Source organism: Thalassophryne amazonica, chromosome 12 (assembly GCF_902500255.1).
Source record: "Thalassophryne amazonica chromosome 12, fThaAma1.1, whole genome shotgun sequence".
Lineage (NCBI taxonomy): Eukaryota > Metazoa > Chordata > Actinopteri > Batrachoidiformes > Batrachoididae > Thalassophryne > Thalassophryne amazonica.
Genome location: NC_047114.1, coordinates 56,440,089 through 56,583,515, shown reverse-complemented (window position 1 = coordinate 56,583,515; position 143,427 = coordinate 56,440,089). Strand labels below are relative to the sequence as shown.

General features: G+C 42.8%; 3 protein-coding genes, 1 long non-coding RNA gene and 1 pseudogene across 5 annotated transcripts; 3 read left to right on the top strand and 2 right to left on the bottom strand.

The window, feature by feature from the left end:
* Window positions 1–7,714: 7,714 nt before the first annotated feature.
* LOC117522632 (fat storage-inducing transmembrane protein 1-like) lies at window positions 7,715–14,345 on the bottom strand. Its single transcript, XM_034184080.1, is given in 3 exon segments — window positions 7,715–8,551; window positions 8,554–8,939; window positions 13,403–14,345. Coding segments are annotated over 3 exon segments (861 nt in total). The 5' UTR covers window positions 13,582–14,345; the 3' UTR covers window positions 7,715–8,255.
* Window positions 14,346–62,787: 48,442 nt separating this feature from the next.
* LOC117521776 (myosin-7-like) lies at window positions 62,788–88,515 on the top strand. The gene is made up of 39 exons (XM_034183118.1): window positions 62,788–62,802; window positions 63,004–63,052; window positions 63,334–63,541; window positions 64,685–64,828; window positions 67,442–67,598; window positions 67,702–67,729; window positions 67,844–67,949; window positions 69,269–69,361; window positions 69,452–69,515; window positions 69,620–69,718; window positions 71,055–71,158; window positions 71,305–71,443; window positions 71,526–71,644; window positions 73,135–73,284; window positions 73,376–73,546; window positions 73,636–73,945; window positions 74,521–74,597; window positions 74,692–74,897; window positions 74,980–75,103; window positions 75,203–75,339; window positions 75,432–75,687; window positions 75,766–76,008; window positions 76,095–76,271; window positions 76,355–76,500; window positions 76,742–76,832; window positions 76,915–77,304; window positions 80,293–80,419; window positions 80,504–80,622; window positions 80,705–80,901; window positions 82,356–82,539; window positions 82,792–82,957; window positions 84,958–85,082; window positions 85,164–85,472; window positions 86,980–87,183; window positions 87,276–87,572; window positions 87,656–87,760; window positions 87,846–87,941; window positions 88,027–88,161; window positions 88,385–88,515. Exons 3-39 carry the CDS (start codon window positions 63,341–63,343, stop codon window positions 88,403–88,405), a joined length of 5,817 nt encoding a protein of 1,938 aa, XP_034039009.1. The 5' UTR covers window positions 62,788–62,802; window positions 63,004–63,052; window positions 63,334–63,340; the 3' UTR covers window positions 88,406–88,515.
* An 8,915-nt stretch (window positions 88,516–97,430) lies between these two features.
* On the top strand, window positions 97,431–115,478 carry LOC117521775 (myosin-7). 2 transcript variants are annotated; one of them, XM_034183116.1, is made up of 39 exons: window positions 97,431–97,541; window positions 97,650–97,690; window positions 97,866–98,078; window positions 99,369–99,512; window positions 99,647–99,803; window positions 99,898–99,925; window positions 100,284–100,389; window positions 100,490–100,582; window positions 100,662–100,725; window positions 100,815–100,913; window positions 101,019–101,122; window positions 101,580–101,718; window positions 101,794–101,912; window positions 102,041–102,190; window positions 103,171–103,341; window positions 103,432–103,741; window positions 103,868–103,950; window positions 104,704–104,909; window positions 104,998–105,121; window positions 105,222–105,358; window positions 105,445–105,700; window positions 105,795–106,037; window positions 106,141–106,317; window positions 107,803–107,948; window positions 108,026–108,116; window positions 108,197–108,586; window positions 108,701–108,827; window positions 109,764–109,882; window positions 110,001–110,197; window positions 110,417–110,600; window positions 110,926–111,091; window positions 111,197–111,321; window positions 111,404–111,712; window positions 111,799–112,002; window positions 112,144–112,440; window positions 112,617–112,721; window positions 112,882–112,977; window positions 113,190–113,324; window positions 115,360–115,478. In XM_034183116.1, exons 3-39 carry the CDS (start codon window positions 97,878–97,880, stop codon window positions 115,378–115,380), a joined length of 5,823 nt encoding a protein of 1,940 aa, XP_034039007.1. In that variant the 5' UTR covers window positions 97,431–97,541; window positions 97,650–97,690; window positions 97,866–97,877; the 3' UTR covers window positions 115,381–115,478. The 2 variants fall into 2 exon arrangements, with proteins under 2 accessions (XP_034039007.1, XP_034039008.1); XM_034183117.1 differs by having other exon boundaries at window positions 97,442–97,690.
* LOC117521780 lies at window positions 106,724–113,606 on the bottom strand. Its single transcript, XR_004564056.1, has 3 exons — window positions 113,367–113,606; window positions 110,269–110,275; window positions 106,724–106,737 (listed from the first exon to the last, which is right to left on the bottom strand). It is a non-coding gene; the product is annotated as an uncharacterized LOC117521780 (long non-coding RNA).
* Window positions 115,479–124,566: 9,088 nt separating the features above from the next.
* On the top strand, window positions 124,567–143,066 carry LOC117521247 (annotated as a pseudogene).
* The last annotated feature ends 361 nt before the right edge of the window (window positions 143,067–143,427 follow it).

The following is a 143,427-nucleotide window of genomic DNA, read 5'->3' as shown; positions in this document are numbered from 1 at the left end:
TATTGAACATTTCGCATGGATAAATTTAAAATATGTACTTTCATCGTGCTCAAAGTCAAATGTAATTTCATCACTTTTTCACGAGAAGTTAATATCACTTTAGATATATATGTGGTACAAATTTGTTTTTATTGTGTGAGCAGTGATGCTGCTTTGATTGTGTGAAGTTGACAGTTTGGCTCTGTTGTTCAGGCAGCTTATCTGTGGTGTCTGATAGGTTGATAATTTGTATATAGTCAGATCCAAAAATAGTTGTGTAGTGCAGAGGTTTTGAGGGCAGTCAAGTCCAAGAGGACGTGTAGCTTGCTTGAGCCCCGACTTTTTTAAGGCATTATTGTCTTCCGTGTGCCTTATAACTAGCAGTAGAATTCGTGTCAGTGACATTCACTGCACCGCTACACTAATAGTGCAGCAGATAACTGTACTATCATTAATTTCTGGAACAAGCACCAAAATTGGCACACATACTCCTTAGATGTTAACTCTTAAAAAACTGATTGGCCATTTGAATTTTCAGTAGGCAGCCAGGTAGAGTTCAATTGAGGAATTACATAGGGGCCAAAATTAAGATACGCCAATCATATTGAAAACTATACCACATTATTTGTCTGACCACAAAGATTCCAAAAAGGTATAGTTTGGACTATCTGACTGAATGTTATGGAATTATGGGGTGAAAACAGCAAGAATGGTGACAAAGGTCAATTTCATTCTGTACAGAGGTCAAAAGTTAAAGTTGCTCTAATTTTGGTAAAAACTGATGCAAATTATTAGTTGAGTTAATAGGGTTTCAAAAAGGAATAGTTTGCACCTTGTCTTGCTTAGTTTATCATATTATAGGGTAACATACGCCACATGTCACAGAATCCAGTGGACGCCGAACTTGTTTGACCTTTGCAGACCAAGCGTTCAACAAAGTCAAAACTGTTCCATTTACAGTAGCGTTCAGAATAATAGTAGTGCTATGTGACTAAAAAGATTAATCCAGGTTTTGAGTATATTTCTTATTGTTACATGGGAAACAAGGTACCAGTAGATTCTCACAAATCCAACAAGACCAAGCATTCATGATATGCACACTCTTAAGGCTATGAAATTGGGCTATTAATAAAAAAAAAGTAAAAAAGGGGGTATTCACAGTAATAGCAGTGTGGCATTCAGTCAGTGAGTTTGTCAATTTTTGTGGAACAACCAGGTGTGAATCAGGTGTCCCCAATTTAAGGATGAAGCCAGAACCTGTTGAACATGCTTTTCTCTTTGAAAGCCTGCGGAAAATGGGACGTTCAAGACATTGTTCAGAAGAACAGCGTAGTTTGATTAAAAAGTTGATTGGAGAGGGGAAAACCTATACGCAGGTGCAAAACATAGGCTGTTCATCTACAGTGATCTCCAATGCTTTAAAATGGACAAAAAAAAAGACAGACGCGTGGAAGAAAACGGAAAACAACCATCAAAATGGATAGAAGAATAACCATAATGGCAAAGGCTCACCCATTGATCAGCTCCAGGATGATCAGACAGTCTGGAGTTACCTGTAAGTGCTGTGACAGAAGATGCCTGTGAAGCTAATTTATTTGCAAGAATCCCCCACAAAGTTCCTCTGTTAAATAAAAGACATGCAGAAGAGGTTACAATTTGCCAAAGAACACATCAACTGGATCAGTTTGGATATGTCAAAATACTTGAAGAGGTCATGTTGCCTTATGCTGAAGAGGACATGCCCTTGAAATGGGTGTTTCAACAAGCCAATGACCCCAAGCACACTAGTAAACGAGCAAAATCTTGGTTCCAAACCAACAAAATTAATGCCTCGCAGATGTGAAGAAATCATGAAAAACTGGTTATACAACTAAATACTACAACCCCTGGCAAAAAGTATGGAATCACCGGCCTCGGAGGATGTTCATTCAGTTGTTTAATTTTGTAGAAAAAAGCAGATCACAGACATGACACAAAACTAAAGTCATTTCAAATGGCAACTTTCTGGCTTTAAGAAACACTATAAGAAATCAAGAAAAAAAGATTGTGGCAGTCAGTAACGGTTACTTTTTTAGACCAGAGGAAAAAAATATGGACTCACTCAATTCTGAGGAATAAATTATGGAATCACCCTGTAAATTTTCATCCCCAAAACTAACACCTGCATCAAATCACATTTGCTCATTGACATTGACCCTAAGGAATGTTTTCACAGTTTTTGCTCTATGGCAAGATGCATTATCATCTTGAACAATTATTTCATCATCCCCAAACATCAGAAAAGTGTCCAAAATATCAACGTAGACTTGTGCATTTATTGATGATGTAATGACAGCCATCTCCCCAGTGCCTTTACCTGACATGCAGCCCCATATCATCAATGACTGGAAATTTACATGTTCTCTTCAGGCAGTCATCTTCATAAATCTAATTGGAACGGCACCAAACAAAAGTTCCAGCATCATCACCTTGCCCAATGCAGATTCGAGATTCATCACTGAATATGACTTTCATCCACAGTCCACGATTGCTTTTCCTTAGCCCATTGTAACCTTGTTTTTTTTCTGTTTAGGTGTTAATGATGGCTTTCGTTTAGCTTTTCTGTATGTAAATCCCATTTCTTTTAGGGCGGTTTCTTACAGTTCGGTCACAGACGTTGACTCCAGTTTCCTCCCATTCGTTCCTCATTTGTTTTGTTGTGCATTTTCATATTTTGAGACATATTGCTTTAAGTTTTCTGTCTTGACGCTTTGATGTCTTCCTTGGTCTACCAGTATGTTTGCCTTTAACAACCTTGCCATGTTGTTTGTATTTGGTCCAGAGTTTAGACACAGCTGACTGTGAACAACCAACATCTTTTGCAACATTGCGTGATGATTTACCCTCTTAAGAGTTTGATAATCCTCTCCTTTGTTTCAATTGACATCTCTCGCGTTGGAGCCATGATTCATGTCAGTCCACTTGGTGCAACAGCTCTCCAAGGTGTGATCACTCCTTTTTAGATGCAGACTAACGAGCAGATGTGATTTGATGCAGGTGTTAGTTTTGGGGATGAAAATTTACAGGGTGATTCCATAATTTATTCCTCAGAATTGAGTCCATATTTTTTTCCTCTGCTTGGTCTAAAAAAGTAACCATTACTGACTGCAACAATCTTTTTTTCTTGATTTCTTATAGTGTTTCTTAAAGCCAGTAAGTTGCCATTTGAAATGACTTTAGTTTTGTGTCATGTCTGTGATCTGCTTTTTTTCTACAAAATGAAACAACTGAACGAACATCCTCCGATGCCGGTGATTCCATAATTTTTGCCAGGGGTTGTAGTTTAGTGATTCACAGGAATGCTAAAAAAGCAGTTTGAACATAATAGATTTGAGTTTGTAGCGTCAACAGCAGATAGAGAAGCTTGAATCTTCGACTGGACTGGGTTGCTTGACGTGAGGACGTTTCGCTTCAAATCACAGAAGCTTCCTCAGCTAAAATTCTTGCTCTGGTAGTCTGACGTCTGTCTTGACTCTTGTAGAGAAGAAAAAACCAGAAGCCAACAAAAGCTGGAGTTTTTTAACCGAACCAGACCCCTCCTACCGAGAGGCCGACTGCTATAGGCTAGTGACTAAACAATAGCTCTAATTAGCACCTGTTGTGCTCTAGTTAGCACTCTCCTAATGATGGGATGGAAGCCTCCCCTCCCTATAGCAGTCGGCCTCTCGGTAGGAGGGGTCTGGTTCGGTTAAAAAACTCCAGCTTTTGATGGCTTCTGGTTTATTCTTCTCTACAAGAGTCAAGACAGAAGTCAGACTACCAGAGCAAGAATTTTAGCTGAGGAAGCTTCTGTGATTTGAAGCGAAACGTCCTCACGTCAAGCAACCCAGTCCAGTCGAAGATTCAAGCTTCTCTACTATGGAAACCACCTGGACAACTGAGAGCCTACACAGAAACGTCAACAGCAGATGCTACTATTATTGTGAATACCCCCTTTTCTACTTTTTTTTTTTTTTTTAGTAATAGCCCAATTTCATAGCCTTAAGAGTGTGCATAGCATGAATGCTTGGTCTTGTTGGATTTGTAAGAATCTACTGGTACCTTGTTTCCCATGTAACAATAAGAAATATACTCAAAACCTGGATTAATCTTTTTAGTCACATAGCACTACTATTATTCTGAACACTACTGTGTTAACTGTCCTTATGTTTAAAGCTCAACAGACATTTGCTTTCAACTGTCATATATAGGCTGAAAATGGAAACTGCCAATGTCCAAATATTTGTGGACCTAACCTTTTCTGTTCTGGATAGGTTTTATGAATAAAACAGATTTAAGAGGAAAACGGTCTCCAGTTGTTTGGTAGCTTGTAGCTGCAGAGTGAATTCAGTGTGTGAAATGGGGATTTGCAATATTTTACTTTAGTTTCTGGTTAACAAAAACAGATGAATGAATATCTGCAATAAAACACTGCAAATAACTCTATTTAGCTATTAACAGCTCTTGCAGTTGGTCCAGATGACATTCCAGTGGAGGCATGGAAATGTCTAGGAGAGATGGCAGTAGAGTTTCTAACCAGATTGTTTAATAAAATCTTGGAAATTGAGAGGATGCCTTAGGAGTGGAGATGAAGTGTGCTTATTCCTATTTTCAAGAACAAGGGTGATGTGCAGAGCTGCAGTAACTACAGAGGCATAAAGTTGATTAGCTGCAGCATGAAGTTATAGGAAAGAGTAGTAGTTTGTGTGACACCAGGCAGCAAAGTCCTTCACTGGGCTCCTGTATTCCTTCTCTCTGTCATTCCTGATGCATCCAACAATGGCATCTGAAAACTTCTAGATGACACAGCTCAGAGTTGTAGCAGAAGTCAGAGGTGTACAGGGTGAAGAGAAGAGCGGCCAGCACCATGCCCTGGGTTGCTCCGGTGCTGCTCATCACAGTGTCAGACGTGGTGTCCCTCATGCTAACATAATGGGGCTTGTTGGTGAGGTAGCTGGAGATCTAAATAACCACTCGCATCCTGTTCAGTTTGTCCTGGCGCACAAGAGGCTGGATGGTGTTGAAGGCATTTGAGAAGTCCAGGCAGAGAATCCTCACTGCCGTTTTCTTTATCCAGGTGCAAGTGAAAGCTATTATAAAACCTCTTCACCCTCTTATGGTATGAAGGTTGCATTTGAGTATTGTCAAACTTCAAATAATTAATTTGCTATTCACTAAGCCTGCATTCAATATCTAATTTGGTGCTGAAGTCTACAAAAGCAATCTTTGTTTACTTTTTTGTGATGGAGTGCAGCTTAAGTTTAACATAATTCTTTTTTTTTTTTTTAAGCAATAGTAGCTGCATCAACAATCAGTGGTGGCTTTGGTATGAATGAAACTGACAAGTTGTAATTACATGGTTCAAGCCACAACTATTCCAAATTTTCATCACAACGTGATGAGATTCAGGGTATGTTTCAGCAGGTGCAGACAATATGCATGGTATGATTAAGGTTGGATTGACCTGATTGATGACAACATTTATTATGCAGAGGTATTACCATTTCTCCTGTTTGTGCTCAGGTCACCACAGCAGATCTGATATGTAGTGCAGCAGATGAATGTAAGAATCATTCAGATTGATGATGCAAGCCCAAATTTTACAGTAGTTTCAGAATAATAGTAGTGCTATGTGACTAAAAAGATTAATCCAGGTTTTGAGTATATTTCTTATGGTTACATGGAACAGGTACCAGTAGATTCAGTAGATTCTCACAAATCCAACAAGACCAAGCATTCATGATATGCACACTCTAAGGCTATGAAACGGCTATTAGTTAAAAAAAAAAAGAAAAAGAAAAGGGGGGTGTTCACAATATAGTAGTGTGGCATTCAGTCAGTGAATTCCTCAATTTTGTGGAACAAACAGGTGTGAATCAGGTGTCCCCTATTTAAGAATGAAGCCAGCACCTGTTGAAGATGCTTTTCTCTTTGAAAGCCTGAGGAAAATGGGACGTTCAAGACATTATTCAGAAGAACAGCGTAGTTTGATTAAAAAGTTGATTGGAGAGGGGAAAACCTATACGCAGGTGCAAAAAATTATAGGCTGTTCATCTACCGTGATCTCCAATGCTTTAAAATGGACAAAAACAATGGTTAAGGCCTTGGGCTTGAGACCAGAAGATCCTCAGTTCAAATCCCAGCCTGACTGGAAAATCACTAAGGGCCCTTGGGCAAGGTCTTTAATCCCTTAGTTGCTCCCGGGTGTGTAGTGAGGCACCTTGTATGCAGCACCCTCACATCAGAGTGAATGTGAGGCATTATTGTAAAGCACTTTGAGGCGGCTGATGGCAGATGGAAAAGTGCTATATAAATGCAGTCCATTTAGCCATTTAATACATTCAGTTTTTGTCTGGTGTAACCACAAACACCCAAATCTAAAGGTTTGGATCCAGTTAATGAAGGTAACCAATGACAGGTTACCAGGTGTTTAAAAAACGTGATATTAAATTTTGGAACCCACAACACACAGACACTGAACTAATGTGCTATGTCAAAATAATAATAAATAATAAAAAACAACTTTTGATCTAAAGCTGGACTTCTGTTACATATGTTGCAGATGTATAAAGTAAGGTGTTTACATACACACACAGAAGTGGGGACTTTATCATAGACTGGAAAAAATACGACGACAAATCCTCTGTGACATCACAGGTTTTCTGATGAAGACAATAGGGTACCGCAGTCTCGTTTGAACCCTGTGTGATATTGCGAGATTTGATCACTTATGGGGACAGCCAGTCCCGTTGTACAATATATAAACAGCATAACTTCACACCGACAAATTTAAATTTAATTTTCAATTTATTTTCATTTATATTACACCAAATCATAACAAAGTTGCCTCAAGATGCTTCACTGTTTTGTTTTCGGCTGCAATCACTGAAGCAGTCACGAAAAGTGCAGGTTTTTTTCGGTTCCCAGTGGAGAAGGGAAGATGAGGCAAATGTGAGAGGTCGTGTCGGTATTAGCCTACACAGCTAACCAGAGTAGCTCCGTTCTCTTGCCTGCACAACTGCCTCGACACGTTTGAGCTCCAGGTCACAAACAAACCACAACATATGTCCACTGTTCACCGCATCGTCACTTTTTCTTTGCATTTTCACTTTGTTTGCATGCAATTTGCCCAAAAAACTCAGAGAAAGTCCCATGTTTCTGGCAGTACTGCCACGTAATATGGGCAGGATGAATTATACCTGCCAAATATGTGAACATACAGTTAAATAATAGTCAAATTTCGCTCACCAAAAATACCGGAGCAGAGACTTTCATCAGATGGTCCATTAATACAATTAAACACACCACCAGCCATATTATCTGAGATATTTGCATTAAAAGGTCAGAAAGGAGCGAGTAGCCTGCAATTTGCTAGTTGGGTGGCAGCAAAAACGCACACAGAGCTGACACTCCAAGTGACCATTGCATCTTATTATGCATAACTTATGGTGGGATGACATTTAAACTACTGACCTTCATAACCCCCACCCCCACCCCAATAACATTGCCATGAACAGGGAAACTGGAGACAAAAACCATATTTGTATCCGGTGTTAAAATGTTTATTTCTGCTGTAAAGTTGGACATTTTAACATGGGATTCAGTGAGCACTGACTAATGCTACAGTCACATGAGCTATAACTGACACTTTGTCCACTTGATGGCATTCTCGGACGTGCATGCTAACGTCTCCGTAAAATGTCTTGTAAAATCACTTCAGAAGTGTTATCTGGTTACAAAAACTACATTTTTAGATTCAGAAGTGTTCATTCTCGCTGACATTTACAAAATATCAGAGAAACATATAAGATTTAGATAGAAACACAGCTGTTTCAGAGAGTATTCCTCCCATCTTGGATTATTTTTGTTTGAGCAAACAACTAGCTGACATCACGCTGTCTATTTGCTCCGACTGACAGTTGGCGTGTCGTGTCGCTCAGTATTTGCATAAAATATACTTCAGGCCTATTGTGGCCCTGCCGAGCTGGTGGCAAAGTGACTGTTGTCTCTTTCCGCTGTAAAACACTCACTCTGATTGAAAATAAATGCAACTCATTGCTTTGCCACTGTCGCTTGTAGCTAATATCAGGACCAAGTGGCCATTTGAGGAACTGCAGGTTTGGCAGTATCAGTGTTGGTTTCAAACCGTTCAGCACCGGATGTTGCTGCTTGGATTTTATGGACACGTAAAGTGACACCTCCAAACATATCTAACAGTAAGAGGTAGATTAAAAGTGATTTTTACTGTATGACCCCTTTCAGTTCAACCACTTATCCTGGCTCAGCTCTCTCCCTTCTGCTTCAGAGCTGCTTGTCTTGGTGCTGAGCAGTCCAAGTCCAGGCCGCCCGGGACAGTACCAGCTGGGACCCTGGCGGTACCATCCCTGGTACAGACCCCTCCAGCTCAGGCATCCGAGTGCGCCCCCTAGCAATTGAGTGGGGAACTGAGGAAAGTAAGCTAAGAGACAGAGCAGCAGAAAGATCCAGAGCAGCAGAAGGAGAACACAGAACAGGAAGAGAGATATCTCAGTGGGGGCGTCTAAATCCCGCCCAGACTCAGGTAAGGCCCAAACACAGCCATCTCCTCGGCTAACAGGAGGCAGCACAGACAGAGGAGGAAGACATCTTCTGACACTTCATAGCCCCTCCACAGCATCCCGGCTCTCAGGCACTCCAACTTGCTCTCACCTTCTCGTAGCACTAGGAGGGGCGGCTCATTGGTCGTGTCTGCATTGCTGACCAGCAGTTCATAGCAGCTTCCTGTGGCATTCTCCAAAAGGTCCAAGAGTTTGCAGAAGCCGAGCCACAGACCACCAGCCACCATGAGTCGGGAGAGATGACGGGCTGAGAGAGAGAGGGAGCGTCGGATGGAGAAGGAGAGGAGGAAGACAAAGGATCCGACAAAGATGCAAGTCCAGCCCCAACCAGAGCGCAAGAACATCCTAAGCACAGAAATAACACAAGTCATTGTTTTAGTCAAATGCACTGTTGTTTTAGTCACATGCATGAAATCATTATCTCTTCATGGTTAATATCAAACATTTAATTTTGTTCCTTATTGTCCAAAAATATTAATGGGCTGTGGCGTGGATGATGGTGCAAACCAGGAGGAATCATTCCCCAGAACACAGTTTGTCAAAGTAGTGGATGTGAAAACAAATTGCTACAGTTTGAATAAACCAAAACCCTGCAGACTCTCAGTCTAATGATGATCGGCTGAGGCCTCATGGAGCATTTGCTATTTTTGTTTCTGTGCATACTAAGTTTGAAGTACATTGTGCTTTGAACTTTTTTTAGTTTGACTGCCATCTAATGGTCTCAGAAAAAACAACAAAATCTTCAAACAGCCTCATTTAGGCCATCACACAACCTCATCCTCACTGATAACTGGTTTAAACATGAATTTCTGCTCCATCAGATCAGATCAACCATTCACTTAGGTTAGGGGGTCATCTAACGCAGAGTTTTACCCAGAGTTGGTTGGAGGCTTCACGTTCGGTCTCAGCTTTTTGTCTTGTTGCACAATGTCACATGCAAACTTTTGAAGTATAACCAGACATATATCAGACCATTACCACAATGTCCAAATAAATATATAACAATTTACAAGAGTTGGGAAGCAAACAGTTTTAGATCAGTGACAGGAAGAAACCTGCTATGAAAAGGACATTACGCAGAATGAAATGTTTCAGTGGTAAAAACTGGGCAGCACGGTGGATTAGTGGTTAACACTGTTGCCTCACTGCAAGAAGGTCATGGGATCGATCCCACCTGTGGCCTTTCTGTGTGGAGTTTGGATGTTCTCCACGTGTTTGTGTGGGTTCCATCCAGGTGCTCCGGCTTCCTTCCACATCCAAAGACACGCAGGTCAGGTGAACTGGAAACTTGAAATTGTCTGTAGGTGTGTGTGCGGGTGTGAATGTGTTTGTCTGTCTATATGTGGCTCTGCGACAGACTGGCATCCTGTCCAGGGTGTACCCTGCCTCACGCCCTATGACTCCTGGGATAGGCTCCAGTCCCCCGTCATCCTTAATTGTACTAAGCAGTTGAAGATGAGTGAGTGAGTGATAAAAATCCCATTTAAAGGTATGTATTGTGCAGCTGGGCGTATGCAATGGTGCAGTGTGTTACCACATGCACCAATTTTAATCTATCTTTACACTTATGTAGATTTGGGGTTTCATGTTGAATAAAATAATTCTGACTGAGTATAAACTCTTTTGCTAGAAGCAGAATTTAGGGCTGAAATGGATAATTTTAGACTTCTATGACATATGCAGCTTGCTCTTTGTGACACACCCAATGAGTATGCATGCACACATATAAACATGCACACACACGTACACATGGCAGTGAGACGGACAAAGGCTCTTTATCCAAACTGAGAGAGAGGGCACTGTGAGCAACAGCTCCTTTCTATTTAAAGTGGCACTCACAAAAACAGTTGTTTTCACTACTTATTTTAATTTTATTTTACTTTTTAGTCATGAGGTCACTGGATAGAGGTGTTTGGAGATGCTGATATCATTGTGACCAAAGGTCCGAGTCTAGTCTGTAGGGTCCTGGTGCTGCCTGTCTTGCTGTATGGTTGTGAGACTTTGCACATTAACCAGTGATCTAAGGCAACTACTGGATATCTTTGATACTAGGTGCCTTTGGAGGATCCTTGGGTTCCGCTGGAATGACATTGTAGCAAATGAGCGGTTACTAAGTGAGACTAAGATGATGAGTATCGCTTGCATTGTGAGGGAGCGTCAGTTATGATATTTTGCCCATGTGTGAGTTTATCCATGCATGATTGACCACGCAGGTGTCTGAGTGTTGAGGACCCCAGTAGCTGGGAAAAGGCCAAGGGGCGCATGTTCTCCTAGCTGTGGCAGATAGATGGTTATTTTAGAGATGTGAAACTGGACTGATTTTGTGCCTGGGTAGTTGCCATCCAGGACCCAAGGCAGTTCCGTGTTGTCATAGATGTGGCAAAGCGCAGTACAAGTTCATGCTTGCAAACTTGACCTGGCTTGACTTGATAATGATCTACAGGCACATTTATGTTTAAGTCAGTGGTGCCCATAGTATTCTAGGAAGGCCCAAGAGGGTGCAGGTTTTCTTTGCAGCCACTGACTCCAGCAGGTGATTTCACTGATTAACATCAGGGATGAGGGGATCAAGGCAGCTTCATCAAGAAAATTCCCTCAACAATTCTTGATTTCACACAATGTTCGCTGGGTGGTGCAATTCCCTCGCTGGAGTCACAGGGTGTCACAAGTGTCACATCTGGAATTTGAACAGTTCAAATTACAAGGGTCCTTACCACCCAGTCCCACACCGAAAGTCAATGTGGGCATCAGGAAGCCCACATTGAATGTAGTCCCTGCAACTCATAACGTGTGAGAATTGTGAAAGAACTTTGTGAGGGTTGACCATGGATGAAATGACATTGTGAGTGACTGGAGACAAAATTGACGATCTGAGATTCCCTGTGGAAGACATGCATGAGCTGCTTTGGAACCACACCACAATAGCGGAGATGATCAGAGAGAGACAGCACTTCTGGAAGTGGCCAAGGGAGTCCAGCAGGTCCGGCTCAACTATCGACCCGGATGCGCTAATGGTCAGCGTGCTAGACACACCTGTCCACGGCAGCTGAGATTATCTTGAATTTTTACATAGAGGACCACAGCAGGAGCCCGCGTGCACAGAGGTGTGCTTCAGTACAGTGATGGATGAATACTGGTCATTCCTGAGAATGGAGGACATCTGTCCACAGGAGGACAACACATATGAATTGTGTGTGACAGTGACATCCAGGACCTCTTTCTGCTTGACATTACATATTTCATCCTGTGGCTTGCATTCGCACGCGATCTGTGTGTGACAGTGACAGCCAGGAACTCTTCCCAATGGACATTACATATTTCATCCTGCGAGAAATCATTCTACAAGTGGGTGAGTGCCCTTTTCACAGTTTTCTTCCTGTTGCATTTTCTCTTCCGTGAAGCCATGTTAGGCTTTGTTATTATTATTTGTTATTGTGTTTTATTAATATTTACAGGGCTGTTCCTTACTGGCCACAGTCAGGGGAATTTCCACAGTCTCTATTCCCATAATAGCAAGATAATACCTGCTGAGCACTTTATGCACAAATGTGTCATCATTTCAGCCGCAAGTGGCGCTAGACATCCGTGAGAGTGCTGCACGACATTTGTGCACAAATCAGCAAATCCTTGCATCTGCAAAGACTGTACTCGACAATTGCGAGAGTGCCACATGGCAGTCAAGCACCACTCATGCAATATATATGCAGACACCTTTACTGTGAGTATGTACAATATTTGGCCAACATTTGGGCGACATGTGCTAACATTTCGTTACTACCAGTTCAGTGAGATACCAACTGCAATTTGTTGCTCATTTGTGTGTTTGCTAGCAGATTTGCATCTCCAACTACTTTCCCAGTGTGATGGACCCCTTACTTTATCAAAGCCCAAAACAATTGTTTCCTCCAACATCTCCCAGCTTGTGCTACAACTCTAGCAATGATGACACAAGACCTCTCAACCTATCAGTGCCAGATGGTCAGGTAGGAGCAAGATGGCACCCTCACTGCTTCACACTGTACAAACGTCCTTGGACACATGTCCTCTTTTTAGGAGTCAGAATTACAGAAAGGGGCTGGATGATCGAGATTACGACTACATCTAACAACACATATTGGAATTTTTCTGCAACTGAGGCAACCACAAATTAGTTTTCTATTGAAACAACAAACACAAAAAACAAACAACAAAAAAGAATGGGGAATTCATTGTCTGGTTTGCTATGATCCAGTTTGAAATTCAAATTACTGGCAGCTAATGCAGTCATGTTAACACATGAGAATGCTTGCAATGTAGTGTAATCAAAGCAAGCAGAAGGAACTACAGCGCCACCAACAGTTCTGGGTGCTAAATCTCTCCCACAGACCAGTGCGGCGTGCAGGACTGTAGGATTGCTATAATATAAACACACCTTAAGACACCTGGTGAATTATGTTAGCTTGTTGAAAACTTGAATAATATAACCCCTTTTAGCAAATGTTACAGTAAGTCCACATCCACACACAGCTCTTTAAAAAGTGTAGATAGATAGACAGACAGACAGACAGACAGATAGATAGATAGATAGATAGATAGATAGATAGATAGATAGATAGATAGATAGATAGATAGATAGATAGATAGATAGATAGATAGATAGATAGATAGATAGATAGTTTATTGATCCCAGAGGGAAATTCAAGATGTATGTTTCTGTATATGCAATCCAGATGCAGGGTGGAGATGTTCCCATGTGGGAGCAGATGTTCCCATGTGGGAGCAGATGCATCACAATCTAAAACAGATGAGACAGCAGGAAGAGGCCTCACCTGTAAATGAAGTGGCTTTTCTTGGCGAAGATGCTGTGCTGGGAGACCCAGAAGCTCAGTGCGGGGCCGAACAACACCACCGCCGACAGTGCGAGGTGGAAATGTCGCCTGAACAAAGTATTTCCAAGGAGCCGGGCTGTCAGGTCCGTGAGGACCACCAGTACAGTGTGAAGAAACATCTAGACCCGGAAACCCACTTCTGATTAGATCTGGATCTTATGAAGGTTTGCCACGGACTCACAGTGCAGCCGTGTGCTTGTAGAGATTTTCCACCTCAGATCAAACAACATGCAGAGTGACTGCAGTCTGAGCCACACTGAGCTCGGTACAAAAATACCACATATGGCACCAATCCAATCATATATATTACCCAAATCTACTAATGCACACGGGAAACAATCTACACAAAACAAGTCATACTGTTAAAAAAGGCTGAAGAAGGACTTGGTGAAGAATGCATGAATTATTCTTGAAGAAATCCAAAGCTGGACCAGTGGTGGGGGTTCATTTGGCTGCACAGTGAGCTGGCCTCAGCATTCCACACACTCTAAATATGTGCACGTGACAAAATGTAACCAGTTGTCGTCCTCTGTGTCAGAGCAGGTTTAGACGAAGATCACACCCCTGTTCGTCCTAGGACTTTGAGAATCCATGTTGGCTGTACTTTACTTCCAGTCTGACTTTGTGCAGCGTGTTTATGTGCTGTTCTTCTTTCAGGATGACATCACCTTCCATTCAGAGGATTCTCTCCCTGTTTCTGACACGGACACGCCCTCTCCAGCACCCATTAAAATTACAGACGGTGTTGTCGCCCTTTGCCTTGGAGGTGTCACACTGCTCCTTCTGAGACAGTTGAAGATGACAGAAAGGGTGCAGACATGATTATAAGCACAAACTCAGCAGACAGAAGCTACAGTAGGGCTGAGATGACCTGGTGTTGCAGAAAAAGATGGCGATTAAAGTGAAATTATTGGGCAGTGTGTCACATCGTGCATGTGTGCATTTGTGTGTATTAATAGCAGTAACCTTTGTGCTGTATCTGAGAACCAGCTGTTGCAGCAGTCTGCCTGTCAATCAAGGAGGTGCTCTCCTTTCACTCCTCCATTTCTCTCTGAGTTTCTTTTCGAGTCTTGACAAAAAAAAAGGTTTCTTTTAACTCAATAATTCTTGAACTCACAAAGGTCCTTTTGTAAATTCAGTCACACAGAACGATGCTTTGACTCAGTGTATATGTCTACACATCACATTAGACACCAAAATATGCGACAGCCCCCCCAACCCCGCAGAAATTCTTACATTTACTTTGACTTGATTGCAGACTGTATGAATCCAAGATATTTCATGTTTTGTTTGGTTAGCTTCAATATATTTGGTAATATAGATCCTTTCCTGCATTTAAGACATTCAACACATTCCAAAAAAAGTTGGGATGCTAAAACATTTCCCAGTGTGTAATGCTGCCATTGCTCCAAGCCCAGAGAAGTTGACACTGCTCCTCAACAAGGTTAACATGAAGCTGTATTTTTCCACAGTTAAGCTTTAAGTGCCATTTGTGAATGTAACTATGTATTGTAGTGCTTGACAAAAGTTTCCTAAAGTAATCTTTCCCATGGGTTATATCAGCTATTGATGAATGATGGTTCTAATGCAGTGCGATGTGAGGGACTGGAAGTCACAGGTGTTCATTTTAGGCTTGTGCGCTCGACCTTTACTTAATTAAATGGCTGCACATTTTTTGAATTGTGTGATGATATTATGCACTGTAGAGTGAGAAATATGCAATTCCCTTCCAACCTTTCTTTGCATAACATTGTTTTTCAGCGTTCAATAAATTTTTCATGCATATGTTAACAAATTGCAGATCCTCTGACTTACCATCTCAAAGATGGCTTGTAGTGGCTACTGCTTTGGTACCAAATAATGATTTGTTGTTGACATCACTTGTTTCAAATAGTAACATTACTATTATTTTTTATTATTTATTTTCCTCATTACTAGCCCTTAATTGCCCCGTCCCAACTTCTTCTGTGTTGCAAGCTTGAAATGCAGGACTGAATGTATATTTACAAAAGAAAAGAAGTCGTCCACACAAAATATAAAATATCTTTGGTTCATATGGTCTGCAATGAAACAAAAGTCAATGTATGCTCACTGCATTTTTTTTTAATTTACATTTTCCACATTGTCCCAACTGATTCAGGTTGTAATCAAAACAAAACAATAAAGATCATACACAGGACTGTAATTACAAATGAGTTACATTTTATTTAAAAAAATAATACAGTAAGATAAAATGTCCTACTTTTAAACTCTTATAAGACTGAAATGATGGTTACTGGTTCAGTAAGATATCAGCATCAATTTGACCAGCTAACACTTAGCCTAGGTGTGTCATACATCACAAGTGAGGAACCTGGGGTAATGTTTGATCCTACATTGTCCTTTGACCTCTACATTAGAGATATTTCGAGGACTGCTTTCTTCCACATGCAAAATATAGCGAAGATTTGTCCTATCCTGTCTATGGTTGATGCTGAGACCCTGATTCATGCATTTGTCTCTTCTAGATTGGACTACTGCAATGTTCTATTTTCTAGTTTACTGCAGTCCAGCATTAGGGGTCTCCAAGTGGTTCAAAATGCTGCTGCCAGAGTTTTGACAGGAAGCAGAAAGTTCAACCACATTACACCCATTTTGGCATCTCTTTACTGGCTTCCTGTCCCTGTGAGATCAGATTTTAAGGTTCTACTACTGGTCTATAAAACTGTTCACGGAGTGGCACCTCCTTGACCTAATTAAACCTTACGTATCGGCCCGGGCTTTGCGTTCTCAGGGTGTAGGACTACTTTGTATCCCTAGGGTGAATAAAAAGTCTACAGGTCACCAAGCTTTCTCTTATTGTGCCCCTGTTCTGTGGAATGGTCTCCCTGCATCAATAAAACAGTCAGATTCTGTAGAGACTTTCAAGTCCAGACTTAAGACACACTTATTTTCCCTTTCGTATGGCTAGCATACTGGCATAGTATGTAACTATGCTTTAACTCCTTTATTAGGAAATGGAGCGGGCTATGGTCTCAACTTTATCTAAACTCTGGGTCTTTTATTGAAAGTTAGGGCTAGTGGCCGGCGATCACCTTAGTATTTCTTCTGTTTTTCTTGTTGCTTAATTCGGAGAAATTATACTGTATTTGTTGTCTTTCTGATGCCTGATTTTTTTTTTTTTCTGTCTCTGTTTGAGGTGCGGCTCCATCCAGAGATGGGTGTGGTGTCTGCTTTGGAAACCCTTCTGTCCTGTGCACCGGCAACATTTCCTCTATATTGTTTTGTAATTTCTGTCGGTAGCATGGCCAAAGTAGAGGGTCACCCCTTTGGGTCTGGTCTGCTTGAGGTTTCTTCCTCAGAGGGAGTTTTCCCTTACCACTGTTGCCTGTGTGCTTGCTCTAGGGGTTGGTAAGGCTAGACCTTACTTGTGTGAAGCGCCTTGAGGCAACGTTTTTGTGATTTGGCGCTATATAAATGAAAATAAATTGAAAATTTCAATAAAAATTAAGATTACAAATGCCCAACCATCATTGACTGTAAGCACTTGAGAACAGAAGAATGTTAAAGCTGCAGTTTGCAGGATTTTTTGCCATCTAGTGGTGATGGCATAGACTGCATTATGTTGTCGCCAATCATGATTTACGTTCCCTTCATGTTTTTACTTGTTTGGCAACAGGTTTTGTGCTTCCTTGCTTTTTCATGTGATAAACAAAATGTATGCTCCTATATTCCACAAAAATGGAGATTCTCAAACATGCTAGCATGCAACCACATACAGCTAGCAACCACGTACATTTTATAGGGTAACAACCGCTGATTCTTCTTTGTTTCGTCTTCCAACTGTGCTCCATAGGAGGAAGTATGACCCCTTTAGGCTACTGTATCAACATGGTAACCTGCTATTATTTTAAACACAACTGTAAATGTGGAAGCCATCACTTAGTGGTTAATCTGCTCAAAGGATGTTTTGTTGTTGTCGGTATCAGCTGTTTATTTTTTTGTCATCTCTGCCCCAAAAACGGTCAGCCTGGGGTTCAGTGACATTTTATTACTGATGAACCAATACTGCCTCCGTGAGGACTATGTGTGACATTACAATGCAGAAGTGTTCAGTTCTGATGGGAACCGTACGTCAGCAGGAAGTCATTCCAACCACAGGCTGAATCAGGACATTAAGATGATTTTACTCATCAACACTCAAACATGACATCACTTTGGTGAGTTGATCAGCATTCAGTTCACTGTCACCCCAAGGTGCTTCACAGGAACAAGGTCCACCTTCAGCGGGCCAGACTCAACGGGGCGACCATCCCAACCAGTGATAAATAAGAATTAAGACAACACGGTGAAACAAATACAAAAACAACAGTGGACGAACAAACAAACTAATAAAATGTTAAGGCCACATCAATTGTGTAATAGTGAAAACATGATTTTTAAAACTGAATGAGCCCACAGAATCAGATTTAACTTAATAGGCAAACAGCTACACAAAAAAGGAGTGCCACAAGAAAAGGATCTGTGACCAGCTGGTTTCTTCTTCACTTTCAGAAAGAACAGCAGTCCTTTGTCCAGAGAATGCAGAGCACGCGCTGGTACGTAAGATTTAAGGGTGATTCTTAGACTACGGGCACTTATTATGTCCTTTGATCATATTGTATGAAAAACAGAAAAAAGGGGAAATTTCACACTTTTATAGTTATCTTTAGAATGAAAGTGTTTTAAGAAATTTGTTCTAGTAGTCTATGATGACTTTTTCACCTTTTTTCAGCATCATTATATGCAAATATTGCCGTTTTGTGCTTGTCCCACACCCAGACTTTTGATCTTCAATGATAAAAATGAATGGTAAAAAAACGTTTTTTTCTAATGTTTTAAAATATCTCTGAATAAATATCAGTAAAATAATCAAAACATAATTGGGGTATTCAATGTCATACAACTGTTATGATTTTTTTAAACAAAATGTAGTTGTCCCACACTATTGCCGTAATCTCCACCACAACACTGTAATGTCCCTTTAAACAGTTTGTATGAAAGATTGTTTGGGTAGTTTCTATGGAGATAAACAGTGACATCAGAGCACATGTACAACCCCTGGCAAAAATTATGGAATCACCGGCCTCAGAGGATGTTCATTCAGTTTAATTTTGTAGAAAAAAAGCAGATCACAGACATGACACAAAACTAAAGTCATTTCAAATGGCAACTTTCTGGCTTTAAGAAACACTATAAGAAATCAAGAAAAAAAGATTGTGGCAGTCAGTAACGGTTACTTTTTTAGACCAAGCAGAGGAAAAAAAATATGGAATCACTCAATTCTGAGGAAAAAATTATGGAATCACCCTGTAAATTTTCATCCCCCAAATTAACACCTGCATCAAATCAGATCTGCTCATTGACATTGACCCTATGTGTCTTTTTGCAAGGAATGTTTTTGCAGTTTTTGCTCTATGGCAAGATGCATTATCATCTTGAAAAATGGTTTCATCATCCCCAAACATCCTTTCAATTGTCCAAAATATCAACATAAACTTGTGCATTTATTGATGATGTAATGACAGCCATCTCCCCAGTGCCTTTACCTGACATGCAGCCCCATATCATCAATGACTGTGGAAATTTACATGTTCTCTTCAGGCAGTCATCTTTATAAATCTCATTGGAACGGCACCAAACAAAAGTTCCAGCATCATCACCTTGCTCAATGCAGATTCGAGATTCATCACTGAATATGACTTTCATCCAGTCATCCACAGTCCACAATTGCTTTTCCTTAGCCCATTGTAACCTTGTTTTTTTCTGTTTAGGTGTTAATGATGCCTTTTGTTTAGCTTTTCTGTATGTAAATCCCATTTCCTTTAGGCGGTTTCTTACAGTTCGGTCACAGACGTTGACTCCAGTCTCCTCCCATTTGTTCCTCATTTGTTTTGTTGTACATTTTTCGATTTTTGAGACATATTGCTTTAAGTTTTCTGTCTTGACGCTTTGATGTCTTCCTTGGTCTACCAGTATGTTTGCCTTTAACAACCTTCCCATGTTGTTTGTATTTGGTCCAGAGTTTAGACACAGCTGACTGTGAACAACCAACATCTTTTGCAACATTGCGTGATGATTTACTCTCTTTTAAGAGTTTGATAATCCTCTCCTTTGTTTCAATTGACATCTCTCGTGTTGGAGCCATGATTCATGTCAGTCCACTGGTGCAACAGCTCTCCAAGGTGTGTTCACTCCTTTTTAGATGCAGACTAACAAGCAGATCTAATATGATGCAGGTGTTAATTTGGGGGATGAAAATTTACAGGGTGATTCCATAATTTTTTCCTCAGAATTGAGTGATTCCATATTTTTTTCCTCTGCTTGGTCTAAAAAAGTAACCGTTACTGACTGTCACAATTTTTTTTCCTGATTTCTTATAGTGTTTCTTAAAGCCAGAAAGTTGCCATTTGAAATGACTTTAGTTTTGTGTCATGTCTGTGATCTGCTTTTTTTCTACAAAATTAAACAACTGAATGAACATCCTCTGAGGCCGGTGATTCCATAATTTTTGCCAGGGGTTGTATATAGCGCCAAATCACAACAAACAGTTGCCCCAAGGCGCTTTATAATGTAAGGCAATGGTGTGGTGGAAATTACATTTACAAGGCCAATAGTGCCCGTAGTTAAAGAATCACCCTTAAGCAGATCAGCCAAACATGAGGGCACTCAACCATGTAAAACTTTGCATGTTCGTAACATGCACATGAACATGTACGTAACAGTACCTTAAAGCCACACATCCCGTGAACAGGAAGCCAGTGAAGGAAGACTAAAACTGAAGTCATATGGAATAAAAACTCTGGTCGTGCAGGTACTGTGTAAAAAATGTAGTTACAGTACAGTAATAATCACTATGTAAATAATTTATAGAATTTAACCTGTTCATGTATTTGTGTGATTCTTTATACAGATTTATAAGATGTTTCATATTAGGTAGAGTGAGGCATAAAAACCAAAACACAGACAGCTACTGAAGCTGAAGATCACAAAAAATGATTTCTCTTGTTAAAACACTTTGTGGAGAAAGACACACGTTGCCACGTTATTGTTATGAATTACAACAAGAGAGACCACATGATTTTCTCAACCCACTGCCCTCAAATGTGAATTAAAAAGCAGGTTTGTGATCAAATCGAATCAATTTTATTTATATAGCGCCAAATTACAACAAACAGTTGCCCCAAGGCGCTTTATATTGTAAGGCAAGGCCATACAATAATTACGGAAAAACCCCAACGGTCAAAACGACCCCCTGTGAGCAAGCACTTGGCAACAGTGGGAAGGAAAAACTCCCTTTTAACAGGAAGAAAACCTCCAGCAGAACCAGCTCAGGGAGGGGCAGTCTTCTGCTGGGACTGGTTGGGGCTGAGGGAGAGAACCAGGAAAAAGACATGCTGTGGAAGAGAGCAGAGATCAATCACTAATGATTAAATGCAGAGTGGTGCATACAAAGCAAAAAGAGAAACACTCAGTGCATCATGGGAACCCCCCAGCAGTCTAAGTCTATAGCAGCATAACTAAGGGATGGTTCAGGGTCACCTGATCCAGCCCTAACTATAAGCTTTAGCAAAAAGGAAAGTTTTAAGCCTAATCTTAAAAGTAGAGAGGGTGTCTGTCTCCCTGATCTGAATTGGGAGCTGGTTCCACAGGAGAGGAGCCTGAAAGCTGAATGCTCTGCCTCCCATTCTACTCTTACAAACCCTAGGAACTACAAGTAAGCCTGCAGTCTGAGAGCGAAGCGCTCTATTGGGGTGATATGGTACTATGAGGTCCCTAAGATAAGATGGGACCTGATTATTCAAAACCTTATAAGTAAGAAGAAGAATTTTAAATTCTATTCTAGAATTAACAGGAAGCCATGAAGAGAGGCCAATATGGGTGAGATATGCTCTCTCCTTCTAGTCCCTGTCAGTACTCTAGCTGCAGCATTTTGAATTAACTGAAGGCTTTTCAGGGAACTTTTAGGACAACCTGATAATAATGAATTACAATAGTCCAGCCTAGAGGAAATAAATGCATTAATTAGTTTTTCAGCATCACTCTGAGACAAGACCTTTCTAATTTTAGAGATATTGCGCAAATGCAAAAAAGCAGTCCTACATATTTGTTTAATATGTGCATTGAATGACATATCCTGATCAAAAATGACTCCAAGATTTCTCACAGTATTACTAGAGGTCAGGGTAATGCCATCCAGAGTAAGGATCTGGTTAGACACCATGTTTCTAAGATTTGTGGGGCCAAGTACAATAACTTCAGTTTTATCTGAGTTTAAAGCAGGAAATTAGAGGTAATCCATGTCTTTATGTCTGTAAGACAATCCTGCAGTTTAGCTAATTGGTGTGTGTTGTCTGGCTTCATGGATAGATAAAGCTGGATATCATCTGCGTAACAATGAAATTTTAAGCAATGCCATCTAATAATACTGCCTAAGGGAAACATGTATAAAGTGAATAAAATTGGTCCTAGCACAGAACCTTGTGGAACTCCATAATTAACCTTAGTCTGTGAAGAAGATTCCCCATTTACATGAACAAATTGTAATCTATTAGATAAATATGATTCAAACCACTGCAGCGCAGTGCCTTTAATACCTATGGCATGCTCTAATCTCTGTAATAAAATTTTATGGTCAACAGTATCAAAAGCAGCACTGAGGTCTAACAGAACAAGCACAGAGATGAGTCCACTGTCTGAGGCCATAAGAAGATCATTTGTAACCTTCACTAATGCTGTTTCTGTACTATGATGAATTCTAAAACCTGACTGAAACTCTTCAAATAGACCATTCCTCTGCAGATGATCAGTTAGCTGTTTTACAACTACCCTTTCAAGAATTTTTGAGAGAAAAGGAAGGTTGGAGATTGGCCTATAATTAGCTAAGATAGCTGGGTCAATGATGGCTTTTTAAGTAATGGTTTAATTACTGCCACCTTAAAAGTCTGTGGTACATAGCCAACTAATAAAGATAGATTGATCATATTTAAGATCGAAGCATTAATTAATGGTAGGGCTTCCTTGAGCAGCCTGGTAGGAATGGGGTCTAATAGACATGTTGTTGGTTTGGAGGAAGTAACTAATGAAAATAACGCAGAACAATCAGAGAGAAAAAGTGTAACCAAATACCGGCATCACTGAAAGCAGCCAAAGAGAACGATACGTCTTTGGGATGGTTATGAGTAATTTTTTCTCTAATAGTTAAAATTTTATTAGCAAAGAAAGTCATGAAGTCATTACTAGTTAAAGTTAAAGGAATACTCGGCTCAATAGAGCTCTGACTCTTTGTCAGCCTGGCTACAGTGCTGAAAAGAAACCTGGGGTTGTTCTTATTTTCTTCAATTAGTGATGAGTAGTAAGATGTCCTAGCTTTACGGAGGGCTTTTTTTATAGAGCAACAGACTCTTTTTCCAGGCTAAGTGAAGATCTTCTAAATTAGTGAGATCAGATGTACAGCAACAACAGATCTCATTCAAGAACACTTTCACTAATAGATTTGTTTATAAATGCATTTTTCAAGTGATTTAAGAGAACGTTCCACAGTTGCCAATTTTCTTATATTTTGAGGGGTTTTTTTTTTTATTCTATTTTTAGGTATAAGAAAATCAAGTGCAAGCAGCTTTCAGTAATTGTTTGAAAATTGAATTCTTTTGAAGCAGTTTAAGTTTGAAAATCTTACATAATTACATATCATAATTATGTTTACTTTATCTTGTTTGACTCTCCCATTTAAAATATAGTACAGTTCCATATTGCATAATGATATCAACAACTTAAGATATTATAGGATAAATAAGTATATGGCTGTGACGCTACGCTCAGTTAATAATACTTTAATATTCCTTTATTAGTCCCACATGGGGAAATTTTCAAAGGTCACTCTGGCTACTTTGTGTGGGTGTAAGGGAGTGACATGAAACCATTTATGGTGCTGAACATTCTGGTCATCTCTGTGATGGTCACCTTCCTATAAACAGTGATAGCTTTGATGTGGCGACATGTTTTAAAACTAATTTCCATGTCAGCGGTTACTTGCTTATTTCAGAGACAGAGTCCGACCCTCGTATGAAGTAAGGTTGGGACGACTAATGAAAATCATTAGTCGACTAGTCATTAATCATCAACTAGCCCGGCGACTAAATTTGACATTGAATGAATTAAACCCATTTCAAATCTTCATGGTGAAACTCAAATGTGACATTTATTTTAACAAATATAACCACAAAAACAAATAAAAAAAAAAAAAAAACAGCATTAGCATGAAGACAATACCTGCATTCATTTACTAGGCATAGACGACCCGTTTGAGTTGACTAATTCACCTGCCAAGGTTCACACACTTTCTTCACTGAGTGAAGGGAACTGTGGCAGCTCCAGCAAATCTATTCTTTTAAGGGTTAAACAAACTTAATAAATAGGTTTCGACCGCTGAGCAGCATGGTGGCTTAGTGGTTAGCACTGGTGCCTCACAGCAAGAAGGTTGTGGGATCGTTTCCCACCCTTTCTGTGTGGAGTTTGCATGTTCTCCACTTGTCTGTGTGGGTTTCCTCCGGGCACACAATCAAAAACACGCTTTAGTGTCTCCTCCTTTCTCTGGCCCTGACCAAGACAGCGTCTCTGCAACTGGAGTTGGGCACCGGACTGTGACTGCTCACTGATCCTAGCAGTTGGATTGCGTCTAACTATAATTAGGACGGGTTAAATGCAGAGAACAAATTTCATTGTATGTATCTACAATGACAATAAAGGCTCTTCTTCTTCTAATAAAAAATAGTCGACTAGTCAGTTGTTAGCTAGTTGTAGTTGACTATTATGACTAATCGTAACATCCCTAGTATGAAGCAGCATTAGAACCACTTGCTTTTTTTTTGCAATTTACTGGCTTTATATTCTTAACAAATATACACTTTCTTTTGCATTTCTTTGATGGGGGATGTCGATCTCCAAGGAAAGTTCCTCTCAAGATTATAACAATGTAAACTATTCCTCTGCAAAGGCTCATGATCCCAGTATTCTGACTACACACCTCTGACAAATATGGGTGGTGCTTGTGGCTTTATTTGGTATTTTTGCAGCATTATTTATTGTAATTCACTCTTAATGTGAATGTGTACTGATATACACAAAGGTGGAATTCAGAAGGATTTAACATAATTTATGCAATTATCTGAATTCATGACTAGCTGTTGAACCATAGCATGTTCATGTGAACCTATTGTACTAAAAATGGTATGCGAAATGCAAGAGAGGTTTATGAAAATGTTCTTGTAAGAGGCCCAATGTGTCATTTAATTTTCCCTTTCCTCTACATCACAATTTTGGAATACAGCTGAGTTTCTTACCTCCAACACGTCGATGAGCCAGTGCTAATGGCTCATGGACATGCTGAGTCAGTTATCAGATCACCTTTCTAAGACACACCCACACCTGATATCAGACCATTACTGACACTTTGCAGCTCTGCTTAAGGTGCACTGACACGAGCATGTCTTGGCTTCACGACACGTCATACACAAATGTCATACTACCTGGTGCGATCTAACCTCCAATACTATGTGCAACTCATCAAGTGGAGTAAACAAGAAGTGAACAGCATCAGAGCGCAGCTCATCTGAAGGATTATAACAAGAAGTTAAATCTGTTATAAACATACTTTAACAGCTGCACACAAGAAGGAAAGAACACGCAACTGTTTTATCAAGCCAGGACAATGTAAACATGACAAATTATTTTTTTAGATGGCTCAAAATGCTTTCTGCAGCTTGTTAGGCAAGCGCGTGCGTCACGACTACGTTCGTGCTATTGTGTGAGTCTCAGGCATGCTTGTGTCAGTGCACCCTTAGAATGTCACAAAACATGAAAACAGTAGTATGGAACTATGGAAACTAGAGGGTAGAGAGGAGGGTATTATAATAGGTTCTCAACCTCACCGAGAAACAAAAGTACTTACGGGCTCAAGATCTTGACCTTCTATGAAAGAATGCTTGAAAGAAGAATGCTATGAAAGCTTGAACATTGGTGGAGCAAATGCACTGACATGAAGGAGACTATGTTGAAAAATACTGCAAGGACAGTCTTTATCATGTGACATATTCTGGGTGAAGCCGCAAATACTTTGAAGTGCCCTTGTACTGTAATTAAGAATGAGCTAAATGACAGATGATCTTTTGTACCAACAGATGGCCAAAAAGATGATGCAAATATAAGCCACAGAGGCTGATGTAGAACACTTTGCTATTGGTGAAGTAGGTAAAAAATGCAATAAATGAAGGCAGCCTGATGAAAGGGCTAAATTAAAACCAGTGGTGAAAAGAACATGGCACACAGAGAATCAGGTGGTTGAGATGGTGCAACAATAGCCAGAGAAAGATGACCTGTTCCATTGAAGACAAGGTGCAAAGCTGCACAGAGAGACAGAACACACAAGACAATCTGGCAAAGGACGGCTAAAAGTCAGGCAGTCTAAATACTGACAGGGATGATGGACAATTTTTGACAGCTGTGCCCAGCAGGCATGGTACGTGGGAAAGATAAGCACTTACAGGAACTGAAAAGACAGGAGAGCTTAATGGTATATTTAAAAAAAGCCAGTCAAGTCTAGAGAACTGTGGCGAAGCTCACAAAAAAAGATATGCCCAGTGCTGCCACAGTAGTTGGCATGCAATATATATATATATATATATATATATATATATATATATATATATATATATAGGTGACACCGGCACTGTTTTTAATCGTTGTGGTGCTCAGCTACATCCTGAAGATCTCTCTTGAGAGGATAAATGAAAAGGGTCTCACTAAGAAGCCACACCAAAGCAGAATACACCCAGCTGAACATCAGCTCTAGACTATGCTGATGACTAGCCTTGATTGCAGAATGGATAAAAGATGCTGAGTCACTACCACAATCTTTAGAACGTGCTGCTAGTCAAGTGAGCCTTTATTGTAATGAGGAAAAGACAGAATTCTTGTCTCCACCTCAGCAGAAAAAACTGAAATCCCTGAACAACAACCAGATCAAGAGAGTGGATGATTTCAAATATTTGGGTTCCTGACTCCCAAAAAGATTTTAAAATCAAGAAAACCCCTGCCTGGGAAGCATGTAATAAGTAAATGAGATCAAATCTGGAAATCAAACTCTCTGTTCATGTCTCTTAAACTCCAGACATTCAGAACACTTACAGACCCTGTCCTCCTATATAGCTCAGAGACCTGGACCCTGTCTACCAGAATGGAGAGGTGCCTTGACAGATGTTATAGCAACTTGCTACAAAGAGTCAAGAACATCTGCTACAACTGAAATCATATATCAAAGGTCTCCATCTCATTCCAGAAAGGGCCAAGAGGGTGCAGGTTGTCCTTGCAACCACCCAGTCCACCAGGTGATTTCTCTGATTAACTGAGTCCATCTTCTCAAAGTGATCTTGATAAGGTAAAAGCAGCCATTTTATGTCATTTCAAAAAAAAAAAAAAAAAAAAATTCTAACATTATGTTTCTTTAAACTCAAACTGAAAGCAAACCTCTACAACATGGTTAAAAATATAAAAGCCAAGATGATGGGTTGCATAATTAATGGAAGGCTTTGGTATAATACCTGTAATAATGTTTTATTGTCAGTTTTCTTCAGACAAATCAGGAGATGGATACATGAACATTTCTAAGTCACTGAATATGTCTTGAACTTTATTTGCATCAGTTATGAAGAAATACATATAGCGTGGCACTCTATGGTAAATCTGTGTGGAGCAGACAGTTCTCAAAAACTGACTGTGCAAGAAGAAGAGTGAGCAAAGCCACCAAGACACCCAGACAACCCAGAAGAATTTATAGGCTTCTCTGGCTGTGATTGGAGAAACTGTGCACAGTCTATGTTTTGCGTTTTATATCTCCAGTTATACTGCTTCATGATGAAGTGGTATAGAGGAGGATTTTCTTAAAAAGAAGACCTGAAAGTTCAGCTACAATTTGCCACAAGGTACATCTGAGATGCAAGCCAAGATTTGATGTTTTGGTGAAAGAAGGACAGAGGACGCATAGAAAACGGATCAAATCAGCCGCGATCCTCCCACACAAGTTCTGAGATGTGTGTGTTAAACAAAGCGAGACACGGGGTAAGTACAAAATTCACTAGTTGGAATTTGATTGCAGGTTTATTTTTGTTCTGTGCACCACAAAGCTAAAATGCAGTTCACATTAGAGAATCACATTTTATATCAGTTTTTGTGAAATTTATTGCAGCTTTCATGGGACAGTGACACATCAGTGACAGTAATGAGGAGGAGTTGCACTGAAATGTACTTTGTGTTTAGCGCAGAAAAGCACAGACCTATGAAACAACAAGACAAGTACACTGCACAGCATATAGAATGAACGATTTGTTATTTTGGCTGCTGAAACAGCGGCCTATTAAAAGCAATAAGTTAACACCCAGGTTTCAAACGTGCCATACGCACACACAATCAGAACCCACCACATGTAATTTTGATCTTGATAAATCTCATTGCATGTAGAAACCTCACCTATTTGCATCTTCACATACCATAATTTGGTGCACTCAACCCAAACTGCATACTTATGAAGGCAAACGTGACAATAGGCACCTAGTGCGCACTGTCAGTAAATCAATATGGACAATTTATTTATTTATTTATTTTGCAGGTGCTGGTTGAACATGTTTATACACACAGTCAGGTCCTAAATGTTGTATTTTTGTGATGGTTCATCATGTGCTAAGAAGTCTGCTTCAGTATCTATATGCTATTCAGCATCCTTCACAGCTTTGCACACGGTCTCTTAATTTCATCTGTAATATTTTTTGGATCAGATGGGTTGCAGCACCTCCGCCTGTGAGCAGATCTGTTACAGGTCGCAGTACATCTGTCGTGTTTGTGCAGCCAGAAGAACTGTCAGCTGTAAGATCTCACCTCTAATCCTCCATAAACAATGACTGACAACACAAAAGCTGTCCTCCCTGATCTCCTCCACGTGGTCATAAAAAGGCTTCATGCCTGATGGAAGTGTTAATTCCTCCTGGAAGACAAAAAAAAAAAAAAAAAAAAAATGCCTGAATGTTAAGCTGAGTGGCTTTTTATGGACTAAACACGTGTGGAAGAAACGACTGATTGAGAAGTTGGCACAAATGGAAAAACACCTGCTGAATTTGGACAGTATACAATTTTTCTGTCAAGACAGCCATGAGAAATATAACCTTTTTAGATTTTCATAGAAGAGTAATGTATGGAGGCAGAATGGTCAGCATACGTTGGTGTATTTGCCAATAACCATGGAATATATAACATTGCCAGGCTTTTTTTTGGCACTGACATTATTATTATAGCAAATAAATAATCAACAGAAATACCACCTTTATCAGTTCAGGGTGCTTGCCCAGTGGTTGTGGTTATTTTTTCACCATGAGTGTGTCTGTGTTGGTTCACTGCCCATGAAACTCAGCTCTTATCTCCAGGTTGATATTGGACTAGAAATAACCGCTGATACTGAGCACAATGAAGGCACTGACAGCATTTGTAGCATTTGCGGCTGGCTGTTGAAGGGGAACATGGTGGATGCCAGTGAGCACAGGCTATAAACAAGACTAATAAGAGATTGCTGACGCCCACCAATCCTGATCTGGATCATCTCCAAAATTCAGTGGAGTCTTCCATGACCTAAAATCTATCTGTGGTGCAAATTTGGTGAGAATCCATGAAGTAGATTTGAAGGGGAACCTTTGCTCATTTCTTTCAACTGTTTGCATTTTTTGGAAAGCACATCTTGGCAGTCATCAAACTGCCAGTCATCAAACTGTTGATTATTGTTGATGTTAAGTTTCCTTTTCTCCTGGAGATACCCCCCAATATTATTGAACGTGGATACCATGGTGTCTGGCTCATACTCGCTTCCATCATTCAATCAATCAATCAATTTTTTTATATAGCGCCAAATCACAACAAACAGTTGCCCCAAGGCGCTTTATATTGTAAGGCAAGGCCATACAATAATTATGTAAAACCCCAACGGTCAAAACGACCCCCTGTGAGCAAGCACTTGGCTACAGTGGGAAGGAAAAACTCCCTTTTAACAGGAAGAAACCTCCAGCAGAACCAGGCTCAGGGAGGGGCAGTCTTCTGCTGGGACTGGTTGGGGCTGAGGGAGAGAACCAGGAAAAAGACATGCTGTGGAGGGGAGCAGAGATCGATCACTAATGATTAAATGCAGAGTGGTGCATACAGAGCAAAAAGAGAAAGAAACAGTGCATCATGGGAACCCCCCAGCAGTCTACGTCTATAGCAGCATAACTAAGGGATGGTTTAGGGTCACCTGATCCAGCCCTAACTATTCATTCATTCTGGCGAACAGATAGTATAAACATAGCCAGATATTTGTCAAGTTCCACGGGAGAAAGAACTAGAAGCCCTCTCTTCTCCTTCTTGGTTCCACTCAGTCATTCAGTGAACAAGTTCACATCACTCTCAGTTTTCCTGGTGGTGTTCTTATTCTTATGTCTCTCTATCAAGTCATGAGTGACCTCTTCACTAACTTGATGTCACACAACTCTCCCTGGTAGGGAGGCTTAAACTCTCTCACCTTGATCAAACATCTTGGTTGAATGAACTGATCTGGATCCTGTATCAGGATCCTGCACTCGTCACCAGGGTAACACAAAATTGGGGGGGGTGTCATTGTTGGTGGGGCTGAGAAATGGGGGCTCCTGATTGGATGAAAAGCGGGGCAATACGAAGCCTGGTATTTTCAATGTCTTTTTTTGTATCGTCCTGTTTTAGGATTTGTATCGCCCTGATTTTATTGCCACAGTATCCAGGGCAGTAAAATTGATAAGACAAATGTATGATTTATCAGCCCTATTTTTTCTTGTATCTCATGAGGTCTGGTTTATGAGTATAGTGCAGATTCTTGTTGTAATATGTGATAAACAAATAAATAAATGCAGATGATTTTATTATGTTCTTGGTAGATGTAAGAAAACCAACACCAATTAAAAAAAAGACTATATGTATATATATATATATATATATATATATATATATATATATATATATATATATATATATATATATATATAAGTTCCCTTTCCTTGCACTTATGAGCTCAAGTCATATTTTCAGCAGCTTCCTCTGATATTTAATCTCAACTACCACCAAGTGTTGACCAGTTGGCACTTTTTCCTTCTTCACTTGACTGTCAAACATCCATCCGCTGATCTGATGAAATTTCTACTATGTTTGGCATCAGTCTGTGGCATAAGATGTTTGGTAACTTGTCATGGTAATCCCATGGTGACAAGGAAGATCGTCTCTTGATCGACTCCTGGACAGGATGGTGGATGCGGAGATGACTAAACAGGCCCAGTTTTGACATACACTGTTTCTGACCAATGCTGCACATGACTGCTGTGCAAAGCTTCTGTCGGTCAGAATCTTGCTCTCTCTCCTTCCTCTTTCTCTTCTCTGTTGTTTGTCTGCATTTTTTCAAAGATTTCCACTCCCATGTGGATCATTGCTTGCCAGCTGGCTCAGCCCCTTGCTTGTTCTTCCCAGGTCTTCTAGTCGATGGAGGATCTCTTTAGGTTGTGTTTGAAGAGGTCCTTGTATGTTTCTTCTGTCCTCCTCTGGACTGTTTTCTTTTGCCCAGCTGGGAGGAGAAGATCTGCTTGGGAAATCAGCTTTCATCTATCCTAATGATGTGACCCATCCACTGAAGCTGGTTCTTGATGATGACACACTCGATGCTCTGGAGCTTGGCTTCAGCCAGGATACTGATGTTGGTACAGCAGTCTTCCTACCTGATGTGAAGGATAGTCCTCAGACAGCATTGATGGAAATGTTTGAGGGTCTTCAGGGAGTAGTGGTAGGTGGTCCAGGTGTCAGATCCTTACAGCAGTGTTGGCATGACAACAGCTTTGTTGACAAGGATTTTCATCATGACATGGATGACCTCTAATTTCCTGCTTTTAAACTCAGATAAAACTGAAGTTATTGTACTTGGCCCCACAAATCTTAGAAACATGGTGTCTAACCAGATCCTTACTGTGGATGACATTACCCTGACCTCTAGTAATACTGTGACAAAATCTTGGAGTCATTTTTGATCAGGATATGTCATTCAAAGCGCATATTAAACAAATATGTAAGACTGCTTTTTTGCATTTACGCAATATCTCTAAAATTAGAAAGGTCTTGTCTCAGAGTGATGCTGAAAAACTAATTCATGCATTTATTTCCTCTAGGCTGGACTACTGTAATTCATTATTATCAGGTTGTCCTAAAAGTTCCCTGAAAAGCCTTCAGTTAATTCAAAATGCTGCAGCTAGAGTACTGATGGGGACTAGAAGGAGAGAGCATATCTCACCCATATTGGCCTCTCTTCATTGGCTTCCTGTTAATTCTAGAATAGAATTTAAAATTCTTCTTCTTACTTATAAGGTTTTGAATAATCAGGTCCCATCTTATCTTAGGGACCTCATAGTACCATATCACCCCAATAGAGCGCTTCGCTCTCAGACTGCAGGCTTACTTGTAGTTCCTAGGGTTTGTAAGAGTAGAATGGGAGGCAGAGCCTTCAGCTTTCAGGCTCCTCTCCTGTGGAACCAGCTCCCAATTCAGATCAGGGAGACAGACACCCTCTCTACTTTTAAGATTAGGCTTAAAACTTTCCTTTTTGCTAAAGCTTATAGTTAGGGCTGGATCAGGTGACCCTGAACCATCCCTTAGTTATGCTGCTATAGACTTAGACTGCTGGGGGGTTCCCATGATGCACTGAGTGTTTCTTTCTCTTTTGCTCTGTATGCACCACTCTGCATTTAATCATTAGTGATTGATCTCTGCTCCCCTCCACAGCATGTCTTTTTCCTGATTCTCTCCCTCAGCCCCAACCAGTCCCAGCAGAAGACTGCCCCTCCCTGAGCCTGGTTCTGCTGGAGGTTTCTTCCTGTTAAAAGGGAATTTTTCCTTCCCACTGTCGCCAAGTGCTTGCTCAAAGGGGGTTGTTTTGACCATTGGGGTTTTTACGTAATTATTGTATGGCCTTGCCTTACAATATAAAGCGCCTTGGGGCAACTGTTTGTTGTGATTTGGCACTATATAAATAAAATTGATTGATTGATTGATTGATCATGTGTCAAAGGTCTCTGTTGTTGAAAACCTGGGTGTGAAGCTGGGCAAAGGCAGTTCCTGCATACTTGAGTTTGTGTTGTATCTCATCATCGATGTCACCATCTGATGGGTCAGCACTTTCCAGGACCTGTCCGTGTAGTTTCACAGCAAGCTTTGGATTGACCATGTTGGGTAGAGGCTGATACAAGACCTATGACTTCAGGTTGATGTGAAGACCAAGTAGGCTCCATTGAAGGTTTCAAGGCTTTTCTGAAGACGTTCTGTAAAGGATGACATGCTATTGTCGGCATACTGAAAGTCCAGGAGTGAAGTGGTGGTGATTTTCTTCTTGGCTCTCAGTCAATTCAGGTTGAACAGCTTTCCATCAATTCTGTACATGTCAGTTAATGGTGGCACTTTGTCCTTGATCAGGTGGAGGACTGTTGCCATGAAGATGATGGAGAGTGTAGGGCTGATGATGTAGCCCTGCTTTAGTTCTGACTGAACATTGAAGGCTTCAGTTTTGGTGTCATTTACCAGAACTTTGGCAGACATGTCATTCTGAAGAAGCCTCAGGAGCTTTAATTTCTCCAGATAACCCATTTTGCTCAGGATGTTCCACAGAAGTAGGCATGACATGCTATTGAATGTTTTTGTCAAGTTAATGAAAGTGAGTTACAATGGTTGATGTTGCTCTCGATACTTTTCTTGATATTTACAACCACAACGCCATTGAAGTTGGGACCTTGTGTAAAATGTAAATAAAAACAGAATACAATGACTTGCAAATCCTCTTCAACCTTTTTGAACTTTGCACTGGTAACAATCTGGATGGTCTTTTTCCTCTTTTGTCCGGAGGATACGACGTCCCTGATTTCCAAAAACAATTTGAAATGTGGACTCATCAGACCACAGCACACTTTTCCACTTTGCATCTGCCCATTTCAAATGAGCTCAGGCCCAGAGAAGGCGGTGGCATTTCTGGATGTTGTTTATGTATGGCTTTCACTTTGCATGATAGAGTTTTAACTTGCACTTGTAGATGTAGCAACGAACTGTGTTAACTGACAGTGGTTTTCTGAAGTGTTCCTGAGCCCACGCGGTAAGATCCTTTACACAATGATGTTGGTTTTTAATACAGTGCCGCCTGAGGGACTGAAGGTCACGGGCATTCAATGTTGGTTTTCGGCCTTGCCGCTTATGTGTAGAAAGTTCTCCAGATTCTCTGAATCTTCTGATTATATTATGGACTGTAGATGATAGAATCCCTAAATTCCTTGCAATTGAACATTGAGAAACATTGTTCTTAAACTATTTTTTCACGCAGTTGTTCACAAAGTGGTGATCCTCACACCATCTTTGCTTGTGAATGGCTGAGCCTTTTGGGGATGCTTCTTTTATACCCAATCATGACACTCACCTGTTTCCAAACAGGTATTCTTTGGGCATTCATCAACTTTCCCAGTCTTTGTTGCCCCATCCCAACTTTTTAAAAATGTGTTGCAGGGATCCATTTTAAAATGAGCAAATATTTGCACAAAAACAAAAAAGTTTATCAGTTTGAACATTAAATATCTGGTCTTTGTGGTGTATTCAGTTGACTATAGGTTGAAGAGGATTTACAAATTGTATTCTGTTTTTATTTACGTTTCACACAATGTCCCAACTTCGTTGGAATTGGGGTTGTATGTCATTTGGAGGACCTGGTCATTCTCATCAAATCAGTTCTGGTGCTTCCTCTTCTGGTGTCCGAGTGTTCCTTGGTAGGCTGTTGTTATGGCTGTCTTGAGCTGCTCCTAATGTTTAGGAGCCAGGACAGAGCACCTTGTGGGGAGTTCTTTCATCAGGTATTGTTGAAACTTTTATTTCTGGGTCTTTGAGCTTGGCGATGTTGAACCTGTTAACAGTTTTGCAGTATCCAGGCCTCCTCTTGGGGTGGAAGTTCAGCTAGATCTTAGCAGATCATACAATAATCTGTGCAACAATCTGCATCAGTCATTGCCTTGGTGGACAGGACATCTTTGTGATCACACTTTCAGACAATGATGAAGTAATGAGCAGGTGCCAATGCTTTAAGAAAAGGTGTTGCCAGGAAACTTGGAACTTTTGTTTCTGGAAATGAGAGAGTTCTTTATGGCAAAACAGATGCTGTGGATTTGTCATCTCTCCTCATGAAACCCTTTCCAAAAGAAGGTGTAGCCCCCCCCTTGCACCTCCCATAGCTGGCCTTCTCCTCCTTTTCTTGTTTCATTCAAGGCAATGATGTCAACGTTTTTGGAGTTTGCATGATACGAGGGCTGTCAATAAAGTATAGGTCCTTTTTATTTTTTTCAAAAACTATATGGATTTCATTCATATGTTTTTACGTCAGACATGCTTGAACCCTCGTGCGCATGCGTGAGTTTTTCCACGCCTGTCGGTGACGTCATTCGCCTGTGAGCACTCCTTGTGGGAGGAGTTGTCCAGCCCCTCGTCGGAATTCCTTTGTCTGAGAAGTTGCTGAGAGACTGGCGCTTTGTTTGATCAAAATTTTTTCTAAACCTGTGAGACACATCGAAGTGGACACGGTTCGAAAAATTAAGCTGGTTTTCAGTGAAAATTTTAACGGCTGATGAGAGATTTTGAGGTGATACTGTCGCTTTAAGGACTTCCCACGGAGCGAGACGTCGTGCAGCGCTCCCAGGCGCCGTCGTCAGCCTGTTTCAAGCTGAAAACCTCCACATTTCAGGCTCTATTGATCCAGGACGTCTTGAGAGAACAGAGAAGTTTCAGAAGAAGTCGGTTTCAGCATTTTATCCGACGCTGCAATCCGCCCACACGTCTTTCATTAAAAAAATCTCCTTTAACAGTGGAATATCCGGATAAAATGCTGAAACCGACTTCTTCTGAAACTTCTCTGTTCTCTCACGACGTCCTGGATCAATAGAGCCTGAAATGTGGAGGTTTTCAGCTTGAAACAGGCTGACGACGGTGCCTGGGAGTGCTGCACGACGTCTCGCTCCGTGGGAAGTCCTTAAAGCGACAGTATCACCTCAAAATCGCTCATCAGCAGTTAAAATTTTCACCGAAAACCAGCTTATTTTCCCCTGGAAAAGCCCATGGACCAATTTGGATGATGTTGGTGTTAAAACGTATGTTTTTGATTATGAAGGCCTTTACAGGTCCTGAGGCCCATTGGTGTCAATGCTTATTCCTATGTATTGTTGTGTGGGCTGCTGAAGAGGAGGTACTGCTGGCCCACCACCACCAGAGGGAGTGCAGGCTTCAGGCATGAGAGGGCGCTGCCGCCTCACAGCTGTCACTAATCACCTGGTCATCACCCACACACACAAAAGCCGGACGACATCTCCACCTCGTCGCCGAGATATCGTCTACCTTCACGGTAAATTCTCAGCCGTTGTTGTGTTGTCGCACGTTACTTGTTTTTGTGTGTGTTGAACTATTTGCAGGTGTCTTGATCGCTACTTTCAGCTGGAGGCTGGGTTCGCGGATGGTGGAGGAGTGACGCACTTCACTCCTCACTCCGAACTTCAATAAGTAGGATTACAGACTCTGCATAAACTGTGTACTTGAGGTGGAGGTGTCTTTCCCACCCGACTAATACAAAAGGAACTTGCTGACTGTTTACTGGGTGTGTTTTTCACACACTCATTACTTCTGTCTTCTGCTTCCTGCCAGCAGTACCAGATCCGACAGTCGGAGACGGTGACCACCTGGGGACTCAGGACTTGGCGGCTCCAGTATCCTTCGGGTTCGGTGGCAGTGGAACTCGTGTGGGATCCGGTTCTACTCGGGACGGACGTCTCCTATCCTCGAGCCTACCCACATGTCACTTTGTATATTTTGATTGTGAACCAAATTCTGCATTTGTCTGTATTTCGTTGTGCACATTTCACAACAGTAAAGTGTTGTATTTTTGACTCATCATTGTCCGTTCATTTACGCCCCCTGTTGTGGGTCCGTGTCATTACACTTTCCCAACAGGCTATCTCGGCCATCGTCATGGATCCCGAGGGGCGTCAACCATCTGTTGAACAGCCAATGGAAGAGCAGGGTGCACAGGCGTCTGCAGGAGGCGTGATTGGTGAATTGCAGCAAATCCTCACCGCCTTTACTGCTCGGTTGGATCTAATGACCAAGCAGAACGTCATCCTCAATGGCAGGATGGAGGCTCTCACCGCGCAAGTGGAAGTGCGCGCTCAGGGCGCTGCTGCAGCTCCTCCTCCTGCTGACCCGGTGCTGAATACAGACATTCCACTGGTCATTCAACTACCCCCCCCCCCCCCCCACCATCCCCTGAAGCATACATAAGTCCCCCAGAGCCGTACGGGGGTTGTGTGGAGACGTGCGCAGATTTTTTAACGCAGTGTTCGCTCGTCTTTTCACAGCGTCCCGTGATGTATGCGTCGGACACCAGCAGGGTGGCTTATGTAATTAATTTGCTTCGAGGTGAGGCACGCGCCTGAGCTACGGCGCTCTGGGAGCAGAATTCATGGCTCCTTACCTCTTATACTGGGTTTGTGAGGGAGTTAAAAACAGTATTTGATCACCCAAACAGAGGCGAGACTGCTTCTATGACGCTGCTGTCAATGAGACAGGGGCGTCGGAGTGCAGCTGAGTATGCGGTCGATTTCCGCATCGCGGCTGCGAGGTCCGGCTGGAATACTGCTGCACTCCGCACCGCCTTCGTAAACGGACTGTCGTCAGTCCTGAAGGAGCATCTGGTGGCTAAGGATGAGCCGCGGGATTTAGATGGGCTTATTGATCTGGTCATACGATTAGACAATCGGTTAGAGGAACGCCGTCGGGAGCGAGACGAAGGGCGTGGTCGGGTACGTGCCGTCCCTCTCCCTTCCGGTTCCGAAAAGGTACCGCCCTCCCCACGCTCCACTGCCTCAGCGCTCCGTTTGGCGACAGCTCCCCCTGCTGACGATGCTATGGACACGAGCAGGGCTAAAGTCAGAGCCACTAATAGACAAAGGAGACTGGTCCGCGGAGAGTGCTTTATCTGCGGCTCAAACGAGCATCAGCAGAGAGACTGCCCCAAACGGTTAAACACCAACGCCCGCTCTTAGAAACTGGGCTAAGGGTGGGCCAAGAAATACACGTGGGACAAACCCGTCTTTCTGCACGACTCCCAGTTACGATCCTGAGTGGGGATCTAACCCTTCAGGCCCCCGCACTGGTGGACACGGGGTCAGAAGGGAATCTGCTGGACAGCATATGGGCAAGGGAGGTAGGGCTCCCTCTGGTGGTGCTTCCTTCGCCATTGAAGGTGCGGGCACTAGATGGCACCCTTCTCCCTTTAATCACACACAAGACAGTGCCAGTAACTTTGGTAGTGTCTGGGAATCATCGGGAGGAGATCGAGTTTTACGTGACTCCTTCTACCTCCCGTGTGATTTTGGGCTTCCCCTGGATGATCAAACACAACCCCCGGATTGATTGGCCGTCAGGGGTTGTGGCTCAGTGGAGTGAAACCTGTCACCGGGAATGTCTAGGATCCTCGGTTCCGCCCGGTTTGACCGCTAACAAGGAGGTTAAAGTCCCCCCCAATCTTGCGGCGGTGCCTGAGGAGTACCACGATCTCGCTGACGTCTTCAGCAAAGATCTGCCACTCACTCTTCCCCCACACCGTCCGTACGATTGCGCCATTGATTTGATCCCGGGAACTGAGTATCCGTCCAGCAGGCTGTACAACCTCTCACGTCCTGAGCGCGAATCAATGGAGACCTACATCCGGGACTCGTTAGCTGCTGGGTTGATCCGGAACTCCACCTCCCCGATGGGTGCAGGTTTCTTTTTTGTGGGCAAGAATGACGGCGGCCTCTGTCCATGCATTGACTACAGGGGACTGAACGAGATCACGGTCCGCAACCGGTACCCTCTACCCCTGTTAGATTCGGTGTTCACGCCCCTGCATGGAGCCCAAATATTCACAAAACTCGATCTTAGGAACGCGTACCACCTGGTTTGGATCCGGAAGGGAGACGAGTGGGAGACGAGTGGAAGACGGCATTTAACACCCCGTTAGGTCACTTTGAGTACCTGGTCATGCCGTTCAGCCTCACTAATGCCCCCGCGACGTTTCAGGCTTTGGTAAATGACGTCTTGCGGGACTTCCTGCACCGATTCGTCTTCGTATACCTAGACGATATTCTCATTTTTTCCTCGGATCCTGAGACCCATGTCCAGCATGTACGTCAGGTCCTGCAGCGGTTGCTGGAGAACCGGCTGTTTGTGAAGGGCGAGAAGTGTGAGTTCCACCGCACTTCTTTGTCCTTCCTGGGGTTCATAATCTCCTCCAACTCCGTCGCCCCTGATCCGGCCAAGGTCGCGGCGGTGAGAGACTGGCCCCAACCGACGAGCCGTAGGAAGCTGCAACAATTCCTCGGCTTTGCGAATTTCTACAGGAGGTTCATAAAGGGCTACAGTCAGGTAGTTAGCCCCCTGACAGCTCTGACCTCCTCCAAAGTACCATTTACTTGGTCGGATCGGTGCGAGGCAGCGTTTAGGGAGTTGAAACGCCGGTTTTCGACTGCACCAGTTCTGGTGCAGCCCGATCCTAGCCTCCAGTTTGTGGTAGAAGTGGACGCCTCGGACTCAGGGATAGGAGCCGTGCTGTCCCAGAGCGGGGAGTCCGATCAGATTCTCCATCCTTGTGCCTATTTCTCACGCAGGTTGACCCCAGCTGAGTGGAACTATGACGTGGGCAATCGGGAACTCCTCGCAGTGAAGGAGGCTCTTGAGGAGTGGAGACATCTGTTAGAGGGAGCCACGGTACCATTTACGGTTTTCACGGACCACCAGAACCTGGAGTATATCAGGACCGCCAAGTTCTTTGGGCGTTTTGACTTCCGGATCACCTACCGCCCCGGGACCAAGAACCAAAGATCGGATGCTCTGTCCCGGGTTCACGAAGTCGAAGTCAAAACCGAGCTGTCGGATCCGCCGGAATCCATACTACCTGAGTCCACTATCGTGGCCACCCTCACCTGGGACGTGGAGAAGACCGTCCGGGAGGCCCTGGCATGGAACCCGGACCCAGGTAAAGGACCAAAGAACTGCCTCTACGTTCCACCAGAGGCCAGAGCTGCCGTCCTGGACTTCTGTCACGGTTCCAAACTCTCCTGCCATCCGGGGGGTGCGAAGGACCGTGGCAGTGGTCCGGCAGCGCTTCTGGTGGGCGTCCATGGAAGCCGACGTCCGGGACTATGTCCAGGCCTGCACCACCTGCGCCAGGGGAAAAGCTGATCACCAACGGGCACAGGGACTCCTCCAACCGTTACCTGTGCCCCATCACCCCTGGTCCCACATTGGCCTGGACTTTGTCACGGGCCTCCCGCCATCCCGGGACATGACTACCATCCTCACGATAGTGGACCGATTCTCCAAGGCGGCCCACTTCGTGGCCCTCCCGAAGCTCCCTATGGCCCAGGAGACAGCAGACCTCCTGGTCCACCACGTCGTGCGTCTGCATGGGATACCCGTGGACATCGTCTCGGATCGAGGTCCCCAGTTCTCCTCTCAAGTCTGGAGGAGTTTCTGCCGAGAATTGGGGCCACCGTGAGCCTCTCGTCCGGGTATCACCCGCAGACCAACGGACAGGCAGAACGGGCCAACCAGGAATTGGAGCAAGCCCTGCGCTGTGTGACGTCCGCGCACCCGACGGCCTGGTGTGAACATCTGGCCTGGATCGAGTATGCGCATAACAGCCAGGTGTCCTCTGCCACCGGCCTCTCCCCATTTGAGGTATGTCTGGGGTACCAGCCCCCATTGTTTCCTGTGGTGGAGGGAGAAGTCGGTGTGCCCTCGGTCCAGGCCCACCTGCGGAGGTGCCGTCGGGTGTGGCGCACCGCCCGTTCTGCCTTGTTGAAGGCCCGGACGAGGGCTAAGGCCCATGCAGACCGCCGGCGTTCCCCAGCCCCTGCATACCAGCCTGGGCAGGAGGTGTGGCTTTCTACGAAGGACATCCCCCTCCAAGTGGACTCACCCAAACTAAAGGACAGGTACATCGGTCCATTCAAGATCCTCAAAGTCCTCAGTCCGGCCGCAGTGAAACTCCAGCTCCCAGCTTCACTGCGGGTCCACCCGGTTTTTCATGTTTCCAGGATCAAGCCACACCACAGCTCACCCCTCTGTGCTCCCGGACCGGCGCCGCCTCCTGCCCGGATCATCGACGGGGAGCCGGCTTGGACTGTGCGTCTCCTGGACGTCCGCCGGAAGGGCCGGGGTTTCCAGTATTTGGTGGACTGGGAAGGTTATGGACCCGAAGAACGCTCCTGGGTGAAGAGGAGCTTCATCCTGGATCCGGCCCTCCTGGCCGATTTCTACCGGCGACACCCGGACAAGCCTGGTCAGGCGCCAGGAGGCGCCCGTTGGGGGGGGGGGGGGGGGGGGGGGGGGGGGGTCCTGTTGTGTGGGCCGCTGAAGAGGAGGTACTGCTGGCCCACCACCACCAATCAATCAATCAATCAATTTTTTTTATATAGCGCCAAATCACAACAAACAGTTGCCCCAAAGCGCTTTATATTGTAAGGCAAGGCCATACAATAATTATGTAAAACCCCAACGGTCAAAACGACCCCCTGTGAGCAAGCACTTGGCTACAGTGGGAAGGAAAAACTCCCTTTTAACAGGAAGAAACCTCCAGCAGAACCAGGCTCAGGGAGGGGCAGTCTTCTGCTGGGACTGGTTGGGGCTGAGGGAGAGAACCAGGAAAAAGACATGCTGTGGAGGGGAGCAGAGATCGATCACTAATGATTAAATGCAGAGTGGTGCATACAGAGCAAAAAGAGAAAGAAACAGTGCATCATGGGAACCCCCCAGCAGTCTACGTCTATAGCAGCATAACTAAGGGATGGTTCAGGGTCACCTGATCCAGCCCTAACTATAAGCTTTAGCAAAAAGGAAAGTTTTAAGCCTAATCTTAAAAGTAGAGAGGGTGTCTGTCTCCCTGATCTGAACTGGGAGCTGTGTTATGTGTCGGACGCAGCTCGGAGAACCGACCAGCGTTTGAAGGACCCAGTATGAAATAAGCAGAGCACGGTACAAAGGCTAACTGAATTTAATACATAACAGTGATGTGATACAAAACAACAAAAGAGTGTGCGGTCTGGCGTGGTGGTGATACAGTGCGCTCCCAGCAGCGCTAACGGTCCGGAGCCAGAAGCCGTTCGGACCCAAGGACCCCGCCGACACCCCCCAGGTGGCCGCAACAAACCGAGTCTGTGAAAGAAGGAACCATTATGTGAGTCCACACTCTACACACAGAGAGACCACTCAAAGGTGTACATAAACAGCAAACACTTCCTGGCTTAATTACTAATCAGCTTCCCAACCTGCAGGCATGGAACATCCAGTTCACAAAACTCCACTGCAGTGGAAGCCGATACATGACTAACGTACAGCTCAATATAATAAGGTGTGAGGGACTACATTTACTGACTGTATAAACGTTAGTCACAAAATCTAACGTACCTCAGGAAGTGTGCTGACGAGCGTGAGACCTCACCCCCTCCTCTTTCACAGACCGTGCATCAAACCCTGGACGTTCTCTGCATCCACTGATGATGAGATGGCTCCCGAGACGACGATCTCACCCGTCTGGTCACAAGGTCGAGTCTCTGGCAAATACACACTGTATACTCCAGTCTTAAATGCCACCATGTTCCAATCCATATAGATGCACCACAGCTGTGAGTCCTGACGAGCCGCAGGTGATCAAGGTGAGGTCCTGATAACCTCAGCAACACAGCCACTCAGTCCCAAATGCAAGTCACCTGGAAGGAAAAACAAAAGACAGAAACAAAAAGGCAGCCAGGCCCCCCAGCCATACAACAAGCTGGTTCCACAGGAGAGGAGCCTGAAAGCTGAAGGCTCTGCCTCCCATTCTACTCTTACAAACCCTAGGAACTACAAGTAAGCCTGCAGTCTGAGAGCGAAGCGCTCTATTGGGGTGATATGGTACTACGAGGTCCCTAAGATAAGATGGGACCTGATTATTCAAAACCTTATAAGTAAGAAGAAGAACCAGAGGGTGCCCTGCCTGGAGTGCGGGCTTCAGGCACGAGAGGGCGCTGCCGCCTCACAGGAACAGCCGGGGTGACAGCTGTCACTCATCAACTATGACAGCTGTCACCAATCACCTGGTCATCACCCACACACACAAAAGCCGGATGACATCTCCACCTCGTCGCCGAGATATCGTCTACCTTCACGGTAAATTCTCAGCCGTTGTTGTGTTGTCGCACGTTACTTGTTTTCGTGTGTGTTGAACTATTTGCAGGTGTCTTGATCGCTATTTTCAGCTGGAGGCTGGGTTCGCGGATGGTGGAGGAGTGACGCACTTCACTCCTCACTCCGAACTTCAATAAGTAGGATTACAGACTCTGCATAAATTGTGTACTTGAGGTGGAGGTGTCTTTCCCACCCGACTAATACAAAAGGAACTTGCTGACTGTTTACTGGGTGTGTTTTTCACACACCCATTACTTCTGTCTTCTGTTCCTGCCAGCAGTACTAGATCCGACAGTCGGAGACGGTGACCACCTGGGGACTCCGGACTTGGCGGCTCCAGTATCCTTCGGGTTCGGTGGCAGTGGAAATCGTGTGGGATCTGGTTCTACTCAGGACGGACGTCTCCTATCCTCGAGCCTACCCACACGTCACTTTGTATATTTTGATTGTGAACCAAATTCTGCATTTGTCTGTATTTCGTTGTGCACATTTCACAACAGTAAAGTGTTGTATTTTTGACTCATCTATTGTCCGTTCATTTACGCCCCCTGTTGTGGGTCCATGTCATTACACTTTCCCAACATGTATAACAGCATGAAGTAGATGATAGTTTACAATTCCCCATGAATGGGATGCCAGTCCATCACAACTTACTTCCACAGCCAAGGATGGTACCCATTTACAGATGGTTTGAGTGCAATGATGCAGATGAGGTGCCATGTCCAAGGACACAGACAGGTAGCATAACTGGGAATTGAACCCAGAGCTACATAATGATGAAGCAATAGTGCACAGCACCAGGCAGCTCTGACTGCTTTGTCCAGTGATGTTTTAGACTTTCAAATCATTGTATAGGTTTTACAAATTTAAAGTAATTCATTGTGTTGACTATTTGAGACTTGTACTTGTTGATTGTACTTGGGTTTTTTCAGCTGAAAAAAGATGGGAGGGACTGGGAGGATGGCAGATAGAGAAAAAAAATGGTTGCCTTGGCTTAATTTTTTGGTGGAACGGTTTTCTTTAAACCACTGTTGAACCACAGACACAATCAAATAGTTAAGTGCTGCAGATATGTCATTTATATTGGAATTACAACCAAAGTAGACAATATGACAATATGTGGTAAATAAAACAGAATATTTCACATACCATTTCTTCAAGTTGAGTTAACTTGCATTTTCAAGGCAGCAGGTGAATTTTCATTTCCAAGATAAACTACCTTGAAATGACCAGCAAAGTCTGTATTAGAATTGAACCTTTTGTTACAACCCAATTCCAATGAAGTTGGGACATTGTGTGAAATGTAAATAAAAACAAAATACAATGATTTGCAAATCCTCTTCAACCTATATTAAATTGAATACACCACAAAGACAAGATATTTAATGTTCAAAGTGATGAACTTTATTGTTTTTGTGCAAAATTGCAAATATTTGCTCATTTTGAAATGGATGCCTGCAACACATTTCAAAAAAGTTGGGACGGGGCAACAAAAGACTGGGAAAGTTGAAGAATGCTCAAAGAACACCTAATTGGAAACAGGTGAGTGTCATGATTGGTTATAAAAAGAGCATCTCCAAAACGCTCAGCCATTCACAAGCAAAGATGGGGTGAGGATCACCACTTTGTGAACAACAGCATGAAAAAATAGTTCAGCAGTTTAAGAACAATGTTTCTCAGTGTTCAATTGCAAGGAATTTAGGGATTCTATCATCTACAGTCCACAATATAATCAGAAGATTCAAAGAATCTGTAGAACTTTCTACACGTAAGCGGCAAGGCCGAAAACCAACATTGAATGCCTGTGACCTTCGATCCCTCAGGCAGCACTGCATTAAAAACCAACATCATTGTGTAAAGGATGTTACCACGTGGGCTCAGGAATACTTCAGAAAACCATTGTCAGCTAACGCAGTTTGTTGCTACATCTACAATTGCAAGTTAAAACTCTACCATGCAAAGTGAAAGCCATACATCAACAACATCCAGAAATGCCACCGCCTTCTCTGGGCCCGAGCTCATTTGAAATGGACAGATGGAAAGTGGAAAAGTGTGCTGTGGTCTGATGAGTCCACATTTCAAATTGTTTTTCGAAATCAAGGACGTTGTGTCCTCTGGACAGAAGAGGAAAAAGACCATCCAGATTGTTACCAGCACAAAGTTCAAATGCCAGCATCTGTGATGGTATGAGGGTGTGTTAGTGCCATGGCATGGGCAACTTACACATCTGTGAGGGCACCATCAATGCTGAAAGGTACATCCAGGTTTTGGAGCAACACATTCTGCCATCCAAGTAACGTCTTTTTCAGGGACGGCCCTGCTTATTTCAGCAAGACAATACCAAGCCACATTCTACACGTGTTACAACAGCGTGGCTTCATAGTAAAAGAGTGCGGGTACTAGACTGGCCTGCCTGCAGTCCAGACCTGTCGCCCATTGAAAATGTGTGGCGCATTATGAAGCACAAAATACGACAACGGAGACCCCGGACTGTTGAACAACTGAAGTCGTACATCAAGCAAGAATGGGAAAGAATTCCACCTACAAAGCTTCAACAATTAGTGTCCTCAGTTCCCAAACGCTTATTGATTGCTGTTAGAAGCAAAGGTGATGTAACACAGTGGTAAACATACCACTGTCCCAGCTTTTTTAAACGTGTTGCAGGCATCCATTTCAAAATGAGCAAATATTTGCACAAAAACAATAAAGTTTATCAGTTTGAGCATTAAATATCTTGTCTTTGTGGTGTATTTAATTGAATATAGGTTGAAGAGGATGTGCAAATCACTGTATTCTGTTTTTATTTACATTTTACATAACATCTCAACTTCATTGGAACTGGGGTTGTAATTAAAGAAGTACATAAGTTAGCTAATGAATGAATGAATATTATTACTTGAAGGCACTGCTTTCCAATATTAATGTGTGCAACAACTGGTGAACAGCTAACATGTATGACATTAAATAAGACGGCATATGGATTAACATTTTCATCATTCAGTGTTACTTTGAAGTTCGTCCATCTGTGTCAGCTGTGTTTCATCAGTACTTAAGCCACATACAGCTGAACTGTCACTGAAGTGTCAGTAGTGGCTGCTGACAGAATGCCGACCACATGTCGACTGGCCTGCCGATACATGTCTCATTCCTGCCCGTGTTAAGTAAAATGAGATCACTGTTTATTTAGATTTAGCACCAAGAAAATACAACATACAGCAGAAGTGCGTATGACCTCGTCCTGTGTCAGCTAAATGGTGAATGATTCAAAATAGTATCATCTTTCAGGAATTGCATTATGTCTAAGTTGACAAGTAGAGTGTTTTCTCTTATGAACAATCAAAAACAAATACATACTCACACTCTAAAAAATAAACCGCTGTCTCAATGAGAAAAAGTGATGTAACAATTTAAGTAGATTTGCATGGATAGTTATTTCAACTTAACTAAAGTTATTTCAGCTTAACTAGAGAAGTCTTGTGGCATTAACACAGTTGAAATAACTCAGTCCAAGTTGAAATAACTAACGAAATAACTTAAAAAAGTCTATGCAAATTGTTACATAAATTTTTCTTGTTGAGACAGAAGTTTCTTTTTTAGAGTGCATGATGTTGAAAATACAGGCTCTAAACAGATATGTAATCCAACAAATGTATGCACACACTTCAATATAACACATCTCAACCATTGCTTTTAGAGTCAGATTTTTAGGCAAGTCAGTGGATACAAGAACTTTTTCAAGGCTATTTCTAAGGAGTTCATTCAAACAATCAATCTAAAAGAAACATTTTGGTACTGTTACTTTTTTTTTCCAATGTGTATTTAATTTTGTGAACAGGCTCATGTCAAAAGCAAAATGGAGTATATCTTTTCTCAACATCAAATGTTCTTAGCTTTAATAACTGCTTAGACAGAATTTTTTTTCTTTTTACATGCATTTTGTATGATGTGATTCAAGGTTTATCAACATTTTGCTTATTTCCAACTTTTAACACCAAAGGGCAATATTTATCATATAAATTGAAAATAACAGAAATGAATGATTCATAAGATTGATCAATTTCCTCAGTATAAATGTCACTCCAGTTTTGATCCCTTAAATCCATTCTAAGAATTTCCAAAGTTTCCTGTTATTTTGAAATTTGTCATTTCAGTATAGTCAATTTTATCAACTAAAGAAATGAAAACTACAAAAGCTGGCTAATGATCACTGATGTCACTAATAAGTAACCCCCCCCCCCCCTCTAAATTCCCCATGGTAACATTTGTCAATATATTGTCAATAAGTGTCGATGTGTTTGCAGTAATCCTAGTCGGATGGGTAATCACTGGATACACTCACTCACTCACTCATCTTCAACCGCTTGTCCAAGATTGGGTCACGGGGATCACTGGATACATTCCCATACAAAACACAGAATTTATAAATTCACTTGTATGTATTTAAGCATACGGGTTTAAGAAGTCTATGTTGAAGTCTCCACAAACAAATAAAAGATAATTATTTTTAATAATGTTGTACATCTCAATCAGCGTTTCCACAAATTTTTCTATGTTTGATCCTGGTGCCCTGTGAACACTGTATACAACCCCTGGCAAAAATTATGGAATCACCGGCCTCGGAGGATGTTCATTCAGTTGTTTAATTTTGTAGAAAAAAAGCAGATCACAGACGTGACACAAAACTAAAGTCATTTCAAATGGCAACTTTCTGGCTTTAAGAAACGCTATAAGAAATCAAGAAAAAAAGATTGTGGCAGTCAGTAACGGTTACTTTTTTAGACCAAGCAGAGGAAAAAAAATATGGAATCACTCAATTCTGAGGAAAAAATTATGGAATCACCCTGTAAATTTTCATCCCCAAAACTAACACCTGCATCATATCAGATCTGCTCGTTAGTCTGCATCTAAAAAGGAGTGAACACACCTTGGAGAGCTGTTGCAACACGAGAGATGTCAATTGAAACAAAGGAGAGGATTATCAAACTCTTAAAAGAGAGTAAATCATCACGCAATGTTGCAAAAGATGTTGGCTGTTCACAGTCAGCTGTGTCTAAACTCTGGACCAAATACAAACAACATGGGAAGGTTGTTAAAGGCAAACATACTGGTAGACCAAGGAAGACAAAGCGTCAAGACAGAAAACTTAAAGCAATATGTCTCAAAAATCAAAAAATGTACAACAAAATAAATGAGGAACGAATGAGAGGAAACTGGAGTCAACGTCTGTGACCGAACTGTAAGAAACCGCCTAAAGGAAATGGGATTTACATACAGAAAAGCTAAACGAAAGGCATCATTAACACCTAAACAGAAAAAAACAAGGTTACAATGGGCTAAGGAAAATCAATTGTGGACTGTGGATGACTGGATGAAAGTCATATTCAGTGATGAATCTCGAATCTGCATTGGGCAAGGTGATGATGCTGGAACTTTTGTTTGGTGCCGTTCCAATGAGATTTCTAAAGATGATTGCCTGAAGAGAACATGTAAATTTCCACAGTCATTGATGATATGGGGCTGCATGTCAGGTAAAGGCACTGGGGAGATGGCTGTCATTACATCATCAATAAATGCACACGTTTATGTTGATATTTTGGACAATTGAAAGGATGTTTGGGGATGATGAAATCATTTTTCAAGATGATAATGCATCTTGCCATAGAGCAAAAACTGCAAAACCATTCCTTGCAAAAAGACACATAGGGTCAATGTCATGGCATAGGGTCAATGTCAATGAGCAGATCTGATTTGATGCAGGTGTTAATTTGGGGGATGAAAATTTACAGGGTGATTCCATAATTTTTTCCTCAGAATTGAGTGATTCCATATTTTTTTCCTCTGCTTGGTCTAAAAAAGTAACCGTTACTGACTGCCACAATCTTTTTTTCTTGATTTCTTATAGTGTTTCTTAAAGCCAGAAAGTTGCCATTTGAAATGACTTTAGTTTGTGTCATGTCTGTGATCTGCTTTTTTTCTACAAAATTAAACAACTGAATGAACATCCTCTGAGGCCGGTAATTCCATAATTTTTGCCAGGGGTTGTAATTAGATTTTTTTTCCACAGTAACCATTCCATGACATTTTCCAAAGAAAAACACATATTTTGAACAATTTCACAGTGATAAGTAGAACTAACGTAAAGTGCCACAACACCACCCCATTTATTCATCCTATTTGTAGCAAAAAAAAATCATGACCCTCAAACTGGACAGTGTCAATGTGCTCATCTTTCAACCAAATCTCAGAAGTTGCAATAACTGAAAAATGTTTATTTGCATTATTTAAATAATCCTGAATTTTTTATGAGTTCAAAGAAAGAATTCTGCTATTAAAATGTATAATGGAGAATGACCCATTTAACACAGAAAAATTCTTAAATTTTTCTTCAGAAAAATAATTGCAATGGTAAGTAATACCTTTAAGAAAAAAAAAAAAAAAACAATCCGTTGTCTCCGACTGAACGGTCCCCCCTAAAAATCTGTCCACTTTTTGGATCTGCGCATGTGTCATTAGCCACGGTTCATGGATTAATACCTCGTTTCTGCTGCACTTCAGTCATCATCTGTCTCAGTGACAGATATCTGAAGCTTTTGTACAGCAGTCATTTCCACTTAAATTCAGCATTATTTCATCATAAAAGGTGGCGGAAGCAATTAGAGTGCCACAGCTAAACGAGTTGCTTGCTCAAGCATTCACTGCGTGTTGGCCGTTTCAAAGCATCACAGAATTTCACAGAGTTTCTGCTTAAAATGGCCTCATTTCCATGGTTAATAATCCCATTAATCCATTTGATCGGTTTTCCCAAAATTTGTCCCATAACGAAAGAAAGACAAAACAACAATCATAACAGAAATCACCCCAAATAAGCGATAAAGAACCAATAATAAGCATTGTCCTCCTTAAGAAGCAGTCACTTAAAATTATTCAAATCCGAGAGCTCTGCTATCATCTGATTTTTGCTTCGTCCGGAGATCCATTTAATTTAATCCATACTTTACAATTCCTGGTCCAAGTTACTTGTATTTTTGTCTGTTTTCTTAGAGCTCTGGCTTGTCTTGCAATATCTGCATTTTTTCTTTGTCAAATGTTTGTTTACATACACCTCAGTTCCTATCAACTTTGTTTGCATTAACAAATCATTCTTAAATTTCCTGTTTGCAAACAGGGTAATACTAACTGGTTTATACTGTTAACCTAGAAGTCCTTAGTTGGAAAAAATAACCTGTTGCTCCAGGGAGTGAATTTCTCCCGGAGTGTCTTCATCCATACCGGCCTTGCTGTCGAGAGCAGCAGCCCTGGCATATGTTCGATGTTTAATATTTAATCCAGATAGAATCAGCTCCTCCATGTTATTATGCTGGTCCAATTCATCCACATGATTTTCCAAAATCCAAATTTTATTGTCTTTCTCCTGTAGTATTCTCCTGAGCTCACGAACCTCCTTCAATAATCCAAGCAGTTCTGTTTGTTTTTTACTACTCCACTTAGCTCCTCAGACATGAAATTCAAAGACAGTTTAATTTCATCCAAGTCTTCACCACTTATGTTTTTTTTTTTTTTTTTTTGGCATGATGAGCAGTTATGGAGAAAGGTTTTACCTTAGCCACCAAGCCGCTACTACACCATCCAACGTGAAGGGCCTATCCTGATGTTTAGCCTTCGCTGGGCATGGTGGCTAAACCGGCCTGGTCCAACGAGTGACGACTGCGCCACAGCTGCAATTGTAGCCAGCAACTGCTGAGGCCACTAAAGCTCAGGCCCCGTCTGGTAATAGCTGGTGCTGCTGGAGCCTGGTCTCGGCCTAGAGTTTTGCTGGCTGGCTGCCGCTGAAGGCTGGTCCCGGCCTGATGTAGCTGGTTAGCTTGGTTGGGTTTGCCACAGCATATACAGCCAGATCCCACACTGGTATTCCAGCACGTTTTATGCCAGATGCCCTTCCTGATGCAACTCCAGTTTTACCTGGGGAAACAGGGAGGCGAACGATATCAACTAGAAATAGCGGGCTCACCTCCATGCAAAGCATGATGTCTCGAACTAAACTCCTGAAGAGGCCTGGGCTCTCTTTTTTTCTGGATTGTCCAGGGACAGAGGTGCTGTGCAGGTGTGGAGATACAATTCCCAGACTGAATGTCATTATTTTGGAATTTTCCTCAGCGAATGAAAGGGCTGCCTCAATATGATTTTTGTGTTGCAGAAAGGAATTCTTACTGGTGTTTGTGTTTATGTGCCAAACCACAATTCAGAGCACATGGATACTTTAGTGGGATCTTGGAAAAGGGCCCTGCTGGGGACTCCTTAGTTATACTGGGAGACTTCAATGCTCACACTTGCAGTGATGGAGATTTGTGGAGGGAGTGAATGGGATGAACCCCACTCTTGATCTGAACCAGAGTGGAGTATTGCTGTTGGATGTCTCTACTGGTCATGGATTGTTCACAAGAAACATCTTGTTTGAGCACAAGGGTGTTCAAAAGCACACTTGGAACCAAGTACCCTCGATCAAAGGTTGATGATCAATTTGTAATTATATCATTAGACCTGTGGACCATGTGTCATGTGAAGAGAAGGGCGGGCGCTGTCAACTGATCACCACCGGGTGATGAGTAGGGTCGGATGGAGGGGCTACAACACCACACTGACCTGAAAGGGCCTAAATGTGCTGTGAGGGTTTCTGGGAACGTTGATGGAAGAAACTATACAGATGGCCTTCAGCTCACACATAGGAAGAACTTCACAACATATCAAGGGAGGTTGGGGACATGGAATCCGAGTTCTCCATATTCAAGGCCTCCGTTGTTGAAGAGGCTGCTTTGAGTCATGGGCAGAAGGTTTGTCTATAGTTATCAGGTGTCAATCCAAAATCCACTGGTGGACACCTGTGGCAATGGAAGCTGTTAGGCTGAAGACAGAGGCCTTTCATGTCTGGTTTGCAAAAAAGGTCTCCAGAATCAGCAGGTGGATACTGGTAGGATCAGAGGACTCAGTGGTTGTTTGAGACAAAAACCTGGGGTATTGAGAGGAGCTTGAGTCAGCCTAAAAGTGGTTCTGACAAACAACCAACCCAACTCAAGAAGGGGAGGCAGTCTTAGTCCAGCCCTGTTTAGCAGGGACGAAAGCTGCTTTTCTGTACTGGAGATGTTGTTAGATGGTGGAAAAAAACACTTTGAGGATCTCTTCCTCCCAGTGACGTGCGGTGAGGTTGATGATTGGTGAGGCAATGATTTCATTACAATCAGATTTACAAACATATGAACCCTACAGAGTAGCTTATTCACCGTTTGACTGGCAGCAGTTAACGGGTTATGTTTAAAATCCCATATCAGCATTCTTTACACATACAAACTGTAGCACACAAAAAAAAGCATGTTTAATTTAAAAAATGTTATTATGGACTTACCTTTACTTACTATAAATGAAGTCCATGTGCCGCTCCTTCTGAACAAAAGCATCGATGACTTGCTTGTAGAAATCTTCCTCATCTTCCTTCAGTTTTAAAAGTCTCTCTGTCTCAATGGAGATCACCACCAGGGAAGAAAGTTGTCCTGTTCCAACTGTATGATTGGAGCCTTTTCTGGCTTTGAATGTGAGTGGTCAACCGCTTATGTTTGATGAGACTTCTTTGTAAATTCTTTAGGCCACAATATCCCATCTGAGTCCAGACATTGAGAAAATGAGGCAGAAAAGGCAGTTTCTTGCTGGACGTCCACACAGCCAGACTTTAAGTGTGTCCCGCTCCGTTTGAAAAGAGAGCGGGTCGTCTGTTGTCTGAAGCAAACCTTTTAGCTATGGTGTTAGTCTTCCTTGAATTATTACCTCCTGCTTCGATTGAAAGTCCAGTTTAGAAAATTGTTTCAGTTTGGATATGTAACTGTTGGGAAAGTGTAGTGACACGGACCCACAACAGGGGGGCGGAAATGAATGGACAATGAATGAGCCGAAAATAGAACACTTTACTGTTGTGAATGTGCACAACGAAATACAGATGATTACAGAATTGTATGTAGTCAATCTACAAAGGTGACGTGTGGGCAGGCTCGAGGATAGAAGACGTCTGTCCAGAGAGGAGCCGGAACCCACACGATTTCCACCGCCACCGAACCCGGAGAATACTGGAGCCGCCAAGTCCCGAGTCCCCAGGTGGTCACCGTCTCCGGCTGTCGGATCTGGTACTGCTGGCAGGAAGCAGAAACAATCAAGGGTGGGTGTGTGCACACCCAGTAACACAGTCAAAACAGTTAGACTTCTCCTTTTAAAGTGGGAAAGAACACCTCCACCTTTTATTGACAGTTAAACTCCGGTTGTCTCTGTAGTTTGGTGTGACAAGTGAATGCCCTTCACTTCGTCACCACTCCGTACTCTGACAGATGTCATCCGGCTTTATGGAGTGGTTGATGAATGACAGCTGTTGGAGATGATGATTGACAGCTGCCACGTCTGACTGTCCTGAAGAGGCGGCAGCACCCTCTCGTGCCTGAAGCCCGCACTTCAGGCAGGGCACCCTCTGGTGGAGGCCAGCCGTACCTCCTCTTCAGCGGCCCACACAACTGGACCCCCCCCTCAACGGGCACCTCCTGGCGCCCGACCAGGCTTGTCGGGGTGTTGAGTGTAGAAGTCGGCCAGGAGGGCCGGGTCCAGGATGAAGCTCCTTTTCACCCAGGAGCGTTCCTCAGGTCCATACCCCTCCCAGTCCACCAAGTACTGGAACCCCCGGACCTTCTGACGGACGTCCAGGAGCCGGCGGACCGTCCAAGCCGGCTCCCTGTCGATGATCCGGGCAGGAGGCGGCGCCGGTCCGGGAGCACAGAGCGGTGAGGTGTGGTGTGGCTTGATCCTGGAAACATGAAAAACCGGGTGGACCCGCAGTGAAGCCGGGAGCTGGAGCTTCACTGTGGCCGGACTGAGGACTTTGAGGATCTTGAACGGACTGATGTACCTGTCCTTTAGTTTGGGTGACTCCACTTGGAGGGGGATGTCCTTCATAGAAAGCCACACCTCCTGCCCGGGCTGGTATGCAGGGGCCGGGGAGCGCCTGTGGTCTGCATGGGCCTTAGCCCTCGTCTGGGCTTTCAGTAAGGCAGAACGGGTGGCGCGCCACACCCGACGGCATCTGCGCAGATGGGCCTGGACCGAGGGCACACTGACCTCTCCCTCCACCACGGGAAACAATGGGGGCTGGTACCCCAGACACACCTCAAACGGGGAGAGGCCAGTGGCAGAGGACACCTGGCTGTTATGCGCGTACTCGATCCAGGCCAGATGGGTAACCCAGGCCGTCGGGTGCGCGGATGTAACACAACAAAGGGCTTGTTCCAGTTCCTGGTTAGCCCGCTCTGCCTGTCCATTCATCTGTGGGTGATACCCGGACGAGAGGCTCACGGTGGCCCCCAGTTCTCTGCAGAAACTCCTCCAGACTTGAGAGGAGAGCTGGGGACCACGATCCGAGACAATGTCTGTTGGTATCCCATGCAGACGGATGACGTGGTGGACCAGGAGGTCTGCGGTCTCCTGGGCCGTTGGGAGCTTCGGGAGGGCCACGAAGTGGGCCGCCTTGGAGAATCGGTCCATTACCGTGAGGATGGTAGTCATGCCCTGGGACGGCGGGAGGCCCGTGACAAAATCCAGGCCGATGTGGGACCAGGGGTGACGAGGCACCGGGAGCGGTTGAAGAAGTCCTTGACTCTTGGTATGGTCCGCCTTGCCCCTGGCACAGGTGGTACAGGCCTGGATATATTCCCGGATGTCGGCTTCCATAGACGCCCACCAGAAGCGCTGCCGGACCACTGCCACGGTCCTTTGCACCCCTGGATGACAGGAGAGCTTGGAACCGTGACAGAAGTCCAGGACAGCAGCCCTGGCCTCTGGTGGGACGTACAAACGGTTCTTCGGACCGCTTCCTGGGTCCGGGCTCCGTGCCAGGGCCTCCCGGATGGTCTTCTCCACGTCCCAGGTGAGGGTGGCCACGATAGTGGACTCAGGTATGATGGGTTCCGGTGGATCCGACAGCCCTGTTTTGACTTCATCTTCATGTACCCGGAACAAGGCATCCGATCTCTGGTTCTTGGTCCCAGGGTGATAGGTGATCCAGAAGTCAAAACGCCCGAAGAACAGTGACCAGCGGGCTTGCCTGGGGTTCAGCCGCTTGGCAGTCCTGATATACTCCAGGTTCCGATGGTCTGTGAAAACCGTGAACGGCTCCGAAGCTCCCTCCAACAGGTGTCTCCACTCCTCAAGAGCCTCTTTCACCGCAAGGAGTTCCCGATTGCCCATGTCATAGTTCAGTTCAGCTGGGGTCAACCTGCGAGAAAATTAGGCACATGGGTGAAGAACCTTGTCGGACTCCCCGCTCTGGGATAGCACGGCTCCTATCCCTGAGTCAGAGGCGTCCACTTCAACCACAAACTGGCGGCAAGGATCGGGCTGCACCAGAACTGGTGCAGTCGAAAACCGACATTTCAACTCTCTAAACGCGGCTTTGCACCGATCCGACCAGGTGAAGGGGACTTTTGGGGAGGTCAGGGCTGTCAGGGGACTACTAACCTGAATGTAGCCCTTAATGAACCTCCTGTAGAAATTTGAAAAGCCAAGGAACTGTTGCAGTTTCCTACGGCTTGTGGGTTGGGGCCAATCTCTCACCGCCGTGACCTTGGCCGGATCAGGGGCGACGGAGTTGGAGGAGATGATGAACCCCAGGAAGGACAAAGAAGTGCGGTGGAACTCACACTTCTCGCCCTTCACAAACAGCCGGTTCTCCAACAACCGCTGCAGGACCTGACGTACATGCTGGACATGGGTCTCAGGATCCGGGGAAAAGATGAGTATATCGTCCAGATATACGAAGACGAATCGGTGCAGGAAGTCCCGCAAGACATCATTAACCAAAGCTTGGAACGTCGCGGGAGCATTCGTGAGGCCGAAAGGCATGACCAGGTACTCAAAGTGACCTAACGGGGTGTAAATGCCATCTTCCACTCGTCTCCTTCCGGATCCGAACCAGGTGATACGTATTCCTAAGATCTAGTTTGGTGAAAATTTGGGCTCCATGCAGGGGCGTGAACACTGAATCCAACAGGGGCAAAGGGTATCGATTGAGAACCGTGATCTCGTTCAGCCCTCTGTAGTCAATGCATGGACAGAGTCCGCCGTCTTTCTTGCCCACAAAAAAGAAACCTGCACCCATCGGGGAGGTGGAGTTCCGGATCAGCCCGGCAGCTAACGAGTCCCGGATGTAGGTCTCCATTGATTCGCGCTCAGGACGTGAGAGGTTGTACAGTCGGCTGGACGGGTACTCAACACCCGGGATCAAATCAATGGCGCAATCATACGGACGGTGCAGGGGAAGAGTGAGTGCCAGGTCTTTGCTGAAGACATCAGCAAGATTGTGGTAATCTTCAGGCACCGCCGTCAGATTGGGGGGGGACTTTAACCTCCTCATTAGCAATTAAACCGGGGGCAACCGAGGATCCTAAACACTCCCGGTGGCAGGTTTCGCTCCACCGAGCCACAACCCCAGGACGTCCAATCAATCCGGGGATTGTGTTTTACCATCCATGGGAAGCCCAAAATCACGCGGGAGGTAGAAGGAGTAACAAAAAACTCAATCTCCTCCCGATGTTTCCCAGACACCACCAGAATTACTGGTTGTGTCTTGTGTGTGATTAAAGGGAGAAGGGTGCCATCTAGTGCCCGCACTTTCAATGGCGAAGGAAGCACCAACAGAGGGAGCCCTACCTCCCTTGCCCATCTGCTGTCCAGCAGATTCCCTTCTGACCCCATGTCCACCAGTGCTGGGGCTTGAAGGGTTAGATCCCCGCTCAGGATCGTAACTGGGAGATGTGTAGAAATACGTGTATGTCCCACGTGAATGTCTTGGCCCACCCTTAACCCAGTTTCTAAGGGTGGGCGTTGGTGTTTAACCGCTTGGGGCAGTCTCTTTGCTGATGCTCACTTGAGCCGCAGATAAAGCACTCCCCGCGGGCCAGTCTCCTCTGTCTGTTAGAAGCTCTTAATTTAGCCCTGCTCATGTCCATAGCATCGTCAGCAGGGGGAGCTGTTGCCACACGGAGCGCAGAGGTTGTGGAGCGTGGGGAGGGCAGAACCTTTTCGGACCCGGAAGGGAGAGGGACAGCGCGTGCCCGGCCACGTCCTTCGTCTCGCTCCCGACGGCGTTCTTCTAATCGACTGTCTAATTGTATGACTAGATCGATAAGTCCATCCAAATCCCGCGGTTCATCCTTGGCCACCAGGTGCTCCTTCAGGACCGGCGACAGTCCGTTTATGAAGGCAGCGCGGAGCGCAGTCGTATTCCAGCCGGACCTCGCAGCCGCGATGCGGAAGTCGACTGCATATTCAGCTGCGCTCCGACACCCCTGTCTCATAGACAGCAGCATGGTTGAAGCGGTCTCACCTCTGTTAGGGTGATCAAAAACCGTTCTGAACTCCCTCACAAACCCAGTATAAGAGGTTAGGAGCCGTGAATTCTGCTCCCAAAGCGCCGTAGCACAAAGCGCCGTAGCCCAAAGCGCCGTAGCCCAAGCGCGTGCCTCACCTCGAAGCAAATTAATCACATAAGCCACCCTACTGGAGTCTGATGCGTACATCACGGGACGCTGTGCAAAGATGAGCGAACACTGCATTAAAAAGTCAGCGCACGTCTCCACACAACCTCCGTACGGCTCTGGGGGACTTATGTATGCTTCAAGGGATGGTGGGGGGGGGGGTTGAATGACCATTGGAACGTCTATATTCGGCACCAGGTCAGCAGGAGGAGGAGCTGCAGCAGCGCCCTGAGCGTGCACTTCCACCTGCGCGGTGAGAGCCTCCATCCTGCGGTTGAGGATGACATTCTGCTCGGTCATCAGATCCAACCGAGCAGTAAAGGCGGTGAGGATCTTCTGCAACTCACCAATCACGCCTCCCGCTGACGCCTGTGCACTCTGCTCTTCCATTGGTTGTCCAACAGATGGTTGACACCCCTTGGGATCCATGACGTTGGCCGAGATATCCTGTTGGGAAAGTGTAGTGACACGGACCCACAACAGGGGGCGTAAATGAATGGACAATGAATGAGCCGAAAATAGAACACTTTACTGTTGTGAATGTGCACAATGAAATACAGACGATTACAGAATTTGTATGTAGTCAATCTACAAAGGTGACGTGTGGGCAGGCTCGAGGATAGAAGACGTCCGTCCAGAGAGGAGCCAGAACCCACACGATTTCCACCGCCACCGAACCCGGAGAATACCGGAGCCGCCAAGTCCCGAGTCCCCAGGTGGTCACCGTCTCCGGCTGTCGGATCTGGTACTGCTGGCAGGAAGCAGAAACAATCAAGGGTGGGTGTGTGCACACGCAGTAACACAGTCAGAACAGTTAGACTTCTCCTTTTAAAGTGGGAAAGAACACCTCCACCTTTTATTGACAGTTAAACTCCGGTTGTCTCTGTAGTTCGGTGTGACAAGTGAATGCCCTTCACTTCGTCACCACTCCGTACTCCGACAGAACAACAACAGCGAGTAGACTCCTGAAACAATATCAAAGAATGGAGAAAATAATGTGCGCACGGCACAATCACAGCTGAGGTATTACCTTCTTGGCTTGAAGATATCTCGGCAGCGAGGTGATGTCATCCGGCTTTATGGAGTGGTTGATGAATGACAGCTGTTGGAGATGATGATTGACAACTCTTCTTAGTATTTGAATGGCACATGGTAAATGGTAAATGGACTGCATTTATATAGCGCTTTTCCATCTGCATCAGACGTTCAAAGTTCTTTACAATAATGCCTCACATTCACCCCGATATCAGGGTGCTGCCATACAAGGCGCTCACTACACACCGAGAGCAACTAGGGAATTAAGGACCTTGCCCAAGAGCCCTTAGTGATTTTCCGGTAAGGCTGGGATTTGAACCAAGGATCTCTGGTCTCAAGCCCAACACTTAACCACTAGACCATCACCTCCCCCAATGTGAAAATTCAGTGATTTTGAATAAAAAAATAATCTAAAACTGGTGAAGTTGATAGTACAAATCACTGGTTAAATACATACATTTAATTTATTTTTTCATTTTACATTTTTTTTCTTTCCATGATGACAGGCCTCACCTGCCTCCCCTGACCACACGTCACTACCTCCTGCACTCTAAAGAAGGAACTGCTGACTCAGGAAGAAAAATTGAAATAGATTTAGAAGTTATTTTAGCTCAGTTATTTCAACTGAGTTAATGTCACAATTATGTTGAAATAACTTTAGCTAACTTGAAATAACTTTGAAAAAATCTATGTAAATTGTTAAATCACTTTTTGTCATTGAGACAGTTCATTTTTTTAGAGTGTACTTCCTACTGACATGCTCTCATTAGAGCAGGGAGGGATGGAAGAACTGAGCAGAACTGGTGCCATCTCCCTGGCGTAAGTCACTGAGGTAGTATAAAAAAACTCTTCAGTGGCAAGTCACCAGGAGCAGATGAGATCTGCCCTGAGATGCTGATGTCTTTGGATGCTGTTGGGCTGTAATGGCTGACAAGCCTATACAATGTTGCATGAAAGTCTGGGACAATACCTCTGGGTCGGTAAACTAGGGTGGTGGTTCCCATCTTTAAAAAAGGAGACCAGGGAGCGTGTTCCAATTACAAAGGACTCGCACTTTTCAGCATCTCTGTGAAGGCCTATGCCAGGGTACTAGAAAGGAGACATTGTTTTGTGAGCCTGATCACAGATTTCGGTTAGGTTATTTCAGACTTTTTCATTTAAAATGACAACTCTGTGGACCTCATATTGAGAGTTCTGGGGAAAGGGGTAGTGTGGGAGGCTGGAGTGGGGTGGAATTCTGTTTCACAGTGGTTCCAGATACTAAACAAGGTTTGAAACAAAAGCGTGCACTGGTGATAATACAGCATGAAGATGTGTAATAGTCTGTTCTGTGACAAAAACACACATTACACACACTAATTGCACACACTGATCTTAGAAAGACTCACTCCCTCACTCCATGTCTACGTTACTGCATGGCAGACAGTACACATCTTAGCTGTGTGGCTCAAGCATTTTCAATTTATGTGAGAGTGAACAGTTTTTAGCTTACTGTTATAGGAGCTGCATCTTCTGTCCTTATTCTTCCAATTATCCAGAAATTTACACGTGAGGTCCCTCTCTTATGTGCATGGCATGTGGCCAGTCAGTGAAAACATTCCACCTAATGAATATGAATCTTCACACCTAACAGTCGATACAACAGGTGGTGATCCAAGTGTAATAGCAGTCATTACACTTGGCATGGTTTCCAGCAGTTTGTGGTATTTGACAGGAGTTTTTTGTTGTGGTTGTTGTCTTGTTCATGTCTTTCTTGTCTGTTGCAGCCAATTACGTGTTGTGCGCACAAATTCATTTCCTCACCAGAAAACCTCTCACTTCTGACTGCGCCTCTGCATAACAATGCGCCTTATGCTGGCACACTTGTGTCTTATAGAAATGACAGATGGCTGATTTAATGTTATGCTAACAACACACTTTTGACTAATTAGGTAACTTGAATCCAAGCCCCTCGTGCTCTAGTTTGTGCTCAGATTTTGCAATGCTTAAATAGTGAAAATGAGTTGGTCATGCTCAAAATATACCTGCACCATGTGCCTTAGATTGTGCACCACAGACTGTCAAGCTGGGTCTTAGAGAGGACATGTGTCAACTTGGGGCCATAATGGCAATCCAGTATTATTTAGTGATTACTGATGGACATGCTCAAAAAAGTGTCTCACATTCAATCAATCAATCAATCAATTTTTTTTATATAGCGCCAAATCACAACAAACAGTTGCCCCAAGGCGCTTTATATTGTAAGGCAAGGCCATACAATAATTATGTAAAACCCCAACGGTCAAAACGACCCCCTGTGAGCAAGCACTTGGCTACAGTGGGAAGGAAAAACTCCCTTTTAACAGGAAGAAACCTCCAGCAGAACCAGGCTCAGGGAGGGGCAGTCTTCTGCTGGGACTGGTTGGGGCTGAGGGAGAGAACCAGGAAAAAGACATGCTGTGGAGGGGAGCAGAGATCGATCACTAATGATTAAATGCAGAGTGGTGCATACAGAGCAAAAAGAGAAAGAAACAGTGCATCATGGGAACCCCCCAGCAGTCTACGTCTATAGCAGCATAACTAAGGGATGGTTCAGGGTCACCTGATCCAGCCCTAACTATAAGCTTTAGCAAAAAGGAAAGTTTTAAGCCTAATCTTAAAAGTAGAGAGGGTGTCTGTCTCCCTGATCTGAATTGAGAGCTGGTTCCACAGGAGAGGAGCCTGAAAGCTGAAGGCTCTGCCTCCCATTCTACTCTTACAAACCCTAGGAACTACAAGTAAGCCTGCAGTCTGAGAGCGAAGCGCTCTATTGGGGTGATATGGTACTACGAGGTCCCTAAGATAAGATGGGACCTGATTATTCAAAACCTTATAAGTAAGAAGAAGAATTTTAAATTCTATTCTAGAATTACAGGAAGCCAATGAAGAGAGGCCAATATGGGTGAGATATGCTCTCTCCTTCTAGTCCCTGTCAGTACTCTAGCTGCAGCATTTTGAATTAACTGAAGGCTTTTCAGGGAACTTTTAGGACAACCTGATAATAATGAATTACAATAGTCCAACTAATCATAAATCTAATCTCAATCTCAATCTCAATCTAATCTCTCATAAATCAATGTCTTCAGGTATTTGTCGAAGTCATGTATTTACCACACACACACACACACACACACACACACACACACACACACACACACACACACACCACACACACACACACACACACACACACACACACACACACACACACACACACACACACACACTCATCTTCAACGGCCTAGTCCAATCAAGGGTCACGGGGGGCAGGATCCTATCCCAGCAGTCATAGAGCGTGAGGCAGGGTACACCCAGGACAGGATGCCAGTCAGTCACAGGGCCACAAACAGACAAACAAACACATACACACCCACAGACACACCTACAAACAAATTAAAGATTCCAATCCACCTAACCCACATGTCTTTGGATGTGGGAGGAAACCGGAGCAGCCAAAGGAAACTCACGCAAGCACGGGGAAAACATTCAAACTCTACACAGAAAGGCCACAGGCGGGAATTGAACCCATGACCTTCTAGCTGTCAGGCAACAGTGCTACCCATCAATCCACCGTGCTGCCCCTATTTACCATATGTGATGTTTAAAAATGAAGCATTGTTGTGTACAAAGCCTTATTGAATTTCATCCATTACTTTTTGAGATACCTTCTACATAATCACAAAAGCTAAAAGACAGGTGTCTTCACATACCCTACATCCTACTCTGTTGGTTAGCAGAGATAAAGACAATGAAAATGACAAGTAGACTTAAAAAATGAGCCAGTAAACTTTTATCTACGTTGGTCATAAATCACTCTTGTCTTTCTCCTTGCAGTCTGGCCATCTCAGCTCTTTCAAAGGCAATAAGAGGAATTTGCTTTTTCTTCCCCACCGGGCTTTTGCAAGGAAAAGAATTTAGTGCACTAGATGACAGGAAAAAGTCTGCAACAGTTTGAGATGGAAACACTGCAGCTGGGTGAGTCATGGATGAGTTATGCAGGAGTCGGTTCCTGGCGTTGCTCCCAAAAAAATCACATTATTTGGATGAGAGAGGGAGTGACAAACAATCAGAGGGCGGCCAGACATCACAAGAGCTATGAAGGGCCCTGTCACAAAGGTGAAAGTGATGTGTTGGTGTGTGAGAGGGGTCGTGTGAGTGTGTGTGTGTGTGTGTGTGTGTGTGTGTGTGTGTGTGTGTGTGTGTGTGTGTGTGTGTGTGTGTGTGTGTGTGTGTGTGCACTAACATGCAGGTCAGGGTGGCGACCTTGGCCTTGTAAGGCTATCAGGTTATCAGGGGTTATATATTTGATGACTGAGATCTCTGCAGGTCGATCAGTTGCTTCCTCTTCACCTGATCTGTGTAAGTAGAACTGCTGTATTTTATTCACATATGCTGTTTTTCACTCAAACAATCGGAAGACAATAATAATAATAATAAAATATAAAGTAAGATGGCCTTTTATTATTTAAATTTAAATATAGAAATGTCTTAATGAACTGACAAAGGTAAAATATTATATACAAAATATTTTACTGTAATTTTAATTTTCTGTTCATTCAGTTCTACCTTGAGGTCTGAGTCCAGCTGTCGTGTTGAGTTGAACTCTTCGGTAAGTCTGTCTACTAATTATTTTTAAGGCAATTTATATCAATGGGTTAAACGCCAACATCATTTACAGATGTTTTTCTTTACTCATCCATTTGGTTAATGTTGACATACCAAGATAAATGGTTTTAAACATAGATTGATCCATAAAGTTAAAACCTAAATTCAGAGAAAAGTGTCAAATGCACTCAAACATTTCAGTCTAAACAGTAATATAATTATTTGCATGTAGTACTACATACAGATATTGCAAAGCCATTATGATGTAACTGTGCATTACTTTAGTGCGGCCATGGGGGACGCAGAAATGTCTGTTTTTGGGGTGGCTGCTCCGTACCTGAGGAAGTCGGATAAGGAGCGTATGGAAGCCTCGACACGTCCCTTCGACATAAAGAAGGAATGTTACGTCCCCGATCAAGTGGAAGAGTTTGTTAAGGGAACCATCATCAGTCGAGATGGAAACAAAGTCACTGTAGAGACCCAGAATGGGAAGGTAGGACTTTAACCGCACATACAGTCGGGTCCATAAGTATTTGGACAGTGAAACCCTTTTTTGTGAAGTTGCCTCTGTACACCACCACAATGGAGCTGAAATTAAACAATCAAGATGTGATGTGACTTTCAGCTTTAATTAAAAGGGTTTGACAAAACCCTTTGACGGTGTACAAAAAGGCTGTAATTTCAAAATGTTTAATGTGATATTTTTGTTAAGCTCTTTAAATTAAAGCAGAAAGTTGACACAACATGCACATCATGACACTTTCATTTCAATTCCACTGCGTTGGCATACAGAAGAAAAAACTACAAAAATAAATAAATAAATAGATAGATAAATAAAATAATGGACCTGAGTTTATGATGTTTTTACTATAATGGTTCCCTGTAGAAATCACAAACATAAACCCAACCTATTAAGAGAATACTGAGGATTTCAAAACTGGAAGCACAATGCTGATGTGTCATTAGGTGCAATGAGTGCATGCTAAAGGAGAAGTTTATGGATCATAGATAAAAGTTTGGTCTGACAACTGAAACAATGTTCCTTTTAGTAGTTTCTTGAATGGTAAATGGGCTGCATTTATATCACGCTTTCCCATGTGCATCAGAAGCTTAAAGTGCTTTACAATTATGCCTCACATACACACAGACACACTGATGTCAGGGTGGCATCGGTGTGAGATGAGGCAAAGCATGGATGGTACGTTTGGATTGCGGAGGTAACACATTAGACATGATGAGTTTATGACTCGAGTTCAGGCTAAGTGGGAGTCGACGTCTGGGAGAAAGTGCTAATCTCAGTGTAAAGCTTATATGTGCAATTTAAAACATGCATCCTTGAGTGAGTGTAAAGGTTAGCTCCAGTGAGACCGTGTAATTCAAGTGTCTCTGATGAGGAGCAGCTGAGTCATGAAAATGAGCCACTGCTGCCATCTGGCTGGAATAAGGCGCGGAACACTTTTTGATGTCACAGCTACATTAGATTAGATGTAGGCGGCATCCAGTTAATATTATAGCAAGTGCCCTTGAAGAAACACAAACAGTGCATAAATATCTGTTTTGCAGATGATAAATACACTGGACATGTGACCAATAGCCATTAAAGTCAAACCAAACTAATGCTTGATGTTCTCCTCAGACTGTGACTGTCAACGATTCCCAGATTCTGCAACAGAATCCCCCAAAGTTTGACAAGATCGAGGACATGGCGATGCTGACCTTTCTCCATGAACCAGCTGTGCTATTTAACCTCAAGGAACGCTACGCAGCATGGATGATCTATGTGAGTAGACAAGTCAGCAGAAATGTGGTGACAAAGTCCAACTGAAGATCATTTTTAAATATACAAAGTGGGATTGGAAGGTTCTCCAGCCAGTGGATTGCAGGAAGTGTCAATATACTCAAAACTTGTTACTCAGATAAAAGTCCTCATTGTAAAGTTGCTTACCAGTCAGTTTACTAAGTTTATTTTAACAATTTATTTATTTACATATTATAACTCTCCGATCATACACCAGAGGTGGCTGGCAGTAGAACTTAGCCCTGCAGGTTCACTGTCTTCGAGCCCTATTTTGATGATCTGTGGCACGCAGGGCAAATGCATTTAAGGTTGTGTCGGACGCCACTTTGCTATTTAAGGGCGCAGAATTAGGGTGCAAAACTGGTGACAGGGTGCCAAGAGATTAGATTTATGGGCTGAGTAGTTCACCCATGTGTTTGTCTATTTTTGGAGCTGTAGTCCGTAATTATCCAAATTTATATAAAAAAATTATTTCAGCATTTCATTTTCTATATACTGAAAGTACAATATGTAAAATATTCACTTTCTGAAATACCTGACAAAAATATTGAACTTTTTCAGGATATTCCAATATGTGGCAATGCACCTATAAATAACTCTGGAAATACAGAATGTAGAAACAATTTAAACACTGTTGGAAAAATTATATATATATATATATATATATATATATATATATATATATATATATATATATATATATATATATATATATATATATATATGTCAAAATTACACATTAATTTAGATTAATTAATTAAAGAACATAACACAAACCATTACTCAAAGCAACTATCCCCGTAATTAAGCATAACTTTATGGCTTAAAAACATCTTACAGTAAGTCCCCTTCTGTAAAGTTGTCACAGAAGGGAACCAGCTATACACAGCACAAATCACCAGTGTTAAATTAACACTGACAGTGACCATATGGTCTTACACAAGACCATATGTTCACTGTCAGTGTTAATTTAACACTGGTGATTTTACTCTGTACAGATGAAAACATTTGTGTGTGTGTGTGCGTGTATATCAGCCTATAAACATGTTTATTTCTGCTTGAAAGTTGTACATTTTATCATGGGCTTCTATGAGAACCTACTCTCTTCTTGAACCAGCCTCAACGCGGTGGTCTTAGGTGATAAATAAACAACAGCAGTCACAGAGTGTATACTCCTGCCAAGGAAAAACACTCTGAATGTAGAAACAGTTTAAGCATACTGTTTGAATAAGTGCATCAACACAGTGGTTTGGGTTATAAATAATCTACAGCACTCACTGAGTACATACCTCCACCTAGGAAAAACACGTATAACTGTGGATCTACCAGAGTGACCAGCCTAAGGCACACCTGTGCAATAATCATGCTGTCTAATCAGCATCTTGATATACCACACCTGTAATGTGGGATGGATTATCTCGGCAAAGGATAAGTGCTCAGTAACACAGATTTAGTCAGATTTGTTGAACAATATTTGAGTGAAATACGTCTTTTGTGTATAAAGAAAATGTTTTAGATCTTTGAGTTCAGCTCATGAAAAATGGGAGAAAAAAAAAAACAAGTGTTGCATTTATATTTTTGTTCATTGTGTACATATATTTGTTTTTAATAGCACCCATGAAAAATAACAACACATATAGTTAAGTTGTTTATCAATAATGATTTCAGTGCATCTGAAGTGCTCAGCTAAGCTCTTCAGATTGTTCAAAAGCGTGAGCAATGAAGAGTGTTGTTCATTTTTCTTGGTGCTCTGGTCCACAGGCAAGTCAACTACTTACTTCAATAAATGTAATAGAAATATAGAAAATGTGTTGTTTTTTGTGTAAACTAGCAGACGTTTGGTAGTGAACGGCTCTTTAGATCTTAATCATTTTTAATTACAAAGAGCTACGGCGCTCTTAAATGCTAAAACTGTGGAAAGATGTGTGATTTATGATGTTTTTCAGTCAGGTTTTAATGTACAAGGAGCAGATTTAAAAATTAAAATGATATTGGTTCCAGTACGAAATCACTTTTTATCTACCTTTTACATTTTCATGTGTTTGACATTTGTTAAATGTCTCCAAAGTCCTACAGTTCTCAGTGTTTTCATATAGATTAGATGGAGTGGAAGATAAGACTTCATTTTTTATTAACAAATGCAACAAACTTGATAGGGATGTCTGTCTTTATTTTTATTTGAAATTTGAGACCAGAACATGCAGTAGTTTTTAAAGGGTTATGAAAATTTTGAGGGCCAGCTCACTCACGCAATCACCCACTGGCTCCATTTATCCAGTGTATGCCATGATAATCAAAGGGAATATTAGATATTTTGCAGCTCTCATTATTATTTTTTTTTACCTTTACTTACTGTTGTACATATGTATTGTAACATTAGCGCCGTAGCCCCAGCTAAACCTGTAATTCTTCAAATAAATCTGGACAATTCTAAGGTTTTATTTACATTTACATTTATTACAAGACTTAGATAATAATTTACATGAAATTCCATAGGAATGAATAAAACTAATGATCAATTATACAATAGAATAACATTATAAATTGTAAATGGCCCACTGCTGCTGCAGCAGTAATGATTTCTGTGTTTCTCAGACCTATTCCGGGCTCTTCTGTGTGACTGTTAACCCCTACAAGTGGCTTCCAGTCTACAACCAAGATGTGGTCATTGCCTACAGAGGAAAGAAAAGGAGTGAAGCTCCTCCTCACATCTTCTCCATCTCTGACAACGCCTACCAGTACATGTTAGCAGGTACAAACTGATAAATCACATTTTCTTCTGGCTAAAATTTGTTACATGTAAATATATGGAATATATATCCTAAATGTGTACTTTCCACAAACTTGTTTTGTAGATCGTGAAAACCAGTCAATTCTGATCACGTATGTAATAACCTGTCATAAAACAGCATCTATGACACTGCATGGTTTAAATTTCATACTGTATCATATAATTACAAAGTGCTGGAAATTTTACAACTGGTTTTGAAATTACAGTGGAGAATCCGGTGCAGGAAAGACGGTCAACACCAAGCGGGTCATCCAGTATTTTGCCAGCATTGCAGCTGGAGGCTATAAAAGAGACCCCAATGCCAAAGACAAGGTAAACTGTCCCAGTTGTTGTGTAAGAATGTGCACAAACATCACAATGCCTGCAGAAAAGTGCATGCTGATTTGTGAATGGTACACACTGCCCAAAATGGTGCACAATGTCCATTTGCCTTCATGAATAAGTAATGTTATGCACACCTGAGTGTGCATAACTGTGGGTCTTAAAAATGCAAATAGGTGAGGTTTGCACACTCAACATGATTTATCAAGGCAAAAAGCATCTTCAGGGGCTGAGACTGTGTTTGTATTTTTTTTCAAGTTTGAAACCTTGGCGCGAACTTACCCAGTGTGGCACGATCAATAGAGACACGCATGAATCTGATCTCATTCCCTCTGAGTTGTTTGGGTATGCATTTCTTTATTTTCACTCAATAATTTTCTTTATCACACACACACACACACACACACACACACACACACACACCACACACACACACACACACACACACCACACACACACCACAACACACACCACACACACACCACACACACACACACACACACACACACACACACACACACACACACACACAGAAACCCCATAATTAAATTAAATTAAATGTGATATTTATCTTATACTGACAGGTTAATGCAAGTGGTGTGTGAGCAGTGCTCAGCGTGGACTTGTGCCAAACACTGCACACATCTCATGACCAGCCATTGTCCAGACACATTCAGTTTTGATTTGGTAAATGTTCAGTGCAACATTTGCCATTCAAATATGTGTGTGTTTGTCTTATTGTGTGCATGCCTGCAAGTGCACGACTGAATTTTGTTTTACGCTTACGTAACATTAACATGCACAAAAAAACTTATTATTATTCTTAAATATCCCGCAAAATGTTTACCAACCCAAAAAGCTTTCAATGCCCACATAATTTAACACTATATGGGATCTTTTTTAATCAGGCCCCATATACTGTACGACATATTGCATTATGTAGATGTATGTAAAAAGTACTGTTGACCCCTAGCAGTATCTTGACTGCCCAATTAAATTCATATGTCAAGTATTAGCATTACAAAGACGTCTACTGAGGACTAGTGATATTTAGTGAGGCAACGTGAAATATTTGGTGTTTTTTCTGAATCCATCAGATGGTGGTGCCTTTCAAAATAGAGTTCAAAACACACTGCACTTCAATTTTTTTTAAGCCCTTTTTTGAAAAGAGACTGCCATGTAGTGGACTTAGAAAAAGCAAAAAACAAAAAATGCTTCATGAGGCCTCATTTGGCCATCGCTACTGAGGACATGAAAAAATCTGTAAAAAAAAAAAAACAACAAATCGACACATTATTCCTTGCTGACAGGGCACCTTGGAGGATCAAATCATCCAGGCTAATCCAGCTCTGGAGGCCTTTGGCAATGCCAAAACCATCAGGAATGACAACTCATCCAGATTTGTAAGTATCTAATGTTTTCTGAATAAGTAATGAACCTTCCACAAAACTTCAATTAAAGAACCTTTATGGATGTAACGTTTTTCTTTTCAGGGTAAATTCATAAGAATTCATTTCGACACCAGAGGAAAGTTGGCCTCCGCTGATATTGAAACATGTAGGAACACCACCAGTTATCATACTTGAATGTCTGAAATGTCCGTATTGTAACATGTTTGATTTAACTCCTTATGGTATCTGTTTGTTTTCACCACATCTCAGACCTGCTAGAGAAGTCTCGTGTGATCTTTCAGTTGCGGGCTGAGAGAGACTACCACATCTTCTACCAGATACTGTCTAACAAGAAGCCTGAAATCCTGGGTCAGTACAGGAACCAGCTTCTATGTGTTCTCACACATTGACATTCTACTGAGTGTAACACAAAAATCCCCTCTCATCAATCTGAAAATCTTACACGGTGAAGAGCATCTCCATGACTTAGTTGGCCTCCCACTAGCAAGTTGTGTGTCTGGAGAAAGAATATGTAATTTTTATGTCAAATTTTTATTACCCTGTACACCAGCAGTAGGGCTTCACTCATGTGTGTATGTTTGACTATGTACAAAATAACTTAAGAGGTCAGCAGATTTTCACCAAACTTGGGAGGAATATTCCTTTGGTAAGTGTTGCAAGATGGTTAGCTTCGGCAGCAGGGTCAGTTAAAGGTCAAGGACAAGGTCAATACCCTCCCAGAGATAATCTCCACAACAAATACAACTTGAGTGACCAGATAAAGCATCCAGATGAATTATTTGAGGTCCATAATTGACATCAGAGATATGATACATTTGTAAGTCCCAGCAGAGCTGAAGTCTAAGCAGACAGTTGTACTTCAGTATGTCATCTAGTTCTTCAGATATGGTCATTAATGTATATCAGCAATAACATTTACTTCTCTGGGTCCTCAGCCTTTGAAATTGGGACATGTCTATGGAGTCATGAGGTCTCTGGACCGAGTTGCTTGTGAGATATCTTTGCAGGACAACAAGTTTTCATGGTCCTTGTGCTTCCTTTCTTACTGTATAGTTGTAAGACTTGGACACTAACCAGTGAATGACTGGATGTCTCTAGTACCAGGTCTCTTTGGAAAATCATTGGATACTGCTGGAATGAATTTGTGTCAAATAAGCGGTTGTTCAGAAGACTGAGGAGATGAGTATCACTTCCATTGTGAAAGAGCATCAGCTACGACATTTTGGAGTGACGTTTCTCTGTGCATGACCCAGCATGTGCAGAGGCGCCTCAGTGTTTAGGACCCCAGTGGTTGGACAAGGCCAAATGGAAGACAATGTTTCACCTGGATGTGCCAGATAGGTGGTTACTTTTGAGACATGGGAATGGATTAATTGTATGTTTGGATAGATATCATCCAAGACCTGGGACAAATCCATCATGTAGTGGGTTCAGCAACATGTGGCATTAACGTATGCTCCTAAACCTGACTTGATATGTGTTAGTTAAGTCACTGTAAAGTTTTTAGAATGGGAAAAATCTCCATTGAGTAAGCATTTTCGCTCTGGAAGCACAAATGTTTCGGAGCCGGTCTGCAAAAATATCACCTCAAGATGAAAAACATTCAGAAAACAAAGATGAGTGATTTTGTTCTGTAGCTGTGTCCATCTGTCTAACTTGGTTGTTACACCTCTGTCTCCTCTAGAGATGTTGTTGATCACCAATAATCCCTATGACTACGCCTTCATCTCTCAGGGGGAAACCCAAGTGGCCTCCATCAATGATGAAGAAGAACTGATGGCAACAGATGTCAGGCTCTTATTCATTCTTCTTTTCACACTGGTTCACATTGATTAGCAAAGTGTCATCATTTGACAAAATGACACCTGTATGGATCACCTCTGACTTATGCCAGATGTGAACTGGTTCAGGTGTTAATCTGTGCTCCTCCACAGAATGCCTTTGATGTACTGGGCTTCACTCAAGAGGAAAAGAACTCTGTATACAAGCTTACTGGTGCCATCATGCACTATGGCAACATGAAGTTCAAGCAGAGGCCACGTGAAGAGCAGGCAGAGGCTGACGGCACTGAAGGTAAGACAGCTTCAATGCGTTGGCTTAGTTCAAAGGGAAGCGCCAGGATTTAGATTTTAATTCATTAAAATTCTTTGTTCAGATGCTGACAAAGCAGCATACCTGATGGGCCTGAACTCTGCTGACCTCATCAAAGGTCTGTGCCATCCAAGGGTCAAAGTAGGAAATGAGTGGGTCACCAAAGGACAAAATATCGCCCAGGTCAGTAATAAGGAAACTGAACGTAAAGTTTTTAAAACGCCCTACTTAATAAAACTATAATATATAAAACATCATAAAAAGAAAGCCTTTAAGGTCACTGTGGAAGCTTCTGTGACATGATGTACTTACAAAAGTAATCAGATATTTTTGGGGATTACATATCAGGAAACTTCAAATTTGCCAGTGAGGGTCCTACGCTGCACTTGTTGCAAAGAAACACACAGCGTAATGCAAATGTAATTCATGGTTTCTACCTGACATAGTTGTAGTTGCCACCAGCGTCCACATTGTGTCAATAGCAAGCTTAATTGAGTGACTCAACAATACAATGTGCTGTCAGGAGTGGCTCATGAGAGGTAATTCTGAGTAGCACAGGTGTGGGAGAGAGTAGATGTGCAACAAATTTTATCAGGCATATGCAGACTTTACACGTGGGTTGTAACAAAAACTAGACTGTTGATAATGCACCAATAAGATTCATAATGAGAATGTTTGATATTAAAAATGTGAAACATACACTTCAACCTTATCAGAAATAGAACAACTTTCTCACTCCAAGTGGGTAAAAGAGCAGAGTGCAAACAGAGTGCACCACAGCATAAAAGTGAACAGTTTTTACCTTACTGTTAATAGTGCTGCAAGTGACACCTCTCAGTGTGGATTTCTAATTTTGTAATCATTCAGTTAATTCAATTAGTGTGCAGGGGTCAGTGAACAATGCTCACATGAAGTGGTAGAAGTAACATGTGTTACTTCCACTGTCATTAGTGTCCCTGCACTTCCAAAGTTGTTCCAAAGCTGCGTGTGCATGTTTTGTATGTGCAAAATCGTTCCTTACCCCAAAAACCTCTCACTTCTGTGTGTCCTGTCAACAGCAACATGTAAGCACTTTGGCTTAAGGTTTGTGTGGAGATTTACCGCTGTGTAAATACCAATGTGCGGATAGACACACCCCAAATATGGTTTCTGTTTGTGGCCGTGCACCATTGACTGGGACGAGAGAGGGACCTGAAAGTTTGTGTGTCTTAATGGCTGCTCATGTGTTCCTTTCAGGTTACTGGATCAGGCTCCGGGAAATGATCAATTTCAAACTTTAGGCTGCAATGAACACACGCCTTCCACTGTAATATTTTTACATAAGCTACTGTGAACAGGTGTGGTTTTACTAATTACCAAATTAACATTTTATTGACCAAGTGAGAGTAAAATGATAAACAAAAACATTTCAGCACTTCCAGGATGCGTAAAGAGAGGGATTAAAAAATAATATAAAGAACAACAACAACAAACAAATACATACATGATATTTAACAAAAACTAATAAAAAAACCCCTAGCAGTACACTTCGAGCACAGCCATAAGATAACTTGAACAATATATTTTTCATATTACTGTGAGTTTGTGGCTCAATTCAAAGGACCACTTAAATACGTTTATACCTGTTTTTGTTCTTTGGTGTGCTTTGTCTTAATATAATGGCTGTGACACAGGTTACCTATGCAGTTGGAGCTCTTGCCAAAGCTGTTTATGAAAGGATGTTCCTGTGGATGGTGATGAGAATCAACCAATCCCTGGAGACCAGGCAGCCTCGTCAGTACTTCATTGGTGTGCTGGATATTGCCGGATTTGAAATCTTTGATGTGAGTGACTAAGTTATTAAACACAGGAAAAACCCTTTTTTCAGAGCAATATAAAACAAAAAAAAATCCTTAACATGTTTTATCTTTATAGTTCAACACCTTTGAGCAGCTGTGCATCAACTTCACCAATGAAAAACTGCAACAGTTTTTCAACCATCACATGTTTGTGCTGGAGCAGGAAGAATACAAGAAAGAGGGCATTGAATGGACTTTCATAGATTTTGGTATGGACCTTCAGGCTTGCATTGACCTGATTGAAAAGGTGCGAATTTGAATATTAAAATATTTAGACAGAGATGAGTTATATTCAATATGTAACAGTGTATAAACACTGGTATCATGTTTCCTCAGCCCATGGGTATCATGTCCATCCTTGAAGAGGAGTGCATGTTCCCCAAGGCCACTGATACCACCTTTAAAGCAAAGCTCTATGACAACCACCTGGGAAAATCTGCCAACTTCCAAAAACCCAGGATTGTCAAAGGAAAACCAGAGGCCCATTTTGCCCTGATACACTACGCTGGAACTGTTGACTATAACATCAACAACTGGCTGGTGAAGAACAAAGATCCTCTGAATGAGACTGTGGTTGCTCTGTACCAGAAGTCTAATCTCAAGCTTTTAGCAACCCTTTTTGCAAACTATGCAGGAGCTGATTCAGGTATTATACACTTCCATTTGCCCTCAAAGCTGTGCCCCCACTTGCTGTGTTTGAGTCTGGCATTATGTTGGAGGAGAAGATGAAGTCACTGATATGACAAAGTTGTTCAGTGTGTCTGCTCATGATACCTGAATATCTTCATCCTCAGCTGAAGTGGGGAAAAATGCTGGGTGATTTCTACAACATTTGATGTTGTAATGGGGTAACTTTACAGAAAGTAACACTGCCACAGGGTTACAGAACATTTTAAGGCCCTTTTGCATGAGGCAGTTTGCTTTAGTGCATCCAAACCCATGGAACCCATTGAGCATTATACTTGGAACAAGTATCACTCTTGACTTTAGGCTGATACAATATTTGAAAATGATAACTGCTTTCCCTAAGACCCCCCCCCCACACACACACACACTCATTCACTTAAAATTGACGTGTCATTTCTTAGTTGTGTTGTTTTGAATGGTTTGCTGACTTGTTTTATTGTGACATGATAATAGTATTTATAGTTATAATAGTATGTATTAGTATGTATTGCAACATTGTAATAATATTGTATTGTATTTATTATTTCATAACAGTGGCTGAACATATTGAAGGCAAAAAAGAGAAAAAGAAGAAGGGATCATCTTTCCAAACTGTGTCTGCTCTTCATAGGGTACAGTCCATATCAGTAACTATTCTATGTTGATAATGGTAATTCATAGCTAAATGTTCCATGGTCACCACTTGTATGTTACACCACACTAAAGGAGAACCTGAACAAGCTGATGACCAACTTGAGGTCTACTCACCCTCACTTTGTGCGCTGCATCATCCCCAATGAGACCAAGACTCCTGGGGCCATGGAGAATCCTCTGGTGATGCACCAGCTACGCTGTAACGGTGTGCTGGAAGGTATCAGGATCTGCAGAAAGGGCTTCCCCAACAGGATCCTCTATGGAGATTTCAAACAGAGGTGTTTTTTCATGAGGCAGCAATTTAAATATCCTGTTACCAGAAAAAGAAAATTTTAATAAATGTTGTTATGGACACTACAGGTATCGCATACTGAATCCTGCTGCCATTCCTGAGGGTCAGTTCATTGACAGCAGGAAAGGAGCAGAGAAACTGCTTGGGTCTCTGGATATCGATCACAATCAGTACAAGTTTGGACACACAAAGGTACAGTTTAAAGATGGGAACGTGAAATAAACTGCAGCTGAGTATGCAAAACATGGCAAAAAAAATCAGAAGAAAGTAAAAATACACTGCTGTTGTCAGGTGTTTTTCAAGGCTGGTTTGCTGGGTCTGCTTGAAGAAATGAGAGATGAGCGTCTTTCCAAAATTATCACTCTCATCCAAGCCAGATCGCGTGGACTTCTGTCTCGTGTTGAATATCAAAAGATGGTGGAACGCAGGTATTTTTTTTGTCCTACTAGCACAAAAGATTCAAATAACATTTTGTGATTTATACATTTATGATTTTGATTTTATGTAAACAATTGTCTAGGGATGCATTATTGGTGATCCAATGGAATGTCCGTTCCTTCATGGGAGTCAAAAATTGGCCCTGGATGAAACTGTTCTTCAAGATCAAGCCTCTGCTGAGATCTGCTGAGGCAGAGAAGGAGATGGCCAACTTGAAGGAAGAATTCCTCAAACTGAAAGAAGCTTTTGAAAAGTCTGAAGCTCGTAGGAAAGAACTAGAGGAGAAAATGGTCTCTGTTCTCCAAGAGAAGAATGACCTTCAAGTCCAAGTTCAAGCAGTGAGAATGACACCATAGTCACATGCTCCATTTATACTAATTTAACTAAAAATGTACTAATATATGAAATGTTGGCAGGAACAAGACAATCTCTGTGATGCTGAAGAAAGATGTGAGGGGTTGATTAAAAACAAAATTCAACTGGAGGCCAAAATGAAAGAGCTGACAGAACGACTGGAGGATGAGGAGGAGATGAATGCTGAGCTGACTGCAAAGAAGAGGAAGCTGGAGGACGAATGTTCAGAGTTGAAAAAGGACATTGATGATTTGGAGCTAACACTGGCTAAAGTGGAGAAAGAGAAACATGCCACTGAAAACAAGGTACAACAAAAATGTAATCTTTGTATTTGTGACAGCATCAGCAACTAAATATAAGAACCAGCAATGCACTTTGTCCTGGTTCACAGGTGAAGAACCTGGTGGAGGAGATGGCAGCTCTCGATGAAATAATTGCCAAGTTGACTAAGGAAAAGAAAGCCTTACAGGAAGCTCATCAGCAAACACTGGATGACCTCCAGAGTGAAGAAGACAAAGTCAACACTCTGACAAAACTCAAAACCAAGCTGGAACAGCAAGTGGATGATGTAAATATTATAACTTTATTGAATGATAACCTTACATAATGAACTAATGTGCAAACACTCTAACAATATTTATTTCTCTTAAGCTTGAAGGGTCGCTCGAGCAAGAAAAAAAGATTCGGATGGATCTCGAGAGGGCCAAGAGGAAGCTGGAAGGAGACTTAAAGTTGACCCAAGAGACTGTAATGGATCTTGAAAACGACAAGCAACAGCTGGAGGAACGTCTGAAAAAGTAAAAATCACTATGAAATCGTAGCCCAACAGCTTTGTTCAAAATAAAGCTTCAGAAGAGCTTCATTAAGATGTTTACTCTACAGAAACTGGACTTGCTGGTCTTCAAGATGTTTTACTACTCATCCAAGTGACATCTAGAGACCAACACTAATTCAAATTGCTGTACAGCAAATGTTTAATATGTCCTAGTGGAATGACTAGGAACCTTCACTGATTTACTATGACTAAATTTGCTGCAGGAAGGACTTTGAGATCAACCAGCTCAACAGCAAACTTGAAGATGAACAATCCATAATTATTCAACTCCAGAAGAAGCTGAAAGAGCTACAGGTAAAATATCACACAAATAAGTCAATATAAATGCTAATATTTCCTGAATTTTTAACACTAAAACAATTTGTCCTACCTCTAGGCTCGTGTGGAAGAGCTGGAGGAAGAGCTGGAGGCTGAGCGAGCTGCCCGAGCCAAGGTGGAGAAGCAGAGAGCAGACCTGGCCAGAGAGCTGGAGGGGATCAGTGAGAGACTGGAGGAAGCTGGTGGAGCAACATCTGCTCAGATCGAGATGAATAAGAAAAGGGAAGCTGAGTTCCAGAAACTGCGCAGAGACCTTGAAGAGGCCACTCTGCAACATGAAGCCACTGCTGCTACACTCAGGAAGAAACAAGCTGACAGCGTGGCTGACCTGGGAGAGCAGATCGACAACCTCCAGAGAGTCAAGCAGAAACTGGAGAAGGAGAAGAGTGAGCTCAGACTGGAGCTCGATGATGTTGTTTCAAGTATGGAGCAAATTGTTAAGACCAAGGTAAATGCACATGAAGGTGCACAATGCAATTTTCCACACTGGTGCAAGTGATAGCCTTGTAATATCTCTCCAAACACCAAATAAATGCTGAGATAATCTTCAGCACCATAAAATACCCTGAACAACAAAAATAAACGAAGATGATTGGATGAATAAACTGATTGATGGATGGAACATCATTAATGGCCCCTTCACACATAACACGACTGAGGCCAAATGGCGCACGGAGGATTCAAATGGCACTTGTGAAATACTGCAGTTTGCCACAACCATTGGGCCACAGCACATGCACTCTACATTTGCGTGTTGTTTGCGCCAGAAACCCATTTGAACGGCGGCCAAGATGAAGTCGCACTGTCATCTGATCCACGTGAGTCGATGCATGTGACAGGCTTGCGCACACAGCTGACCGGCATATCAGAGCTGTGGACCACCCATCATGACATATTCAGCATGTCCCTTTGGAGGTGGGATCACCCGACAGCAGTGTACACATGCCGCCACAAGAGTTAAAAATAAAAAATGCTCACAAAAGCGTCATCCCATATGACTTGCATTGATCCCATATAAACCCCATATAACGCAGCGGTCCGTGGCCAGCACAGCATTCAAGTGGAGATCCACGTGACGTGATCGCAACATCCCTCTGTCATGTGGAGCACTGAGTGACAGCCAGCCGTGAGCCCAAGGGGGCGTGTCGCTTAGATCATCAGGAGCACCGAAGCTGTCAGATGATAGCATGCATGTTATCAGATGAGTGACAGCGAGGTGTTCAATTAAAACAAAAAGTGGTAAAATAACATATATACAATAAGGAGAAAGGCGTGAGCTAATTCATGTGTGATGGCTTTGCTTCGCACTCCAGATACAGGGGTGTGTCCAGCTCAGACTCACTCTCTCAGCTGACACTGACAGTGAACACAACGTGTTAAATTGAAACAAAGAACAATAAACAATAATAATAAAACAATGATCAGCATGTTATGAGAGCCCACCCACATGTGTGCATTGCTGTGGTGTGTTGAGAGGTGATGTTCTTCTTGGCAGATATGTGTCCTCCAGCTGTGAGTTGCACCAGACAGGTGGGTGTGTCACCAGTGAGTCACTGCGTCATCGCTACTCACAGCTCAAGAACACAAATCGTGTCATGTAGAATATCACCTCTCAACCCACCATCGTGATGTACACATATCAGCATGCTCTCCTGAGATGATAAAAAATACAAACACATACCATCTTTGCAACGTGTTCAGCAGCGTCTCACTGTGCACTGCAGACATTACCAGCTAGGCCGCCCTATGTGAATATGTCTGTCTGATCATATGAACGCTCAGCTGATGATCCAAATGTCATGTCCACCACGTGAGTTATAGTCCACATGATGCAACACCCTTCGGCGCAGCTGGACATGTGGACCCGCTGATGTGTTCATGATATGAGCATTCATTCATGTCAGTTTATTATTTCCTTGTTTACATCCATGGCCATGGTTCATGTACATGAAGGAACAGAAGGACGATCATTCTTGTATTGTCTACTCTTTGTAACAGGAATTAAATATTTTAACAGACAAAATGAAATCCATTTGTTTTGTCATTTTCAACACAGACTGTCAAGTCATCAGGCATCACTTACAAATCATTACCAGTAACATGATTGTTTTACATTTAAACAGTACATTCATTGCTCTTATAATGTTCTGTGCTCTCTCATTATTTTGTCCTTACACATTTTTGCCGATTTATGTACATTTGTACAACATGAGATTGCTTGCACTGCTGTGTGAGCACAATGTGGTATCACACCTCTTGTGGATGCACTGTGTTTATCTGTGTGCACAAAACCGTCGCTACGGGGTCGTACATAGCTGTCTGACTGTCTGTTCCTCCCGACAGTCAAATCGTTTTTTTCTCTGGCTTTTTCGGCCGGTTTCTGCGTCATTTGCCCACTTTCGTGTGTTCAGTGAAGGGGCCATAAGTGGTGCACAGATGCACACACTGCATAGATTAGATTAGATAGAACTTTATTAATCCCTTGGGAAGACTCCCTCAGGGAAATTGAGGTTCCAGAAGCATTGTATATCAGCACACAGGATAAGAAGCACACAGAGTATCCAAAATAAAAGTAAGAAACAATTTGCAAATATCAATATAAATACACAAATATAAATACCCAAAATACTGCTGGCTACTGGTTTACTGGCTACTACAGCTCCTCTTCTTCCTGGCCTCTGTCTTCCTGTTACTCATCCTCCCCCCAAATGAGGAGTTGTACAGTCTGATGGCCTGGGGGACAAAGGTGTTTTTCAGTCTGTTGGTCCTGCAGTTTGGAAGGAGCAGTCTGTGGCTGAAAATGCTCCTCTGGTTGCTGATGACGGTGTGCAAAGGGTGACTGGCATTGTCTATAATGTCCAAAAGTTTGTCCAGTGTTTTCTTCTCTGCCACCATCACCAGAGAGTCCAGGTTCATGCCAACCACAGAACCAGCCCGCCTGATCAGTTTGTCTACCCTGGATGTGTCCTTCCTGGACACATCCACGGTGTAAAAGAGGACGCTGGCTACCACGGACTGGTAGAACATCCACAGGAGTTTCCAGCAGATGTTAAACGGCCACAACCTCCTTGAGGCATATGCTTCAAACTTAAAAACAAAAAAAATCTTATATTGGCTGGTTTGTTTTGTCAAGTCACCACACTTGCTATTTATCTTTGCCAGCTGAGCTTTAGAACTACTGATGGGTTTTAAAGAATCATGACAGAAGGGGTGTGGACAATAATTTGTTGACTATTCAGATGATCAGCAGTATATTCTGCTGCAGCTCCATTTACTATTTATAGTCTGTTTGACTTCACAGCTCTGTTGTCAGGGCAAAATGATCAAAGATATAGGTCTCTGAAGACATTTTGTTTCACTCAATGGAAATGTTGCTGTTCTGTTTTAGTATGCTCGTTTTAGTATGATTCTGAGTAATGGCTTGTTTATTTTGAAGACTATCTTGGAAAAGACCTGCAGAACTTTGGAGGACCAGATGAATGAATACAAGACCAGGTCTGAGGAATATCAAAGAACCATTAATGACTTCACCACCCAGAAATCCAAGCTTCAAGCTGAGAATGGTCAGTATTACACCCTGTCCACATGTATTATATAGTTATGCAATGTGGAATAGCCATTTTGAATCTGAAGTGACCCATTCCCAGATGAGTTTTCAAGACAGCTGGAGGAGAAAGAATCACTTATTTCTCAGCTGACTCGAGGAAAGAATTCCTACAATCAACAACTTGAAGATATTAAAAGGCAGCTCGAGGAGGAAGTAAAGGTATAAAGATGAACAGATCAATCTCTTCATGTCTTGAATATTGCGTGAGAAAGAAATGCTCATATTATTGCGATTCAATCAGGCCAAGAATGCATTAGCCCATACAGTGCAGTCTGCACGTCACGACTGTGACCTCCTCAGGGAGCAGTATGAGGAGGAGCTGGAGGCCAAAGGGGAACTGCAGCGTGGCATGTCCAAAGCCAACTCTGAGGTGGCTCAGTGGAGAACAAAGTACGAAACTGATGCCATCCAGAGGACTGAGGAATTGGAGGAAGCTAAGTAAGTCTGGAAGAAATACACAAATCTAAAATGTGAATTAACATCTCTTCTTCAAGAGGCAAACACATTAGCAGATATGAGGTCTGTCCATAAAGTATCGTACCTTTTTATTTTTTTTTTAAACTATATGGATTTGATTCATATGTTTTCACGTCAGACAAGCTTGAACCCTTGTGCGCATGTGTGAGTTTTTCCACGCCTGTCGGTGACGTCATTCGCCTGTGAGCACGCCTTGTGGAAGGAGTGGTCCCTCCCCGTCGTCGGATTTTCATTGTCTGGAAATGGCGGAATGATTTGGGTTTTTTTTCCATCAGAATGTTTAAAGAAGCTGTTAGAGACTGGCACCTGGAAACCATTCGAAAAATTTATCTGGCTTTCGGTGAAAATTTTCCGGGCTTCACAGAGAATAAGGACTGTTACTACAGCTTTAAGGACCCCTTTAAGGATGCTCAGCGCGCCGCGCTCCGAGCTGCGATGACGCGGCACAAGCCACCGGACCATTTCTAAGCTGATGGCTCTGTGGATACAAGACCGTCGTGTGCTCTTTCTCTGGTTATCACAAGAGCTGGACATCAGCCATTTTCCGGCAGATTTCACTTTTAACAAGAGATTTTGTCATGGAAAGCCGCGCGGAGGCTTCGCGCGTCACGACTGATTCGCTTTGGAAGCGAGACAAAGGAACACCTCTGTTTCGGCGTGTCAGAGGACAAGTTTGGACATGTCTATCTCGGCTTTCAGTGCTTACCAGTCCAGTAAGTATCAGTGAAATTGTGGAGAGCTGGACATGTCCAAACTTGTCCTCTGACATGCTGAAACGGAGGTGTTCCTTTGTCTCGCTTCCAAAGTGAATCAGTCGTGACGCGCGAAGCCTCCGCGCGGCTTTCCATGACAAAATCTCTTGTTAAAAGTGAAATCTGCCGGAAAATGGCTGATGTCCAGCTCCTGTGATAACCAGAGAAAGAGCACATGACGGTCTCGTATCCACAGAGCCATTCGTTTAGAAATGATCCAGTGGTTTGTGCCGCATCGTCACAGCTCGGAGCGCAGTGCGCCGAGCGTCCTTAAAGGGGTCCTTAAAGCTGTACTAACAGACCTTATTCTCTGTGAAGCCCGTAGAATTTTCACCGAAAGCCAGATAAATTTTTCGAATGGTTTCCAGGTGCCAGTCTCTAACAGCTGAAAAAATTCTGATGGAAAAAACCCCCAAATCGTTCCGCCATTTCCAGACAATGAAACTCCGACGACGGGGCGGGACCACTCCTTCCACAAGGCGTGCTCACAGGCGAATGACGTCACCGACAGGCGTAGAAAAACTCACGCATGCGCACAAGGGTTCAAGCTTGTCTGATGTGAAAACATATGAATCAAATCCATATAGTTTAAAAAAAAATAAAAAGGTATGATACTTTATGGACAGACCTCGTATAACGTAGCTCCTTTTCATTTTTTTTTAGAAAGAAGCTGGCTCAGCGTCTGCAGGATGCCGAGGAGGCCGTTGAGGCAGTGAATGCTAAATGTTCCTCTCTGGAGAAGACCAAACACAGGCTGCAGAATGAGATCGAAGATCTCATGGTGGATGTGGAAAGGTCTAACGCTGCTGCTGCTGCTCTGGACAAGAAACAAAGGAACTTTGACAAAGTACATGAGTATTTATTTATTCTAATCAATGTTATGTATGTGTGTTCCAGACACAGTTTCATAGTTTAACACAGTAAAACTAGTTAAAAACAGCTTTATGAATTTTGTTGGCTTGGGAAACCTCTTGCAGATGTTCATGTCCAGTCTGAGTTTTGATCCTGGCATTGCAGTGCACACTTGACCTCCTGCAATAGCACACATTCACTGAACTGTGGAGTTCTTGATTTGATAAGTCACTTTCATAATGTTTAGGTCCTGTCTGAGTGGAAGCAGAAATATGAAGAGTGTCAGTGTGAGCTGGAGGGCTCTCAGAAGGAAGCCAGGTCTCTGAGTACTGAGCTTTTCAAACTCAAGAACTGCTATGAAGAATCTCTGGACCAGCTGGAGACCATGAAACGCGAGAACAAGAATCTACAGGGTAATGTGTCAGAAAATGTGTTTGCCACACAGTCAAGCAGTATATCATGCTGATGACAGTGCTCCTGTCCGCCAGCTGTTACAGAATTTTTCTTATTGTTTTAAGAAAAATCAAAATGTCAAAGCTCTGGTTCTGTCATAAAAAGATCAAATCTCAAAGTGAAAACAAATATCTCTAACATGACATCAATTACCTTATTTTTCTTACCTTATAAATTGCTTCAAGAGGAAACCCCATATTTAAGTCACACTTTTTTCTGTATTGTTGGAGTGCATTTCTTATTATTGGCATTTATTGTTATTATTGATGTTTGGTTTTATTCTTCGATTCCTCTGAAAGTCCTACATAAACAGTTGTTATAATTATTATTACAAATAACTAGGCACATGTGAGTGTAAGTCACAGGACCTTCCAAACTAGTAAAAACAAACAAACCACAACCCAAAATGGGGCTTATACTGCAGAAAATATGGTAAATAAAAATATAAAATGAAATAATGAATCACATAAGTACACTCAACAAAAATATAAACGCAACACTTTTGGTTTTGCTCCCATTTTGTATGAGATGAACTCAAAGATCTAAAACTTTTTCCACATACACAATATCACCATTTCTCTCAAATATTGTTCACAAACCAGTCTAAATCTGTGATAGTGAGCACTTCTCCTTTGGTGAGATAATACATCCCACCTCACAGGTGTGCCATATCAAGATGCTGATTAGACACCATGATTAGTGCACAGGTGTGCCTTAGACTGCCCACAATAAAAGGCCACTCTGAAAGGTGCAGTTTTGTTTTATTGGGGGGGGATACCAGTCAGTATCTGGTGTGACCACCATTTGCCTCATGCAGTGCAACACATCTCCTTCGCATAGAGTTGAAGAGAACACCTCTCCAACGTGCCAAACGCCAGCGAATGTGAGCATTTGCCCACTCAAGTCGGTTACGACGACAAACTGGAGTCAGGTCAAGACCCCGATGAGGACGACAAGCATGCAGATGAGCTTCCCTGAGACGGTTTCTGACAGTTTGTGCAGAAATTCTTTGGTTATGCAAACCGATTGTTTCAGCAGCTGTCCGAGTGGCTGGTCTCAGACGATCTTGGAGGTGAACATGCTGGATGTGGAGGTCCTGGGCTGGTGTGGTTACACGTGGTCTGCGGTTGTGAGGCTGGTTGGATGTACTGCCAAATTCTGTGAAACGCCTTTGGAGATGGCTTATGGTAGAGACATGAACATTCAATACACGAGCAACAGCTCTGGTTGACATTCCTGCTGTCAGCATGCCAATTGCACGCTCCCTCAAATCTTGCGACATCTGTGGCATTGTGCTGTGTGATAAAACTGCACCTTTCAGAGTGGCCTTTTATTGTGGACAGTCTAAGGCACACCTGTGCACTAATCATGGTGTCTAATCAGCATCTTGATATGGCACACCTGTGAGGTGGGATGGATAATCTCAGCAAAGGAGAAGTGCTCACTATCACAGATTTAGACTGGTTTGTGAACAATATTTGAGGGAAATGGTGATATTGTGTATGTGGAAAAAGTTTTAGATCTTTGAGTTCATCTCATACAAAATGGGAGCAAAACCAAAAGTGTTGCGTTTATATTTTTGTTGAGTATATTTCAATCTCTCACTGCTCCACATACACCTGATTCATTAATTGTGTGCCTGTCAGTTCTTTAGTTTATTAACTGTGAGGAAAAACGTATATAGAACTGGATGTTACAGGATATTAAAAGGGTTGAGTACTAATGTAAAAGCCATTGTTTGTGTTTTATATTTGTATTTAATTTCGATCATGCAGTAAGTTGTTTTGACGTTCAGACTAATGGGGAGATTGTTTGATAAAACTCAATATTTTTGATGTTGCTTTAATGTCGCAATTCCATGTAAATGCAAAAGAAGTGACTACTATTTCTGGACACTACTTACATAAAACGTGAACAAGCTTCTGAAAAAAGCAATTAAGGCAGCTATTTGTTTTAACAGAGGAGATTTCTGACCTCACTGAGCAACTCGGTGAGGGAGGAAAAACCATTCATGAGTTGGAGAAAGTCCGTAAGCAGCAAGAGCAAGAAAAAAGTGAGATTCAAACTGCCCTTGAAGAAGCAGAGGTATGATTGAAGCCTTAATTCCTTATGATGAAACACAATAAAGCGTTTAATCATGATATGATCTAAGTGTTCTTGTCACAGGCATCCCTGGAGCATGAGGAGGGCAAGATTCTCAGGGCTCAGCTTGAGTTCAGCCAAATTAAGGCCGAAATGGAGCGCAAAATGTCTGAGAAAGATGAGGAGATGGAGCAGTGCAAGAGGAACCTGCAGAGGACCATCGACACCCTGCAGAGCTCACTTGAAGCAGAAACCCGCAGCAGGAATGAGGCGCTCCGTTTGAAGAAGAAGATGGAGGGAGACCTCAATGAGATGGAGATCCAGCTCAGCCAGGCCAACAGGCAGGCATCTGAGGCCCAGAAACAACTGAAAGCTGTTCATGCACACCTAAAGGTAAACTGGTGGCACATGGCTGTGTTCCCCACCTGTGCAAAGAGTTATTAATACATAAAAGTATGAAAGCACATACCACACATATTATAAAGTCTGTCAATTTAGTGCATCCGTATTGAGTTATGGTACAAAGTTTTGACCATCCTTGGTTCTCAAGATCAGGCACCTAAGTGGCTCTACTCTACTCTTTTCTACTCTCCTATTTTACTCTTCCTTTTTAGATATTTAGATATACCTTTGTATACTGGCATAGTTCCACCTGAGAATTGGAATATAATATATAAGATATACCTTACTGAATTTTCATAAATGTTACAACAAGGGTTCCTCCAGTATTTTGGCCCAGAGACCATGTGTATCCGTTATGAAAGCAATACCTGGAAGCTTTGATAAGTTAACATAGTGACAAGTTTTTTTTTAATGTCACCTACTTTTAAGCAGGTCGAAAGTGTGACAGTCACAAGGGTCACACAGCGCAAACATGAAAGCGCTTCCAAAATCTTGGTCCAGAGAGCATGTGTATTCAATATAAAAGTGATACATGGAAGCACTGATGAGTTATCACGGAGTCAAGGCTTTCACTGTGACCTATATTTAACTAGGTCACAAGGGTCACTGAGGTCATAGAGCACTCACTCGCAAATCTGTCCAATAGTTTGGTCCAGAGAACGTGTGTATCCAATATGAAACTGATACTTGGAGCAACCTATTTTACTATCCCCCTTCAGGAGGAGAAAGAGACCAAAAAGGGGAGTGGCTGGTGATCACCTTTCTTCTACTTTCCTGTTGCTTAATGCTGACTAATTATACCTTAAGTGTAGTTTTTCTGCTGATTCTGTTTTCTTTTTCTCTCTGTCCGAGATGCGGCTGGATCCACGTGTTGGATTGTATGATTTCTGTGGTGGACGCAGGACAGACTCTGCTGTAGGAACAAATCCAATGAGTGGCTCGATGACCCCCCCCCCACAGTGGACTGGACACCTGGATGGACTGTCTTCAATTGCTGTTGTGCTGTGTTCTGTATTATAAACTTTTTGGTCAAATGACCTAAGCAGGGTCACCTCTTTTGAGTCTGGTCTGCTTGAGGTGTCTTCCTCAATATCATCAGAGGGAGTTTTTCCTTACCACTGTCGCCTGTGTGCTTGCTCTAGGGCAGGGGTGGCCAAGTTCGGTCCTTGAGAGCCACCTTCCTGACACTCTTAGTTGTCTCCCTGCGCCACCACACCTGAATCCAGTGAAAGGCTCAAAAGTCTGCTAACGAGTCTTTCATTGGATTCAGGTGTGTTGGAGCAGGGAGACAACTAAGAGTGTCAGGAAGGTGGCTCTCGAGGACCGAACTTGGCCACCCCTGCTCTAGGGGTTGGTAAGGTAAGATGTTACTTGTGTGAAGCCCCTTGAGGCAGCTTTGTTGTGATTTAGCGCTATATAAATGAAATAAATTAAAAAATAAATTGAAATAGAAAAAAGACAATGACTTTTCATGCTGCTGTTTGGAACATTTCTGCAGGATACTCAACTCCAGCTGGATGACTCGCTTAGAGCCAATGAAGACATGAAGGAAAATGTTGCTATTGTTGAGAGACGCAACGTCCTGATTCAGACTGAACTGGAGGAACTGAGGGCTGCTCTCGAACAAACTGAGAGGAGTCGCAAACTTGCTGAGCAAGAACTGCTGGATGTCACTGAGAGAGTGCAGCTACTGCACTCACAGGTAAGGCAGTTATTAAACCCAAAATCTCAGTTTTAATTGTTAAAACCACAGTGCAACATACAACAGCACTGGATTTTATGTATCTCAAAAAGAACACCAGCCTGATAAACCATAAGAAGAAGCTGGAAGCCGATACATCCCAGCTTCAAACTGAAGTGGAGGAAGCAGTGCAGGAGTGCAGGAATGCTGAAGAAAAGGCCAAGAAGGCCATCACGGATGCTGCCATGATGGCAGAGGAGCTGAAGAAGGAGCAGGACACCAGCGCTCACCTGGAGAGAATGAAGAAGAACATGGAGCAAACCATCAAAGACCTGCAGCACCGTCTGGATGAAGCTGAACAGATCGCCATGAAGGGGGGCAAGAAGCAGGTCCAGAAGCTTGAGGCCAGGGTAGGTATTTCTGATACAGCTGTAATGTTTCAGCATGAACTTAATGGGAATCCTAAAATCCTCTTGATGACTCCAAATGCTAGGTGAAGGAGCTGGAAAATGAGGTGGAATTGGAGCAAAAGAAGAGCAGCGATGCTGTGAAGGGCATTCGGAAATATGAGCGGCGCATCAAGGAGCTTACCTACCAGGTGTGCAGCTCTCTTCCTTGATCATTACACAGCACACACAGTTAAGGTCCATTCATGAAATTACACATGCTTCTTATTGTCGCAGACTGAGGAGGACCGTAAGAACATCGCTCGACTCCAGGACCTGGTTGACAAGCTGCAGCTCAAAGTCAAATCCTACAAGAGAGCTACTGAGGAGGCTGTAAGTGTAAAACATTTGTTGTGTCTTCACGTGGCTTCTTCATGGATTAACTTGTACTTTAAAATTTTATCAAAAAAATTAACAGGAAGAACACGCCAATGTGAGCCATGGGAAGTTCCGCAAGCTGCAACACGAGCTGGAAGAGGCAGAGGAGCGTGCTGATATTGCCGAATCTCAGGTCAACAAGCTGCGTGCCAAGAGCCGTGACGTGACCTCTAAGGTGACACTGAGTTATACTGCCCTCTGCTGGCTGCATTTAACTTGGATTTAACTGCTTTAGTCTTCGCACTATTAGCAAAAATGCTTGATGTGACAATTTTAATGGTCTACTACTTTATTTTTCTTCAAAAGGTTGGTGTCATGACACTAAAGCAATACTAATCCAAAGGCATAACAGCTTTCTCTTTTTCCTTCTTTCTTTCCACATTGACCGGCTGCAACAGAAAGGGTTTGATGAGGAATGAAGCTTTGGAGGCTTCAGAAAATCTTTTGGCTGCTGTGAACAGTAGATCCCCTGAACTATCACTATTCCTAATCTGTAGAGCATAATAAAATTTCATCAAGCTGCACACAATATTGTATTCTTCCTTTTCTTTTTTATTTTGAGAATGTCTGGTCATGAATAATAATAGCCATGTCAGTTATGTCAATAGCAACAATTTCAATGAAGCTGTTAGTCATATTTTTAATCAGAAATAAACTTAAACTCAATTACAGTACAGTGCATAGGTGGAGGAAGTAAATTTCTCCTTGGGGGCTGTTGAATGAAGTGGTCTGTTGCACAAGTTGCTCAAAGAGGAGGGGGAACTTTGTATATTTAATTTACTTTAATGTACTTTTCAATATACAATAATGCAAGATACATAAAATAATTATTGTGCATAATATGCTTTTATCTGGGTTGACTCTTTGCAGTTGTTTTGAAATTTCTAAAACTTGGGTAAAAATAAATAAGTAAAAGGGGCTGAAAATCCTTTGAGTCAAACCTGGGGATGGGAGGTTGGGATGGGGGCGGCCTTCGGCCACCCAGTTTCTGCTACCAGTGTTATTTTAGACACATTTAATAGGCCATATGTTTATTAATATTATTTTGAAATGATGGTATGGAAATGCATGAAAGGCACATGAATGTGACAGAGGTACAGTTTTGTGGATGAAAGACCCAAAATAGATTGAAAGATGTGCACCGAGTTGTTCTTTAAGTCATTAATGATGTATGCTGTACAATCATTCTGGCAAAAGAGCAGTTTAAAGACATCATTAAAAGCCCAAAATTACCATGACATTCATGCCGTGATGAGTGTATATAAACTGTATGCATTTCCAATCCCTTCAACAAAACACTGGCTTTTAGTTAGAAAATTTGAATAAGTTCCTTTTTAAGCCTGGACAGGTTAAATGGATAACTATTTCAAATTCTCAATAAATGAACACTGTTTATAGTTCACAAACTAGAGCGAAATCAAGCAGAAAACAAATTACAGCTGAAAAAGGTTTTGCATGTGGATCAAAGACACAACATTTTAAAGGTAATGTGTGAGGATCATTAAAATGGAGAGAAATGTACCTCATATTCTTAAAATAGAGGAAAGAAAGCACAAGAGCCAGAGCCTCAAGGTCAGAGATAAACCAGTGCTCATACTCAGGCAGACTATAATACCTTATATAATCACTTGCAGGCTGGTCATTGAATGCCTACGTACCTCTGTGTATTCCTGCAAAGGGTCAGGGAGGATTTCAAAGAAACAATAACCATCACATTCGAACAACCGACGGTACACTCAGAGAGGCGTTTACTTCTGCCAGAGTAAAGGCGATTAACCAGTATTACATCAACCAACCAGCAGAGGACAGCAACCAGAACCGACTTCTAGATTGATCAAAACTTTCAGATGTCAGGAGACAAAAATGTTCAAGAATTAAAATAAATTAAATAAATGTTATAATGTATGGTGGTGGTGGGATGAAAGAATGAGCTCAAAGGATATTTTTTTAAATACAGATCTGGATGAGCACAAAAAGCTGCTTAAATTTTTCTCAACACAAAATCATCCAATCTTCATAAACCATAGGTTGTAGCATCTGCAAACACAGATAGAGCAATCGCGCAACCTGTCAGCTGGCATATAGTGAAACAATTAACAATAAAGAAAGAAAGAAATAACAGGATTTTTTTATTCCAAACATTTATCTCAGTCAAGCTGTATGGTATTTTTGTAATGGTTCCCCAAGATTAACAGAAAAATGAGTTCAAATATTTTAAACCTTACAAATGATAGTTACAAAGGTAGCGCTATGATCTCAAACTGAGTGGTATTTCTTGAAAACGTTTTCAGTTTTATGAAGAGAAATGACCAAGAAACGGCATATCGTTGTTGTGGCCTTAACATTTTTTTGTCCTGACAATGCATTGTTGTTCGTCTGTTATTGTTGCTGCAGACTAATAACAATAGCTTGATTTTCCTGAGTGGACAAACAAGTATCTTTAAGCTAATAACAAATAAATTCACACCCCTGTAAAGCAGGTGCACCTGACACTTCAAACTATGTGTGTGGAGGATTACCAACAGGATTAATGGGGCATCTGAAGATATAATTAGACCACCTCCACATGATAGGATGCATATGGTTCTTTCTTATGAGAGGAAAAAAAAACATCTTACACACTCATACTTCATCAGATAATCTAAAACTGTTTTTGCAACTATAATGGGATGACTTAAAGATGAATCAGGCTATAGCCACTTTATGAAAGCTTTTCTTCACAAAGTGGCAAGAAAAAGTATGATGATGATGGGTTGCATAAGTAATTGCACCCTTTATTGTAACCCAAGTCAGTCATCACTTTTTTACAGCCAGTTTTCTTTAGACAAGTCAGGGGATGGAGACATTGAACATTTCCAAGTGACAGAATATGTCTTGGAGTTTATTTACATCAACTAATAGGAAATACAAAAACTTTTGAACAATATGGTAAATCTGTCTGCAGGAAACATTCTCAAAAATAGTGATTTTGCAAGGAGACTAATGAGGAAAGCCATCAAGACACTCTACAGATATACTTCAACTATGTATTTAAACATGCATCATCCATCAATCATCATCCATCCAACTGTTCGTGCATCTACCTATCCAACTACGTAACTGTGTCCATCTACCTATCCAACTACGTAACTGTGTCCATCTACCTATCCAACTATCTCTCTTTCTCTCTTCCTCTCTCTCTCTCTCTCTCTCTCTCTCTCTCTACTCTTCTGTAAAATCTGAAGAATGTTCTGGCAAAACTAAGTTTTTATTAGTGGGTTTAACATGCTGTTGAAACTTTGAGTTAGATTTTTGTGACATCAGTGTATAAAAATATTACTGAATAAATAAAGGCCCTATATGCAATAATTGGTGTTTTTCTTGTAGAAAAAAATTGTGTAGTTTCAGACAATAACAACTAAAATGTGATATGATCAGCCATTATTTGACTTTTTGCCAAAAATAGGTGTGACAAAATATTTTGAACACCCACATTAATCCTGTTTCAGCTTGAAATTTGTGATAAACGTGCTTACTATTAACCTTAGAATAACCTTACTATTAACCTTAGTGTTCTGTTGAATAAGTATCAGTTTCCAGCCAGTTTCATCAACAGACATCGTGTGACTTTTTTTTTTTTTAATTTTGAGCTTCTAGGTAACAATTTGGCTTTTGATTCTTCCTGTTGAGTTGATATAACGAGAAACCTGCATGTATTATACATCACTCTCTTTGTATTTTTATTGGGAATAAGGCAGTACCAATACATAAATTTATTGTAACATCAGTAAGTTGTAATAAGTAAAATTCACACTTTTACTAACCCTATCCTTATCGAGTTTCCATTTGTGAAAAAAAAAAAATCATTTACTTACATTTACTCAATTTTGAATCAAAACTGAATCGATTATACCCATTTGTATGGTCTACAAACAATTTACATTATTTAGGCCTAAAACTGGTTCTAAAATGAGATCAAGTTTTATTTTTTACAACAAAATGCCATATGTATTGTCACATGTATTGTCATGGCAAGATCAAGCCAATCTGTCTGTCTGATTATGCATAAATAATTTCATTTTTAGATTCCCAAGAAAATTTGACCCTCAACTGATATGTTTTCAGTCCAGATAACAAAAGTTGATTTTTTTTTTTTTTACCCTAAATGTCACTAAATTCTAAATCAGTCCTCCAATCTTAAGTTAAGTGGCTCATCTTGATGTTGTTAAATAGTTGGGTCTCACGTGATGCTAAATTTTGTTAAATGCAAAAACAAACAAACAAACAAACAATGCCATTACTGAGAATAAATGTGACCACTTTATATTGATGCTACTACTCAAAAGTTTGGAAAAACCAGAAGTTTCCTTTATGTCATATAATTTGTTAACAGCAATGTAAATTAATATTTACTTGGAGAGAATGTGCATTAGTTATGACTGAATGAAGGCATTTAAATAACATTTGCTTGAATTACATAGTATAGATTCTGTATTAACTTCACTCAGAAATCTCTCACTTCCATGTGGCAGCCTGACACCAGCTGTCAGGGGACGTAAACAGTATAGAAATAATCTCAACACTTGTCAGCAGTTGTTGACCCTCCTTTTATCTCTTAACCTTTGAAGGTACTGTGATTACTGCTCTGAGTGCCAGCCTATACTTTATGATGATTATGATATATTAAAGATTCAACTGATTGAAGTCAGTAACATTAAAATAAATAGAAATAGACATGAAGCATAGTGTACACTCAAAACTTCCATTAGATTCATCTACACCTCAGTCACACTGGTGTCTCATTCATTTTGTAAAAATAAAAATGTAGTCGAGGCCAGTAAATTTCCATATCAACGACTCAAGAAACACAAATGTTGAGTCTGTCGGTAATTGGGCCTTTCTGCACTGTTGGTGGAGTTGACATGAAAAACAGTGAAAAGATTAATGTCAACTCTGTGGGTGAGAATGCCTCATGAATGAGATGGGTCAGAGGAGTAAAAGTAAAGTGAATCCTAAAGAGAAGGTGACAGTAACTCAACCATGCTGCTCTCAGCATGACTAAAGCAAAGTGAGACATTTTTGTGTCCATTTACACCAACAGTCAAGGATGTGCACTCAGTGACACTTTATTAGACACACTTTTTTTTACCCCATAAAGATGCTGGTGAGCTTTAATCAGTAAGCCCATCATTCATAGTGTATCTATAGGCTCATCTTGCTGGGCTTGTCCTCGCTGCAACAGCTGCACATTTTTAACATTTCATTGACTTCATGGAGTGCAAGATTTACAAAACAATATCACAATTATAAGCTGCAATAACCCTACTAAAACAGTTCACTTTGACCTCAGACATCAGTGAATGCATAAACTCCACATGACATTTAAAAAAAAAAATCCTCTTTAAACTCACACTAAATAACAAATCTCAACAGCATGTTAAAAATTCAATAGAAACATCTAATCCAAAAAAAAAAAAAAAGACTTGCATAAATATAGCATCCTTGACAAAATAAACCCATCACTTTTGCAGCCGGGTTTCTTTAGACAAATCGTCATTGATATGTGGACATTTCAAAGTCATTAAATATGCATTCAGCTTCATATGTATCAATCATTAAAACATACAATTAGCATAATACTGTGTGATAGATCTGTCTAACATACAGTTGGTACTTCTCAATAAGTGAGTGACCGTGCAAGAAGGAGCCTCATAAGGAAAGCCACCAAGACACCCGTGACATCTCCGAATAGAATAGAATAGGATAGTCTTTATTGCCATTGTACATACAACCCATCCTAATTACAGATACACACAATCCAACCATTAGGAGCAGTGAGCAGCCACAGTTCGGCGCCCGGGGACCAACTCTAGATGTAGAGATGCTACCTTGGTCAGAGGCAGAGAAAGGAGCGGACCCTAAATAAGCAGTTAACAGTGCTACATTTATCTGTTGCATCACCAGTCACAGTTTTACGAGTGGAAGAAAGAAGGATTTTTATATAAGACAACAGATCAAACCTAGGTTCTACTCTCTTATGTCCCTTCTGGTAAACTGTAGCTGAAAATTTCAGCTGTACATTGCATCTGGAAAGTATTCATAGCTCTTAATTTTTCCCACATTTTATTATGTTACAGCCTCATTCCAGAATGGAGTAAATTATTTTTTTTCCCCTCAAAATTCTACTCACAACACCCCATAATGACATGATTTTTTTGTTTAATTTTTGCAAATTTGTTAAAAATAAGAAACTAAAAAACATCACATGTACATAAGAATTCACACCCTTTGCTCAGTACTTTGTTGATGCACCTTTGGGAGCAATTACAGCCTCAAGTCTTCTTGAATATGATACCACAAGCTTGGTGCACCTATCTTTGGGAAGTTTTGCCCATTCCTCTTTGCAGTACCTCTCAAGCTCCATCAGGTTGGACGGGGAGCATGGGGGCACAGCCATTTTCAGATCTCTCCAGAGATGTTCAATTGGATTCAGGTCTGGACTGTGGCTGGGCCACTCAAGGACATTCATAGAGTTGTCCTGAAGCCACTCCTTTGATATCTTGTCTGTGTGCTTAGGGTCATTGTCCTCTGAAAGATGAACCGTCACCCCAGTCTGAGGTCAAGAGCGCTGTGGAGCAGCTTTTCATCCAGGATGTCTCTGTACATTGCTGCATTCATCTTTCCCTCAATCCTGACTAGTCTCCCAGTTCCTGCCACTGAACAACATCCTCACAGCATGATGTTGCCACCACCATGCTTCACTGTAGGGATGGTGCAAAGGCTGTAAATATGTTTGTACATGTGATTTCTTAGTTTTTATATTTAATAAATTTTCAAAAATCTAAAAAAACCCTTTCCTATTGTCACATGGGGTATTGCGTGAAAAATCCATTTTTGGAATAAGGCTATAACATAACAAAATATGGAATAAGTGAAGCGCTGTGAATACTTTCTGGGTGCATGGTAATCCTTTTCAAGAAAATCTTTCTCTGTTCCACTGCACATTGAAACACGTTACAGTTTTTGAGAGTTGCCTACTACAGACTGATTTACCATACATACTGTTTGTCTTAATGACTGATGTAAATGAAGTGAAAGGGCATACTGAGTCACTTGGTAACGTTCATATACATGCCCCCTGATATGTCTGAAGAAAAGTGGCTGTAAAAATTACGGTCAAGTTGTGTTAAAGCCTTTAATTTGGCTTTGATATTTTTATACAATTTATATCATGCTGTAGAGCAGTGGTCTCCAAACTATTCCAGAAAGGGCCGAGAGGGTGCAGGTTTTCTTTGCAGCCAATGACTCCAGCAGGTGATTTCACTGATGAACTCATCCCACCTGCTCCAAGTGATGTTAATCAGTGAAATTACCTGCTGATGTCAGTGGCTGCAAAGAAAACCTGCACCCTCTTGGCCCTTTCTGGAATAGTTTGGAGACCACTGCTGTACAGATTTGTTTCAGTTCAAATTTCAAGGGGATATTTTGGAAAATATTCCCTTGAAATTTCAATAAAGAGAAGCCTGAATTATTTTAGATTTTTTTTTAAATGTATAAAGAAACTAAAATGAGTAGAACCCCAAGGTTATGTCAACTTTCCATATCAGCTGTAGCACTTGCATGGTAAGTCAAACATAAAATTTGAATGGCTGTCAGATATACCTGTCACTCTCAGTATATTTTATGAGTGTAGAAAGTGATGTGAGGACATCATATGCTGCAGTTGATCCTGTGCATAGGCAAAGGCAGGATTCTGAAATCCTTTCCCCCCGACTGTCCTCCTCAATCAGTGAGGGCTTCTCAGCAAGAATTTCACACAGTTATCTTTGTCCTCAAAGACACAATGCCATGTCAACAGCACTGTAACTGAGGGGGGCCAGCTTTTGCAAGCTGCTGCCTGATAATGAGAAAAGGCCTCCACAGTGACCTTGGCGTCACATTCCACCATGTCGCAGTGGAACAGCCTTCTATTGTGTGTCATCAGTGCTGCCTTTCAGTGAATCTGAAGTATGTCACCTGTGGCAGACCTCCGTCTGGGTTGTCTCACACTTGTCGCCTGCTTAATCTCATGTACTCATGTTCTTTATTTAGACCAACGCCGAGTCTCTAAGAGCTGTTTGTGTTACGCCTAAGTTCATTCTGTGATAACTAAACACAATATGTTAGCGATACCTCACATCGTCTCCACTTAAGCCCTCTCGGTAATTGAAACCCATGCATGACATATTTCTCTAAAATATCTCTCCAGACACGTACTATCTTCTTTTGTATCTAGACCACAATAACTGCAATTGACATTTATTTTCCTGCATTATTGTAAGTCATGCACGATCTTGTTTTCTGTTACTGTACCAATAAGATGACCTAATAATCCCTATAGTATTCTTTCTAAATGCTAATATACATTTTATTAGATTTAAATCCGCTGATTAAAAAAATATTCAGGTGTTATCCTAAACAAAGCAGACACACTCCAATAACAGGAAAATATACACACCTGTTGAATGTAATACAATCCATATTAACAATTCCATAATAACTATTAACTTTATTTTATGTATTAACAAATCATAGGTGTTGCTGACACTATGAGAGAGACTGATGTTGGTGCTAATATGCCAGTGAGCCGTATAACTTTGTAATATTACAATATTTGTCTTCCTTCATACAGATAAAAGAAGTGGACATACAGAAATAACAGAAACAGCTTTAAATATAATGCAGATCAATTAAATGCCTTCATAAAGTACAAAAACTAAATTTTATTCAAGGTAGTGTGTGAAGAGGTCATAATAAATAAATCCATACAGTAAGTGCTAAAATGAAGAATGGGAAAGAGAACAATAACAGAATTAACTGGACTCATGTTGGAGCATTTTAGATCCCTATGGCACAAAGAAGGCCATCAGGAGTCACAGACTGTATATTTTCAGCTTCTATAGTGTTGTTTTTTTGATTGCTAATGATAAATATTTGAAAATTTTAAGGTGAAAGTCACAGTTTACCACTTTCACATTTTTATTTGCTACATTATATCAGTAAATCAAATCTTGCTTGGTTACAAAGGTTTAGCCAAAATATACCTCAAATTGAAACACTGCATATACACGATTATGTTTTTTTCAACTGAACTTGTCAGAATCCCCATATCCAGTACTGAGCCAGTTGGATTATTTAAGTCTAGTTCGTCTTCATTTGAGATTTTTAACATGTCGCACATCGATCCTGTAACAGAAGCACACTTCAGGGAGGATGACAAAAGAATTCCTGCCTGCATCTATTTAAAGATGTGGTCTCTCAGCTGCTTGAGGATGCCTTGGATTAAACGCGGCACTGTGTGGAGCTCCTAATAAGGCATCGTCAGGACTTCCCCTCGCTGATAAGAATTCGACCCACTGATTTCTATACTGTTCTCAACCACTCATTAATCCCCGCCCTTCAAGTACCCCCAACCCGGCACAGACACAAAAACATTCTTGGAGTTTGAAATGTTCCTCCATATTTGGCTGAGGGAGCTTCATTTATAAAGACAACACATGGTGAATCCCCCCCAATAGGTCGCCATTCTATCTCAAGGTAAGGCTGGAGAACAATGGCATACACATCATTGACTACTGTGCAACACTGAAGCATTACCTGTGTCTGTGTGTGCACTTGTCTCAGCAGTTTTCATTGTTTCCCCAGGACCAGAACACCTCCTACACTGCAGCGAGGGCAGTGATAAGGTAAGAGTGCCTGACAACTGATTTATGTCCGAGTTAAATCTGAAGAAGTACACAAATTAATAAAAACAATACCATCAACATGTTATATTAACAAAAAAGACATTGCTTCTTGCCTTCTGTTGAATACACAGCTGTATTCTTTATTGTGCAACCGTGTTTTCTGGTGTTGCTGTAGACAAAGTGAAAAATGGGTGATGCTGCCATGAAAGAGTTTGGGGTAGCGGCCCCATACCTGCGGAAGTCAGAAAAGGAGCGACTGGAGTCCCAGACTCGACCCTTTGACATGAAGAAAGAGTGTTTTGTCCCTGATCCTGAAGAAGAGTATGTGAAGGCATCCATTGTCAGTCGCGAGGGTGATAAAGTTACTGCTCAGACTGAGAAAGGAAAGGTCAGTACGCCTGCAGCCACAGCTCTCTGGATGCAACTACAATCCAACCTAAGATCCAGTGATGAAACAAGAGCACGCTGATCCTTTAATCACACATGGCAGAGTAACAATAGACAGCAAGAGACCAATAAATGCAAAGACAGGTTATGATCTTGTAATCCTCTATGAAGTGGAGTCAGCAGTGGTGTAGACAGTCTAACAGTTGCTCACCTGATACCTCTAAAGTAACTTTGATCATACTAAAGTGATAAAGCATTCAGCAGAGGTTACCACTAACAGCTAGTTTTTAATAATTTTAATGTAGCCTTGGTTTTTGTTGGCTCTAAAACACTGAAAAACAGACCCAAAGAGCTAAAATTTTAATATGTTGAAAAATGAAGGTTCCCAAAAAGGTTCAGCATGCCAAGGTCAGATTATGACCAAATGACAGCTTCATAGTACAGAATGTATTAAACAAATAAGAAATACTGAGAAATGAAAATACACTTTGGAAAGTAATTGTAATAATTGCTTAATACATTTACTGTGACCCAACCTCCTGCTCGTCCATCTGTTTGAGGTGATGCTTGGTGCCTTCATGCAATGTGTCATTTTCACTTAGTAGAGTATTCTCATGGTCGGATACACGTCACATCCGGTGAAGTGGCAAATCCGAAGGCGAGAATTCGTACTTCTGCACATATATGGGACTGGCCGCTCTGTGAAAACACACTCAGGCTGTATGCTTGTCTATTGAAATCAGCTGGTTTGGTTTTGTCTCTACCTTGCTTCTATCAGCCAGCTGATAGCTATCATTGCCTGGAACGATGAGATTTATACACCAAGCTGACCTGACATGGACCACTGTACGGTACTTTGACTTTATTGACGAGTGTCACCCCTTTGAAAAGTGACCAAATTACATGTATTTGTACTGAGTTCTGTGATATTTTCACTGACCAAGAAACAGCCACCACCAGGGTACATAAGCGCCAACAGGAACAAACATGGATAATTTTAGTGTCTACAAGCATTTTTGACCATTAAACTTTATTAAAAAACATTAGCTAAGATAAATTCAGTAGAATCTAATTGGTTCACTTATTGTTTTTCAAAGTTAGCTGAAAAGCTAAAGAGTGAGTGAAAAGGTTAGCTTCATTAATTAGCAGTTAGCTGATTAGCTGACCTGTGTCCACCACTGCTTGTCAGGCACGCTGTGAGGCTGCAACAAAAACATTTGAAGAAATGTTTCAAAGGACACTTAAAGCTTAGAGAAATGACCAATGTTTACCAAACCATCTCTCTTTTCAGACGGTTACTGTGAAAGAGTGTGATGTACACTCCCAGAATCCGCCTAAGTTTGATAAAATTGAAGACATGGCGATGTTCACCTTCCTCCATGAGCCTGCTGTGCTGTTTAACCTCAAAGAGCGTTATGCAGCGTGGATGATCTACGTGAGTTTAAACATTTATAGACACTTTGAGGAAAACTAAAGGCGAACCCTCAACTACACCCATAGACTCCTATTCATTTCCTGTTGTCTATAGTCATATCTCAGTGCCTAATATACAGTATTGTACCCTGATAGACCTACTCCGGGCTCTTCTGTGTCACCATTAACCCCTACAAGTGGCTCCCAGTCTACAACCAAGATGTGGTCATTGCCTACAGAGGAAAGAAGAGGAGTGAAGCTCCTCCTCACATCTTCTCCATCTCTGACAACGCCTACCAGTACATGCTAACTGGTATGGCAAATTTGAATTATTGAATCTTTATGGAAAAATGAAATGTAAGAAAGTCTGGTCATTTTAAGCAAGCCTGTATTCTCTTTTTGTCCAGATAGAGAAAATCAGTCAATTCTCATCACGTGAGTTTTGTTTGCAGAATTGTGTCCTTTGTTGTTTTGCAAGCTAATACTGATATTTTCCAGTTCACTTCACAAATCTAAAGTTCATCATTGTTTTATGTTAAAAATTAAGGCCACTGTTGCCTCATAGCTAGAAGGTTGTGGGTTCAAAACTGACCTTCAGCCTTTGAGTATGGAGTTTGCATGTTGTGGTTTTCTCCAGATGCTCCAATTTCTTTCCACAGTCCAAAAGAGTTACTCAAGTCAACAGTAATAACACTCCGTTACCTGTGTTTTTGCTGATGTACCCTTCTTGGCATGAGAGGCATGCTGCCCATTTCTACTGTATTTATTCAAACAATTCTCCTTGTGCCTTTAGTGGAGAATCTGGTGCTGGGAAAACCGTCAACACCAAGCGAGTCATCCAGTACTTTGCCAGCATAGCAGCTGGAGGTGGGAAGAAAGACACAGGCTCTGAAAAAAAGGTCATCAAACTGAATTTACACTAAACACCACCTGTAAAGACACTGCACCATTTTCTGAAGTGTTTCTAACTTTGAGCTATTGTACTCTGTGTTCTTTCAGGGCACCCTGGAGGATCAAATCATCCAGGCTAACCCAGCATTAGAAGCCTTTGGTAATGCCAAGACCATCAGGAACGACAACTCCTCCAGATTTGTAAGACTGTGTCTGTAACAAAATTGCAGTTTGTGTTCTTTTTTACTGAAATATAAGTACTAATGTCACTGGCTTTCAGGGAAAATTCATCCGGATTCACTTTGCTGCCAGTGGAAAGCTGGCTTCAGCTGATATTGAGACATGTAGGTGGTCTCTGTTCTTATAATTTCATTAAGTTCATTCTTGTCATGACTGTGATCACCTGGACTACATCATGAATTTATCTTTACAGATCTGTTGGAAAAGTCACGTGTCACTTTTCAGCTTAAGGCTGAGAGAGATTATCATATCTTCTATCAGATTCTGTCCCAAAGGAAACCAGAACTGCTGGGTAAATGACAATAACTGTACTTTAGATTTAGATGAGTGGAAATGAGCAGATTTAATGTTGTGTTTATTGTACTAAACTTCACTTCTAAACTGCTTTGCTTTTCAGAGATGCTGCTTATCACCAACAACCCCTATGACTACGCCTTTATTTCACAAGGCGAGACGACTGTAGCCTCCATTAACGATGCAGAAGAGCTGTTAGCAACTGATGTGAGTACAACACCCATTCATAATATGAAGTACATGATGAAATGTTGCATCATGCTGGTTTAGAGGATATCATAGTGTAAATTTAAAATTTTAAAAAGCCCCCCCAAAGTTCTGTTGAATATACAGTAATTCCCTGGTGTACTGTACAACCATCATAATGTGTAGTATAAGCCTCCTGGAACAGAACAGTATACTTCACTAATATCACTGGTCACCAGGTATGAGTGTGCTCGCTAGTCACCAGAGGAAAAACGATTTGAATAGATGACATCAGATGTCTGATCCTTGTGGCTCAGGAATCAAACACTGTTACACCCTCAAAATCTCTCCTGTCAATCTACTCTGTATCTCATTATAGAGTGTAATATGCAGTGACACATGAAATGATTATTGAAACAAAAGGTGGATGATGTTGATACTTTGCTGGTTTAATGCTATCACCCCTCTTGTCCATTAGGATGCCTTTGATGTCCTGGGCTTCACTCAGGATGAGAAAAATGGCATTTACAAGCTCACTGGTGCTATCATGCACCATGGCAACATGAAGTTCAAGAATAAGCAGCGGGAGGAACAGGCAGAAGCTGATGGCACTGAAGGTAAGACAGGCTCTCTCAAGCCATGAAACATGTCAAAATTCAGGCATTTCAAACTTCACTTTTTTATGTGCACAGATGCTGATAAAGTTGCTTATCTGATGGGCCTGAACTCTGCTGACCTCATCAAAGGTCTGTGCCACCCAAGAGTCAAAGTAGGAAATGAGTGGGTCACCAAGGGACAAAATGTTCAGCAGGTAAGGGTAATGTTGAAGAGTTTAATTTATTCTGAGATGTCACTTAAAGCAGAAAAGAAACACTTATAAGGGAATGATAAATGACTGTACCTTTTCCTGTGAACTGATTTTTTTTTTTTTTTTTTTAGGTATACTATGCTGTTGGTGCACTGTCTAAGGCCGTATATGAAAGGATGTTCTTGTGGATGGTATTAAGAATTAACCAATCACTGGACACCAAGCAGCCTCGACAGTACTTCATTGGTGTACTGGACATCGCTGGATTTGAGATCTTTGAAGTGAGCATCCACTTTGGACAGATGTTGTACTTTCACCCACATCAGGCTTCTTTCTTTCTTTCTTTCTTTTTTTTTTGGTAGCAGCACTTCTCAAAAACCTTTACAGAATTCAAGATGGTGAAAATGTTGATTGAGATTTCAATGGGGGAAAAAAGCAAAGCAAAAGCAAAACAAACTGGTAACACTTTACTTGAAGGTATCATCATAATAGTTGACATTTTTTGTGTTGTCTTGATTTTAATCAAAATGACATGACCAGAAGTTGACTTTGGCCTTTTTGGTTTTCGGTTGTATGCCAACTTGTCAACTTGTCATTACAAAAACCGAATGACACTTAATAACAGCAGTCATAAGTGTTTATGACATTGACATAATGTTTATGACACCATCATGACTGTGTCATGTAACAGTTATGACAGTGTCATGTCACTATTATGACTATACCTTCAAGTAAAGTGTTACCAACAAATTGTTAAACAAAACTTAGTGAAAATGTTGGAATTACCAACATTTATAGAAATGACATAAAATTCTCACCCTATAAAAACTAAAAGGGGGCTGAGGACAACAGGCTGTTTTACTAATTAAAAGGGAAATAAAGCTTCTCTTGGAATGCATACCATATAAAATACTTTATTATTAAGAGCACATCACCAGAAACCTGTTTCAGAACATTTGTGAAAAGCTCAGGCATGCACAAAAGTAGAACCATCCAGATCACAACAAAGTAAAAGCACAAGAACAATAAAATAACAGTTTGTTGTTGTTGTTGTTGTTGACAACCAAATTCAGAAACCTCTGTGAAAAACACTGACGTTGGCTTGAAGAACAAACATTTTCAGCTTTCCATGGAGGAAAGAGTAAATCTATTTTTAACAATACTTGGCAGAAGGATTGAATACCCTTTAAGTATAACTTTTTAAAATATTTGTTAGATTAGAAAAAGAATGGAAAACTCAACAAATGTCTTATCTTTACAGTTCAACACCTTTGAGCAGCTGTGCATCAACTTCACCAATGAAAAACTGCAACAGTTTTTCAACCATCACATGTTTGTGCTGGAGCAGGAAGAATACAAGAAAGAGGGTATTGAATGGACTTTCATAGATTTTGGTATGGACCTTCAGGCTTGCATTGACCTGATTGAAAAGGTGAGAATTTAAATATTAAAATATTTAGACAGAGATGAGTTATATTCAATATGTAACAGTGCATAAACACTGGTATCGTTGTTTTCTCAGCCCATGGGTATCATGTCCATCCTTGAAGAGGAGTGCATGTTCCCCAAGGCCACTGATACCACCTTTAAAGCAAAGCTCTATGACAACCACTTGGGAAAATCGGCCAACTTCCAAAAACCCAGGATTGTCAAAGGAAAACCAGAGGCCCATTTTGCCCTGATGCACTACGCTGGAACTGTTGACTATAACATCAACAACTGGCTGGTGAAGAACAAAGATCCTCTGAATGAGACTGTGGTTGCTCTGTACCAGAAGTCTAATCTCAAGCTTTTAGCAACCCTTTTTGCAAACTATGCAGGAGCTGATTCATGTATGTAGTGGTTTACAAGTTACTAATATCTTACTTAGATACGATAAAAGTACTGTGGATAGTCATATTATAGGTATATATATATATTTTTGTTCATTATGTTCTATGCTGCTGAAATCTGTTTAGCTCACGAGTCTGGTGGCAAGGGCAAAAGTGGTGGAGGAAAGAAGAAAGGTTCATCCTTCCAAACCGTTTCTGCTTTACACAGGGTAAGAAGATCAATTTTATCTTCCGTCTTTGGCATATGAGCTAATTAAAAGGTTTTCTTTTAAATTCATCTTGTAGTAAATGAAATACAATTCCAGCTTTTTTAATGACTAGTGAGTTAGATTCCATGTGTGAATTATGTGTTTCTTATTTTCCTCTATGAGAGGCTGGCTAATGAGGTTGTCAGCAGCATTCCTCTGAACGGCTTTAAAACTGTGCATACTGTATCTGTTAAAATCTTGTAGACTACACGATAAGCAGTGTAGTTTATCTTCCATATGAAATAGGGCGACCATACCTAAATACACTGGAAGTAATATTTGGGTCAGCGGCTAGTCATTTTTAAAATGCAGTGTGTGAATATACCAAAGGTTTTTGGAGTTACATTCCTGAGCAGGTTATAGATTCTAACATGTCACAGGTTTTGCTGTAACTCCAGTTTGATGTGGTTGGATAATGGATATTAATTGCTGGAAAGCTCCGACTACTCAGAGACTTGAAGGCTGAAGAAGCATTTCTGAAAATGTTGACAATTTTTTTTCTCAGTTTCAAACACAAAAATAATATTAGTTATTTTACTTATTAGTTATTTTAACATAAGGTATTGTGTATTTAACATAATTTGAAAGTTTTTTCATTGCAGTTTGATTCCACAAATTGTCCTTTATGTTAAATTATTATTTTTTATTGGACAAATAGCGATAGTGTTACATATGATTGGCAGTTAATTGTAATTAAATCTGTGCTGTATTTAGGAGAACCTGAACAAGCTGATGACCAACTTGAGATCTACTCACCCTCACTTTGTACGCTGCATCATCCCCAATGAGACCAAGACTCCTGGGGCCATGGAGAATCCTCTGGTGATGCACCAGCTACGCTGTAACGGTGTGTTGGAAGGTATCAGGATCTGCAGAAAGGGCTTCCCCAACAGGATCCTCTATGGAGATTTCAAACAGAGGTATTGCCTCATCTGAATTATTCAGTCACACGTTGCATACATTTAACACTACAAGGTAAATTGTCTCCCCCACCCCCACCCCTCCCAGATACCGCATCCTGAATCCTGCTGCCATCCCTGAGGGTCAGTTCATTGACAGCAGGAAGGGAGCTGAAAAACTGCTTGGCTCTCTGGATATTGATCATAATCAGTACAAGTTTGGACACACAAAGGTATAAGATAACATGAAACCATGTTACATATCCAATTTGCATATATTGTAGTAGTTACAGTAGTTTGCTGATTTCTACATTTGGTTCATGTCTGCTGAAGGTGTTCTTCAAGGCTGGTCTTCTTGGTCAACTTGAGGAAATGAGAGATGACCGTTTGTCACTCATCATCACTGGAATCCAAGCTAGATCAAGGGGTCTGTTGGCAAGGGTTGAATTCCAGAAGATTGTTGAAAGGAGGTGAGAGGAATAAGACACTTGAAAGGAACTAAAGTTAACTGATGGAGAATAACTAATGACAATAAATGTCTGGCTATTTATGACAGAGATGCATTGTTGGTGATCCAATGGAACATCCGTGCCTTCATGGGAGTCAAGAACTGGCCCTGGATGAAGCTGTACTTCAAGATCAAACCACTGTTGAGATCTGCTGAAGCAGAAAAAGAGATGGCCAACATGAAGGAAGAATTCCTGAAACTGAAAGAAGCTTTTGAAAAGTCTGAGGCTCGCAGGAAGGAACTAGAAGAGAAAATGGTTTCTCTTCTACAAGAGAAGAATGACTTACAACTCCAAGTCCAAGCTGTAAGTCAAATCTGTCCCAAACATTTTTAAGAAAACTGGTCCAATTCAAATACATTTCTTTGAATTTAATATAATTATTGTTTTTTTTAATCAGGAGCAAGATAATCTTGCAGATGCAGAGGAAAGATGTGAAGGGTTGATTAAAAACAAAATTCAGATGGAAGCAAAAGCTAAAGAACTATCAGAGAGATTGGAAGATGAAGAGGAACTCAATGCTGAGCTGACTGCTAAGAAAAGGAAGCTGGAGGATGAGTGTTCAGAGTTAAAGAAAGATATTGACGACTTGGAATTGACTCTGGCAAAAGTGGAAAAAGAGAAACATGCCACTGAGAACAAGGTTTGAAAACACCATGGCTATACTTTATTCAGTACATGCATGAACAAGATGAATGTTTGTAAATGTCTAATGTCTAATTGTAAATGTCACATAAACTGTGTAGGTGAAGAACCTGGTGGAGGAGATGACATCCCTGGATGAAATAATTGCCAAGCTGACTAAGGAAAAGAAAGCCTTACAGGAAGCTCATCAGCAAACACTGGATGACCTGCAGAGTGAAGAAGACAAAGTCAACACTCTGACCAAGGCCAAGGTTAAGCTGGAACAGCAAGTGGATGATGTAAGAACTGAGCACATGATGAAAGTGTTGTTGAAAATAGTGAAATGTCTGTAAGTGACTGAAATTCAGTGACTTTTTATCTGGTTGTGTTCCAGGAGTTTTAAACATGCTGTAGTTCAGCCTCTCCTCAAAAAGCCCACCTTGGATCCTAATATTCTTGCCAATTATAGGACCGTTTCAAAGTTGCCATTCTTAGCTAAAATCCTTGAGAAAATTGTCTATGATCAGTTTCAGTCTCATTTGGATTCTAATGGCATTTTTGAAAAATTCCAGTCTGGCTTCAAATCACTTCGTAGTACTGAAACAGCACTGTTGAAGGTTTTTAATGATCTCCTTTTAATTGTTGACTCTGGTTGCTCTGGGATTTTAGTTTTGCTGGATTTGACTGCAGCCTTTGACACAGTTGATCACTGTATTTTACTGTCCTGTCTGGAGTATTATGCAGGTTTTAAAGGCACAGCACTGGAGTGGTTTAGATCTTATCTTAGAGACCGTAGTTTCTCTGTGCACCTTGGGCCACACCAGTCCAGCTCAGCACCCTTAAATTATGGTGTTCCACAAGGCTCTGTTTTGGGTCCTGCTCTTTTTTCACTATATATGCTGCCACTTGGCACCATATTCAGAAAATACAACTTGGCCTTTCATTTTTATGCTGATGACCTACAAATCTATCTGCCACTTAAGCTCCCATCAAATTCTCTGACTATTTTGGTAAATTGTCTGCAGGAAGTGAAAACTTGGTTTGCTCAAAACTTTCTAATTTTCAATGAGAATAAAACTGAAATAGTTAGTTTTGGCCCTGCATGGTCATCTGGCTCATATGATGTGCTTGGTCCTTTGTCTTCCTGTGTGCATGATTCTGTCAGAAATTTGGGGGTTATTTTTGACAGCTCCTTCAAAATGGACAAGCAAATTAATTCTGTGGTAAAGGCCAGTTTCTACCAACTTAGAATTTTGAGAAAAGTGAAGGCTTACCTCCCAGCGTGTGATTTTGAGCGAGTTATTCATTTGCTTATAACATCTCATTTAGATTATTGTAACTCACTCTACTGTGGACTGGACCAGTTGTCTCTAAAGCGTCTGCAGCAGGTTCAGAACGCTGCTGCACGACTGCTCACGGGGATGAGGAAACGAGAGCACATCACCCCTGTGTTAGCCTCGCTCCATTGGCTCCCAGTCTCATTTAGGATTGATTTTAAGATCCTGCTGCTTGTGTTCAAGTGTTTAAATGGTTTGGCTGCCGAATACCTCTCTGAGCTTTTGACTCCTTATGTTCCGGTCAGATCAGTGAGGTCAGAAAGCCAGCTTTTATTAAATGTGCCCAGATCTCGATTAAAAACTCAAGGTGATCGGGCTTTTTCGGTGGCTGCGCCTAAACTCTGGAACAGTTTGCCTATGCACATCAGAGCTGCTCCATCTCTAGAGTCTTTTAAATCTGTTCTTAAGACTCATTTTTATGCTTTGGCTTTTAATACAATTTAAAAGCTGGAGGGGTCACTCGAACAAGAAAAGAAAATCCGTATGGATCTTGAAAGAGCAAAAAGGAAGCTGGAAGGAGACATGAAACTGACACTTGAAAGCCTGATGGACCTGGAGAACGACAAGCAGCAACTCGAGGAGCATTTGAAAAAGTAAGTTGGTTTTTCTTTGGACACAATGTCCATGTTACGTACAAGCTTTTGGTCTGAAACAAATCATTTCACTGCAGGAAAGACTTTGAACTCAATCAGCTCAATAGTAAGATAGAAGATGAGCAGGCAATGGCTCTTCAGCTTCAAAAGAAACTAAAGGAGCTTCAGGTAATGAGGTAGTCATGTGTAATTGTTCAAAGATGTTGACACATTCTGTGGTAATTAGTCACTGTGATTCTTCCCTTCAGGCTCGAATTGAGGAGCTGGAGGAAGAGCTGGAGGCTGAGCGAGCCGCCCGAGCCAGGGTGGAGAAGCAGAGAGCAGACCTGGCCAGAGAGCTGGAGGAGATCAGCGAGAGACTGGAGGAGGCTGGTGGAGCAACAGCAGCTCAGATCGAGATGAACAAGAAGAGGGAGGCTGAGTTCCAGAAACTGCGCAGAGACCTTGAAGAGGCCACTCTGCAGCATGAGGCCACCGCTGCTACACTCAGGAAGAAACAAGCTGACAGCGTGGCTGACCTGGGAGAGCAGATCGACAACCTCCAGAGAGTCAAGCAGAAACTGGAGAAGGAGAAGAGTGAGCTCAGACTGGAACTGGATGATGTTGTGTCCAATATGGAACATGTTGTGAAGATAAAGGTGAAATTGAACTCAGAAATGCTGTGTTGTATTTTTATTTTTCACTTTGACAAGTCATAGCTTTTTAGATACAATGGTGGTATTATATATTTTGGTTTTTGCTTTTAATTTCAGACAAACCTGGAGAAAACTTGCAGAACCTTTGAAGATCAAATGAACGAATACAAGACTAAATATGAAGAGGCTCAGCGCTCCATCAATGACTACAACATGCAAAAAGCAAAACTTCAAACTGAAAATGGTATGCAGTATGTCTTGTGTTGCAAGTCCTAAGCATCCTTTTCTTTCAAAATAAACATGCGTTTTAATGGCTTACTTCATTAGAATATAGTAAGCCATGAGTGAAGGACCAAATTAGAAATTTCCACATTTTAATACAATTTCCAAATATTAATATGATTAATAATAAGTAATAATAATGAATAATTTTGTCTTCCCTGAAAATTGCATATAAAGAAAATAACAGATCTTTTCAGATGATTCCTTGCAGGCTTTACAACTCGATTAATCCACAGATGTAACAGACAGTGGATAATAATCTATGAATAATGAAGTGAATAACATAATGTTCTTGAAATTATCACTCGGGGGAGGAGGAGTAACAGAAAGACAGAGGAGGGGAAGGAGAGGGACAGTAGTAGCCAGTAAGCCAATAACGAGCAGTATTTCTGGTATTTATACTTGTATTTACATTTTACAAATTGTTTTTTACTTCTACTTTTGATACTTTGTGTACTTCTTACCCTGTGTGCTGCTATATAATGCTGCTGGAACCTCAATTTCCCTGAGGGAGTCTTTCCAAGGGATTCATAAAGTTCTATCTAATGAAATCTAAAAACCATGATACAGGTCATTCCGAGTAATTCCATTTTAAAAATAAATAATACATGAGATATTTTGTTAGTCTTTCATCCTTAATGATCTGCATCAGAAATTACTTGAAATTTAGAAGCTTTTTACTATTTTTGTAGCATATTTTGTTTCATTATACTTAAGATTTTTGCACAGTATTGTGTATAATATGCAGTAACATGTATTCTGCTCTTTTGACCATTTGACAAATCTCAAAAATATGAAAAATCTGTGACGTATGGGAAAAGACTAACATTTTTTCTATATTTGTGATTACAAGGTTTTTGTGGAACTATGACACTTTCTGCTTTTGTAAAAACACTAGGCGAGCTCTTAAGGCAGGTGGAGGAGAAAGATTCCTTGGTATCCCAACTGACAAGAGGAAAAATGTCCTACACTCAACAGATTGACGACTTAAAAAGACAGTTGGAAGAGGAAACAAAGGTGAGATGTAAAATAAAACTCATTGCATTCCAAGAAATTTCAAATAGTATGTATGCAATTTATTTATTTTTTATTTTTTTTTGCTGTATTACTTTATCATATCATATTATTCTGACAGGCAAAGACTGCACTGGCTCACGCAGTGCAGTCTGCTCGCCATGACTGTGACCTGCTCAGGGAGCAGTATGAGGAGGAGCAGGAGGCCAAATCTGAACTGCAGCGCGGCATGTCCAAAGCCAATGCTGAGGTGGCTCAATGGAGAACCAAGTACGAAACCGATGCCATCCAGAGGACTGAGGAACTCGAAGAGGCCAAGTAAGAGCGCTTAAGATCCATGTTCATTATTCAAACTGTCACCCCAAAAGAGTCGTCTTTTTACGTCTAACAGATCAGCTTTTTGTTTGTGTTATGTTCCTGATAAAATGTAAGACGAACAAAAAGTTTGTCTGTTAGATGACTGAGCATCCAGTCATAATTAACTGCAACGTATTGATCCAAATAGCAGGAAATTATGTGAATGATTTGTTTCTAAAGGAAAAAGCTGGCTCAGCGTCTGCAGGACGCTGAGGAGGCCGTTGAAGCAGTGAATGCTAAATGTTCCTCTCTGGAGAAGACCAAACACAGGCTGCAGAATGAGATTGAAGATCTCATGGTGGATGTGGAGAGGTCTAATGCTGCTGCTGCTGCTCTGGACAAGAAACAAAGGAACTTTGACAAGGTATAGTTATAAAACGTAACACTGCACTACACTATCCACCTGTAGGTACTGACTGTGTTCTAGAGGGAAAATAAACTCTATTGTCACCTCTGCATCACCATCTGTACAGACCTAAATATGTGCTACATGGAGTGATGAAGCCAAAACCTTGACAACAAACATTAGCTGCTGCACTCTAGATGGCAGCTCGAGAGTGGTTAGTGTGTGTAAGAAGACAGTATGTAGTTTGACTCAGTTGTTGTCAGCCATGGAGTACATGTGTGAGTGTGTGTGTATGTATGTCCTATGGCCAGCTTCTTTTCATTGTAGCTTCTTCGCATTGTAGGTCCTGTCAGAGTGGAAGCAAAAGTATGAAGAGTCTCAGTGTGAGCTGGAGGGCTCACAAAAGGAAGCCAGGGGTCTGAGCACTGAGCTCTTCAAGCTGAAGAACTCCTATGAAGAATCCCTGGACCAACTGGAGACCATGAAAAGAGAGAACAAGAACTTGCAGGGTAAGATGTGCTGTAGGTTTTTGTGGACAGAGTTTTCCATATGCCTCCTGAAAAATGCATTTTGTAAAGTCATCTAAACACAGCGTCTTTATATTGTATTAACAGAGGAGATTTCTGACCTCACTGAGCAACTTAGCGAAAGTGGAAAGAGCATCCATGAACTGGAGAAATTACGCAAACAACTGGAACAAGAGAAGAGCGAGATCCAGTCCGCTCTCGAGGAAGCTGAGGTAGGAGAGTCCTTCAAATAATAGCATATTTTAGAGTAATATGCTGGTGTCTTCAGTTAAGTTGAATCCTCCTATCTTTCAGGCATCCCTAGAACATGAGGAGGGTAAAATTCTGAGAGCCCAGCTGGAGTTCAATCAAGTTAAAGCTGAAATAGAACGCAAACTAACTGAGAAAGACGAGGAGATGGAGCAGTGCAAGAGGAACCTGCAGAGGAATATCGAAACCCTGCAGAGCTCTCTTGAAGCGGAGTGTCGCAGCAGGAATGAGGCGCTCCGTTTGAAGAAGAAGATGGAGGGAGACCTCAATGAGATGGAGATCCAACTCAGCCAGGCCAACAGACAGGCAGCTGAGGCCCAGAAACAACTTAAATCTGTCCACATACATCTCAAGGTAAAGTAGAAAGACAGTGGCTCTAATTAAATACTGCATTTTCAGACTTACTGGAAACAAGAATGTGGTTGTGTCATTTTGTTCAGGATTGCCAAATTCAGCTTGATGACTCTGTTCGAGCCAATGATGATCTTAAAGAGAACATTGCCATTGTTGAGAGACGCAACAACCTGCTTCAGGCTGAACTGGAGGAACTGAGGGCTGCTCTCGAACAAAGTGACAGAAGTCGCAAACTTGCTGAGCAAGAACTGATGGATGTCTCTGAGAGAGTGCAGCTACTGCACTCTCAGGTGAGACTCAGTGACGTAATGTTACTTCAATAACAAGCCATTGTGACCATAACTAGACCTTAATTGTAGATATAGCCAGTAACAACAAGAAAAAAAAAAAAAAACACTTTTCTCATCTGCTACATTTTTGAAAATATTTAGAACACCAGTCTGATCAACCAGAAGAAAAAACTTGAGAGTGATGCCTCCCAGCTTCAAACTGAAGTGGAGGAAGCAGTGCAGGAGTGCAGGAATGCTGAAGAAAAGGCCAAGAAGGCCATCACGGATGCTGCCATGATGGCAGAGGAGCTGAAGAAAGAGCAGGACACCAGTGCTCACCTGGAGAGAATGAAGAAGAACATGGAGCAAACCATCAAAGACCTGCAGCACCGTCTGGATGAAGCTGAACAGATCGCCATGAAGGGGGGCAAGAAGCAGGTCCAGAAGCTTGAGGCCAGGGTAAGAGAAACTGCAATGTATAAATATCATTTAGTCACATGAACCTTACAATTGCTATGATTTTTGTATTGGGATATATATTTTATAGAAACACACCATATGCACAAACACACACTTATATGCTGCTACTAGTAACTTCACCATTTGTTCCCCCCCCAATCAATGTATGTTTTCAGGTGAAGGAACTTGAGAATGAGGTGGAGTCTGAACAAAAGAAATGTAGCGAAGCAGTGAAGGGAATCCGTAAATACGAGAGACGTATCAAGGAGCTCACGTACCAGGTAACAGACTGAACACATCATTTCCTCAACATTTCCTGCTCATTTATACATTCTGAAATCTTTGCATTTCTGCGAAGATTCTCTATATCCCATACTTACAATTAAAGTTACTGCACTACATAGTTGTAATTCTCTTTCACATTCTCTTATTTTTTCTTAGACTGAGGAAGACCGTAAGAATATTGCTCGTCTTCAGGATCTCGTAGACAAACTACAGCTGAAAGTCAAATCCTACAAGAGAGCTGCTGAAGAGGCTGTAAGTGGAGCTAAAATAGTTTATTTATGGTGCATTCATGAAATTAGTTCATTCATGATTATGTACTTTTAGAGAAAAACCGAACAAAAAAAGAATAACTAAGAAATTAAGTGTGCAGATTTGTACAACATATTGTACTTTCATGAAAACAGACAGGGGAATGTCTCATCTTTCAAAGTGACTGTGGCCTGTGTTTTTTGTGAATCCTGCAGGAAGAGCAGGCCAATACTCATCTGAGCAAGTTCCGTAAAATACAGCATGAGCTGGATGAGGCTGAAGAGCGGGCTGACATCGCCGAATCTCAGGTCAACAAGCTGCGTGCCAAGAGTCGTGATGTGGGCTCAAAGGTAATCAGTTCCTTTTGATTTGTAGACATTTACTACATAAACCCAAGAACTTTTCCCTCTGTTTTACTCAGTGTGTAAAATGTAGAATTACACAAGTGGCTCATTAACTGGACATAAAGAATAGAGAGTGTTTCTGTGATTCACTTTGATTTTACATACTGGAATTTTATGGTTTGGTTAGTAGGAAACTGTAGCACACAGAAAGCTCCATTTTAAAATATAAAATAACTTTTTTTGGCTGCTCCTCTTATGTGTCACCACAACAGGCCATTTGTCTCCATCCTCTCCATGTTCTCTGTGTCTTCCTCTGTTACACTGTCCACTTAATGCCCTTCCTCAGCACATCCATAAAGCTCCTCTTTGGCCTTCATCCTCCCCTCCTCCCTGATAGCTTTATGTTCAGCATCCTTCTCCCTATATACCCCATGTCCTACTCTGCATATGCCTGAACAATCTCAATCTCACTTCTCTGACTTTATCTCCAAATGGTTGTATGTGCACTGTCATTCTGCTCATTTTTATTCCTGACCATCCTCATCATTCCCAAGGAAAATTGCAAATCCATTCTTTCCCAGGCAGAGGCAGTACCCATTTACAGCTGGGTGGAGGGGGACACAGCAGAAGTGTTTTGTCAAAGGTCCCCAGTCTATATGCCCAACTTCCACTGATCTGATCTGATCCTTGGTTTAGTCATTGCTCTCTTACTCTACTTCATTTATAAAGTCATGTAGCTACACTGCCCCTGCCACCACTTTATGAAGTCCAATCTGTTTTAAGTTACATCCCCTGAATTGGATATAGTCCACCTGTGTGCACGTCCCTCCAGTCTTGTACATCACCCTGTGCTTCTCCTTCTGCTTAAAATAAATAGCCACCACAGCCAGTTGTATTGTTTTTGCAACATGCATCACGAGCTGCTTTTCCGCATTCTTCTAAACCAAATCTACCCATCACCTCCTACTTAACACAGTCCACTACATCAACATGTCAGTTGTATTACACTACTTCTTTCTTGGGTACACTCTCCAGAAACCTCATATAACTCACTCCAGAAGTATTTCTGGATTTGATGAATTCTCTATACCCGAACAGCAGGGCATATGTGCTGATGACATTCAACATCATCCCTTCAATTGAAATCTTTACCCTCAGTTGAATGTCAGACACCCTCTTCATCTCCAAAATACTATATAGTCTTCCTTCAGGATTACCCCTGCACCAACTGACCTCCCATCAATATAACTGTAGAACAATTTTAATCCACCTCTGATGCTCTTGACTTTACCCTGCCCTTACTCCCCTTCCACTTGGGTTGTTTTACATCCGGTACGTCTCTCTTTCTCCATCATATTTGCCAGATCTGTCCTTTCACTAGTCACAGACCCAAATTCAATGTTCTGACTCCATATTTCTATCCTTCCCTCTGTACTTTTCCTCTTTTACCCAACAGTAGTATAGTTTCTGTTGGTAACCTGTTGTCCATTGCCAAGCAGTTGTTGGCACCCTCAAATGATCCAGTATGGAAATCTAGTTTGTGAGCTGCATTTTTGATTTGACACAGATGCCCCTCCTGATGCAACTGCCTTCATTTATCCTTATTTGGTACCAGCACTGAGAGTGCATAGGCTTGGACACACTCCAGTGTCTGAATTCCATTAGTACTTAAACAAAATGAAAATACTCTTAATTACAATATGTTCTAAAGCCATGAAATTATTTGATACTTGAAGTATAATAGCAATGTTCATCTATAAGCACTCAGTGCTACATTATTAGATTAATATGGTTAGGCAGAATTTTGACATCAAATTCTGGGCTTTTTAAATCTTTAGTGTCCACACCATCATCTGATACCCTCAGTCATAATAGTTTACCTTGTATTGAGTTGAATCTCAGAGCATTAACTTGCTGCTAGATTCAAAACAAAACCTGACTTGGGTTACTAAATTTCTAAACACTTACTGTATTTGTGAATCTTTTCTCACTAATGAACATCTCTCTGTTTTTCTGTCATCTTTTCATTTGTGTCCCACAGAAAGGGCTCGTTGAGGAGTGAAACTGACAGATGGCCATCTAAGACATTTGGAAGCTGCTGTGGTCAAGCCATCGCTGTCTCCAATGTAGTTCTGTAGAATAAACCAAAGGTGCACTGAAGTGAATGTGCAGAGTCCTCATTTACTTATTTCAAACAACTGCACACATCAAGCTGGTGTCCTGTTCACCACGGTGTACCCACCTCTCATCCACTGACCACTGGGATAGACTCCAGTAACCCTGTGACTCTTAAATGGAATAAGCGAGAATATAAAATGAATGAACAAAAAGTAGTTACTCACTCTAACTGTAGTTACTCTTTCAAAAAAGAAGTAGCTCTTTCAGTTAGTTACAGTGAAAAACTAGAGCCCGTGCTTGTGGAGCGCAAACCTCCACCAATACTAGTTTGCAATTCCACAAAATTTTACCTTGGAAAAAAATTTCAAGGTCAAAGTCCTGTTAGAAGTGGCTTTTCAGAAGATAAAATACAATAAAAATATAGCTCAAAAAGCTTCTCAATGTTAAAATCAAATATCCACTAAATCTGCAATATTGATCAGATGCAGATCAAACTTAGTCTATTCATTGAGAGTGCCAGTTTGCACCTCACTATCACAAATGAGAGTGAATAAGGCACTTTTGATTGAGATATAATGCAAAATGTACACCAAATGGGCTTTTCAATGTTAAATTCAATGTCCACAAAATACACAATCCAGATCAGAAATGGCTCAAACTTTGTCAGGTGATAGTGAGTGCCAGTCTGCACCTCACTTTCAAATATGGGAGTGATTGGGACACATTTGATTAAGAAATAATAATACAATATCATGCTTTTGGAGGGCGGTATGCATTTTCAGAGGCCTGACGTCCATGCCCAGTCGCCCAAAATGACCGATATTTGCCCAAGTTAGACGAGAGATGAGAAAATTATCTGTAATATCCATATTGGGACCAACACACACTTCTCACATTTTCATCTTTTCGTCTGCGGACAGTTCTTGGGCTACGCGCACGATGACGTCATCAGTTTATGCACAGCGGGCAGGTATTGGGATACCTGCCCGCAGACAGGTAGCATAAATGTAAATCTATGCTACCGGCCCAGCAACGCCTCAGTAAGTGATAATAATGTTAAATATACATTAAATGGGCTTTTCAATGTAAAATTTAAATGGCCACAAAATCTGTAATCTGGATCAGATCCAGATCAAACTTTGTCCATCAATAAAGGATACCATCCTACATAACACTGTCAAATATCAAAGAAATTCTATCTTTTTGATAGCGGTATGAATTTTTCAAAATTCATTCAATGTTAAAGGATAGGCATTTTTCCAAGATTCCAAGATTTTTCCTGAGTTTGAGCTTTGATCGATGACCTTGAAAATTTAATCAGTTCTTGCTGATCAGGATATGAATTTTCAGTAAAAATTTCATAATGATACAGTATATGAAAAATTGTGGGTTACAGACAAAAAACAAATGGGTAAAAACATAACCTCCACCCAACTTCATTGGCAGAGATAATAATAACCAGGAGGTCAGTGTATTCAGTAAACATAAAAAACAACATACACACACACACACACACACACACACACACACACACACACACACACACACACACACACACACACACACACACACACACACACACACACACACACACACACACACACACACACAAAACATGAAAACTCCTGGCATTTCCATCTTGATCAGAATCAGATCAGAAAGCTGGAGATCCACTGACAGGTGGGAGCAGATGGCATCATGTGGAATCAGATTTTGAGCAGTACATACAGAACTGTGGACCCACATATTTATACATATTTCACTTGCTTCCAAAGCAGAAGGTTCCTGGTTCAGTACCACCTCCTGCCCATTTTCCACGTAACGTGTTTTTGTGTCAGGAAAGGCAGCCAGTGTAAAATGTGAGGAATAGGAGTTTTGGGTTAAAAAGCATTTTGGAATGATAAAATTGGTCACCATATAAGACACACATGTCCTTGTACTCTGTCTCACAACTTTATCACATTGGGTACACCAACATTTTCAGCTTGAAGAAATTCATTAAACTTTTGAATTATTGCTTATGGGTAAAAAACAAAGCTAAGAAAAAAGCATTTTCTTTATATATGAACAAACACTTTACATACCTCAACCAAAATAGTAAGACCGCTAGCTTTCCCCATATCGTATGATGTGACTATAGCACTTTGAAAAGCCATCTAATAACTTTTCAGTAACAATTTGATCACTACAGTAAAATTATATGTACATAATCGGAAAGTACTGACTAAGAAAACACATAATATCATTCAGAAAATGTTCAGCTGAGCGTTCACATGATCAGACGGATAGTTTCACATGGGGCAGCCTGGCTGATGATGTGCGCACTGACGTGCTCGCTGCTGACCGTGTTGCAAAGGTGATACGTATTTTTTTGTATTTGTGAGGACAGCATCCCGATACATGCGCATTGCGGTGGAGTGTTGAGAGGTGATGGTGGTCATAGCACGATATGTGTTCTCAGCTGCGAGTACTCAGTACAGTACTCAGCTGCTGCTGCTGCCGACATGCCCACCTGTCCGGACCAACTCACAGCTCATATGTATTTGTTATGTAAATATATATTTAGTTATTGTAGTATTTATTTATGTGTCCTCCCACTCTCTGTTCTCTGTCTTTTAACACGTCGTGTGCACTCTGTCAGTTCCAGCTGACACGCCCCCTGTGTCCACAGCGCTATGAGCAAAGCAATCACACATGAATAAGTTCACGCCTTTCCACTTATTGTATATATGTTTTTATTTATTTTCCACTCTTTCTGTCTGTCATGTGTACTACAATTTATGTGGTGGAAGTGACATTAGCCTGGCTGGCTGATAGCAAATTTCACACCGTGACATGAGCACTGAGACATAACTGGCTGATCCTCATGTGATCATGCCTGTATGCAGCGGTGGGCACAGATAACTAAAAAATTAACTTCGATAAGAGATAAACAGATAACTGAAAAGTTATCATTGATAAAGATAAACCACCAAAAAATGTATCGGAAGTTACAGATAACTGATAAATTCCAGTGTTGTCTCTGGTACATTTGCAACTACTAACAAGCTGAATTTGAGTTTTAACACCACGATTGCTTTTGGAAGCGACAAAAGACTCAAACAATGAGTCAGCATTTCTATGTTTGAACATGATGCCCCCTGCTGAAAGCTACATCGGTACAGCAATGAAGCACCCTGAGAGCAGTCACAAAGCCAGCTTTCTACCAATCACAATGCTCTGGTCAGGCGGAGGTCTTGAAAAGTAAAGGCATCCTGACTTATGGTTTTGTGTGAATACTGATAGAATAATTCCATTAATGACAATTCTGTCCTTTGTACAAAGTTAAAATATAACATATATCTTTTAATGTTGAATAATGCACTAATTCTGAGGTTTTGTAACAAATACAGACAGATCGCAAAGGATTCTGGGTAAAATGTGCCTCTGCTAAACACTGATTGGTTCAGTCATTCATTATGTAAACCAACACGTTAATGTGACATGTGTCATGTGCTGGTGTTTAGATAAATGTGCTTTTGTAAAATATTACATTTTTTATTTGTAAAAACAGGCATTTTTACGGAGCCCTGGAAGTGTCATCGCAAAATGTTTTACATGTGGAGAGAATGTGCGCACGTTTTATGATGTTGTAAAACGTGCACTCAATATTGTGTTGACACATAAATGTTGGCTTTACACTGTGTGAGAGAATTTTTTGGACCGAGTTTCAGGTTAATCGCACGTCCTGCATCATGTAGTGTACATGGAGTAACAAGCTGCGTTTAACATCTGACGACCACCTCCTGATCGCCGATCGTATGGTCGAATGAAAATCAAACCTGTTTGATATTATTCTGGTCAGCCATCGTGACGGTATCCTGCTGCTGCAGAGCTACAAGTGTCCAACCGCTCGCACTGTGCCTGTGCAAACACCGCAGAGCTGTATTGTAATGTTTTTTGTTGTTGTTGTTGTTTTGTTTTTAAACTTAATTTGTAAAAAAAAAAAAAAAAAATCCATTTGCAAAGCCAAAAAGTTGATTTGACAACACTGCCACCTACTGGTGCCCAGATGCTTAGCACTTAGGGTGAATACTGCCATGAACACCACTGACCAGTAGATGGCAGGAGAGGCTTTGAAATCTTACCAAAACAAAATCCCAGATAATCCGTCTGCGACATTTAAGATGCGTGGAATTTAACAAACGCAAATACAATAACGTCTATAAACCCAGAGAATATATTCACGAGAGTTTTAGGCACTAGAGTTTAATGCTGCTGTCCGTTGAGCCTGAACCGAGTGTCTGAAATGCATTTGTCCTGTCGTGAACGTACTGAGATTACCCTGTCCTACCCATAATGCACTGCTGGGCTCAGCATGTGCTCACAAAACCTTAAAAATTAGCACAATATTTTAAAACTAAAACATATATATGATATTTTCACTTTATAAAACTTCAAACATGACAGTAATTTTAAATAACTTGTCCAAAATTAGTTTTGTTAAAATTTGAACCATAAGTTAAAAATGTATGCCTCTGGATGACTTGGGTGATATTGCCACTGTATCAGTATGTTAAAGGAATTTTTTTTTTTTTTTTTTTTTGTGACTAGTTCTTCTTTGCCTGCAGAGGTAGAGTGGTTTTTCCTGGAATTATTTCTCTACTATTTGCAGAGGGTAGAACTATATACATCTGTTAGGAAACTTTTAACAGGTAGGTCTCAACTGATTTTAAATTTAAGAAATGTTTGCTGTTGTTCAGCTGGGTTTACTGCGTTATTGGTCTAAAAGTTATCGGAGGACAATTCATCAGAAGATAATTAGTCCGATAATGGTTTTTAAAGTTATCTAAAAAGATAATCTGATAACGAAAACATTATCTTCGATAATTATCTGTATCGGGTTATCGGAAGTGTGCCCACCACTGCCTGTATGTAATTACCCGCATGTCATGACAGCATGACAATCCGCCCACACGTGCATTGTGTTGAGTGTGGAGAGCTGATGTTGTTCATGGCACAATATGTGTTCTCCAGCTGTGAGTTTTGAACACAGTGGTCAGTTGTTCCAGCATGGATATGACAGCCATCCAGATGCACGCTGCACTGGACGGCGATCACACTCCAGCCAGTTCAGCTGCACCTGACAATGTTCAATCATGGTGTGTGTGTGGGTGGGGGGGGGGGCACTCGCATTCCATTTGTGTTGCGGGGGAGGGGGAAAGGCGCACACTCGCATGCCATTTGTGTTGTGCGGTGACGGCACACTTGCAGGGCACTTAGACAATGCGGGGCCATTTGCGCGGCCAGCTCGAAAGTGGTCACCTGCTCTCTACTCTCATGCTGGCAGCGCGAATGGCCCAACCTTTTCTAAATGCCCCATGAGTGGTGTTCGATGTTTGTGGGAGTGACCAGGACTCCGGCCAACTCCAGCCAAGATTGGCTCGAATGGCCATTTGTCCAGCATTCCTGACAATCAGTCGCTGGTGTGAAGGGTGCCTCGATCACGCCATTTGGCCATGGTTTGACATGGCCAATGACATTGTGCAACTTCTCAGCCACGGCACGATATGTCCGACCTCCGTACGACATGCCATGTTAATGTTACAAGCACAATCAGATGGCAGTGGGACCTCATCTTGCCCGCCGTTGGAATGGATTTTTGGCGTGAGCGGCACAGGAATATAGAGTGCATGTGCTGTGCCTGAATGGATGTGCCGACTGCTGTACGAGGCGTTTGAGTGCGGCTCCGATTTTCCATGAGTGCCATTCGAATCCTCCTTCTCCTTCGTGTGCCATTTTGCCTCAATTGTGTTATGTGTGAAGGGGCCCTAAACAATGTTTTAATTGCTTTATCGTCATTATACGCTCTTTTACTTTGGAGACATACAAAACAGCCTGGAGGGGAAGGACTCATTTGTTCACTCATTACTTTTTACAAGGTACTGGTACATGCATAGGCTTTTCCAAACTTGGCAATAACATTTAATTAATAAGAGGCTCTAGTAAGATATAGCCTATAATTCACTGACATTGTTCTTTGAATTCCAATCACACACAAACAACAAAAAAACAAACACACAAAAAACCCCACTTCTACAGGTTTACGAGTACACTGTGAATATTATTTATATGCTAATACAGAATACTTCAAAGTCAGACAAAATACACCATAAAGAAATACGAACTTCAAATTGAATACTAGTAGCTAATTAATATAAATTCATTTTAATCAGAATGAACCAGTAAGTCCACTTTTTAGCTCAGTATAACCGAGGCTTAACATGCCTCAGCATCTATCCCATATAGCAAACAGGTTGTTGCATGGTCACAAGGAGTCAAAGGAAGTGATGACATCAGTTACACTATGCCAGCACTGCATGTTGACCTTACTGTCACATGGCCGTCCTTCAAAGGTTTCAGTGCAGGTTTCTGCACTGAGATTACAAGATAGTAACTCAATTACAAAGTGTTATTCCTTATATCCATCTTCAAAGAAGACCGGAATGATGTAAGCCAGGGCTTTGTTCCACTATCCCAACTCTTTCTGACTTAACCTGTTAACACCATTAATTCTCTGGCACAGATAACTTTGAATAAACTGAATTACATCTAGGGCACCCCTGCCACATTTCTCCATGTAATGTGGAGTTGCGTCAGGAAGGGCATCCGGCGTAAAACTTGTGCCAATTCAACATGCAGATCAACCTTGGATTTGCTGTGGCGACCCCAAGTGCAAACAAGGGAGCAGCCGAAGGGACTTACTTACATCTAGGGCAGTAGTGCTTGGAGGAGCTTTAGGAATAATTAACAGACACTACCCACTTGTTCTTTTCATCAGTGAAGATTCAAAACTTAAACAACAGTCAATACCTGCAAAGTGTTTGTTGACACTAATTGGATGATGATTTCTGCAATGTAAAGGCAGCTTATAATGAGAACACGGTCATCAAATCCAAAAATAAGAAAGACAATTTAAGTAAGTCAACTCTTACAAGGCTCATGGTTGTAATATTTCTCAATACTATAAGAAGTAGAATTCGAAGGGGTGAGGTTGGACAGAAGCCCACCCCCCTCCCCCCCCCCAAAAAAACCCCAAAACCAACAACAAGCAAACAATAAAACAAAACAAAACTAACAAAAATCTTTTGGTAACATTATTAAGTTAAAAGAAATCAGATAGCTCCTCCTAAACCTGTAATAAGCTATGGCAGGATTCAGAATGGTTTCAAAGGCAAAGACAACAAATACTTAATTCTATCGTAAAATAAAAATACCTTGGGTTTATAATGCTGTGATGTTTCAACATTTCAGGACCTTGCGATGCACCTGTTAGTCCTCATCTGTCAAAGCAAATGCTGTACTTCAGCTCCATCTCTGTCCTTCTCAATTAGAGAGAAAAACTAAGACAAGAATTTCACAGGGTTATCTTTGTCATCAAGGCCAAAGCAGAGGAAACAATGCAATGACAGCACCGCGTGATGCACGTGGGTGCAGACTGAATCACGCAGAACAGTGGGGAATGATAATTCAAAAGTGTGTGACCTCAATTCTCAGATGGCAACAGCTGAAACACTCAGCTACAACTCCAGAAACACAAGGCTGGCTTTGTCTTTATGACAAGCAATGTTCTAGAAGCAACGTTTGAAGAGAAAATATGTCTGATTTACATGACTGTCTGTCACCGTTCTGTTTGAAATTCAGGAGGGACACACCGAAATGACAGGAAGTTACTGCCAAACAAAAATTTATTAAAATTAATTCCGTGTGACATTTAACTTGAATTAACTTTCAACTTAAACCATTTGTAGCCATGTATGAAACATATTTTAAGTTTAGACTTGCTGAGCTCATGCAGTGTTTTCTGTATGAATTTCTGTCAGTGCAGAGTTGAGTAACACAATCTTTTCATCTTCTGTCAATTAGTGGAAACAATCCCCAATGGATTACTGAAGTTATATCAAAATATATCACCAGAGGTCTAGTCATAAAACTTTTACTAGATATCAATACTTCATTATACTTCATATAATTAGAGCCTTGTGGTTGCATTGCTGTTTATGACTCAGGAAAATAGTTCTGATCAAGCAGGTGAATCTCCAGTTAGTACTTACACTAAACTTACATATGCAAGTCAAATCTATGACTTAGGTGAAGATTATAACTAGATTAGCAAACATTAGGATGCATTAAAGATTTGCCACATGCTAATTTGCAAATATTAAAAACAAACCTTTTGGTGAAGGCTTTGAACCAGTTGAGGGAACAAAAAAGAAAACATTTAGCAATCAATATATTGCCCGGAACAAAAAAGACAGAAATGTTCATACTTTTTAAAGTTCTGGAACAGAAACGTTCATTTGAAATAATGGCAACCAGTCAAAAATATTATTTATTTGTTATACATCCATCCATTTTCTGAACCCACTTATTACAGTTAAGTGTAGGTGGGAGGAAGCCGGAACACACAGATGGAAACAACACAAACACTGGAAAACATGCAAACTTCACACAGAAAGGATCAGGTTGGAAGTGAACCAGGGGTCTTCAGTGTTAATCACCACTAAACTGCAGTGTTGCCCTTGTTCTTTGATTACAAAGTAAATTATTTTCTGCTTACAATAACTTAGTGGGGTTTTTTAAAGGGCCTTTATTGTCACTGTACATACATACAATGAAACTTGACTTCTGAATTTAACCCATCCTAGTTACATTTAGACACAACCCAGCCATTAGGAGCACTGGGCTGCCACAATCCGGCACCCGGGGAGCAACTACAGATGTCACTATATCAATTTCATTAATGTTTGATGGACAAATTAACATATAAAGAGGAATAATGTTAGAAATGATTAGCTAACTCCAGTTAGACTAAACAAAGTGACCAGCATCGTCTAGCTTGTTAACTGTGTCATTAGTGATTAACCAAAAATATCATGTATTAAAAAGATATTACCATAATGTCCAAAAGAAACACATTGTTATGTCACACAGCCTTACGCTTAACATGATAATCTTGAACGACGGTCACTGCTGAAACTGAATTTGGAAAGATACACACACAATGGATGCTGCAGAAAGTTGGTGTCGTTTTTATCTGTAGAAAGTTTTTCATTAGGCTTTAGTCAGTGTCATATGTGAAACAAATGGGATGATTTCATTCTGTCAGACTGTTACACTGAAGGAGAGTGAAATCCATCCTCAGAATCTGCCAAAGTTTGATAAAATTGAAGACATGGAGATGTTCACCTTCCTCCATGAGCCTGCTGTGCTGTTTAACCGCAAAGAGCGTTATGCAGCATGGATGATCTACATAAGGCAACAAAAAGTACATACAGTAGTGTTCAGAATAATAGTAGTGCTATGTGACTAAAAAGATTAATCCAGGTTTTGAGTATATTTCTTATTGTTACATGGGAAACAAGGTACCAGTAGATTTAGTAGATTCTCACAAATCCAACAAGACCAAGCATTCATGATATGCACACTCTTAAGGCTATGAAATTCAAGGGCATGTCCTTTTCAGCATAAGGCAACATGACCTCTTCAAGTATTTTGACATATCCAAACTGATCCATGATACCTGGTATGCGATATATAGGCCCAACACCATAGTAGGAGAAACATGCCCATATCATGATGCTTGCACCACCATGCTTCACTGTCTTCACTGTGAACTGTGGCTTGAATTCAGAGTTTGGGGGTCGTCTCACAAACTGTCTGCGGCCCTTGGACCCAAAAACAACAATTTTACTCTCATCAGTCCACAAAATATTCCTCCATTTCTATTTAGGCCAGTTGATGTGGTCTTTGGCAAATTGTAACCTCTTCTGCACGTATTTTATTTAACAGAGGGGCTTTGCGGGGGATTCTTGCAAATAAATTAGCTTCACACGGGCGTCTTCTAACTGTCACAGCACTTACAGGTAACTCCAGACTGTCTTTGATCATCCTAGAGCTGATCAATGGGTGAGCCTTTGCCATTCTGGTTATTCTTCTATTCATTTTGATGGTTGTTTTTCATTTTCTTCCACGTGTCTCTGTTTTTTTTGGTCCATTTTAAAGCATTGGAGATCATTGTAGATGAACAGCCTATACGTTTTTGCACCTGCGTGTACGTTTTCCCTCTCCAATCAACTTTTTAATCAAACTACGCTGTTCTTCTGAACAATATCTTGAACCAGGCTTTCAAAGAGAAAAGCATCATCCTTAATAAGGGACACCTGATTCACACCTGTTTGTTCCACAAAATTGACGAACTCACTGACTGAATGCCACACTACTATTATTGTGAACACCCCCTTTTCTACTTTTTTTTACTAATAGCCCAATTTCATAGCCTTAAGAGTGTGCATATCATGAATGCTTGGTCTTGTTGGATTTGTGAGAATCTACTGAATCTACTGGTACCTTGTTTCCCATGTAACAATAAGAAATATACTCAAAACCTGGATTAATCTTTTTAGTCACATAGCACTACTATTATTCTGAACACTACTGTTGTGTGGGCCGCTGAAGAGGAGGTACTGCTGGCCCACCACCACCAGAGGGCACCCTGCCTGGAGTGCGGGCTCCAGGCACCAGAGGGCGCTGCCATCTCACAGGAGCAGCCGGGGTGACAGCTGTCACCTGCGACAGCTGTTACCAATCTTCTGATCCGCAGCGGTATATCTGCAAGACGTCATCTCCACTTCTCTGCCGAGATATCGCTCTACCAAGGAGGTAACGAATCCAGCCAAACAGATTATCTTTTGACCGTTAAATACTTTTTGCCTTTACACAGAAAGAGAAAAGAACAGCAGGAGACTGTATTTTGGATAAGTACTCACATTCCTGCACTACAGTGTTTTTCCTGACGAGAGGTGGAGGTGGTTTTCCACCTTACGTGTTGCTGGGTGCAGGCGCACCCACATCTGACTGTTTCTGTTCCTCGCCAGCAGTACCAGATCCGACAAGCGGAGGCAGTGGCCACCTGGGAGTTCGGGACTTGGCGGCTCCAGTATTCCCGGGGTTCGGTGGCGGAGGAAATCGTGTGGTTCCGGTTCTGCTTTGGACAGACGTCTCCTATCTTTGAGCCTGCCCACATGACACCTTTGTGATTCGGCTTATTGTCTGTTATTATAATCGGTTGTGTTTGTTGTGCTTGTTTCACAACAGTAAAAGTGTTATTTGACTTCCTCCATTGTCCGTTCATTTGCACCCCCTGTTGTGGGTCCATGTTCCTACACATGGACCCCGAGGGGCGTCAACCGGCTGTTGAACGGCCAATGGAAGAACAGGGCGCACAGGCGTCCACAGGAGGAATGATCGGTGAGTTGCAGCGAATCCTCACCGCTTTCACGACTCGGTTAGATTTAATGACCGAGCAGAACGTCCTCCTTAACCGCAGGGTGGAGGCTCTCGCCGCGCAGGTGGAAGCGCGCCCTCAGGGCGCTGCTGCGGCTCTCCCTCCTGTCAACCCTGTGCGTAACAGTGACGTTCCACAGGTCATTCAACGACCCCTCCCACCTTCCCCGGAAGCATACATAAGCCCTCCAGAGCCGTACGGAGGTTGTGTGGAGACGTGAGCGGACTTCCTTATGCAGTGCTTGCTCGTCTTCGCACAACGTCCTGTCATGTACGCGACTGATGCCAGCAAGATAGCTTATGTAATAAATCTGCTTCGCAGTGAGGCACACGCTTGGGCTACAGCGCTCTGGGAGCAGAATTCACGGCTCCTTCAGACATATGATGGGTTTGTGAGGGAGTTCAGAACAGTGTTCGATCACCCTAATAGAGGAGAGACCGCTTCAGCCGTGCTGCTGTCGATGAGACAGGGGCGCCGGAGCGCAGCTGCCTATGCAGTCAACTTCCGCATCGCGGCAGCGAGGTCCGGCTGGAATAGCACTGCCCTCCGTGCCGCCTTTGTAAACGGACTGTCGTTGGTCCTAAAGGAGCACCTGGTGGCTAAGGATGAACCGCGGGACTTAGATGGGCTTATTGATCTGGTTATACGATTAGACAATCGGTTAGAAGAACGCCGTCGGGAACGAGGTGAAGGGCGTGGCCGGGCACGCGCCGTCCCTCTCCCTTCCGGTTCCGACCGAGCTCCGCCCTCCCCACGCTCCACGGCCCCTACGCTCTGTGTGGTTACAGCTACCCCTGCTGACGAAGCTATGGACACGAGCAGGGCCACATTTAGACCCCCGGATAGACAGAGGAGGCTGGTCCACGGAGCGTGTTTTGTTTGTGGCTCGATAGAGCATCAGGTAAGGGACTGCCCCGAGCGGTTAAACACCAATGCCCGCCCCTAGAAACTGGGCTAGGGGTGGGCCGAGACATTCACGTGGGACACACCCATATTGCCACACGACTCCCAGTTACAATCCTTTATGAGGATTTAACCCTTCAGGCCCCAGCACTGGTGGACACGGGCTCTGAGGGGAATTTGCTAGACAGCAAATGGGCCAGGGAGGCAGGGCTCCCTCTGGTGGCACTTACTTCACCTGTGCAAGTACGGGCACTAGATGGCTCCCTACTCCCTTTAATCACACATAAGACACCTCCAGTAACTCTGGTGGTGTCAGGGAACCACCGGGAGGAGATCGAGTTTTTTGTGACTCCTGCCACCTCCCGCGTGATTCTCGGGTTCCCCTGGATGTTAAAACACAATCCCGGATCGATTGGCCGTCCGGGGTAGTGGTTCATTGGAGCGAGACCTGCCATCGGGTATGTTTAGGTTCCTCGGTTCCTCCCGGTTCCCAGGCTAAGGAGGAGGTCAGAGTCCCGCCCAATCTCGGGACGGTGCCGGTGGAGTACCATGACCTTGTGGACGTGTTCAGCAAGGATCTGGTGCTCACCCTTCCCCCGCACCGTCCGTACGATTGTGCCATTGATTTGGTTCCAGGCGTTGAGTTTCCGTCCAGCAGGCTGTACAACCTCTCACGACCTGAGCGCGAATCAATGGAGACCTACATCCGGGACTCTTTAGCTGCCGGGTTGATCCAGAATTCCACTTCCCCGATGGGTGCAGGTTTCTTTTTTGTGGGAAAAAAGGATGGCGGACTACGTCCATGCATTGATTACAGGGGGCTGAACGAAATCACGGTTCGTAACCGATACCCATTGCCCTTGTTGGATTCAGTGTTCATGCCCCTGCATGGAGCCCAAATGTTCACTAAGCTAGATCTTAGAAATGTGTATCACCTGGTTCGGATCCGGAAGGGAGACGAGTGGAAGACGGCATTTAACACCCCCTTAGGTCACTTTGTGTACCTGGTCATGCCGTTCGGTCTTACAAACGCCCCCGCGACGTTCCAAGCATTGGTTAATGATGTCTTGCGGGATTTCCTGCACTGATTCGTCTTCGTATATCTAGACGATATACTCATCTTTTCTCCGGATCCTGAGACCCATGTCCGGCATGTACGTCAGGTCCTGCAGCGGTTGTTGGAGAACCGACTGTTTGTGAAGGGCGAGAAGTGCGAGTTCCACCGCACTTCTTTGTCCTTCCTGGGGTTTATCATCTTTCCTAACTCCGTCGCTCCTGATCCGGCCAAGGTCGCGGCGGTGAGAGACTGGCCCCAACCCACCAGCCGTTGGAAGCTGCAACAGTTCCTCGGCTTTGCTAATTTCTACAGGAGGTTCATTAAGGGCTACAGTCAGGTAGTTAGCCCCCTGACAGCTCTGACCTCCCCAAAAGTCCCCTTCACCTGGTCGGATCGTTGCGATGCCGCGTTCAAGGAGTTGAAATGGCGCTTCTCGTCTGCACCCGTTCTGGTGCAGCCCGATCCTAGTCGCCAGTTAGTGGTTGAAGTGGACGCCTCAGACTCAGGGATAGGAGCTGTGCTTTCCCAGAGCGGGAAGACCGATAAGGTCCTTCACCCGTGTGCCTACTTTTCCCGCAGGTTGACCCCGGCTGAACGGAACTATGACGTCGGCAATCGAGAACTCCTTGCGGTGAAAGAGGCTCTTGAAGAGTGGAGACATCTGTTGGAGGGAACGTCCGTGCCATTCACGGTTTTCACTGACCACCGGAACCTGGAGTATATCAGGACCGCCAAGCGGCTGAACCCCAGGCAAGCCCGCTGGTCACTGTTGTTCGGCCGTTTTGACTTCCGGATCACCTACCGTCCCGGGACCAAAAACCAGAGATCGGATGCCTTGTCCCGGGTACATGAAGATGAAGTCAAAACGGAGTTGTCGGATCCACCGGAACCCATCATCCCGGAGTCCACTATCGTGGCCACCCTCACCTGGGACGTAGAGAGAACCGTCCGGGAGGCCCTGGCACGAAGCCCGGACCCCGGAACTGGGCCGAAGAACAGACTCTACGTCCCACCAGAGGCTAGGGCTGCAGTCCTGGACTTCTGTCACGGCTCTAAGCTCTCCTGTCATCCAGGGGTGCGAAGAACTGTGGCAGTTGTCCGGCAGCGCTTCTGGTGGGCGTCCCTAGAGGCCGACGTCCGGGATTATATCCAGGCCTGCACCACCTGCGCCAGGGGCAAGGCTGATCATCGCAGGGCTTCGGGACTGCTCCAGCCGCTGCCCGTGCCCCATCGCCCCTGGTCCCACATCGGCCTGGATTTTGTCACGGGCCTCCCGCCGTCCCAGGGCAACACCACCATCCTCACGATAGTGGACCGATTCTCCAAGGCAGCCCACTTCGTGGCCCTCCCGAAGCTCCCGACGGCCCAGGACACAGCGGACCTCCTGGTCCACCACGTCGTCCGGCTGCATGGGATTCCCACAGACATTGTCTCCGATCGTGGTCCCCAGTTCTCCTCGCAAGTCTGGAGGAGCTTCTGCCGGGAACTGGGGGCCACGGTGAGTCTCTCATCCGGGTATCACCCCCAGACCAACGGGAAAGCAGAACGGGCCAATCAGGAGGTGGAACAGGCCCTGCGTTGCGTGACGGCCGCGCACCCGGCGGCCTGGAGTACCCATCTGGCCTGGATCGAGTATGCCCATAACAACCAGGTGTCGTCAGCCACCGGCCTCTCCCCTTTCGAGGTGTGTCTGGGGTACCAACCTCCTTTGTTTCCGGTGGTTGAGGGAGAGGTCGGTGTGCCCTCGGTCCAGGCCCACCTGCGGAAGTGCCGTCGGGGGTGGCGTGCTGCCCGTTCTGCTTTGCTGAGGGCCCGGATGAGGACGAAGGCCCATGCAGACTGTTGGCGGACCCCGGCCCCTACGTATCGGCCAGGGCAGGAAGTGTGGTTGTCTACTAAGGACATTCCCCTCCAAGTGGACTCCCCTAAATTGCAGGAACGGTATATCGGTCCGTTTAAGATCCTCAAGGTCATCAGTCCAGCCGCAGTGAGGCCGCTGCGGATCCATCCCGTTTTCCATGTGTCCCGGATTAAGCCACATCACACCTCACCCCTCTGTACTCCGGGTCCGGCACCACCTCCTGCCCGGATCATCGATGGCGAGCCGGCTTGGACTGTGCCCCGGCTTTTGCATGTCCGAAGGATGGGCCGGGGCTTCCAGTATTTGGTGGACTGGGAGGGGTACGGCCCCGAAGAACGCTCCTGGGTGAAGAGGAGCTTCATCCTGGACCCGGCCCTCCTGACCGATTTCTACCGCCGCCACCCGGACAAGCCTGGTCGGGCGCCAGGAGGCGCCCGTTGAGGGGGGGGGGGTCCTGTTGTGTGGGCCGCTGAAGAGGAGGTACTGCTGGCCCACCACCACCAGAGGGCACCCTGCCTGGAGTGCGGGCTCCAGGCACCAGAGGGCGCTGCCATCTCACAGGAGCAGCCGGGGTGACAGCTGTCACCTGCGACAGCTGTTACCAATCTTCTGATCCGCAGCGGTATATCTGCAAGACGTCATCTCCACTTCTCTGCCGAGATATCGCTCTACCAAGGAGGTAACGAATCCAGCCAAACAGATTATCTTTTGACCGTTAAATACTTTTTGCCTTTACACAGAAAGAGAAAAGAACAGCAGGAGACTGTATTTTGGATAAGTACTCACATTCCTGCACTACAGTGTTTTTCCTGACGAGAGGTGGAGGTGGTTTTCCACCTTACGTGTTGCTGGGTGCAGGCGCACCCACATCTGACTGTTTCTGTTCCTCGCCAGCAGTACCGGATCCGACAAGCGGAGGCAGTGGCCACCTGGGAGTTCGGGACTTGGCGGCTCCAGTATTCCCGGGGTTCGGTGGCGGAGGAAATCGTGTGGTTCCGGTTCTGCTTTGGACAGACGTCTCCTATCTTCGAGCCTGCCCACATGACACCTTTGTGATTCGGCTTATTGTCTGTTATTATAATCGGTTGTGTTTGTTGTGCTTGTTTCACAACAGTAAAAGTGTTATTTGACTTCCTCCATTGTCCGTTCATTTGCACCCCCTGTTGTGGGTCCATGTTCCTACACTTTCCCAACAGGATATCTCGGCCAACGTCATGGACCCCGAGGGGCGTCAACCGGCTGTTGAACGGCCAATGGAAGAACAGGGCGCACAGGCGTCCACAGGAGGAATGATCGGTGAGTTGCAGCGAATCCTCACCGCTTTCATGGCTCGGTTAGATTTAATGACCGAGCAGAACGTCCTCCTTAACCGCAGGGTGGAGGCTCTCGCCGCGCAGGTGGAAGCGCGCCCTCAGGGCGCTGCTGCGGCTCTCCCTCCTGTCAACCCTGTGCGTAACAGTGACGTTCCACAGGTCATTCAACGACCCCTCCCACCTTCCCCGGAAGCATACATAAGCCCTCCAGAGCCGTACGGAGGTTGTGTGGAGACGTGAGCGGACTTCCTTATGCAGTGCTCGCTCGTCTTCGCACAACGTCCTGTCATGTACGCGACTGATGCCAGCAAGATAGCTTATGTAATAAATCTGCTTCGCAGTGAGGCACACGCTTGGGCTACAGCGCTCTGGGAGCAGAATTCACGGCTCCTTCAGACATATGATGGGTTTGTGAGGGAGTTCAGAACAGTGTTCGATCACCCTAATAGAGGAGAGACCGCTTCAGCCGTGCTGCTGTCGATGAGACAGGGGCGCCGGAGCGCAGCTGCCTATGCAGTCGACTTCCGCATTGCGGCTGCGAGGTCCGGCTGGAATAGCACTGCCCTCCGTGCCGCCTTCGTAAACGGACTGTCGTTGGTCCTAAAGGAGCACCTGGTGGCTAAGGACGAACCGTGGGACTTAGATGGGCTTATTGATCTGGTTATACGATTAGACAATCGGTTAGAAGAACGCCGTCGGGAACGAGGCGAAGGGCGTGGCCGGGCACGCGCCGTCCCTCTCCCTTCCGGTTCCGACCGAGCTCCGCCCTCCCCACGCTCCACGGCCCCTACGCTCCGTGTGGTTACAGCTCCCCCTGCTGACGAAGCTATGGACACAAGCAGGGCCACATTTAGACCCCCGGATAGACAGAGGAGGCTGGTCCACGGAGCGTGTTTTGTTTGTGGCTCGATAGAGCATCAGGTAAGGGACTGCCCCGAGCGGTTAAACACCAACGCCCGCCCCTAGAAACTGGGCTAGGGGTGGGCCGAGACATTCACGTGGGACACACCCATATTGCCACACGACTCCCAGTTACAATCCTTTATGAGGATTTAACCCTTCAGGCCCCAGCACTGGTGGACACGGGCTCTGAGGGGAATTTGCTAGACAGCAAATGGGCCAGGGAGGCAGGGCTCCCTCTGGTGGCACTTACTTCACCTGTGCAAGTACGGGCACTAGATGGCTCCCTACTCCCTTTAATCACACATAAGACACCTCCAGTAACTCTGGTGGTGTCAGGGAACCACCGGGAGGAGATCGAGTTTTTTGTGACTCCTGCCACCTCCCGCGTGATTCTCGGGTTCCCCTGGATGTTAAAACACAATCCCCGGATCGATTGGCCGTCCGGGGTAGTGGTTCAGTGGAGCGAGACCTGCCATCGGGTATGTTTAGGTTCCTCGGTTCCTCCCGGTTCCCAGGCTAAGGAGGAGGTCAGAGTCCCGCCCAATCTCGGGACGGTGCCGGTGGAGTACCATGACCTTGTGGACGTGTTCAGCAAGGATCTGGCGCTCACCCTTCCCCCGCACCGTCCGTACGATTGTGCCATTGATTTGGTTCCAGGCGTTGAGTTTCCGTCCAGCAGGCTGTACAACCTCTCACGACCTGAGCGCGAATCAATGAAGACCTACATCCGGGACTCTTTAGCTGCCGGGTTGATCCAGAATTCCACTTCCCCGATGGGTGCAGGTTTCTTTTTTGTGGGAAAAAAGGATGGCAGACTACGTCCATGCATTGATTACAGGGGGCTGAACGAAATCACGGTTCGTAACCGATACCCATTGCCCTTGTTGGATTCAGTGTTCACGCCCCTGCATGGAGCCCAAATGTTCACTAAGCTAGATCTTAGAAATGCGTATCACCTGGTTCGGATCCGGAAGGGAGACGAGTGGAAGACGGCATTTAACACCCCCTTAGGTCACTTTGAGTACCTGGTCATGCCGTTCGGTCTTACAAACGCCCCCGCGACGTTCCAAGCATTGGTTAATGATGTCTTGCGGGATTTCCTGCACCGATTCGTCTTCGTATATCTAGACGATATACTCATCTTTTCTCCGGATCCTGAGACCCATGTCCGGCATGTACGTCAGGTCCTGCAGCGGTTGTTGGAGAACCGACTGTTTGTGAAGGGCGAGAAGTGCGAGTTCCACCGCACTTCTTTGTCCTTCCTGGGGTTTATCATCTTTCCTAACTCCGTCGCTCCTGATCCGGCCAAGGTCGCGGCGGTGAGAGACTGGCCCCAACCCACCAGCCGTTGGAAGCTGCAACAGTTCCTCGGTTTTGCTAATTTCTACAGGAGGTTCATTAAGGGCTACAGTCAGGTAGTTAGCCCCCTGACAGCTCTGACCTCCCCAAAAGTCCCCTTCACCTGGTCGGATCGTTGCGATGCCGCGTTCAAGGAGTTGAAACGGCGCTTCTCGTCTGCACCCGTTCTGGTGCAGCCCGATCCTAGTCGCCAGTTAGTGGTTGAAGTGGACGCCTCAGACTCAGGGATAGGAGCTGTGCTTTCCCAGAGCGGGAAGACCGATAAGGTCCTTCACCCGTGTGCCTACTTTTCCCGCAGGTTGACCCCGGCCGAACGGAACTATGACGTCGGCAATCGAGAACTCCTTGCGGTGAAAGAGGCCCTGGCCCTGGCACGAAGCCCGGACCCCGGAACTGGGCCGAAGAACAGACTCTACGTCCCACCAGAGGCTAGGGCTGCAGTCCTGGACTTCTGTCACGGCTCTAAGCTCTCCTGTCATCCAGGGGTGCGAAGAACTGTGGCAGTTGTCCGGCAGCGCTTCTGGTGGGCGTCCCTAGAGGCCGACATCCGGGATTATATCCAGGCCTGCACCACCTGCGCCAGGGGCAAGGCTGATCATCGCAGGGCTTCGGGACTGCTCCAGCCGCTGCCCGTGCCCCATCGCCCCTGGTCCCACATCGGCCTGGATTTTGTCACGGGCCTCCCGCCGTCCCAGGGCAACACCACCATCCTCACGATAGTGGACCGATTCTCCAAGGCAGCCCACTTCGTGGCCCTCCCGAAGCTCCCGACGGCCCAGGACACAGCGGACCTCCTGGTCCACCACGTCGTCCGGCTGCATGGGATTCCCACAGACATTGTCTCCGATCGCGGTCCCCAGTTCTCCTTGCAAGTCTGGAGGAGCTTCTGCCGGGAACTGGGGGCCACGGTGAATCTCTCATCCGGGTATCACCCCCAGACCAACGGGCAAGCAGAACGGGCCAATCAGGAGGTGGAACAGGCCCTGCGTTGCGTGACGGCCGCGCACCCGGCGGCCTGGAGTACCCATCTGGCCTGGATCGAGTATGCCCATAACAGCCAGGTGTCGTCAGCCACCGGCCTCTCCCCTTTCGAGGTGTGTCTGGGGTACCAACCTCCTTTGTTTCCGGTGGTTGAAGGAGAGGTCGGTGTGCCCTCGGTCCAGGCCCACCTGCGGAAGTGCCGTCGGGTGTGGCGTGCTGCCCGTTCTGCTTTGCTGAGGGCCCGGATGAGGACGAAGGCCCATGCAGACCGTCGGCGGACCCCGGCCCCTACGTATCGGCCAGGGCAGGAAGTGTGGTTGTCTACTAAGGACATTCCCCTCCATGTGTCCCGGATTAAGCCACATCACACCTCACCCCTCTGTACTCCGGGTCCGGCACCACCTCCTGCCCGGATCATTGATGGCGAGCTGGCTTGGACTGTGCCCCGGCTTTTGCATGTCCGAAGGATGGGCCGGGGCTTCCAGTATTTGGTGGACTGGGAGGGGTACGGCCCCGAAGAACGCTCCTGGGTGAAGAGGAGCTTCATCCTGGACCCGGCCCTCCTGACCGATTTCTACCGCCGCCACCCGGACAAGCCTGGTCGGGCGCCAGGAGGCGCCCGTTGAGGGGGGGTCCTGTTGTGTGGGCCGCTGAAGAGGAGGTACTGCTGGCCCACCACCACCAGAGGGCACCCTGCCTAGAGTGCGGGCTCCAGGCACCAGAGGGCGCTGCCATCTCACAGGAGCAGCCGGGGTGACAGCTGTAACCTGCGACAGCTGTTACCAATCTTCTGATCCGCAGCGGTATATCTGCAAGACGTCATCTCCACTTCTCTGCCGAGATATCGCTCTACCAAGGAGGTAACGAATCCAGCCAAACAGATTATCTTTTGACCGTTAAATACTTTTTGCCTTTACACAGAAAGAGAAAAGAACAGCAGGAGACTGTATTTTGGATAAGTACTCACATTCCTGCACTACAGTGTTTTTCCTGACGAGAGGTGGAGGTGGTTTTCCACCTTACGTGTTGCTGGGTGCAGGCGCACCCACATCTGACTGTTTCTGTTCCTCGCCAGCAGTACCGGATCCGACAAGCGGAGGCAGTGGCCACCTGGGAGTTCGGGACTTGGCGGCTCCAGTATTCCCGGGGTTCGGTGGCGGAGGAAATCGTGTGGTTCCGGTTCTGCTTTGGACAGACGTCTCCTATCTTCGAGCCTGCCCACATGACACCTTTGTGATTCGGCTTATTGTCTGTTATTATAATCGGTTGTGTTTGTTGTGCTTGTTTCACAACAGTAAAAGTGTTATTTGACTTCCTCCATTGTCCGTTCATTTGCGCCCCCTGTTGTGGGTCCGTGTTCCTACACTTTCCCAACAACTACTGTAGATAAAGTATCAGTTTACAAGAAATATACCCCTGACTAAACAATGCAGCACTGTGAACGTCTGTTCTCTGTTACTCCTTGTTAACGTACAGACCTACTCTGGCCTCTTCTGTGTGACCGTTAATCCCTACAAGTGGCTGCCAGTCTACAACCAAGAAGTCGTTGTTGCCTACAGAGGAAAGAAGTGGAGTGAAGCTCCTCCTCACATCTTCTCCATCTCTGACAACGCCTACCAGTACATGTTAGCAGGTACACAGTCTGTTTTAGCTTTCATCTTCAGGCCTGTTGATACTGATTTCTGACTGATTTTGACAGTTTTTTTGCCAGCAGACAGAGAAAACCAGTGAATCCTCATTACGTAAGTCATACAGTCACATTCATCTCTTCACTGTTGGAGGATCACTGGTCCCGGCATGAGATTTTTCTGTCTTTTATCCATTCAGCAGAGAATCTGGGGCTGGAAAGACTGTCACCACCAAACGTGTCATTTAATACTTTGCCAGCATTGCGGCTGTTCCAAGTGCCGGGAATAAAAATCCTACTGCTGAGAAGAAGGTTTGCAGTTAAAATAAAACATTTATTTATTGTAAATACTTGAGACTAAATCTGAAAGTGTTTATTTGTTGAAATCAGGGCACCCTGGAGGATCAAATCATCCAGACTAACCCTGCTCTAGAACCATTTGGCAATGCCAAAACCATCAGGAATGACAACTCATCCAAATTTGTGAGTATTATTCTGAGTGCAAATACTAAATTAAAGTGAATTAACTTGACTCAAATGAATGACATTTCTGCTTAGGGTAAATTTATCCATATTCACTTTGACAACCGAGGAAAATTGGCATTTGCTGATGTAGAAACCTGTAAGTAAAAATGTGTGTGATGTTTAAATAACTACATCATTTAAGTGTCAACAAAATAACTAATCAGCATAAAACAATTCCTTCTAAAAGATCTTCTGGAAAAGTCTCGTGTGACCTAGCAGCTAAAAGCTGAGAGAGACTACTACATTTTTTACCAGATCCTGTCTCAGGCAAAGCCTGAACTTCTGGGTGAGCTATAGAACCATTGAGTACCATTACTAACATGAACCACTTTGAATGGGCATTAATTACATGTACTGCAATTTCATGTACAATTTCATGAGATAAACCTTTTGTGGATATATTTTTAGAAATGCTACTAATCACCAACAACCCCTATGACTACACCTTCATATCCCAGGAAGAGATAACAGTGGCAATGATTCAGAAGAACTGATGGCCACTGATGTGAGCTCAAGTGTGACTAAATGTTAATAACATTAAACATTCAGCTTTTGCAAAAGCAGAAAAACATCTGCTAATATTTAGGGGAAGCCAGGGTACAGTGGATCAGAAATATTGTTTTGTGGCAGCATAAACACATTATGCATAGGTTTAGGTCATTCTATTGTGGATTTAATACAGCAAGTTATTGTTTATAAGGCTGTGTTATTTATGTCCCTCTAAGTGTAATTTATAGGCGTTTAAAATCGATTTTAAAAGCTGTGATTCACTGTGCCCCAGACACTATTCATGGGGCACAATGAATCAGCTTAGATTGTAATGACAAAACACATGATTATAAAGATTTCTTCAAAATTATTAAATATATGCTAATGCATATACAAACTATGATCCAGCAAACAGCTATGTAATGTGTGAGTTAGAAACTATTATAAATACAACTGTCATAATTTCTGTTCAAACGTGAAAACAGTTGTTTAAATACACAAATTATAGAAATAATTCATGGAAATATAAAGGTTTAAGCTTCAACAAGTAATATTTGTCATCCACTTGATACTGGGGCTTAGTAAATCACTTTCTAGACTGATTCACTGTGCCCGATTCACTGTGCCCCGAAGAATGGTACTTAGATGTTCTAACCTTTACATTTTGTTGCTTAAGTGACTATGCTGTTAGTGCACTGTCTAAGGCTGTTTATGAAAGGATGTTCCTATGGATGGTGATGAGAATCAACCGATCCCTGGAGACCATGTAGCCTTGTCAGAGCTTCACTGGTGTGCTGGACATCGCTGGATTTGAGATCTTTGAAGTTAGTCTAGAAATAATATATTATCTATATGATGAATAGTCAATTTTTTTGAGTGAAACTAGACCTAGCCATGCTGTGGATTATCTCTTTACAGTTCCAACACCTTTGAGCAGCTGTGCATCAACTTCACCAATGATAAACTGCAACAGTTTTTCAACCATCACATGTTTGTGCTGGAGCAGGAAGAATACAAGAAAGAGGGCATTGAATGGAGTTTCATAGATTTTGGAATGGATTTGCAAGCCTGTATTGATCTCATTGAAAAGGTGAGAATTTGAATTTTAAAATATTTAGTCAGAGATCAACCCATCCATTCATTTTCAATACTCAGTTACTCCAGCAGTCATAGGGCGTGAGGTGGGGTGTACACCCTGCACAGGACGCCAGTCTGTCACAGGGCCACATATAGACAGACAAACTCTTTCACACTCGCACACATCTACGGTCAATTTTAAGTTTTCAATTAACCATCCTGCATGTCTTTGGATGTGGGAGAGAGAACCTACTCAAACACGGGGGAACATGCAAACTCCACACAGAAAGGGTTTGAAGCGACCCCACGACCTTCTTGCTGTGAGGCAACAGTGCTAACCACTACGCCACTATGCTGCCTTAGTCAGAGATCAGCTAAATTTAAAATATAACATTGTATAAACACTGGTATCGTTGTTTTCTCAGCCCATGGGTATCATGTCCATCCTTGAAAAGGAGTGCATGTTCCCCAAGGCCATTGATACCACCTTTAAAGCAAAGCTCTACGACAACCACCTGGGAAAATCGGCTAACTTCCAAAAACCCAGGATTGTCAAAGAAAAACCAGAGGCCCATTTTACCCTGATGCACTACACTGGAACTGTTGACTATAACATCAACTGGCTGGTGAAGAACAAAGATCCTCTGAATGAGACTGTGGTTGCTCTGTACCAGAAGTCTAATCTCAAGCTTTTAGCAACCCTTTTTGCAAACTATGCAGGAGCTGATTCAGGTATGTATTGGTTTACAAGTTACTAATATCTTACTTACATACAATGAAAGTACTGTGGATAATTATATCATAGGTGTAAATATTTTTGTTCATTATGTTTTATGCTACTGCAGCTCTTTCAAATGTATTCAATTGATGTTATGTTAAAAATATTTGAATTAAAAATGTATTTAGCTTACAAGTCTGGTGGCAAGGGCAAAGGTAGTGGAGGAAAGAAGAAAGGTTCATCCTTCCAAACTGTTTCTGTTTTGCACAGCATAAGAAGATCAATTTTATCTTCTGTCTCTGAGACATGAGCTAATTAAAAGTTTTTCTTTTAAATTCAGCCTGTAAATGAAACAAAATTCCAGCTTTTTTTCTGACTAGAGAATTAGATTTCATGTGTGAATAAAGTGTTACTTTCCTTTATGAGAGGCTGGCTAATGAGGTTGTCAGCAGCAGCACTGCTGAATATTAATAGCTGGAAATCTCCGACTACTCAGAAGTTTGAAGGCTGAAAAAACATTTCTGAAAATACTGACAATTTTTTTTCTGTTTCAAACACCACTAGAGACATTCATCACGAAATGCCCCGCACGCAGTATTATTTTCCATGTAAAGTGCAGTAATATGTACTTGAATGGGGTGGGTATTTGGTTGAAGCCTTATGTGTTTGATGTAAACTGGGATTGGCATAATATTTATTTAGAGGATGTGACCATAAAAAGTCGGTCACGGTCGCCAGCCTTCAAAACAAATGCAACCACTGGTGACCTTAAACGGAGGTCAAGGTCACCGGCCTTCAAACCCATGCGAGGTACTCCTCCAAGGCACGTACCCACCAAGTATGAAGTTTCTACGAGCAAAAGGTGCTGAGCTACGTTGTGGCAAAGGATTTGACAGTTGTGATCATTGGTGACCTTGAAAAGTAGGTCAAGGTCACTGGCCTTCGAACCCATGCGAAGTACTCCTCCAAGTAGTAAAAGAAGTGGAAAATAAGTATTTGGTCACCACAAACAAGTAAGATTTCTGGCTCTCAAAGATCTGTAACTTCTTTAAGAAGCTCTTCTGTCTTCCACCTGTTACCCGTATTAATGGCATCTGTTGGAACTCATCTGTATAAAAGACACCTGTCCACAGCCTCAAACAGTCAGACTCCAAACTCAACCATGGCCAAGACCAAAGAACTGTCGAAGGACACCAAGAAGAAAATTGTAGATGTGCACCAGGCTGGGAAGAGTGAATCTACAATAGTCAAGCAGGTTGGTGTGAATAAATCAACTGTGGGACCATTTGTAAGAAAATGGAAGACATACAAGACCACTGACCACCTCCCTCGATCTGGGGCTCCACACAAGATGTCATCCCGTGGGGTCAAAATGATCATGAGAACGGTGATTAAAAATCCCAGAACTACATGGAGGAACCTGATGAATGACCTGCAGAGAGCTGGGACCAAAGTAACAAAGGCTACACACTACGCAGAGAGGGACTGAGATCCTGCAGTGCCAGGCGTGTCCCCCTGCTTAAGCCAGTACGTGTCCAGGCCCATCTGAAGTTTGCCAGAGAGGATATGGATGATCCAGAAGAGGATTGGAAGAATATCATGTGCTCAAATGAAACCAAATAGAACATTTTGGTAAAAAGTCAACTCGTCGTGTTTGGAGGAAGAAGAATGCTGAGTTGCATACCAAGAACACCATACCTACTGTGAAGCATGTGGGTGGAAACTGTTATGTGGGCCGCCCGAAGAGGAGGTACTGCTGGCCAACGCCAGAGGGCGCCCTGCCTGTAGTCAGGTTTCAGGCACCAGAGGGCGCAGTCACCACCCAAGAGCCAGGACTACCAGCTGTCAGAAATCTCTCATCATCATCCCATCCCATATAAGACTGGAGGAGACACCACATCTCTGCTGAGATATCAGTTTACCACTCAGATAAACTCTCAGCCGTTTGACTGTGCCGTACGCACGTGATCTTTTTCTGAGTGTTTGCAGGAGATCCTGGTGACTGCTTTCAGCTGGTGCTGAGTTTTGTGGTCCGTGTAGGAGTGACGTTCTTCACCCCTCACTCCAAAACGGATAGGTAGCTCTCAGGCTCTGCACTACTGTGTTTTTGTGTCGGAGGTGGAGATTCTCCCACAAAAGGAACTGAACTGAATTGCTGATTGTTCTGCTGGGTGTGCACACACCGACCATTAACCTGTCTTCTGTTCCTGCCAGCAGTACCGGATCTGACAGCTGAAGTAGAGGCCACGTGGGGACTCGGGACTTGGCGGCTTCGGTTTGCTGCAGGTCTTCGTTGGTGGCGGAACCTTGTGGGCCCCGGCTCTTCTCTGGATAGGCGTCTCCTACCCTCAGACCTGCCCACACGTCACCTATTGACATTTGTAATTGACTGTCTAAAAATAGTATTCGACCTGTTGTGCACATTTGCCACAATAAATTGTATTTATTTGACTACCCATTGACCATTCATTTGCGTCCCCTGTTGTGGGTCCGTGTCATTACACTTCCCCAACAGAAACGTCAAGATTTGGGGCTGTTTTTCTGCAAAGGGGACAAGACGACTGATCTGTGTTAAGGGAAGAATGAATGTGGCCATGTATCGTGAAATTTTAAGCCAAAACCTCCTTCCTTCAGTGAGAACATTGAAGATGCAACATGACTGGGTCTTCCAGCATGACAATGATCCCAAACACACCACTCGGGCAACGAAGGAGTGGCTCTGTAAAAAGCATTTCAAGGTCCTGGAGTGGCCTAGCCAGTCTCCAGACCTCAACCCCATAGAAAATTTATGGAGGGAGTTGAAAGTCCATGTTGCCCAGCGACAGCCCCAAAACAACACTGCTCTAGAGGAGATCTGCATGGAGGAATGGGCCAAAATACCAGCTACAGTGTGTGCAAACCTGATGAAGACTTACAGGAAACGTTTCACCTCTGTCATTGCCAACAAAGATTATGTTACAAAGTATTGAGTTGAACTTTTGTTATTGACCAAATACTTATTTTCCACCATAATTTACAAATAAATTATTTTAAAATCCTATAATGTGATTTCCTGGATTTTCTTTTTTTTCTTTTTGTCTCTCATAGTTGAAGTGTACCTATGATGAAAATTACTGACCTCTCTCATCTTTCTAAGTAGGAGAACTTGCACAATCAGGGACTGACTAAATACTTTTTTACCCCACTGTAAGTGTCCACAAAATGTCCTTTATGTTAAATTAGTTTTATTTTATTGGACTAATAGCAACAGTGGGACTATTGGCAGTTAACTGTAATTAAATCTGTGCTGTATTTAGGAGAACCTGAACAAGCTGATGACCAACTTGAGGTCTACTCACCCTCACTTTGTGCGCTGCATCATCCCCAATGAGACCAAGACTCCCGGGGCCATGGAGAATCCTCTGTAATGGTGTGCTGGAAGGTATCAGGATTTGCAGAAGGGCTTCCCCAACAGGATCCTCTATGGAGATTTCAGACAGAGATACCACTGACATATTCATTTCAGTCATAGATTTTAAACAAATTTATTAAAATGATTAGTTGACCACAGTGGTGGCTGGTGAAAAAAAGTCTTGGTGGGGCTGCTGTACCAATAGATTTCCTTGCCTTGTCAAGCCCGGCACCAGAAAAAAATATTAAGGGGGCGATAAGTTTATCACAGGGGGCGGGGTCGCCCCCCCCCCCCCCAAAAAAAAAGTGCGCACCGGAGGGTACGTGCCTCTGAGTGTGCGTAATGAATTGGTTGCGCTCCTGGAAAGCTCATGTATTTAAGCTACACCATTGTAAGAGACTGACTGAGTAAGAGTAAAGAGTGATGACTCAGGATCCTTGCCCTCTGCTGCACTGACAAGC

Coding starts and splice junctions, on each gene's coding strand:
- LOC117521776 (XM_034183118.1), top strand. CDS start 63,341: ATGGGGGACGCAGAAATGTCTGTTTTTGGGGTGGCTGCTCCGTACCTG. Junction 73,946..74,520: donor CTATGCAGGAGCTGATTCAG/GTATTATACACT, acceptor ATTTCATAACAG/TGGCTGAACATATTGAAGGC. Junction 85,473..86,979: donor CTGTTCATGCACACCTAAAG/GTAAACTGGTGG, acceptor ACATTTCTGCAG/GATACTCAACTCCAGCTGGA.
- LOC117521775 (XM_034183116.1), top strand. CDS start 97,878: ATGGGTGATGCTGCCATGAAAGAGTTTGGGGTAGCGGCCCCATACCTG. Junction 110,601..110,925: donor AACAAAGGAACTTTGACAAG/GTATAGTTATAA, acceptor TTCGCATTGTAG/GTCCTGTCAGAGTGGAAGCA. Junction 111,322..111,403: donor CCGCTCTCGAGGAAGCTGAG/GTAGGAGAGTCC, acceptor CCTATCTTTCAG/GCATCCCTAGAACATGAGGA.